This window comes from Panthera onca, chromosome C2, assembly GCF_046562875.1.
Source record: "Panthera onca isolate mPanOnc1 chromosome C2, mPanOnc1 haplotype 2, whole genome shotgun sequence".
In the NCBI taxonomy this organism is placed as follows: domain Eukaryota; kingdom Metazoa; phylum Chordata; class Mammalia; order Carnivora; family Felidae; genus Panthera; species Panthera onca.
Window position 1 is genome coordinate 119857746 of NC_138347.1, and position 144179 is coordinate 120001924.

Consider the following 144179-nt stretch of genomic DNA (forward strand, 5'->3'; position numbering starts at 1 on the left):
AAGTCCTTAGGAGACTGCAAGTATAATGAAGTAATTTAGGTAGCTAAAAAAAATGGATGAAAACATTACAGGAAACTAAAATCAGTAACAAGATCTTTAACTACAAAAAGGAAAAAAGAAAATTAAAGAGACTATTTAATGGCATTGGAGGGCCATTGACTTTGTTTCAGGATTAAAATGGAATGCTGAAAGATCATTGCTTTCACCAGCTCTACCTTCATCTAACAGCCTATAAGAAATTTCTTTCAGTATTTAATTACCTAAACATATGAGATATACATAGGAAAACTAAAATAGCAAAAAAACCATGCTTGACTGAACTCAAACTGCTGAGTTTTAAATGGTCTGTCACCTTACAAGGTAGACTATCTTACAAGGCCATATTCTTAGAACTTAGGGTACAAGACATAGCATACAGTTAAACAGTATCTGTAGGATACAGAAGGTGAAAGTAAAAAAAAAAAAAAAAAAAAAAAAAAAAAGGCTAGTAGACCCCTAGAGATAGTATACTAGTAAATTCATGATGGGAATAGCAATCTAAGTCAATATCAATATAGAAGCCTTAAGATTTTATCCTTTTGAGATTTTCTTTCTCATTTTCAAACCCTTTTCCTCATCTCTCTTAACCCTGACTTCCTCTTCTTTTTTACATCTGTATCTCACTCAGGATCTACCTCTCCTTGCCCTCACAAATCTTCCCCTCTCCTAATTTATAATAATTGAGGAAATGCATATGTTTTTTACATTTACATAATCTAATCTTTCCTTCAACTATATATATGCTTCTGGTTCTCAAGAGTTGCAATATGGTATAGTAGGAAGAATGTTGGAAGTCAATCAGAAAATCATTGTTGAGTTCCTGTTCTGCCACTATTTTTGAGACCACGGGCAAATAATTTTTCAAAAGAAAAAGCAAAATATTCTTATCCAAGATTTAGACAATAGTTAACCTAGTATAGACTGAGTTATAGTCTGTACTATAACTCAGTCTAAAATAAGGACTTCTATGGTTTTTCCACATATTAGAGAAAGTGCAAAATTAAAGTAGGTAAGGTTACCCAAGACCTTATGGTTCAGTGGTCTAAATTTGTTTCCAGTTTTAAAGTTGTTTTGTTCAAGTCAGGATTCAAAGGTGGCATTTGCATTTACTCTATGTGTTAATTAAGATTCTTTAACGTAAAGGGTCCCTCTCTTTTTCTTTGCAATTTGTTAAACAAAACCAAGTCAGTTACCCTGTAGAATTGCCCGTTATAGATTTTGTTGACTGCTTGCCCATGGTAGCTTTTAACATGTTTCCTTGTGTCATGTACTTCCTATTAATAGAACTAGGGGCTTGATCAGTTTTTTTTTTTTTTTCTTTTGAGTCATAGTATGAGGGATATTAAACTAGACCAATGAGTTCAAGTTTTTGTCATCTTGATGTACCCACACAAAGTTCCTCCTCAGCTTTTCAATTAATGGCTTCAGGAGTGATTGATGGCCATTGCCTAACTCTGATTAGGAATTGTGAAATGGTGATATTCTAACACTCCTGCATTTATTAACTGGAATAATTCTACATATTTTATAAATTCTTCCACTCAATTATTTGATTACCCTAGGATAAGGCAGGATGAATGCTTCTTTGTCTCCAAGTAATCAGTTTCCAGAATTAACTCCTTAATACCCCTCCAAAGGTGACTGAATTGGTTTATCTTTGTTTGCTATTAACATTTGGAATGCATAATTTACATATTTAAATTGTTCTGGTCCACTGTAGTTATAATCCATAATCTCTTATCCATACAGAGATTATCAAATTACTTTTGAGAAACGATGGTGGTATTTGAGAGCTTTCCTGCTTTGGTGAGAACTGATAGGTATTACTGTTAATTTTTAGATGTGAAATGGTACCATGATTTTGTTGGAAGAGAAATGTGTTATGTCAAATCAAATAACATCTCTCAGATTTGCTCAAAATAACCTGGGGGCAAGTAGGCTGGGATATAGATAAAATAAGTTTGGCCATAGGTTGCTAACTTTTGAAGTTAGTATAAAACTATAGTCAACTATTGTTCATTATATTATTCTGTTGTATACAGTTGAAAAAATCCATAATGAAGTTTTAAAACTCCCATTTCAAGAGTAAAAGTTACCTATTATTAAAAAAGTTTACAAAAGAAAACCAGGAGAAAGCACACAAACTTAAGTTCAGCTCATATCCAACCAGATAGTTTCTGAAAATGATATCATGCAAGAGGAAAAAACTGATTTATTACACAACCTCACTTTCCATTAAAAAAATTTTGGATATTTGAAGTTAAGAGATAGTATGAAAAGTGTGATTCTTAAAGTATTCTTTATTAAGATCATTAAAAGTTGTAGAAACAACTTTATTATTATAAAGGCACAGGGAGACAGTTCTGATAAAATATTCAAATTAAACAGTAACTTACAGTACAAAAGACAATTTTAATGCACATACAAACCCCAAATGTCTGATTCAAAAATATTTTACTGTGTCTATTAATGGGCAATGATTAAAAATATAAATTGCTGCTGTATAATAAATATCTGATAGTGAACATCTTGATAGCAAAGTGAACAAAATATTTATTGCTTTTCACATACATATTTTTCCCTGTAATTTAAAATTCCTAATTCTTTTACTATCTTCTCAATCTTTCCACATAATCTCATGGGGGAAATGGTAGTTGTAACAACTACCTCCAGTAGCAATCACTGCTGGCAGTGTTTTCTCACTTCCTGTTCTGCAATCACAATCACTTTTCCAAAGTAACATGAATGTTTGCTAAGCCACATGAAGACAACCCTCTGTGACTGGCATTCTAAAGTTTGTAATGAACACTTATCAAATATAAAAGGTGCTTTTTTGAAAATGTGTACTTTATTTAAGTTCTGAGTAAGTGGAGAATGTTTGACAAATCATTTTACCTACTCCCCTCAAAAGTTTCCTGAAGTTGTAAAAAGTCAGCTTAGTAAAATTTCTAGCACTTAAATGTTTCTTTGAGGGCCAGTTGATACCTGTAATATATGGATGTATAAAAATTGACATAATGCAATCTATTTTATAATGGAGAGACCTTACCCTTCTCCCAGTTTTTATACTGGGATTAACATTATTGATTTCATCATGCTTTTTTGTAGCAACCCAGTTATAGATGGTACAAGCAGAATTTCTATCACAACAGTAAAATAACATGAATGCACCATCTTATCTCAATGCTATTTCAACTTAAATATCTACATTAAAGTATTTGATAATCATTGTAAAGTTACTTAACCATATGTCATGTTCAGACAGTGTGTAGCAGCTAGTAATGTGCCTGGCACAGAGTTGATGGTCAATAAATAGTTGCCGAATGAATGAAAAAGAAAAGAAAAACTTGGCTTTGGTTGTGCACATTTTAATCACTTTCTGATTTAGAATAAGGTCAGTCTAGAACTAAATACTACTGCACACTACACCAAACTTTGCTGTAAGCTAAAGCAATAATTCTAAACAAATAAACAAAAAAAGGATCACCTAGGTCAGTGATAGTCAATTTACATATTGTAACTTTTTAGAATAGCCCACAAATTTCACACATTAATTTTTTATCCACATACTTAAATTTGATTAACAATGGGGTAATGGAGACCAAGTTGGGCAGACTGGCTAAACTATGCTTTTCAATAAAAATTACTAGTCCATCAGTAAATAATGTTATAACGCCCAATTAAACTAAGATGATGACTACCATGTTAATGTCTGCGAAACTACCAATGAATATAAGGTAGGATATCTTTAAGTCACATATGCTTGGAAGCAGTAGCTTAACTTTTGAACATAAAAGAATAACCAGGGAGATCTGAATGTAACAGTGACAGAGTTCTATTATTGAAAGTGTGATAAGAAGTAGTAGTAGGTGACCAATTTTAAAATCTAACCATGATACTAGATCTAACATTTCTTTGGCATATGCATTACTATCTTGGACTAGTTAGCATTTAAAAAATACTGTGTTGTTTTTTTCCCTCAATCAAAATTAATGTTAAGGTGAAGATTGCTAGCATACTCTTCTTAAAGCCTTTTAAAGGACAAGATGACATTTTGCAACATATGCCAAACTTCATGTTTAGTGTACACTTATAGGCATAGAGGGATGTAACTGTTAAATAATCTTAAATGATTTCATGCAATGGTGAAACCACAGAATGTGGAGAGAAAAGTATTTACACAATAAAATATTCAGCTCTGAAAAAACAGTAAACTTGGGAATCTTGCCCTAACAGTAAATGTGTACCGCATAGCACTGAACAAAAACTAGTTCAAATTTAAATAAACAACTAGAGTAACCTGAATGTGTAAAATTTAATAAAAAACATAAAAATGGGGGTGGGGAACACCTACACATCAGAAGGAAAAAGTGGCCTATAAAACAGGCCAATCTAACTTGACATTCAAAGTAAATGCAAGAGATTCACAAAATCATGATAGTAATGCAAACTAAGTCAAATACCAAGTACCCTTTGATACACAAGCCAAAGTAACTATCAGACTCATTTCCAATAGCTTCACGATATTCATTAATCCACTCAGGCATTCAGGGGAGCGAAGCAGTCAATGATAGCTCAAGTCTCCAAAGTGTAAGAACAAACTTATTTGCAGAAGCGTCATGTAATTTTTGAAGTAATGTCTTATTTTGATGTTAACATAAGATCTATCAGTGCAACTTTATCATCTTCTGAATGTATTACTTCCAAATTTCGTTTTGCCATATAGTTTTTGGTGGTTTAGTTTCAGCCAGTGCTATTTAAATGGAAAAAGGAAAGTTCAGCATAGACTACCTCACATTGTTACTTAATTGTGCTAGATATTCACGCAGCTCTTTTGCAGCTTGGAATCTGCCATAGCGTTTCTTTGGGTTGGCACACTCATCCAGCAAGGCCTCTAGTCGGCCATCTTTGGCAATTTCACTTGGTGGATCATGAAGGAGTCCTCCAGAAGTGCCACGCCAGGTGGCATGTCTGGATAAGAGGTTCTGACAAACAGCATAATAATTGTGGTCCACAGTTGCACGAGCACAAAGAATTTCTTTCGAAAATGATAAGCAAGCCTCCTTATCACAGTCATCAAATTTGCTTTCATACCATACATCCCAATTTTCAGGTTTATCTGTGAAAGGGGGAAAAGCAGAAAGAGAAAAATACATTTTAAAAATGTTTTCATTGCTTCCCAAAATACACTTCACTAATTACCACAGTAGTATTTCTTGCTCCAGTTGTATTATAATTTTAAACATTTAAATATATTAACTTATATAGAAACATTTATCAGGAGTTAGCCAACGTCAGGCCGAAAGATCAGATAAGGCCCCTACTACTTAAAGAGTTTAGTCTGGATAGAAACTTTCCACCATACAGAGGAAGTACCATACAGAGAAGTAGGACACAATGCTACAACAGTACACAGGAAGCAGTACTCCTGCCTGGGGCTACAGAAGGCTGCAGGGAGAATATCTGATTTAGGTCTTAAAACAAAAGGCTAAGTCTGAAAAGAAATGAGGGAAAACAGTAGTGTAGGCTCAGTATAGTATGTGCAAAGGCAAGGACTTAAGGGATTGTTCCAGCTGATTTAGGAGATAAGTAGTTCACTGAGGCTAGAGTGTGAGACAGCTCCTGGAGAGAAAGTATAGAAGAGCCTAGAGAAATAGGTTGAAACTTGGGTGGTCATGAACATGATTTCTTTTACAGGAAGGTAACTCTGCGGGCTCATGAGTGGCTCAGTGGGTTCAGCATCGGACTCTTGATTTCTGCTTAGGTCATGATCTCACAATTCGTGAGTTTGGGCCTGGCATCAGGCTCTGCGCTGACAGTATGGAGACTGTTTCAGATTCTCTCTCTCTCTCTCTCTCAAAATAAATACACTTAAAAGAAAAAGAAAAGGTGACTCTAGAATGAAGACGGGAGGGATTAAGATGATGAGAGCAACTAATAGTCCAGATAAAAAAGCCACATTGTAGAAACATAAGAGACAAAAATTAACAGGTAAGTTTAAGTTGAAGGTTCTAAATGGATGACAAGGTCAACAGTATTTACATAACAGGGTTAACATTTCATATGGAGAGAATAAATATAAAGTACCTACAAGGTATTCAGGTAGGCATATCATATGTGCAATTAGAAATTGACTTGAAACTTAGTACTTTAACTTTTAATGTTTATTTATTTTTGAGAGAGAGAGAGAGAGAGAGAGAGAGCGCACGCGAGCCGGGGAGGGGCAGAAGAGAGGGAGACACAGAATCTGAAGCAGGTTCCAGGCTCTGAGCTGTCAGCACAGAGGCCGACTCAGGGCCCGACCTCACAAACCATGACTCAACCGACTGAGCCACCTAGGTGCCCTGAAACTTAGTACTTTGAAGTCAGAGGTACAGTACACATATTTAGAATGCATCAACATAAGAATGCTTGATGGAGCCAAGAGAAGAACTGAATTATATTGGAAAGTGTGTTGAAAGCAAAGAAAGAAACAAAGGGCAGAACCTTTGGGACTTAAGGGGTTGGTAGAGGAGAAATTAGTGAAAAAAATTCATTCAGCAAATCATTATTTGAGTGCCTACTCTATGGCAGGCAAGGGTATATACTGGCAAACAAAATAATAGATGGTTCCTGCCTTCACTGGCTTACAATCAAGTATGTGAAATGGTCATTAAATAAACATTATCATAAACAGTGGAAAATGCTATGAAGGAAACAAACATTTTTAACAGTAGAAAGGTTTAAGAAAGAAACAACCCTCCCTACCATTAGATACGGTGGTCAAGTATAACATTTAAGCTAAGCTTCAAAGGACAAGTAGCTACCTATTTATAGGAAAGAGGTGAGGTGAGGCATTTTAGGCAGAGGTCACTGCATTACGGGAAAGCCCAGAAGTAAAAGGTTCATTCAAGAAACCAAAAGGCCACTGTAGCTGAAGCATCAAAGGCAGTAGACAGAGGGATATTAAAAGTGATGCAGATTGGGCCCTGGTAAGAAGTTTGATTTTATTTTTTTCTTTAGGTCTCTTTAACGTTTCTTTTGTACACAGAGAACATAACTCAATCTTTCACTTGAAACGTTTACAAATACGTTACAAAATTTAAATAAAACATTGGTTCACTTTAAGCGCTTACATTATTTTGTAAATTGAAGTATAATTAATATACATTGTTTTATTAGTTTCAGGTACAAAACATATTGACTCTTCTATATATTATTCAAAGCTCACTATGATATGTGGTCACCAACTGTCACCATATTATTACAATATTATTGACTATATTCCTTATGCTATACTTTTCATCCTTATGACTTATAACTGGAAGTTTGTATTTCTTAATCCTCTTTATCAATTCTTCCCATATCCCCTCTGACAACCATCAGTTTGTTCCCTGTATTTAAGAGTCTGGTTTTTTTGTTTTTTACATTCCACATGTGAAATCATGGTATTTGTCTCTTTCTTCCTGAATTATTTCATTTAGCATAATGCCTTCTAAGTCCATCTTGCAAATGATAAGATCTCGTCCTTTTTTATGGTTAATATTCCCTTATACACACACACACACACACACACACAACACTTCCTCTTTATCCATTCACCTTAAGTTGCTTCCATATCTCGGCTATTGTAAATAATGCTACCATAAACATAGGGGTGCATACATCTTTTCAAATTGATGTTTTTGTTTTCTTTGGAAAATACCCAGTAGTGAAATTACTGGACCATATGGTGCTTCTATTTTTAACTTTCTAAGGAACCTCCATATTGTCTTCCACAATGGTTGCACTAATTTACATTTCCACCAATAGTCCGTGATGGTTTCCTTTTCTCCACATCCTCACCAACACTTGTTACTTCTTCTCTTTTTGTTACTAGGTATTCTGACTGGTGTGAGGTGATATCTCATTGTAGTTCTGATTTGCAATTCCCTTATGATCAGTGATGTTGAGCATCTTTTCAGATGTCTGTTGGCCATCTGTATGTCTTCTCTGGAAAAATGTCTATTCAGGTCTTCTGCTTATTTTTTAATAGGATTGTTTTTTTGGTGTTGATATTTAAGTAGGAGTTTGAATTTTACCTAAAGAACAATGGGAAGTCATTAAAAATATTGAGGGAGGGAGTGATAAGATCAGCTTTATGTTTTAAGAAAGAAACTATGTGAGTAGAAGGAAACCAAAGGACGGAAGAATTGCAGGAAGTTGTTACTTATCAGTCACTTCACGAATTTGGCAATTAGGTGGTTGCTAATGGTAATACAGGATTTTAAGTCAGGTTCTAATGGGTGGAGGCATGAATGGAGGCTGAGGGAGTAGAAACAGGAAGAGTAAACAATGTATTTAAAAACAGTTGAAAAACGAAGGGCCTTGGAAAAGTCTTAGACATATTTGTTTATGGGGAGGGAAGAGAAATTGGATTTTAAGGAAGGAGTGGGAAGCTGAAGATAAATAACGCAACGAGTTCTCAGAGAAGGATCTACTCTGAAATAGAGAAATTAACGTGTATGGTTTTTACTAGTTTAGATAATAAATGAAAGGACACTGCGGGAGTTGCCACAGCAAAACCTCAGTGTCCTTGTGAAAGAAAAAATAAAGATGATTTCCCAGAAAGAGGTCAGAAAAGAAGGTAAATAAATAAATATGACATTTTGTAAAGTAGATATTTAAACAGCTTTCCTGGGTGGCTCAGTCAGTTAAGCATCCAATTTCAGTTCAGGTCATGATCTGAGGGTTCGTGAGTTCAACCCCTGCGTTGGGCTCTGTGCTGACAGCTCAGAGCCTGGAGCCTGCTTCGGATTCTGTGTCTCTCTCTCTCTGACCCTCCCCTGCTCGTGCTCTCTCTCTCTCTCAACAATAAACGTTAAAAAAAAAAATTAAACAGCCCTTCAATGAGACATTTCAAAAGTGGCCAGAGCTAAAGTAGCACTGGACCAATGGTCACTGTATGAACACACTTGTGTAGTTGTATTTATCCAAGCTTAGGAATTAGTTGGTATAAAACTGTGACATGTATTCCAAGAATGTCTGGATAAAAAAATTACAAGAAATTATTTTTACAAACACTGCAATGAAAATTTTAAAAGCTGAGGTAAGTTGCACAACTTTGTGAACATACTAAAATCCACAGAACCGTACACTTTATTTTTCAATTTAATGTTTATTTTTGAGAGAGAGATGGAGTGTGAGCCAGGGAGGGGCAGAGGGAAGAAGACACAGAATCTGAAGCAGGCTCCAGGCTCTGAGCTGTCAGCACAGAGCCTGGCGCTGGGCTTGAACTCAAACCAGAGATCGTGACCTGAGCCAAAGTCAGACGCTTAACGGACTGAGCCACCCAGGCACCCCTGAACTATACATTTAAAAAAGAAAAGCATGATGGAATCCGATGCGACACTCCCAAATGCAGGAAGAAGTTAAGTGGGGAATAAAGCACTCTAGCAGGCGGTTTACTCCCTGTGGGAGGATCTACATAGCAAGTCAAGAAATAATCAGAAAACAGTTTGGTGAGTATACAATCAGAACAAGGTACTGGGAAAAACCAAGTATTTAACAGGATCAAGAGATGATCGTGCAAAACCTAAGTGTCAAACTAATAAATTTTTGTTAATTTTCTGCATTTCCCAGATGCCATACATTTTTGGTCTGAGTTCATCAAAAAATCCTCATAAGACAGGAGAAGAGGGGATTAAAAATATAAGACATTCACCATAGAGCAACAATCTTTCAATTTCTTTTACTAAGTAGATTAATTACAGAGTTACAGGCTTTGTCTCTGACACTTTAAAATTCCTGTGGCATTTAATCTTCAAAACACTTCAGACAGTCTGCCCACCTATCCTATGAAAAGCTCACAAATAAATGGAGAGGAAAGTTTTGGGTAAGATGTAATAATGTCAAACCGAAGTTAGGGATCTGCAGTGCTAGAAATCATCTAACGGTTAAACAAATAAACAAAAAAATCACCGTTGGAACCCCACAGAACAATGGAACACAGAACATCACTGTAAGAGATCCCACAGGAAAATAAGACCTCCATGTTTACTCTGGTAGTCTGTCACTATATAAAAACTTAATTCTGCATTACACTCCTAAACCACAAACTGTAGCAGACTACATGAAACACACACACACACACACACACACACACACACACACACACACACACACAGAGTATACCTGGACATTTGAACTCAAAGGATATTTTACTAAATATGGAGAAACTCTGACTAAAAGTACAATAAACCAGTATGTGTTTACTGACACTGGTCAAATAAAACAAAGAGGCAAGGCTGCCATCTAAGAAGGAAACTAAAGGTTTGTTTCATATAAATGTAAACTTTATTTTATCATAGAAAAAATCTGTACAAAAAGCAAATCTAAAATTTATATACTTACTTTGTCTAATTAACCTTTTGTCGGCAACCAAAACATTTTCAGCATCCACAATGATTACCTTCCCATCTCTAGGACCAACTGCAAAATTGTCAAAGCTGACGTCCAGGAGGTAGAGTGCAAATTCAAAGTCATTGTTTGTAAGCTGCTCAGCTATTTCCATCAATTGCCAAGCGAGGTCAACTCGTTTCTCCCATGGTGCATTAAAGTAACTCCACAGTTCTTCTCCAACGTAATTTACAGCCACCATTCTTCCACAAGCTCCAAGATATTTTGCAAATGGCCAACCTTCATCAGATGGAAAACTCTACAAAAGAATTATCTTCATATTACAAAAGATCCTGATGAAGATATCCTAGGTGTACCCCACCTCCCCCGATCCTCTTAGCAGAGACTGTTACTAGGCATGCACTTGATATTTCTTATTATATTCAGGAGTTGAAGAGAAATAAAGTTGATTTCTTTTCTAATTCATAACATTACTATGGACCTAAAATCTTTTTAAATAGGTAACTTTACATTATAAAGCTAAAACAGAGTAAGACTTGCTTATCAAAATTTCAGAACCAAACTGATGAACAAAACCTAAGCCACCTTCCTTATTACCAAATCTAGAAGTATTTACATTTTCCTTTATCTTTCTAACTTGTTTAAGTACAATCAACCATCCTTTCTTTTGAATGAACAGCACTACAGGCCTATTAGCCAGCAAGTATTTACCAGGCAGCACACACTGTGCTGTACTGGCAAGAAGAGTGAATGAACTAAACAGAATCTCTAAAATAAAAATTTGAGAGGAGAAGACAGATAGCAAGCAAGTAATTTTGAGTATAATAAATGTCAGTTATTAAGAAGTAGTGTAGGTCCTAAGGGAGCATTTAATAGAGGCTATACCTAGTCCACAAGCGGGCAGGGGTAGAATTTAGTAAGGGATTCACATAAGTGTCTCTTTACCTATACCCCAAGAGTGGTAAAAAGCAGTCTGATATCCTATTGATGCAACCTGCACTCCAGGTACCTTTGGTCCCAAGTCAGTTGTTTCCCTTCCTACTCCCACTGTATTTTCTGTTCACATTTAGCTCAACTTCAAAATTATTTATTATCTTAATCTTCGCAAGGTTTTCTAGGTTTTGTAATCACTGGGAAAATTAACTGGCTAAAACAAAAGTCTTCCATATTGATGAACAAGTCACTTTCAACTCAAATGTCAGGCTTTATCTAAAATACTTTCCAGTGCTAAAATGCCCAACTACAAAAATGAGCATTGTAGTGCAAAAGGATGGGAAGTAATGTTTTAAACAACTCCTTGGAAGATAACATGACTAGAGGAAGTTATGTTATGTGCCATTCCTTCAGCCTAGCATCTTTCCTTGAATTGGGGGAAAAATTGTAAGATGGTATTTACACAAACACTGCAGGGGAAACAAAGGAAAACACTGCAGAATATAAATACAGCTTACTTCTATTGCTAAAAATTGAACAATCTATGTACATTTAAAGAGCTGGAGATGAGGCCTTTCTTCTTGGACCCCTTATAAAAATAATATTAACTTAACTCTGAACTTTCATAAAAGTGAAAAAATTCAATAATATCCTTAACATTAAAATGTTTGTCAACTTAAAAGCAAAAGGTTCTTAGAACTAAACTTCATCCATAATTACCTATTTTCATTTGTGATTTCTTTCAACTGTAACTATTAATGAACAGTAACTGTACTTGTTCTTTGTGTATGTAACTTTCTTTTAAGTTTTAGTATCTGCAGTTTTGTGATAAAACACTAATTATGTAAATTAAAGATATGATAGTATGAATCTTTACATATAGTAAATGAATTGATTCAATTTTAATTCAGATCCAACATCTACTCTGATTCTTTAGCAATTAGAGGGAAGCACCCTTCTCCTCTTGTATCTGAGAATTTTTTATTTCTTATGGATACTGGGAAAAGTGACAGACTACTCATGTCCAAAGTGAACTGCTAAATCCGGTTTGCTAACCATGTGTTATTTTCAACTTTTTCTTCTCAATTTCAAAATACCTCCATGACCTTGAAAATTTACACAAATGATTACAAAAGATTTAACTGTTTCCCAGAAGTATCCATGTACAAAGTACCTGACATTAACAAAAAAAAGGAAAGCACTAAAAATTGGTAAATGGGAGATTATATACTTTTGTCCTGCAAAAAGTAAAACAAAAAAATTCCCTCATACACTATTGGTATATTATTCACATGCCATACTGTAAAACAGATACAAACATATCTTTGTGAAAATAAAATGGTCTTTGACAACAGGAGAAAAGGGAACCCTGCCAACATCTGCACATGTACAAATGCCTCCTTGTTTTTGGAGACTTTCCAACTGGCAAACGACAGTTAAATATACACTTCATTACCCAAGGCCCTCATAGAAGAGGATAAAATATATGAACAAATGTCACAGTGAGCAATTTTATATTCATACAATGATTTTTGACAATGTTAACTAAAATCCTGTTATGCCTCATTTTAAGAAGTGCACTACAATTCTTTCACATAGCTTGCTATCTAATCTTTTGGAAGAACTTTAATAAATGAATTCACGCTACTAGTTCAGATGACATTTTTTCATTGTATAATCAAAATAGTCAGATTTCATTAATGAGAAAAGAATTCTATTGAACACACTATGTACAAAGAAAATGCTCAAAGGAAGCCGAAATATAATTTTTATTTAAAACAATTCTGGCTTAGCATCAAATTTCCATGGTCAGAGTTTGAGAGACAAAATTTTAAGATGTTACAGAGTGGACTTGGACTTGTTAAATGTATCAAGCAATGAGAAACACAAGTTCTTACTCTCTGATTCCCAAACTCCCACAGGGCAAAAACAAACAAACAAACAAACACACACACACACACACACACACACACACACACACACAGCAGCTAGAATAAGAAATTTATTGCTGAGGTCCACAGGTTTTATTTTAAAACAAACCTTAAAATCAGATTTTCAAATTGCCTAGAACAACAGACACATAGTTTAAAGTAACCTGACATAAAATGTGTGTATTTTAATAAGTTATTTACAATTGAAAAAATATGTACAAATACTTTTCATTTGAAGGAAGGAGTCTTTAAACTTGGAATGATTTAAATTCTAACTGGACAGGAGGCACTCCAATTAATTGTTTATGGTTTTTTATCAGGTCTTAACCTACATCAAAGTGTAACATGTAAAGTCTTTAAAACTAAATATTAGTTCAAAAATGTACAAAGTTACAAAATAGTTATAAAACTATGTATTTCCATTACTGTATTTTTTTTAAATTAAGTTGGTGAGAACCCAAGAAAACTTCTAGGAGTATTATTAGCAATGTAGAAATTAAAAATGGATATTCAAGTATTAAGATACACATGACTGATAAGATTTAAATAAATATTAAATGCCTTCACTGTTAATTTATAAAATACAAAGTATTTTGAGTATAAAACCTAAGATAAATCTCTCTCTCTCTCTCTCTCTCTCTCTCTCTGGTAACAGAAAACTGCAAGTTACCTCTTGGATACCTGATAAAACCCAAATACTACTAATAACAATATTACATGCATCGACAGTAGCCTAAAGCCAAAGTTACAAAAATAAGTAAACAAAACCACTGGTGACATTATATGTACATATTTGATATTAAAGATCAGAAAATGTAGATATCTTATGCTCTTTATGGTATATAACATTTTATAAAATTTGTATACTTAAAAGACAATATAATATACAAGTAGAATAATGGAACTGAAATCATAAGAGTAGCTTTAAGGTCCACCTTCACTCTGCATCTCACTAACAGTGACTGTGGCAAAGCCAAAACTTCTTAGAGCTTTAGCCTATTCCTCTGTAAAACTGGAATAATATTTGTACCACCACATATATTCATCAAGGCAATCCAAGGACCAAAAGAAAAATAGTATAAAATATACTTTGCAGATTTAATATTACTTTATAAAGAAATGCTTACCAAAACATTTCATTTTTCCTATTTATTTTATACTTCCTAAATAAATCTGCTAAATAAGAAGTCCAGATATTCATCAAGAGTTACCCTTATTTTCATATCACTTACTGAAAGGCATCTAGGAATAATGAACATCTTCCAAATATAGTCAAGAACTACCAACCTAGAAAAGCATTGTTACTGTCCTCTAGTAGTTTCTAATTTACAATGAAATATACTAATTAGTCACCAAACTTTAAGTAATGAAAAATGTGTAGGGCATCTAAAAAAACACCAAAAATACAAAAAAAATTAAAACTTGGTAACATATATACACATAAACTCAACACTGTAATTCACTTTTCATTTACAATAGTTAAGTACCACAGAATAAATTCTAAGTGCTGAAGTAATCCATCATCTATTTATTGATCAAAATCAACCATCATGATAGTTTATATGATTTATAAAGAAGATGTGAAATCTAAGAATTCTAGAGTTGGAATGTATGTGAGTTGTAAATCTAGTTTAATCGTATTAGCACAGTTTAAATGATTTGCCCAAAGTCACAGAGATAAAAGGCTGATACAACCCCTCAATCCAATATCCTCCTGTTTCAGAAGTTTCTAAATTTTGGAAAGGTAACAGTGCATATATTACATACACCTATTATGCAGAGTCTGGGACATATTATGCTGAGAAAATAACGTAAGATTATACATTCTAAGTGGGATAAATTACATAAATTATCTCATGAGCTTTCATATATATGTTTTTAATTTGACAAAACCTTTGTCAAGTTTTTAAACTGGAATTGCAGGTAAGGGACTATAGGTTAACTCACATTCCACTGACTACTCAAGCAGCTGGAGTAAAAGAGAGTTAGGAGATTCAGTGTGGAATGAAGAGAATATAAATTTTGTATTAAAAAATTCTAGATCTAGCCTAACACCATCATGAAATGCTAAGTAAACAGTTGTAAATAAAACATAGTCCCTATTCGCAGGAAGCTTTTTCAGCCAGAGTTGGGAGGATGGTTGTTAAATACACATAAATTATAAACTACACAATTTGTTACAAATTACAAAGTAAGAGTAGCTGAGAAAGAGTAGAGACCTATTTCAGACTGTGTGGTAAAGAAAGGGCAGCCTCTCTAAGGAAGTGCTACTTATGCTGAAATCTAAGAATGAAAATAGTATTAGATAGACTGGGGAGGGGGCAGTCAGAAAGTTCGAGGCACACAGTACAGACAGAAACCATCTTCTCAGAACTGAAAAAAAGGCCAAATCACCTTCAGAAAAATAAATGAGGAGGAAATGGCTTCAGGTAATAGTCTGGAGAGGAAGGAAGGGATCAAATTATGTTGGGACTTACACAATAAAACACAAACTCCTCAACATGGTCTATATGCTTTGGAAAACAACAACAACAACAACAACAACAACAAACAAAAAAAGGCTTAACATTCAGAAACATTGTACATACTGGAATTAAATATCCTGTGACATGTTATTCTTAACAACAACAAAAAGTTTTTACAATTAAACAAAAAAACACAAGTTTTTACAATTAGCACAATACCCTTTAACAACCACTGTCCTACCAGATTACTAAGGTCATTTTATACTGTCAGAACAGTTATTTTAAAAACACATACAACATACAAATAAAACAAATTAAAATAAAGTTAACTCTAGCACTTGTGATCTATTATCTTTTTCTTTCTCCTTACATGACCAAAAGTAGGGTTTGCGTACTAAATTTAAAAGACTATACTTCCTTTAATACAGGAAATAAATTATTTTAATGACATTTACTAACTCACAACATTCCATTAAAAGGAATGTAACTTTGAAGTTTACCTAAAGAGGAGACGTATTACAAGATTCACTTTGTAAAGAAGAGAATCCCTAGTACAAAGAAACTGACTTGAAAAAAAATCTATTATCAAAACATACAATCTAAAATCTATAGGTTTTCTACAGGACTGGCATTTCGGCACACACACAAATTTAAACTTGGGAATGCTTATAGAAAATGAATGTTACCAAAAGAATAGATTCAAATTGTTTCGAATTATTTTTAAAAGCCCAAATCTGAACAAAATCCCACTGTAGTAATGCATGTTATAACAGCTGTTCACAGAGATTAGTCAACTGTACTGGTGACAGACTAATGTGTTCACAGTTTTGTGAACTGTCTGGAGGGGGAACATAGTAAAATTACTGGGATAATTTAATGGTTACCTAATTTTTGCTAAAACTTCTCTGAGACTTTAGTTTCTTAATTTTATACTGCCAAATAGTGGCCAAACTTCATTGTAAATAGTATAGAATCCTAATAATCTCAAGATTTTCAAGTTAAGAATATGTTCTATTTACTTCATTAAGTAACTTTTCCTTAAGTTTTTATTTACTAATTTTGAGAGAGAGAGAAAGAGAGCATGTGGCGGGGAGAGGGGCAGAGTGAGAGGGAGAGAGAGGACCCTAAGCAGGCTCCACGATCTCAGCACAGAGTCTAATGCAGGGATCAAACCCATGAACCATGAGATCATTAACTACCTGAGTCGAAATCAACAGTCGGATGCTTTACTGACTGAACCACCCAAGCAGCCCTAAATAATTTTCTGAATGCCATCTTCTACCCACCTCGAATTCCAACAATATTAAGCAATGCCTTTAAAATACCAAAGTTATGTTATTTCACTGAATATCATGTCAACAGCTATTTCCAAAATTGGGAACTAATGTCAAAATGCATCAACAAAAAATTTATATAAGTTTAATAGAAATTAATAGTCTAAGATGAATAAATGCACTCTCCTTACCAAAACAAAACAAAAAAAAAAACCAAACCCACTTGGCCACATATTTTAAATATGCGTAAATTTACTAGTTTCGACTGATGTTTTCTTAACTACTGTCACAATCAGAAAGTGTGATTCACATTTCTAAGTTTAAATACGTATCTATAAACACCATACTCAAACACTGACTTCTAATAAGACAAAATTTCCAAGAAAGAAAAAGAATATAATAAGCTTCTTTTGGACCCACTAACCTAAGAATGCTACCTTGCTTTCTTCAGTCAAGACTTGATTTCTTTAAACAGTCTGCCAAGTAGAACAGTAAGTAGTAACTTACTTCCCTGGTTCCTTAAAAATGTAAGCAGAATTAACATCACCCTTCCAAAAAAGCCTCAAATATCCTCTGGTTGCAAAGTATCTGTTAGACCTAATGCCTGGTTTTAGATTTGTGTTTCTGTTGTTGCCTTAAACTCAATAAAGAAAACAAAACTCTTGGTTCCCCTACCCCAAAGCCTGGGGTTCCTCATCATCATAAAGAATTACTCTCTAGTTAGTTGCTCAGACCAAAATCCCAGGAGATAGACTTTATTTTTCTGTTCCATCACACCTTACATATCAGCAAGTCATTTGAGCTACTTCTCCAAAATATATCGGTTCTGTCATTTTTATAACCTTCATCGCAACCATCTTAATCCAAACCACCATGCTCTCCCCCAAACTTGTGCAAAAGCTTTTCAGATTTCTCTTACCCCATACAACCCATTCTCCACAAACCAAGCCCTACTCAAAACACTTCTATTGTTTCACATTGCTCTGAAATAAAATCCTAAACTCATTTAGCAAGGTTACAAGGCTGTATAGGATAAGATCCTTGTCTCCCTCTATGATCTTCTATTCTACCATGCTTTCCTACTCCCATGCTCTTTACTCCTCTGGATTTGCAATATCTCTTGTTCAAAAACACTGCCCTCAGATCTTTGCACCACTGGCTTTTTCTCCCATTATTCACACCTCAGCTAACCTGTCATTTTTCCTGACCACCCAATTTAGAATATTCTATCCCCAATCCAATTCTCCATCACAAGAGTCTGCTTTATTTTTGTAGTATGTAAAATCTGAAATTACCTTGTTTTTTGTTTGCTGTCTACACCTAGTGCCCCAGAACACAAAGGCTGCACAAACTGTGACCTGGCCTGCTATCTTCACTGTACCCTAAGTGTATATAGATCAGTTCCTGGAACTACTGAGCAATGCCACAGAATTCCTGCCAGATCTTTTCACCTCATAGTTAAAACTCCAAGTGTGCATGAGAAAGGCAAAATATGGAGACCCTGAGGCAACATACCTACCTCAGATAATAGATCTTTTTTTTTTTAAATCTGTTTTAATGTTTATTTTTGAGAGAGAGCACAAGCTGGGGAGGAGCAGGGAGAGAGGGAGACACAATACAAAGCAGGCTGCAGGCTCTGAGCTGTCAGCACAGAAGCCCTACACAGGGCTCTAACTCACGAACCCCAAGATCATGACCTGAGCCAAAGTCAGACGCTTAACTGACTGAGCCACCCAGGCGCCCCCATGATGATAGATGGATCTTTTAAGATTCTCAGAGTCTAAGAAATTAGACCAGACCTAACCTTTATTTCTAAAATTATCATTTAGTTTCTGTACTATTTAGAATTATTAACCTGTAATAACTTACAGAGAACAAGTGAACTTTTGCTTTATATTACTGTGTCTTTATCTAAACCCTATTTCTTACAACAGTCTTTCTGTTTCATCGGGGACAAATCCCTAACCCTCCTTTTAATTACTACTCAAAAAAAACCTATAGCCTAAAGCTGCTACAGAGGTATTTAAGATGTGTATATATGCAAATAAGGTAACATTTTGAAGGTTTGTCAAAGGAAGAGTAAAATGTGTATTTCTAAGATATCAACATAACGTACTAAAGAACTTTTCAAGTACTACACCTATCTAAAAATGAAATGAGTTGATTTGCAAAGTAGTAACATATTGTAAAAAACTTTACAATTAAAGACATTTTGTGTATTTTACTGAATAGTCGCATCGCCTTTAATCTTTAAAACAATCTTGCTAGATAACTGTTATAATTCCTATTTTTTTGATTAAAAAACCGACGCTCTAAAACTTTAAGTGACCATTCAATAGCTTTGAGGTAGTAGAGAATGCTATCACAATACTGCCCCTACCACTCCTCTCATCCCCCCTGACCCCATCCACAGGCTAAATCCCATTTATCCTTTAGAACTCAATTCCTCTGTGAAATTTTTCCTGGTATTCACTCCTATAAAGATACGTTAAGATGTCCCTCCCTAAACGAGTCATTTGACAGAGTGCAGGCACCTTTTTTGTTTGTTTTTTCTTTTTTTGGTAGGGCTTATAATGCTATAGTGATTATAACATTCATTTATATATGTACCTCCTACATAGTAAGTTACCTGCTGCCTAGACAGATCCTTTGAATCCAGATATCTTATAACTGACTATTTACCAAATGAACAAATAAAATCCAGTTCTACAAGTCCAAAGAGCTTCCAGGCATTTCATAGATAACTCCCTATCAAGAATCAATTTTAGTAAGAACATACAAATTGGATAAGAGATTTGATTACATAATTTCAAACCTTTCAGGGTCTATGACTGGGATGTGTAACCATCCACATCTTACAGTAGTAATTTACAATCATTTACTAACGTTCATTATAAGTGCAGGGAAAATGCAGGGCTTATATTCTAAGGTAGTAGTAGTTTTATACATAATGAATGGAAAGTTAAGAAAGAAAAAATGTCAGCATTCTGTGAAGTTAGCAGTAATGACTGCAACACAGGAAGTAGGCCAGAGACCATAAACCAGAAAAACAAAATAAAAACCAGTCTGATGATCTGCTGAGAAACTGACTACCCATGCCTAGAAAGCAGACCCAAAAAGTAAGCTTATCTATTCCCTAACGTGTGAGGAGTATGTGCTGATCCATGTGGTGGAAATATGAAGGGAAATAGTTGGAAGATCAGACAAAAGAACAGAAAGGACCTCAGAATTAATAATGGTGAGAAGATATGAATAAATTCAGAAAATAGGCCAGTGGAGCAAAATAATTTTGCTCCACTGATCTGGAAGTGGTGCTTTCCTAAGAGTGACTGCCTGTTTCTATGGGCTTTCCAAAATAAAAGTCTCTTTTTGGATGAGAGGTAGACAGAATTATTTTATTATTTCAGTTTTTTTCATCAAGTGTTGATGCAACCTCTGAGAAAAAAAAAGCAGAAAAACAATAAAACCTCTAGATTTAAGGTTATGAATTAGATAAAAAAGTGCTCTATTTAGAACTACCTAGTCAGAAACATCTCTGAACACTAAATCTGGGAATGCAGTTACCACAATTGTATCTGGTGGGAGAGAAGTAGGTGGCTCCCTAAGCTATTACTTGGCAAAGAAACTCCCGAGACAGTCTGGAACATCCTTTCAAAACTTTGCTACTGCCCCACAAGACACTAGGCTACATTTAGCTCCGTATTTTTTCCCTTTAAAGGCAATCTTTGTTTTTGTTCATTTTGTTTGAAACTAATTGTGGCTGTGTAAAAATTGGGGAGGAAGACAAGCTTGAAACAGGGTTGTCCAACCTGGTCTTCTCATACCCTCTTACCAGGAAGGGACCGAGCACCAAAACCCCCAATCCTCTTTTAGAAGTTTAAAATTACCAGTTAAAGTCAAGCTTAGAAAAGAAGTAGAAAAAGAGTAATTTTTCAAATCAAGAGTGTGAGTCTCACAGTTATTGAGGCTAAAAGGGAAAAGGACCTACTCCAATAGCCTCATTTTGTAGGTAAGCGAGTCCCATAAAGTTTATCAATTTGTCCAAAGTAAGACAGTTGGTTAAATGACCATAATCTTTTGTTTACTTCAAAAACTGTATATTAGGTAGTACATATTAAAAATATTTTTCCTTTAAGAAGGATTTGTTAAGGACAAAATAACATTCACTCCAAGTTTTCTGTAAAAATTCATCCTGTAATATAGGAATGGACTAAATTAATATAAATAACTAACAGCTTATAGTCTAATAACTACCTTTAAAGTGATCCATATTCCAACCAAACTTCAAACCAACTGGTCAAATACACTAGATACAGTTACTTTTACCTTATTTAATGTCTAATATTTATTGAGTGCTTACTAGGCATGTGGCACTATATAATGTGTTTCGCATGTATTATGTCATGTACAAGAATTGAAATAAAAGTTAAAAACCCACACTGTAAGTGACAGTTACATACTGTAAAAATTAAGGAACTCCTATTAAACCCATGATGCAGGAAATTTAGGAAAAAGTTCTACAAATGTAGTGAAACAAATTTCCATTTCCTTCATACTATACAAACATGAGCTTTCTTTATTTCTGTAAGTAAGACTATCATCACTATCTCTAGGTCAAGTCAGATATACAGTTTGGGCTTCAGGAAATCCAGACAGCATTTTTCTTTAACAAACACACAGCTTCTATAAACTCAAGAATAGGGAACTACAAATATTGTTAGAAAATTTACCAAGAAAATAACAGAAAACATCTTGCCATCTTGCCAAACACTTTAACATCTTGATTTTCCAATATTCCAAGAATGCTATTAACAATATAGAATAAACTGGGGCGCCTGGGTGGCCGACTTCGGCTCAGGTCATGATCTCACAGCTCGAAGGCTCGTGGGTTCCAGCCCCACGTCGGGCTCTGTGCTGACAGCTCAGACCCTAGAGCCTGGAGCCTGCTTCCAATTCTGTGTCTCCCTCTCTCTCTGCCCCTCCCCTGCTCATGCTCTGTCTCTTTCTCTCTCAAAAATAAATAAACATTAAAAAAAATTAATAAAAAAATATAGAATAAATAATTCCCTCTCTCCATTTTTTTTCCACTCTCCATTTTTCCTCTCTCCATTCTTTTCTGTGAAAAGAAAAAGTATCAGAGTAGAAGATAAAGGTCCTAGCATTTTGTTACTTGACGTTCATAAAATTTTTTTAGAAGATGATAATCCTATGGCTGAACAACTTTCCTTTGAACTAGATAAGCTGCTGTAAAGGCTAGTAAAGCTATCCAACAATAAGAAGGGAGTTGTACTTTCATACTATTTCATACTGGGAAGGCTGTGTTACAAATCTATATAGCCTTACATACATAAGGTATGAGTGTAATAAGTCTTACAGACTTTTAATACCTTTCATGTCTTCTTTCAAGGCATAATAGAAAATTCAATTTGTTGTTTCTTAACATCAGAAGAGGCAATTTTTAATGGGCTAAATTTACATACATGTTTTGGTTCAAATATTTATTTTGGAAGCATGTTTACCACACTGGAACTTTTGTTAAGAGCAGTTTGATGAAGTCAGTTCAAAATACTTGTTTTTCTCCAAAGTAGTTTTTGGACAATATAAGAAAAATCTAATTTGTGACCAACTGTCCAAAAATTCAATAAGTAGCTCCCTCTCCTGGAAAAAAAAAAAAAAATGTAAGCTCCTCTTTATGCTGTAAAATACATGCTTGGATCTTTAAAAATATTTTTTAAAATACATGAACCAAAAAGTACATCTATACAGCCAAATTTTCTATCATTATTAATACCACATACTATCATAAATGGCTGTTAAGTTTTATAGAAACTATATAAATACTAAAATTGTACTTGTTTGTCTAGTTAACAGAAAGTAATTAAACATCATTGACTTGACTTAGTATGTAACAATCTTTGTACCTAATCACAGAATTTTAAGATTCCTTTCACTGTAGTGGTTTTATACCATTATCAAACCTCAATTACATTGTTCATACTTCTTAACTCACTATTTTTTTCCAAAAGAGGAAAGGGTTCTATAAAGAAAGTAGCAGCTCTAGGAAAATTTCTTATTTAAATATAAATCTTATTCAACTTGCTTGTCATTGTGTTAAAAAAAAAAAAAAACCAATATGAATGACTGGTATTAAAGACCTCAAATTTATATTTCTCATATCACTCAATAGTTAGAGAGCTAGGTTGCCTGAACTTAAAATGCAAATACAAAAGTCAAAATTAACAATGTTGATAAGTACATGTCCTCACATACTAAAAACAAACTCTTATCCCATAACCTATCTCTCACCCACCCACCAGATCAGAGCAATTGTGTCACTAAGTTTAAATTACAAGAACACAACTGATTTTTTTAAAGTTGTTTATCGCTAAAGATGAAAACAGAGAAAGAGTTAAGTTTGAGGGAAGAGTTAATCAGAAAACAAGATACAAGCACACTTGGCTATCTCAACTATAAAGTAAACTGAAAATGTCAAGACAACTTCAAAATTCAAAAAATATAAAAGCTTCTCATATAAAGCAGACTTAGCATAGAGCAAAATGAATGCCAAGATATTTTTATAAAGCAGTGGATAATGTTATTAAAACATTAGTCCTAGAATTTGTTGATTCTAATACATCAATACTCATAATTACCTGATAAAAATCTTTCAACAGGCACCCTCTATTACAAGTGAGAAAATGTGTACTAAGATAGCTCCTTACTAAATCTTGACAGACTATCTGCAAATACACTGCTGAAGCTTTCTACAAGGACCAACATTCCTAATATAAACATCTCCTTCCTAATATAAACATCTATTTCTCAAAGAAAAAAGATAAATGAAAAAAAAGTTTCAAATCAAATGTATATAAATGAGGACTTAAGCTTCACAGGCTGACTGCTTTTATTGAAATTATTTGGTAAAATAATTTCTTGCAGGGAAGTTTACCCTCTAAATTTTATATACCATTCATCGTTAAAGAGAGCAGTGTTTAATATACAATCTGTACTTTCTATGTGACTCGTTACATACATCCTATGACAGCTTAAAATTTACGAACACTCACACTAAAGTCTTGAGGCAAAGTATTTACTTCGTGTTAAAATTACTTGGCTGAACTAATTAAACGAAGCTGGTTTCTCTTAGCTAAGTTGGGTGATGGAGAACTTGAGAAAAGAAATATAAATGAATACCATATATTCCTATTCACGCTCTTCAGATTAAAAAAAACAAAAGAAAACCAAGAATCCTGTACAACCACACCCCCCACTAGTGACATTCTCAGCAGAACAGAAAGAGAATGAAGCATAACAAAGTTACTTGTGATTAATTTTAAGTTATCCTCCCCACCCTGTATTTGATAAACAGCAAAACAGGCATGGAAAAGGAGCAAGGTAACTTTCCTGCAATTACAGGAGGGATCACAATCCCACATTAGTCACCACTATCCAAGGACACCGCACTGAAGCTGGGTGGGAATGTGTAGAAACTCAGGAACTACTCCAATGGTCAACAGTTTTTCGGGTTTTGTTTTCTCTTTTTGCGGTCACCAGTAAGAAGATGCCAACCTACTCGCCCCTAAAATGTACGTTTGTTTTCAAAATAAAGTCGCGTGAGAGCCAATAACTCAACTAGACCAGAGGTGAGAATCTCCTTCCCCTGTTTCTCACCCTGGCCTAACATGTCATCTTCTTCCTGCAGTCAAATTACTACATGAATACGGCAGGTCACAGAATCAGGATGAAAATGTCGGTCTTGGCCTCAAACCCTCCCAGTCCAAGTCCAAAGATGCCTTACTTTCTCCCCTTCCTAATCCCACTCAAAGCACGATTTATGGATTAACCTCATCCCTGACCGCAGTCTCCATTCCCCAGCTTTTCCTCAAATTAGCTGCCACATAAATGAGTTAAAGAATAAAACAAAGACTTTGGGGGCGAAGTTAGACCAGCCACAAAGAGTACTGAAGGGGAGAGCAAACGCGGTACAGAAACACTTGAGAAGAACTAAGAAAGATCCAAGGGCTCATGAACAGACTGCGCCGTGGAAGCGCAAACCGCGGCTGATAAAAGCAGAAAGGCTGGGAGAAGAGCCCAAAGAAACTCACAAGAGAGACATTTTGGGAACGTACAAGACGCGCTCCCTCTGGTGTTTAAAGGATCCGCAGTCAAATCCAAGATGCGCTCGAGTCTAGATGCCAAGAGCAGACTCTCCACCAGCCAGGTCGCCCTCCGCAATCCGACACAGTGCCCAAGGGTCCCCCAGGGCCGCCCCCTTCCCACGCCCGCAGGCTGGCCCAGCCGGGCCGGGTCCAAACTGGGCAACGAGCGCGGGTGTAGCCACTTCTCCGACTCCAGTTCGCCCGCGCGGCCCTTCCCGGCAGGACGCCCCCCTCCCGGGCTCCGCGCCTACCTGTAGCACCAGCGGCTCGGGGTTGAACGCCAGGGTCAGCAGCAGTTGCATACGCTCCGAGTCCTTGAGGTTGCGCAGCAGGAAGCTGCCCGAGTCCTTGGTCTCCGCGTAGCGGCGCACCAGGCGATCGAGCAGGCGCTGCGAGGGGCAGTGCACCAGGTCGGACCAGCCCTCCACCGCCTCCGGCGTGAGCAGCCGCACGTCGCCGTTGAGGCGCGCGAACTCGGTGCGGGGCATGGCCTGGAGCAGGTCGCAGCGGGGTCGGCCGGTGGCCCGTTTGCAGATGCTCTGGTCGAGCTGCGCCAGCTCGCGCTGCGAGCCGAGGCGCTTGAGCACCACTCGGCGGCGGCCGCCCTCGCGGGGCTCGCCGTACTGCGCGAAGTAGACGTTCTTCACGTTGAGGAAGTCCAGCAGGCGCAAGCGGCCCCACGCCTCGAACACCACCTGTCCGTTGAGGAAGCGGCGGCACCAGCTCGTGCCGAAGCACGCCGGGCACTTATTGAGCTGCAGGAAGCGCCGGTCGGCCAGCTCGTTGCGCTGCCAGGAGGCGAGCAGCGACGGCGAGTGCAGCACCATCAGCACCAACAGGCTGCCCAGCGCCGCCAGCTTCAGCGAGCGGGACAGGCGGCCCAGCTTCGGGGGCACCAGGCGCCACATCCCGCCCGCCGCCCGTCCACACGCACCCGGAGGGCGAGGGCACCCCGTGGGCGCCCCCGCCGCGCCGAAACCCGAAGAGCGACCGGCTGGGGCCCCCGGGCGAGAGAAGGAGCGAGGTCGCGGGCTGGGGCAGGAGGCGGAGTAGGTGTGTAAGAGAGAAAGACGGGGAGCGGGAAGGAGCCGACCAAAGCAGGCTGCGACTTCTTCCAGTCACTAGACTCCACAACTCTCGAGCTCCCTCCTCCGAGCTCCCCGCCCTCCGACTCCGGCGGCGCCTCCTTCACGCCAACCAAGTTATAGAGGAGCGGGAGGGGGAGGGAGCGCGGGGACCCGACGGCCGCGCGTCCGCGCGCGCGCACGCGCACTGTTCGCTCGGGGGCGCGAGAGCTGCGGCGGCGGCCGCCTGTGGGGCGAGCGGGGTCTCTGAGGAGAGGGAAGGAGGGACTCACGGAAGGGGAAGAGAAGCTGGAATGTCTCACAGCGAAAAGTAGCAACAGTGTAGGAAGGTGGGAAGGATGAGGTGCCCGCGCGTCCCTGACGCCTCACGCCCCGATTCGTACGCGCCGGCTCTCCAGAGAGGGAGAGGGGGCCAGGGGGCGGGGCTGGTGGGGCGGAGCGAGCGCGTCGCGCGCCGCCCGGAAAGCGTAAGCGCGAGCCCGCGGGGGTGGCTTTGGGGGCCGGCTCCTTGGGGGCGGAGCTCGAGCTTTTGGAGGAGGGATAGCTGGTGAGATCTGGTGGTAAAATGACTTTTAGTTAACGGTTAACCTCTTGTGATTGTTGAGTTTTACTGGGGCCTCTCTTTTGCCATCATGGAAACGGTCCTGTAAGAGGGGCCAAAAGAAAAAACGAATTGCAGAATTGCTACCCCCTCACTCACCGGACTGCTCACGCCGGGCGGAGGCAGAGGGGGCGGGGCAACGTGCTCCTCGCCTCTGACAAGGGTGGGTAGCGCGCCTGGGGGCGGGGCGAGACAAGGTACGCCTGGCGGGAGATCGCGTCTCTTAAGGCCAGCGCGCTCTAGGTCGGGGGCGGGCCTGCGGTGAAAACGTGGGAAAGGCGTGAGTTGTTGGCTGAGGGTTTGGGGACCGCGTCTTTGGCGTCTGTTATTATCTGCGGAGGCATCTTAAATTTCCTAAGCGGGTACGGAAAAAATGAAGTTAAAGTGTGATGGAGAGGGAACCGACGCGGCCTGGTGTCGCCGGGAGTTCTGCCCTAACTACTGCGAAGAAGCGGGGATGAGCAGTTGGCATGTTTGCCTTGCTGCCCGCCTGTTTTCACAGCCCGGCCCTAAAGCCGTTTTTTCCGGCTCAGAGAAGTGAATTTCCCGGCGCCGTCTGTGAGGAGCAGGCTGGTGCTTCAGGCCCACCCATCCCCCCGGCTCCGCCCCGCCGCGTCCCCGGGCCCGGGCCTGCCCCGCAGTCTACGACGCGTTGCTGTGGCGGTAGCCATGGGGACTCGGGGCTGTCTGGCGCTCCACACAGGCGCTTTGGCTCAGATTCACGCCACGACTGCAAAACTAACTCGGAAATGCTGAACTATAGCGCCTTGTTTTGGTAAAAGTTTTAGGGGACCCGGGCTCTTTAGCAGTAGCTGAAAATACATAACCCTTTTTAGCTGAAGCGCTCGAATAGTTAACATGGGGAGTAGTTCTGAGAAAAAGGTGGCTCCTGATACGGTATTAAAAATCTGAGGCTTTACTGAATTCACTTCAGGGATTGAACAATGATTTTCAGAAGACACTGGTAACTGGCATGTATAGATAAACTCTACAAGGGCTTAATAAGAAACCTTTGTTCTGGATTATCAAATTTACTTCACTGTATCGTCCTCAACAGTTACTTGATTGCAAAAAAAGAAGCCATCCTCTTGCAAAGTACTGTTGAGTTTAATGTATTGTCCTTCCTGATATAAGAATTCAATATTCAACATAGAAGGGATTTTTAAATGATACTACATTGAATACAGACAACTTGGAAGATTTAGTCTTCAGAGCCTTGTATAAAATGATTAAGAAATTTGGCTTCTACAGCTAAGGACTTTCCGCCACCTTATTAATTAATTAATAAAATTAAATTTTATTTAATTTGCCTTCAAGCATCCCAGAACTCCATACAATGTGAAGTTATGAGCAAAATCTCAAATGAGGATTTCCTAAGAAAAGCATTTGGTGTGATTAGTCTGGAGATGTCAACTCTGCTGCTGCTACTGCCACTGCTGAATTGTAAACTAGGCAAGTCATTCACTAAACTAAAAATTTCCTATCCCTGATATCTTTCTTACCTGTCCTGGAGATGTGTTTGATTAATACCAGATAATTTATGTGAAAATTCTTTAAAACAAAAACACTCCATACATTTTTATGTTTATAGCTAGAATGAATCCATTAGCATCCTTGACAGTAAACTGATTAAGCTGAGAGAATTGGACCATACTTAGAGACTAGTTAGGTGACTAGTAACAGGATTTGAGAATTGCTTCTATGTGTGGACAAGATCTTGGGAGTTCTTAAACTATTCTCAGCCTCCAAATCCTTGGATTTCTCTAGGCGTCATTTGAAGAGTGGAAATAAAAAAGATTACCAGTCTACACAAATTGAATTTTGAAAATACTTGCTTTGTCTCTAAATATTTTACATTTGTGTAAAAGCCTTGATACCTTCAGTTAAGTTTTCTAGACATTTATCAAGATAGTGTTCAAAAATTTAATACATTTCTCAAGGTAAAAAACAAAAAGGCTTAGAGCTATAAGAGAGAAACTCAAGAGTGTTCTGAGTACTATATTAGGGTTTGAAGAAAGATCAGTAAGTGAGTGATACAGTACATTACCCACCTATCCTATAAATTACAGGATGCTTTTGACTAATGGAATATAAGCTAACATCCAAAGCTCTTCCCCATAAGTTTAAATAATGGCCAATAATGTAATTTCCAGTGCATTGTAAAATGGCATTTTACAGTAGCAGTCACTCCTTTAAATATATGCAATGGAATTGAATATAGTATTTTGATACTCATCATCCATTTTTAAAAAGTGAACTAACACTTTGCTTGAATAAGTATTACATTATATTTCTGTTCTGTCCTTTACATTCACAGCAATAGTTCTCAGGGACTATTGCCTCCCTCCCATGGTATATTTGGCAATATCTGGAGACATTTTTGGTATCATAACTAGGGAGTGGGGGCTACTGGGTATCTAGTGGGAGGAGGCCAGAGATATTGTGAAACATTCTACATTACACAAAGCAACTCTGAACAACAAAGAATTAACCAGCCCAAAATGTCAGTAGTGGTATGCTACTAAGAAACCCAGACCTACAGAATTCTATTCTTATATAGAATGGTTTTAGGCATAAAAGTCTTACTGGTTATCATTCTTTGCTGCAGCAAAAAAAAAATGTGTGTATATTAATATTTATTCCATATCTTGTGGTCCTAATGTTCTAAAATTAAGTCAATCCAGGAAAATTTTTTTAATCATTGTGACTGTTAATAATATACAGATGACCAACATATAAATATCATAATTTTGAATAATTATAGAAAGTAATACTTTATCGAAATGGGATTGGGATTGGGAAATCGATTGGGATTTTTATCATTTAGTTTAAGTTTTCATGGGCAAATATTATTTATTTATTGCTAGAATCTTACCTAGCCATTAATTTTCTCAATATTGACTTTTAGGTGCCCTGGCAGTTATGTCCTGGAACAACGCACTGTAGTGAGATTCAGGATAGGTAAGAAGTTTATTTCTTTTGTAAAGGCCAAAAGGGCCATTCTCTGTGTACTGAAGTACCTCAAACATTATTTTTTTAAGAAGTTGTTTACTAGTAGTTACTGGATAGGTGGATGGGTGATAGCAAGGACACTGGTGGGAACACTCTGGATATATTCTGAATACAGACCTAACATAATTTACTCAAGGTTTGGATGTGAAAGAAGGGGAAGCAACAGCTCTCACTGTGTGGTTTTTATCCTAACCCACTAGATTTATTATTTGCTGAGATGGGGATACTGAGAAGAAAAGAATGAGGCAGATACAAATACAATTCCCTCTGTCCATTTTCTTTAGTGCCACATTTGTGTTTCTAAGTTTAAGTTAGCTGTTGAATCTTACAGTTATCTTATAGTTATCTATAAAAATGTAAATAATATATTACTCTCAGTGTAGTTAAAAGACTTACACAGTCATTTTCCCACAAATGACAGGATCTTTTCCTTGGTTTCTAACTCCATTGCCTACAGTTCAAACACTTGACAGCGTTAGTTGTAACTCTTTACCAAGTAATGTTAATAATCTAATTGGTATATATTTGATTACTTTAAGGACAGGTTGTGTACAGTGTTTTAATGGTATTTTAAACACATTTTATTGTATTTGAAATCAAAAACTAGATGTTGGTAATTTTTAGGACAGGTTCACTATCATCAAACAGTTGACTCCATTGGATGTATAAAACTCATAAACACCAGAGGACTTTGCTTGTTATAATTGAATTATGTAGTTTTCTGACTTGTGCAAAACAATGCAATTTAGCTCAAATGCAACTGGAACCTTTAATTCATGATTTATATTAATTCAAATTAATATTCATTGTTATTGGCTAGGCTGATCCAGAGAGGCATGTTTTTCTTGTAGTAAATTTTGAATACTTCTGTTTTTTTCCCACATTGTTTCAGCAAAGGAAATAATATGTGAAAATACAGAAAAATTAACACCATTTCAATGAGAGGTTACTTTCATACCCAGTTATTAAGATCTTTTGAAAAGTTAACCCAAAATGTGTACACCTTTGTAAGTTAACATTATTATTACCTATTTTATGGATTGGCATACATATGGAAAGTTCCCTTTATTCAGTTCCACCCCAAGTTCAAGAATCTGAGGGTATGGGTTCTCCAAGTCCAGTGGATGAGACAGAGATATATACCAGCTTTATTATATGTCTGTGATAAATAGTGAGGTCTAAGCAATATTGAAGGAGCATAAACAAGTTAGAAATTCCTGAAGTTACCAACATTATATTTGCATTGAACTCCTTTTGGGAGAGTAAGTTGTGTGCACTGAAATAATTTTGCTTCTTTCTCCTTTAACAGCCTGTTTTCTTAAGCCTTACATCCTATGTCTCTTACCTCTCTGCATCTACTGGCTTACCTCTCTGCATCTACTGGCTTGTAGATGGTGAATGAATCTACTGGCCACCGCTGGTGAATGAAGGCAGCTACAGCCCACTGCTGTGGCTAAGCAAGCCTGCCAGAAAGCTTGAAGAGGAGCCTCAGCTGCCCTTTACAGAGCAAAAGCATCCTCTGAGTAGCTAAAGCTTGGACTTCTAAGCAAGGTATCTTTACTGGATCCCTTAATGGAAATCACATGTATAGGTAAAAGACCTGCCATGCCATAGTCTTTAGCCTAATGGCTGTGCCAGTTGTAAAGATGATCCACAGCTGAAGAAGGCTATTTATGTTTTGTACTTGGGTATCAAACATAATATGTATTTAGTATTCAAAATTATATAGTTGAGATATGTTTTTTTGTTTTTCCTTACAAAAGGGCTTATAAACCCTGTAGGTAATTAATTAAGAATTCCCATTTGGAACACTAAAGATTGTGGCCATCAATTCTAACATATGGGATGTGTGTGTGTGTGTGTGTGTGTGTGTGTGTGTGTGTGTGTGTTTGTGTTGGGGGATTCCCCATATCAACAAGCAATTCTCCCAACACCAAGTGGGTGTCCTACAATTTAACTCAATTTTGACACTGTCTACCTGGTAGACCAGGTAGTTACCTGTGCTTCTGAATGACCAGCTATAAATCAGAGATTCCCATGACCCCTTCTTTGTGTCACAGGTTAAGAGTTCAGTCCTACAAGACTGTCTGTGCTTCCGCTTCAGATGCCAGTAGCAAGTCCAGGTTATCACCTATCTTCTCTCACATACCCTCTCCTTGGTTTTGATTAATTTGCTAGAGTGGCTCACAAAACTCAGAGTAACATTTTATTCATTAGATTACTGATGAATTACAAAAAGATGTAACTCGAGGCACCTGGGTAGCTCAGTTGGTTAAGCGTTCAACTTTGGCTCAGGTCATAATCTCACGGTTCATGGGGTCAAGCCTTGCGTAGGGCTCTGTGCTGATAGCTCAGAGCCTGAAGCCTGCTTTGTATTGTGTCTCCCTCTCTCCCTGCTCCTCCCCCACTTGTGCTTTGTCTCTCTCTAAAATAAATAAACATTAGAAAAAAAATTTTTTTTAAAAGATGTAACTCAGGAACAGTCAGATGGAAGAGATGCATACAGCAAGGTATGGGAAAAGGACTAGGAGCTTCCATGCCCCTCCCAAGTGTGCCACTTTCCCTGACCATGTGTTCACCAACTTGGAAGTTCTCAAAACATCTATTTGGGGTTTTATAGAGGCTTTATTACATAGGTATGATTGATTAAATCACCATCCGCTAGTGACTGATCAGCCTCTAGCTCCTCCCTTCCCTCTTCTCTGTTCTTATCAAGGGGTGAGACTAAAAGTTCTAACCCTCTATTCCTGGTTAGTTCACCTGGCAACCAGCCCCCATCCTTCAGTGCTTTTCAAAAGTAACCCATTAATGTAAACCCAGTTGTGGTGGAAAGAGGCATGTTATGAATAACAAGACACTCATTTTACCTTTATGGCTCTGAAGTTCTTTCAGGAACTGAAGGCAGAAAAAATATAACAATCGATGTTTCCATTGCTCTTATGCTCAGGAAATTCCAAGGTTGTCATAAATCATATTATCACAGGAACTAACTGTAGAGATGTCATATCATCCAATGTAATCTAATTCCAGAGTGTGGCCCATTGAACTATTAGTCCACAACAGATTTACCTTCTTTGAAATGTAACTGATTCACTGATCTGTCTGATTTGACAGACCATCTTCTACTTTCTGTCCTTGTGCTACCTTGTACTTACTAAAGAAAGTGGATTGATATGCAGGACTTTTTCCTCTTTTTTTCCCCCTTAGGAAATAGAGTTCTAGTTATTTTTTTTTGAGAAGCCAGGAATTAATCACAAAATAGTACATATTTATTTATTATAATTAAGCTTCCTTGAAGATTAGCCTGATACTTAGAACTTAAATAATTATATATAAATATATGGTGTGCTAATCTAATCACAAGGTAACAAGACCATTATTAGAACTTGTTGACAAATTAAAAATAGCAACTTAGTAGATTAAACTGGAATGTCATAATTAATTTGTCTTTATAGATAATATATCATTCTAAAATAAAATAGAATCTAATTGCAGTTATAAGTTTGCCGACTTAGTAGTAAATACAGTAATCGAAGTCCTAGGATTTGTCTAAAAGCAAGCTTTAAACTCTAAATAAGAGCAGATTTTAGTTTTTGTTATTAAGTTTTGATTTGTAAGTCTTTAAGATACTAGTACTCAATTTTTGAACTGTATGTAATGAAAGACATTGAAGCAAAGTAATGTAATCTGCATTAAAAAAGAAAAAGTTCAGTGTTTGTCTCAAATACCAAAGAGATAACCAATAGTAAATAGTAAAAAACTTTCCTATAAAAATCATTAAATTATAATATGAATGTTTATTCATTTATTGGAATATATGTTTCTACCAAGATGACTACCAATGACTTACATTTCTTACATTGTTTTTTCTCTTAAAACTGGAAATAATTGCAAAGGAAATTTCAGGGATAGTATTTTAAAAGCTCTATTTTAAAAATTACTCTCTTGGGGCACCTGGGTGGCTCAGTCGGTTAAGCGTCCCACTTTGACTCAGTCATGATTTCACAGTTCGTGAGTTTGAGCCCCTCATCGGGCTCTGTGCTGCCAGCTCAGAGCCTGGAGCCTGCTTTGGATTCTGTGTCTCCCTGTCTCTGCCTCTCCCCTGCTCATGCTCTCTATCTCTCTCAAAGAATGAATAAACATTAAAAAATTTAAAAATAAAATAAAAATTATTCTCAAATTCCTCTTAAGTTTGTAAAAGCCATAAAGAGAAATATTTTTCTCTAATAAAACATTAGCCTATCTTTTTTATATTTTGATTTCTATTTGTTGCTTATATGTAGAACTAAAGTATTTTTATTATCTTCATAACAACAACAAGTCTACATTTCTTTCTTTTTTTGGGGGGGGGGAGAGAGAGAGAGGGAGAGAAAGAGAGAGAGAGGGAGAGAGCACACATGTGAGAGGGGCACAGAGAGAGAGAGAGAGAGAGGGGGAGAGAGAATCCTAAGCAGGCTCCACATTCAGTGCCTAGTGTGACACTGGGATCATGACCTGAGCTGAAACCAAGAGTCTGACACGCTCAACTGATTAAGTCACCCAGAAGCCCCTATATTTCTCATTAATTCTTATAGTTTGTAGATTCTTTGGGTTTTTTATACATACCAAATATATAAGTTATAGCAGCATCATTTAAAATATGTTTTTTAGGAATAAATCTAAAGATAGGAATAATGCTAAAGAAAGAAAGATGGACACCAACTCTACACTGGAAATTACAAATCATTGAAAGACAAAGTTCTAAATAAATGGAGAGAGTGATATACCATGTTGAAAGATTAGTAGATTTAATATTATAAAGATGTTAATTTATAATTCAGCATAACCCCCATCAAAATCCCAAGTTGTGTGTTTGTTTTTTTTTTTTAATTAAATTGACAAGCTGAAAACTCAGACATATCTACAAAGAATGAGGAATGACCGAGTTATTCTTAAAGAACAAAACACTGGAGTACTTAGTAAATACAAACAGTAAAAACACACAGGTGGTCAGCTGACTTACAACAAAAGTGATTAAACAGTGTAGTTCCCAAGGTGGTCTTTATAATAAATGATACAAGATCAAGTGAATATTATGAAAAACCATGTACATCTTGATCTGTCTTCACATGCCAAATACCAGAATCAATTGTAATTCCTTTAGGAATTACAAACTAAATGTGAATGATAAAATACTAAAGCTTTTCAAAGGTAACAGGAGAACTTCTGTCTGACTTATAATAGGTTGTGATTCAGGAAATCCCTAAGATCACCCCCAGGGAATAACAGAGCTCAGCAAAGCTGGTATACTCATGGTTGCAGTTTATACCATGGTAAATGCAGATTAAAATCAGCAGCAGGAAAAGGTACATAGGGCAGGGTACAGGAGAGACCTGGTATAGAGAGTTTCTAGTTGTTCTCTCCCAGTGGCATTGTGTGAACAGTGCTTGCTTCTCCCAACAGTGATACGTGGTGATGCAGACAGAGTGTTGTCAACCAGGGAAGCTCAACCAAACCTTGGTGCCCGGTGTTTTTTTGGGGGTAAGTTACATAGACATGGCTCTCTTCCCGTATTGCTGATCTTAGTCTTCTGCTCCTCCAGAGGTCAGTGTGATACCACATGGGACAAGGCCCTCACCATAAATCACATTGTTAGTATAGACTACTTGGCATGGTTTAAAGCCCCCAGGTAAACAAAGACACTCCTTTGAGGCAGGACATTCCAAGGGCTTACAGTTACCTCCCAGTAACTAAGTTACTGGGATGAGGGCCATACCTTTCTTTGGACAAGATTAATCTTGTTACACATCAGTAAAGAGTTCTTAATAAATACCAAAAGCTCTAAACATAAAGGTAAAATGATAAATCGGTCTGTATTAAGAACTTGTATTCATTAAGAGAATGATTAAGTAACCCAGAGTAGGAGAAAGTATTTTCAATACATATATTTGACAAAGACTGGTATCCAGATTATGTGAAGAACTCCTAGAAATCAATCAGAAAAAAACCCAATGATGGTTGGTGGGGGAGGGAGACAACAAGCAGAAGACTTAAGAAGGCATTTAAAAACAATAAATCTCACCTTTAATACTAGACTTGACAAAAATGTGGAGAAATCCTACCTCTTATACAATACTGGTTGGAATGTCAATTGGTACTTTGGAGAACTGTTTGGCTGTGTCTACTAAAGGTGAACGTATGCATACCCTGTGACCTAGCAGTTTTGTTTCTAAGATTATACCCAAGAGAAAACTCATGGATTCATTCACCAACAGACATATTTATTGCCATACTGTAATAGCAGAAAACTGAAGAATATTCCAATGTCCATTAACAAAGAATAAATTGTGGTATATTCACACCATGGAATATGATATAGCAATATATATGATAAAACAATTTACAACTGTGTTAAACAACATGGATAAATTTCACAAAATGAGGAAAAACCAGACAAGATGGTACATTCTGTATTAGTCCATTTATATAAAGTACAAAATCAATAATTAGGCATCACATTAGCAGTTATTCTTAGGCAATAAATACAAAAGCCATGTAGTGACTGGAAGGTGCAAAAGAAAGGTTCCAACAAATTCAAGGAAAAACAGCAACAATAATACACATGGCAATCCAAATCCAAAGAGAAAAAAACACTTCTTTCAAGGAAGCCAAAAATGCTGCAGAAACCAAACACCTAGATACATTCAGTTTACAAAACAAAATGCTTAGCTTCTCTAAGATACTTACATTGAAGATACCTGAAGTTTTCCCAGGAGTAAGAGTAAATTGATTTGCATTCACTTTACAGGCCATTCTTGAAGAGAAAGTCTGCTTTAAAGGTAAATTTGATCTCTTAAAAGGTAGACCTACAGCTTTTAAATGACTTTTTTATGGTCTGTATTCATCAAGGGTTTAAAAGCAGTGTGTCACCTTTTTGCACAAATACGCTATAATAAAATATTTTTCTTTGTCCCTGGTTCCTGACACAAAGCTCCTAAAACCTTTGGAATTTCCTCAGTGATAAGGCAGGCCTCTAGTAGCTTCAGGATGGGGGCTGGTCACCAGAAAGACCAATCCATGATTAAAAGCTTGGAACTTTCAGTCTCACCCCAAACTTCCAGGGAGGGGAGAGGGGCTGGAGATTGAGTTAATCACCAATGAGAAACAATTTAATCACTTCATGCCTATGTAATAATATCTTTATAAAAACCCCTAATTGATGGGATTCAGAGAATTTCCCAGTTGAACTCATTAAGGTGCAAGGTAGGTAGTGCACTTCTTCCATTTGACTGTTCCTGAGTTATGTCTTTAATATTAAACTGGTAATCACAAGTAAAATGCTTTCCTGAGTTCTGTGATTTGTTCTAGTGAGTTATCAAACCTAGGGAGGCAGTCACAGGAACTCAAGAATGTTTAGTTTGCTGAGCAGAACTGTAAGTATCCTTGGCACCCTATTTGCATAGCTTCTGAAGTGGGTGCAATCTTGAGGGACTAAATTCTTAAACTGGTAGAGCTTGATGTTAAGAATTGAGCTGAATGGTTACACATCAGTTGGTATGAGAATTATTTAATGTGTATTGTCAACAAATAATCTCTTCTTACAATGACAGTTGTTATGATTGATTTGTAATCCCCCCCCCCCAACACACACACATTCATATGTTGAAATCCTAACCCCCAGCACCTCAGAATGTAACCATATTTGGAGGCAAGTTCTTTAGAGAACTTGATTAAGTTAGATGAGGCCATTAGGATGGGTCCTGATCCAATCTGACTGATGTCTTCATAAAAAGAGGAAATTTGGATACATAAACAGATACCAGAGGTGTCATAGGGAAAAGACCATGTGAATAGGCAGCAAATGTACAGCCATCTACAAGCCAAGGAAAGAGACTTCAGAGGAAATCAACACTGCTGGCACATTAATCTTAGATTTTCAGCCTCTAGAACTTTAAGAAAATAAACTACTGCTGTTTAAGCCACCCAGTCTGTGGTATTTTGTTATGGCAGCCCTAGCAAACTAACAGAATTTATTATTTGATTTTACATGCTTATTTCAGACCAGATTCATTTCCACTGATGTTATATGCTTGTTTGAGACCACAGTTTTTAGCCTGGAAATTTTAGAGAACAGTAAGTAGTATCCACATCTCATGCTATCCCAACCCAAGGATTTGAATCATGATTTTCATACTTGAAAACTAGCACATGAATCACACATCAGTAACATGAAAGATCAAGTGGAAGAATATCTGAAAGCACAGAACAAAATTATAAACAGACAGGAAGTATGAAAGAAAAGATCAGAGAACTGAAGGACACATACAGAAGACCCAATAGTGAATAATACAGGAGTTCCAAAAGGTGGAAGAATAACGATGGAGTAGCATCAATAATTAAGTATTTTATAGTAAAAAAATGTCTTGAACTTGAGAAAGCTCTTTGTCCACAGAATAAAAGAGCTCACACTGGCAGGATTGATGAAGAAAAACACTACTTTGGAAAAGAAGACCATAGGCTCAACACTTAAAAAAGACTTAGTTATTTACTAAAAATGACATTGCAGAAAAGGAAGAGTTCCTATCAGCTATTGCAGAGCAATCATAACCGATTTCTTTTTCTTTTTTTTTAAAGATTTTTTTAATGTTTATTTATTTTAGAGAAAGAGTGTGAGCAGAGGAGGAGCAGAGAGGGAGACAGAATCCGAAGCAGGCTGCAGGCTCTGAGCTGTCAGCAGAGTCCAACAAGGGGCACGAACTCATAAGCCGTGAGATCATGACCTGAGCCGAAGTCCGACATTTAACCGTCTGAGCCACCCAGGCACCCCAAAAACTGATTTCTTAATACAACAAAATTATCATAGTATATTTGTACACAATGGTGCAATCAAACCCCAATTCCAAGATTTGCATTATAGTCAATAGAAAAGATAGGACCTCAGTAACAGTTAATGAAAAAGGAAATACCAGTAGTCACAAATTAGCAAACAAAATGGTTACCCAAAGGAGATGCTAATATCATACAATTAGAAATGGTCATGGAATCTATCATTAATATCTCAAGGAGCTGTCATTTTGTTGAGATTTCATTTTTTTCCACACACTGACCTAATGGTATCTTGCTATAGACATGTTAGAAATAATCTAGTTAAATTTCTGAGTCCCAAGGATAAAGAAAAAATAGTCTAATTAGCTAATGGAGGAAGAATAATTATGAAAGAAAAGAATCAGATGAACCAACACTTTATTTACAATATTAGAAGCTAGTGAATTTAGTATAATTTATATCTAGGGAAAGGACTATATGATCCATTGATTCTAATACAATCAAGGTATCATTTAATTGTCAATTTCAAAGAAAGTTGTTTATAAACATGTGAAGATTGATAGAATATATTACTCAGCAGCACAACTGAGGAAGTAGTAAAGGAAAGGACTATAATCAACAAAGAAAATACAGATCTACAGACATGGGAAAATAGAGTAAATGAAAGAATGAGGAGCTCTGACACAATTGTTACCTTAAAGAGATATCTAAACAGATGGAGAGTGAATGAGTGTGTGTAATATAAATACTAACTGATGCTTCTTGAAATGAAAGTGGCATACTGCAAAGGCACCCTGATAATAGACTCTAAAGGCAATTAAAATATATCAACAAATCGTAGGCGTTTGGGGCCAGGGAGAGGGGAAATAAAAGTGTTCCAAAGGGCTCATCCAGTGAAGGAACAGAGCACCTAGCAAACGAATAGTTGGTATCTCATTTCCATTTAACCCTTACTTTCATATGGATTTAATTTTGAATGTATGAAAATATAATCACCAGTTGCATGAAAAAGTGCAATAGAATTTCATAATTAAAACAAGGAAAAGAGACTAGCAATGATCAAACAGGAAAACTAAGAGAAATAGTTAAAGGAAAATAAGGAAATATTTTTAAAAATGCAAACAAAGTAGGATGAAAGGAAGAAAACATGAATGATTAACTTTCCCAGTGTATAAAACAGCTTCTCAGATTGGGTTGAAAAAAAACAAAACAAAACTGAAACCTATCAATATATTCTTTTAAAAAAAGTGTTTAAACAGAGCAGTGAAGAAATGTTGAAAATAAAACAATGGCATAAAAGAAAAGCAATTGCATATACAAAATCAGATAAAATGTATTAAGATTAAAAGTTCTAAATAAAGACTATACAATGACAAAAGGCACGGTTTACAAAGAGCATATAACAGAAGCCAGTTTTTAAGGTATTATCTCTCAGCTTCAAATTTATTGTTTTATCTCTCAGCTTCAAATTTACTGTTCTATATTTTGCTTTGTAATGCTGGAATTAGAACTCTGAAAATTGCATTTCTGATTGGTCAGTTTACTCCCTGTTAAGTTCTGGCAATAGGGGGCAATAAAGGGTTGTCACAAGACAAAGAAGAAAGAAACTGTTCTTTTTGTTACCATTTGTATCTTATTTCTATTAGCATCACCCTAATAAAGTTTTACTCTGGCAGCTTCAGAATACAAGTAGGTAGGGAGAAGCCATTGTATCTTGTCAGTGTCTATTCAGGGAAAAGCAGAGAGAGGTAATGGAGTATCTGAATGACCTGAGAACTGAAGAACCCCATATAAAGTAAAAGTTATTCACTGGAAATCATAGCAATTCAATTGGAGAATAGTAGCTAAAACTGGAAGAGGTTTAACATTTTCCAATAACCAATAAGTTGGCTAGTTCCTATAAGTTTTCATAACTGACCCACTAGGGCTTCCTCCATGTACAAGGCTTCATACTGAACAGAAACTGCTGGGATGAAACAAAATTGTTTAGATTAGGAACAACTGAAATGAAGGAAAAAGGTGGTCCAGATAAAAGGGAAAAGGAAGCAGCTAGAATCTGCCCCAAGCAAGCCATTGTAGTTTTACTAATATATGAAAATAATATAAAAAGAATCTAAGCAGAGAAGCTATCTGAACTAAATCTTCTAAGAAGTTATGAAAACTAAATCAACATAGAAATGAACATTAGAAAACTATTGAAATAAAATACCAGACAAATAACTATAAGAAAACATGACAATAATAGAATAAACCTATAGGCAAAGAAAACATGCTAGAAAGATATATTCAACATATATGCAAATGGAAACATACCACTTCAAAATGAGATAAAAAATTAGGAAAAGATACAAGATATGAAAAAACAATCAGAACTAGGAAAACTCAGAAATTAGTTGATACAGCTCAAAAAATAATTGAAAACTATACCAGATCTGATTAATAAACTAGAGAAAATATACACCCCAAACTCAAGTAATCTCTTGTTAGGAATAGTAGATTAAAAGAAGATAATTAAAACAAAAATCAAACAAAATGAGATAAAAGGGATATGAGAGAAAATGACAAATACTGAAGATACAAAAAGAAAATTCAACATATGAAATAACTTCCTTAAAAAAAAGAATACTGAAAACTTGCTGAAAGTATTATTATAAAGTATATGTTAATAGAGCACTCTATTACCTGATAATATCAACCCAAAAAAATCAAGACCAAGACATATTCTAATAAAATGACTGGACTTTAAAGAAACAAAAAAATCCTCTGGGAATCTAGGGAAAAGAGCACATGTTTAATAAGGGCATCAAAGTGATATTATCACGGGATTTTTTTTAACATCAATGCTTTATGCCAAAAAACAGAATAACACATTTAAAATATTTAAATGCGACAAGGCATAAATGGGACAAAGCAAATGACTAATTATATATTCTAAATCTATTTGTGTGACCTTGAGAAGCAGATTATCACTATGGAAGAGAAGAGTTAAAAAACTGAAAAGGCTGTATAAAAACCCTGAATTTGTAAAATCCTAGAAAAAACAAATTACCAACCAGAAGCAAATAGTGGCCCTGGTTTCCAGATTATCATTTTGACATTTCCCCCTGCCCCCCACTGCCTTTTTTAAGGAAACCATGGCTGCTTCAAGAAATGACTGACTCCCGGTTTATGCAAAAAAAAATGTACTAGAACATCTTGAAATGCTGCATATCAGAGAAATAATCAAAAGGATTCAGAAGTCAAATTGAGGCCCTCATTGGCCATAGATTATATAAAGATCACAATGGATTTAAACTAATCAAATACGTTAAAATTTGTGATTTCATAACAATATTAAACAGTAGTTTTTGAAGACTTCATTGGTCACTGTGACAGGCCTCTAAAGATGCTCAGTTGTTAGAAATTTTACTATATGTGGAAAAAGGATCTTCATAGATGTGATTAAGTTACAGATATTGAGATAGGGACTCTCTCTCTCTCTCTCACCCTCTGACTTTTAAATATAATAACAAGTACTATTATAAGGGAGGCAGTGGGAGATTTGACTACAGACAAAAAAGAATGTCATGTGGTAGAAATAGAGGAAGAAGATGGAGGAAGGGAGGAAAGGAATGCAAGGGCATACAGCACTGGTCTCTGGAAAGTATTCTCTAGAACGTTTGTAGTGATTGTGGTCCTGCTGAAACCTTGATTTTAGCTGCAAAAGATTTATTTCAGGCTTATGGCCTTTAGAACTATCAAAGAATAAATAGATGTTGTTTTAAGGCACCAAGTTTGTGGTTGTTACAGCAACTGAAAAAAACTAATACAGTCAGAAATCATTATCTTAAAAAAAAAAAACAACAATAAGAGAAGGAAGCATTCATTTCTCCTTTCCTAAATGAACTATACCACTTGGTAAGTATCAAATGAGGAATTGTCTTCTTATTAACTTATTCTAGCTAATCAATAAAAATATTAGCATATCATAGGTACTTTATAAATACCAATGAATTGGGATTTAGACATTGAGCACAAATGGCTGCTGCATCAAAATTGAGAGAAAACAAATTATGCGTACCTTCAGATGAAAGATTATAGTCTTACCAAGGGGATAAAAATGTAATTTTATCAAACTTCTAGATCCTGAAGACAGTTTGCAGGAAATAGAATAAAATAGAACATGTTGAATCACATCACAAGTATGTAATAAAAAAAATCCAGATTATGAGAAACCAGACTGAACAAACATCTCATTTCTTCAACAAATAAATAGTAAGGAAAAGAAGGGATACCAGGAACACCTGTATGTAAAAGGAGTCTTAAAAGACAATTCAAGTTAAGAAAAATGAGTAAGACTAAACTATAATGTCTAGGGATGTCCACTTGGATCATTAAAAGCCGTAAAAACAACAAGGAAATGAGTGTCATAAAAGTTGCAATAGTGTATATGGGTGGGAGGGGGCTATCTGTGCAAAAGGGCACACAGAGAGGCTTCTGGGATGGTTAACCAATTTCTATTTCTTGACCAGGATGGTGGTTATAAGGGTATTCTCTTAGACCATTAGGGTAGCTATAACAAAATACCACAGACTGGGTTGCTTATAAACAACACAAATTTATTTCTCACAGTTCTGAAGCCTGGAAGTCTAAGATCATAGCACTGGCATGCTTGGGTAGGGCCCTCTTCTTAGTCACAGACTTCTTGTATTATCAGTAGGCAGAAAGGGCCAGGGAGTTCTCTGGAACCTCTTATAAGAGAACTAACCCAAAGTCTCCACCTACTAATACCATCACCTTTGGGGATTAGGATTTCAATTTAAGAATTTTGAAGGAGGGGGACACAAACATTTAAAACAAAACAGGTATTTACCCTTATAGTAATTCACTAAGCTACATTTTCTTTTGTGTGTTTTGCTGTGATTTTATCTTATAATAAAAAGACAATAAATAAAACAAGTAAAAAATACTACACTAGTGCTTCCACCATAAACAACTAAAAAATTGGACAAAATGTGGGGAAGAACTGTGTTCAGATTTTGAAAAACAGGCAGTAGAAGAGTGTGATCCTAGAGAGAAGGGAAACAAATGAAATAAGTTATTCAATCATTCCACTTTCTTTTTTTTTTAATTTTTTTTTTAATGTTTATTTCTCAGACAGAGAGAGACAGAGCATGAGTGGGGGAGGGGCAGAGAGAGAGGGAGACACAGAATCAGAAGCAGGCTCCAGGCTCTGAGCTGTCAGTACAGAGCCCCACGCAGGGCTCAAACTCACAAACTGTGGGATCATGACCTGAGCCGAAGTCGGTTGCCCAACCAACTGAACCACCTAGGCGCCTCTCAATCATTCCACTTTCTAACTGGAGGCAGTTTACAGACTGCAGAGCAGGAAAGGAGAGCATGAACACACCTGGGAAATAATTTGAATTTAGAGCAGCCAGAATGGAGAAACATTGTTGAGCAATCAAGGCATTCCGTAGAGATCCCAAAATGGTCCCGTTTTAGTAATAGGGCTAAATTTGGCCATATTAAGAATATTCTGTCATCAGCTGAACAAAGCTTTTTAAAAAACCTTGAATGGATGAAATAACAATGCCACAGCAAAACTCAGCATTTTTTTTCATTTTTTATTTTTATTTTTTTAATGTTTATTCTTTTTTTTTAATGTGCAATTTATTGTCAAATTGATTTCCATACAACACCCAGTGCTCATCCCAGTAGGTGCCCTTCTCAATGCCCATCACTACTTTCCCCTCTCTCCCATGCCCCACCAACCCTCAGTTTATTCTCAGTTTTTAAGGGTCTCTTATGGTTTGGTTCCCTCCCTCTCTAACTTTTTTTTTCCTTCCCCTCCCCCATGGTCTTCTGTTAAGTTTCTCAGGATCCACATAAGAGTGAAAACATATGGTGTCTGTCTTTGTATGACTTATTTCACTTAGCATAACACTCTCCACTTCCATCCATGTTGCTACAAAAGGCCATATTTCATTCTTTATCATTGCCAAATAATATTCCATTGTGTATATAAACCACAATTTCTTTATCCATTCATCAGTTGATGGACATTAGGCTCTTTACATAATTTGGCTATTGTTGAAAGTGCTGCTATAAACATTGGGGTACAAGTGCCCCTATGCATCAACACTCCTGTATCCCTTGGGTAAATTCCTAGCAGTGCTATTGCTGGGTCATAGGGTAGGTCTATTTTTAATTTTTTGAGGAATCTCCACACTGTTTTCCAGAATGGCTGCACCAGTTTGCATTCCCACCAACAGTGCAAGAGGGTTCCCGTTTCTCCACATCCTCTCCAGCATCTATAGTCTCCTGATTTGTTCATTTTGGCCATTCTGACTGGCGTGAGGTGATATCTGAGTGTGGTTTTGATTTGTATTTCCCTGATGAAGAGCAACGTTGAGAATCTTTTCATGTGCCTGTTGGCCATCTGAATGTCTTCTTTAGAGAAGTGTCTATTCATGTTTTCTGCCCATTTCTTCACTGGATTATTTGTTTTTCGGGTGTGGAGTTTGGTGAGTTCTTTATAGATTTTGGATACTAGCCCTTTGTCTGATTGTCATTTGCAAATATCTTTTCCCATTCCGTTGGTTGCCTTTTAGTTTTGTTGATTGTTTCCTTTGCAGTGCAGAAGCTTTTTATCTTCATGAGGTCCCAATAGTTCAAAAAACTCAGCATTCTTTAAAGAAAGACTAAAATCCAGACTCTGCAACATAAAACTCATATTCAGTATTCAATAAAAAATTACTATACATGCAGGAAAAAGCAACTAATAACTAGGAATGCAATTAATTAATAGAAATAAATATAATAGATGATGAAATTAGCAGACACATTCTTTAAAATACTAATTATAAATATTTTGAAAGAGAGGAAACATGAAAGTGAGACAAATGAAAGATATGAAAAAAGAACTAAAATGAAACATTTAAATGTAAAAAATGTATTCAAAATTAAGAAAAACAAAACCCAAAAACAACAGTGAGCTTAATAGCTGACTGTACACTAAAATAAAAGATTAATGAACTGGGACACCTTAGTGGCTCAGTTTGTTAAGTGTCCGACTCTTGATCTCAGCTCAGGTCATGATCTCACAGTTCATGAGTTTGAGCCCTGCATTGGGCTCTGCACTGACAGTGTGGAGTCTGCTTAGGATTCTCTCTCTCTCTCTGCTCCTCCCCTGCTCTCTCTCTCTCTCTCAAAATAAATAAATAAACTTAAAAAGATAAATGAACTGAAGATGTAGCAAACAACCACAAACTGTTTACAGAACAAAGAACAAAAGGGCCAAAAGTAAATGAACACATTGACTCTGTGAGTGTGGACAATATTGAGTGATCTAACATAAGTACAGATAGTGTCCCAGAAGGAAGGGGGAATGGAAAATTTTTTGATGATACAGCAGTCAAATATTTTTCAAATTTGAAGAAAATCATATATTCCCAACAGCCTGAAGTCTAGATAGTTCCCAACAGAGTAAACACCAGGAAAATCATACCAACAGACTTAAATTGTTGAAAATTAGTGACAAAAAATTTTTTAAATGAACCCAAGACAAAAAAAAAAGCATTTTACTTGTAGTGCAATTAATAAGATAATAATTAATATTGACTTTTCATTAGAAACAATATAAGCTGGAGGGTGATGGAAAAAACATCTTGAAAGTACTGACAGAAAGAAAAAAAATCTATAATCAGATTCTATATCTAGTTAAAATATCCTTCAAAAATGAAGGCAAAGTAAAGACATTTTCAGACAAAGCTAAGAAAATGTATCAATCCAGCACTATCAGAAATGATTAAGGAAGTTATTTTAGACTGAATAAAAATAATGCCAGATAGAAATTTGGTTCTACACAACTGTTCTAATAATCCAATTAAAGACAGATTTTCAGGCTAGATGAAAAAGCAAGGCAAACTTGATGGTGTGCGTATAATCACTTTGAATATAAAGACAATGGTAGGTCTTTAGTTGTAAAAAAGCTAAAGTGGTTATATTAATATCAGACAAAATAAATTTAAAGTGAAATGATATTACCAAAGTAAAGAATGTCATCTTATAATAATTAAAGGATCAATTCATTGAGAGGGCATAAAAATCCTAAACCTGTATTCACCTAATAACTGAGTTTCAAAATGCGTGAAACCAAAACTAAGAGAACTGAAAGGAAAATTAAATTAATCTGTAATTGTGGTTGAAGATTTCAACACAATTCAGTAACTGATAAAGGAAATTTACAGAAAATCACTAAGTTTATAGAAGACATGAACAACAATATCATCATGTTTGACCTAAATTGAAATATAGAAAACTACATTTAACAAAAAATACATACTCATTTTGAGTGCGTGGGAAATATTCATCAAATAGATTTTATGTTGAGCCACAAAAAAAATCTAATAAACGTAAAATAACCCAAAACATACAGCATTATTCTCTGACCATAATGAAATAAAATTTAAAAAAAATAAAATTTATCTGTAAATAAATACCTAAATATTTGAAAATTAAACTATACAGTTTTAAATAACCCAGATTCAATGAATAAATAACATAGTGAATTAGAAAACAAATATTGAAATGAAATGAAATGAAATTATTTTTGAATTAAAGTGAGAGTAACACATTAAAATTTGTAGGGGCAGCTAAAGTGATGCCTACAGAGAAATTTATAGCTTTTAAGTGCAAATATTTTTTAAATGATATTAATATCTATTATTATTGATATTTTTAAAAAATAATTAAAAAATCAATGATCTAAGCTTCTATTTTTTTTATTTTTTTTTTATTTAAAAAAATTTTTTTAACGTTTATTTATTTTTGAGACAGAGAGAGACAGAGCATGAACAGGGGAGGAGCAGAGAGAGAGGGAGACACAGAACCTGAAACAGGCTCCAGGCTCTGAGCTGTCAGCACAGAGCCCGACGTGGGGCTCAAACTCACGGAACGTGAGATCATGACCTGAGCCGAAGTCGGACACTTAACCGACCAAGCCACCAAGGCGCCCCTAAGCTTCTATTTAGAAAGGTAAAAAAAATTAAGCCCAACATAAGTAGAAGGAATGAAATAAGGAATAGAATAATGAATCAAAATAATAAGTTAAAAAAAATCAGTTGAACAAAGATCAATAAAATCGATAAACCCCTTGCTAGGCTGATCAGAAAAAAATGAAGACAAAAATTGCCAAAGATAGGAATGTAAAAGGAGAAAACTCTATAGAGCTTATATACATTAAAAGAATAAAAGGACATATTTCATGGGAAAATGGATTACTTAAAATTGATAAAATTGAAAATGTCTAAGAGAGTTGAACAAAATTGACACAGGGAAAAAATAAATATATGAAAAATTCTCCTATTAAAAAAAATGAAATTTATTATTTAAAAAATCCCCACCTCTAAAACAAAAAAACATCACTTCCACGTGGAAGGACTAGTAAATTTAAGAAAATATTAAAAGAAAAATGACATTAATGTTATATAGATTTGAGGAAACAATGGGAATGAAATACTTCCGACTCATTTTAGGAGGCCAACATTGTCCTAATACCCTAAAACCAGACAGAGACATTGCAAGGAAACAAAACTACAGATCAATATCCCTCATGAACATTGATGAAAAAATTTTTATCAAAATATTATAAATCTAATCCAGCAAAACATAAAAATAATATATCATTACCAGGTAGTATTTATTCTAGAAATGTAAAATTGATTTAACTTTCAAAAAAAATACAGACATTTAACTTGAAATGGATCAGAGATCTGAACATAAAGGCAAAAACTTTGTGACACTTCTAGAAGAAAACCAAGGCAAAATTATTACAGAACTGGGATAGAGAAAGATTTTTGAGATAACATGCCAAAAGCCCCATCATAAAAGCAAAAAATGATAAATTTACTTATTAAAATTAAAAACTCTTTAATTTTTAAAATGTTTTTTTGTCAATTTTATAGTTTAATAAGTTATTTAATAAAATAAGGAAATAAAGTGACTGGGGCACTGATTATAAAGTTATTGAGAGAGGGGCACCTGGGTGGCTCAGTCAGTTGAGCATCTGATTCTTGATTTCGGCTCTGGTCATGATCCCATGGTTCTGAGATCAAACCTCGAGTCAGGCCATGTGCTGAGCATGAAACCTGTTTGTGATTCTCTCTCTCCTCTGCCCCTCTCCCTTACTCGTGCTTGCTCTCTAAAATTTAAAAAAAAAAAAAAAAAGTTAAGATTATTGAGTGAACATGTGGGATTTGAGATATAATTGTTTGAATACATAAATTTCAGGCATCGATGCGGAGATCATCCTGATTCTGTTGACATCCTGAAGTGATGCTCAATGCCAGGAAATCTCTTCAGTCTTTAAATTTATCTGTCAAGGTAAGGCCACACTTCATCCCAAGGTAGGATGCGAAAAACAGCTATATGTCATAGGACTAACGTAAAATCTCATATTCTTTTGTAAAAATCATTTAATGATTCTGACTTTCCTACTCCTTTTCTCCTTTTCAGTTTCTTCTTAATTATCAGCTGTTGTTGGTTTACAGTGCTCATCCAGCTTATCCTTACTGAATTGTTTTTCATTGCTTGATGCTTTAGAGGTGCTGAAAGATCCCATAGTGATAACTGCCTTTCTTCTTTTCTTCCATGCTTCCCACTCAGGATTGTTTTATTATCCATTCCCTACGTGTAAATCTGTATTATATTGTTTTTGTTCTGACACAGGTACAGTCTTAGTTCCTTTTGGAGTGGATTTAATAAATGTTATTGTTATCACTTTAGGTTTTAAAACAGTATCTTTGTTTTATTTTTTCCAAGTATTGAGATATAATTGACATACAATATTGTATAAATTTAAGGTGTACAGCATGGTTTGACTTACATATTTGTGAAGAGATTACCACGATGAGTTTAATGTTTATCACCTCATATAGATACAAAAAAAATGAAAAAGAAAATGTTTTATTCTGTGTGATGAGAACTCCTAGAATTTATTCTCTTAACAACTTGCAAACATACCATACAGCAGTGTTAACTATAGTCATCATGTATATTGCATCTGTAGTACTATTTATCTTATAATTGAAAGTTTGTAACTTTTGATCACCTTCATCAGATTCCACCCTCCTCCACCGACTGCCTCTGGTAACCACACATCTGATCTTTTTTTTTTTTAATGAGTTTGGAGGGTTTTTTTGTTTGTTTGTTTGTTTGTTTTGGTTTTGGTTTTTTAATTTTTTTTTAACATGTATTTATTTTTGAGACGGAGAGAGACAGCATGAACGGGGGGAGGGGCAGAGAGAGAGGGAGACACAGAATCGGAAGCAGGCTCCAGGCTCTGGGCCATCAGCCCAGAGCCCGACGCGGGGCTTGAACTCACGGACCATGAAATCATGACCTGAGCTGAAGTCGGACGCTTAACCAACTGAGCCACCCAGGCGCCCCTAATTTTTTTTTAATGTTTATTTTTGAGAGAGAGAGAGAGGGTGTGTGTGTGTGTGTGAGCGAGCAGGGGAAGGGCAGAGAGAGGATGAGACACAGAATCTGAAGCAGGCTCGAACTCATGAACCACAAGATCATGACATGAGCCGAAGTCAGACACTTAACTGACTGAATCACTCAGGCACCCTATTTTTTTTTTTTGTTTGTTTCCTTTAGATTCCACATATAAGTGAGATCATACAGTATTTGTCTTTATTTCACTTAACATAATGTCCTCAAGGTCAATTTGTGTTTTCCCAAATGGCAAGATTTTGTTCTTTTTTATTTTGAATAATATTCCATTGTATATATGTGTGTGTGTGTGTGTGTTTATATGTATGTATGTGTGTATGTATATACCACAACTTTTTAAAAAAAACTTTATTCTTTATTTTTTTTAAATTTACATCCAAATTAGCATATAGTGCAACAATGATTTCAGGAGTAGATTCCTTAGTGCCCCTTACCCGTTTAGCCCATCCCCTCTCCCACAACCCCTCCAGTAACCCTCAGTTTGTTCTCCATATTTATGAGTCTCTTCTGTTTTGTCCCCCTCCCTGTTTTTATATTATTTTTGTTTCCCTTCCCTTATGTTCATCTGTTTTGTCTCTTAAAGTCCTCATATGAGTGAAGTCATATGATTTTTGTCTTTCTCTAACTTCACTTAGCATAATACCCTCCAGTTCCATCCATGTAGTTGCAATATATCACAACTTTTGTATCTATTCATCCATGTATGGAGACTTAGGTTGTTTCCATGTCTTAGCTATTGTAAATAATGCTATCATTAATTAGCATAGGGGTGCAGATTATCTTTTTCACATAGTGTTTTCATTTCCTTCAGATATATGGTAGTTCTAATTTTAAGTTTTGGAGGAACCTCCTTACTGTTTTCCATAGTAGCTGTACCAATTTACCATCCTACCAACCATGCACAAGTGTTTCCTTTTCTCCACATCCTTATGAGCATTTGTTATCTCTTATCTCTTTTATTATGGCCATTCTAACAGATGTGAGGTGATATTGTGGTTTTAATTTGCATTTCCCTGATGATTAGTGATATTGAACACCTTTTCATGTACTTGTTGGTCATTTGTATATCTTCTTTGGAAAAAGTCTATTCAGATCCTTTGCCCATTTTTTTAATTGTATTATTTGGGGGCTCTGCTATTGAGTTGTATGAATTGTTTTTTTTATATTTTTGGATATTAGCTCCTTATCAGATATATAGTTTACAAGTATTTTTTTCCTATCTTGAAGTTTGCAAGTATTTTCCCCCATTTTCACTTTAGTCAATTTTTTTGTTGTTTTTGTTTTTGTTTTCTGTGTAGAGCTTGTTAGTATGATGTAGACTCACTTCTTTATTCTTGACTTTGTTACTTGTGCTTTAGGTAGGTGTCATATGCAAAAAATTGCAGAGACCATTTCAAACTTTGTTTCTGTGTTTTCTTCTAGGAGTTATTTGACTTCCAACCTTAATACTTAAGTCTTTAATCCATTTTGAGTTCATTTTCCTGAGAGGTATAAAACAGGTGTTTAGTTTAATTATTTTATATGGGAATATCTACAATTTTTCTAGCACCATTTATTGAATAGACTGTCTTTTGTCCATTGACTATTCTTGGCCCTCTTGTCAAATTTTGGTGACTATATAAGCATGGGTTTGTTTCTGGTTCTTGACTCTGCTCCATTGGTCAATATGTTTTAATGCTAGTATCATATTATTTTGATTACCATACTTTTATAATATAGCTTGAAATCAGGAAGGGTGTGATGCCTCCTACTTTGTTATTTTCTCAAGATAACTTCTCTTTTAAATATCCCATTAAGAAAATGAAAAAGCAACCCATAGATTGGGAAAAAAATTATGTACATATATCTATTAAATTATATATGTATATAATTATATAATGTACATAATATATAATACATTTATATTGTAATTATATTTTATAAAAATCATATGTAAATAATATGTAAGTGGTAAATAAATACTGAAAAAATGTTCATTATCAATAGTCATCAGAAAAATGCAAACTGAAAGTCAAAAGAACAAATGACTGTATACCCTTAATATGGCCAAGATGAAAAGGATTAGACATACCAAGTATGGGTAAGGATGTGAAACAACAGAAACTCAAACAATGCTGGTGGGATTGAAAAATTATATAACACTTTAGAAAATGAATTAGCAGTTTCACAACATCTTATTTTAGAAGGAATTTACACAAGTCGATGTCAAGAAATAACCCAACAATTTACCTTTTTCCAAAAATGAAGAGAAAATTATATAGAAATTCATCCCAGAAACAATCAGTGCTAGAAGGCTATGAAACAGTATTTACATTTCCTCAGGAAAAGTAAGAACATCCTAAGAATTTGATACTAAACCAATTATTGCACAAGTTTAAGCTAACAGACATTTCAAACCTATAAAGATTAGAGGATATATTATATTGCTTTTAGAAAGGAAACCACTTAAATTATTATAAAGAAAATAAAGAAGCTTAAAAGTAAACCAAAGAAAAACCAAAAACTTGTAGTAAACATTTAAAAAGTAAAAGAAGAAAACATAAAATAATTTGACAGAATTAAGTCAAATATATCTCTCAGATCAATAAATTTATATGGAATAAACTTACCTAGTAAAGAAAACTCTTAGATTGAACCACAGTGCAAAACCCAAGTATAAATTGTAGATTAACGAGATCCAATCTAATCCAGAAAGGTTAAAAATTAATAGTTGGGTATAGACATAGCTGCAAGTGCCCACAAAATGAAAATAGGGGATATTTGTGCATGTTTTCCCCCCAGTTGTATTAAGAAATAATTGACATATATCACTGTATAAGTTTAAGGTGTACAGCATGATGGTTTGATTTACATATGTTATAAAATTATTGCCACAGCAGTTAACATCCACCATCTCATATATATACAAGAAAAAGAAAAAGAAAAAAAACAATGTCTCCTTGTGATGAGAACTCCTAGGTTCTACTCTCTTAACAACTTTCCTACATACCATACAGCAGTGTTAACTATAGTCATTATGCTGTATATTACATCCATATTATTACTTTATATGGTAAAGATAAATATAAGATATAAGGTAAATATAAGATAACTAGAAGTTTGTACCTTTTTGACCACCTTCTTCCAATTCCCCTCTCCTCACCCCTGTCTCTGGTATCCACCATTATGATCTCTTCTATGAATTTGGTGTTCTTTGTTTTTAGATTCCACAAATAAGTGAGATAATACGGTATTTATCTTTGTCTGACTTACCTCTCTTAATATAGTGCATTTAGGTCCATTTATGTTGTTGCAGATGGCACGATTTCCTCTTTCTTATGGCTGAATAATATTCCATTGTATATATACACCACAACTTCTTTATCCATTCATCTTTCAATGGACACTTAGGTTTGTTTCTATGTCTTGGCTGTTGTCACTAATGCTGCTTTGAATAAGGGGAAATAGATGTTTTTTCAACTTATGTGTATGTTTATATGTATCAGTTTTTTCCTAATTCCTAGATGCTTATCAATTCCATTTCCTCTTCCACATGGGGTCACTATCTTTCCCAGCCCAGACTGCAATATGGATATGGTCTTGTGACAGGATTCTAGCCAAAGTAACTTGATGGACAAGATACACCCACTTCCAGGCCTGATAATAAAATGTTTCATGCAGTCTTATCACTTTTTCTTAAGTCGAAAGACTTAACATAAAATCTGAGGGGGCTATAGAAGATGGCCTGAACTAAGTTGCTCTTTTCAAAATATCAATATATAATTGATAGATTATACTTATTCCTCTAGAGAGTATGGCCCTGCACACCAGAAGGTGACATCTTCAGTGGTGATTTCCTCATTCCAGGGCCTATGTCTACTTAAATACCAACTACCAGACATCCTGAAACTTCAGGTGAGAGGTAATGTTGAAATATTCCTGGGTAAGGCAATAATAAAATCCATTTTCATTAATCTACTTTATTTCATGTAGAGGTTATGAATCATCAAAGCCTTGTACAACTATTAATATTTTCAGGTCAGTCCAACCATTTAATGCGAATGATCTCATTCCTATCACATCCCTTTGTCTAGATAATTTCTTTTTCTGTACTGTGTACTAACTCTTGACATAAGATTATGATTTGGGGTTCTTCTGGCAGCTGATCTTTTAACTATAAACTAGTTGCCAACTTTTAGTTACCACTTTCATCAGTAAATATATCTTGTTACTATCTCCTGGAACCACTTTTGAAATCTCCCCTTTAACCCATCTGCAATTCCATGATTTTCTTGCACACAAAGTGGAACTTTCTGGTTTTTCTCTTCAAGATCTAAAGAATTTCTGGCTATGACATAGATATTTTTTGCAGATTATCTGGTGATTATAACTAGTGATAAAGTGTTGAATTGTATCAATGTATTAAAATGTATTTGAGCAGTAAAATAACACATTTTAGATTTCAAAGTCCTGTTGAACTTCTAAAATCTCAGCCTTACCCAATCACTGTTGACAAAATGATGGATGTTATACTCCTTTAAATGTTTCCTTATGAGATAATTTAAATTCCCCCTGCTTCCCCTCCCCTATCTGTCTGTAGTGTTGTACTTCCTTGGCTGAAATCAAATATTACTTTAGAAGTTTGGGCAACATAATGGCCTCCCTTGTCTTTTAGACCCTTGATTCTGGTGAAGTTTAAAAGTACATCAATGAATGTTAATTCATCCTCTGTTACACTTAAAAAACTGGCTCATATTCTCCAAGTCTACTTGCCAATGTTATTCCCATGTCTAAAATACCCTATTGTTCTCCGAAAGTGAAAATAAAAAGGTGCTTTATTATGAAGAGCGTAAACATTTTTTTCACTTAAAGATTGTGCTACATCTTGACAATTATCCTTCTTGTTTCTCCTTAACTGCTTCTGAAAAACAGGAGACACAGTCCATTAGCTAATAGTTCCTAGAAAATAGTAAATCCCTAAACAAATACTGGGCCTTGTTAAATGCAAAGGATTTATTAAAATAGTATTTGTATTACTTTTCTCAAGCTTAGGTGGCTTAAAAAAAGGACGCCAAAATCTATTGTCTCAAGTTCTGGAGGCTAAAAGTCTAAAATCAGGTGTCTACAGGCCTATGCTCCTCTGAGGCCTGTAGGGCAATACTCCCTATTACATCATTCTAGCTTTTGGTAGTTTGCCAACAAATTTTGGCATTCTTTGGCTTGCAGATGCATTACTCTGTCTTCACGTGGTATTCTCCCTGTGTCTCCTAGAAGCATTCTTCCTTTTGAAACTCAAACATCTGGACCAACAGAGTGTAAGGTTGTGGGTACAGAAAGCAAAAAAAAAATATTGTTGGTGGACACTAAGAGTAACAATGAGTGATGTCACTCCCATATCATCCAGTAGGCTGTTTATGTTTACATTAGCATCCAGTATATAGTATTGGTTCTCCCATAACCAAGATTCACAGGTCCAGGAATCAAGGGTAGAACTAGGGAAATGGGAGTGAATCCTATTACTATTTAATACAACTCTTTTCTGTACTCCAAAGGCTGACTGATAATGGTGTTTTACTGATTGGTTAAAATTCACTCTCTAAAAGAAGAAAAAAAACCTTTCAGCAGTAAATAATTACTAATATAAGTGCATAATTATATATTGCTTACCCTGTAATTTTTTTAATTTTTAAATTTTATTTAAATCCAAGTTAGTTAACATACAGTGTAATAAAGATTTCAGGAGTAGAATTCAGTGATTCATCACTTACATATAACACCCAGTGCTCATCCCAACAAGTGCCCTCCTTAATCACTCATTTAGTCCATCCACCCCCCACCCAACATCGCTCCAGCAACCCTCAGTTTGTTCTCTGTATTTAAGAGTCTCTTATGGTTTGCCTCCCTCTCTGTATTTTTTAAAAAATTTTTTTAAATGTTTATCTTTGAGAGAGAGAGCGCGAGTGTGCAAGGGGCAGAGAGAGAGGGAGACACAGAATCTGAAGCAGGCCCCAGGCTCCGAGCTGTCAGCACAGAGCCCTACCAGGGCCAAACTCAAAAACTGGGAGATCATGCCCTAAGCCAAAGTCGGATGCTTAATTGCCACAGAGGCGCCCCTGCCTCCATCTCTGTTTTTGTCTTATTTTTACTTTCCTTCCCTGTGTTCATCTGTTTTGTTTCTAAAATTCCACATATGAGGGAAATCATACGATATTTGTTTCTCTGACTGACTTATTTCACTTAGCAGAATGTACTCTAGTTCCATCCATGTTGTTGCAAATGGCAAGATTTCATTCTTTTTGATTGCCAAGTAATAATTCCATTGTGTGTGTGTGTGTGTGTGTGTGTGTGTGTGTGTGTGTGTGTATACCATGTCTTTATCCATTTGTCAGTTGTTGGACATTTGGGCTCCTTCCATAATTTGGCTATTGTTGACACTACTGTATACTGTAAATTTTAGAGGAGAGTTGAGTTGCTGTTTATTTGCGCTTTATCTGAATGCTTTATAGTTCTCTTTTTCTTCCATCTGTCAGTGGTTACTCCTTATTCTTACCATGTCACATATCTCATTTATCTTCATCAAAGAGAGAGAGAAAAGGATAAACCCAATCACCTTAATAGCTCAAGAAAAAATAAACAAATATCACCAGAGAAACAAGTCAAAAAAATAATAAAGAGACAAGAATTTTGACTCTATGTTCTTGAGGTTGAAATACTTTTTCACTAGTTTATTGTAGTGAGGTTAACATCATTGCCATTTGCTTTGAATTCTTGAGTACAGGATATATAATTACCAATAGAAGAGTATGTGGACACTATGCCATGACTTATTTACCTCTCATTGGTGTGTAATTTTATTTATGAAATACTTTTACATATATTATGTTATTTATACAAAAGACCTTTGAAGTAGATTTAAAGCTTTTTTAACAATAAGAAAACTAAGGTTCAAGGCAGTTAACCAGTTTGTGTTCAACCATATAACTGGTTTAGTGGCAATATGAAGCTCCAAATCTTTTTTTTTCCTAGTACAACTCAGGTTTGAAAAAAACTTTTCAAATGGAATACTCTAGCAAATATTGAAATAGAGATTATTTAATGTATTAAAATTCTCCTTTTAACCTTTCGAAACTAATGCTGCTTGTATTAACCTCATTCTAAAAAATACAGTAGATTAAAAATCTACTTTTCATTCATCATTTGCCTCCATTCTTTTTACATTGATTTTCTTATTTTTGAGAGAGAGAGAGAGAGAAAGGGGCAGAGAGAGTGGGACAGAGATTCCCAAGCAGGCTTTGTTGTACAGAACCTGATCAGGATTCAAACTCATGAACCATGAGGTCATGACCTGAGCTGAAATCAAGAGTCGGTCACTGAACTGAATGAGTCACCCAGGTGCCCCTCATTCATCATTTACCTTTAAAAAATACTTCTGGATTGTTTTAATACTAAATTATATGATAGAACAATTCTAAAAAATCTTTTAATTTTATCTGAATCCAAATTAGTTAACATATAGTGTAATAATGGGTTCAGGAATGGACTTTAACAATTCATCACTTACATATAACCCACAGTGCTCATCCCAGCATTAAGGAATGCTCATCTCCCATTCAACCCATCCCCCCACCAAACACCCCTCCAGCAACCCTGTTTGTTCTCTGTATTTAAGAGTCTCTTATGGTTCGCCTCCCTCTGTTTTTATCTTATTCTTCCTTCCCTTCCCTTCCCTTATGTCCATCTGTTTTGTTTCTAAAATTCCACATATGAGTGAAATCACATGATATTTGTCTTTCCTCTGACTTATTTCACTTAGCATAATATACTCTAGTTCCATCCACATTGTTGGAAATGGCAAGATTTCATTCTTTTTGATTGCTGAGAAGTATTCCATTGTATGTATATACCACATCTTCTTTTTCCATTCATCAGTCGATGGACATTTGGGCTCTTTCCATAATTTTCCTATTGTTGATAGTGCTACTATAAACATTGGGGTTCATGTGCTCCTTTGAATCCATTTTTGTATCCTTTGGATAAATACCTAGGTATGATTGCTGCGTCATAGGGTAGTTCTATTTTTAATTTTTTTTAAAAATTTTTTTAACGTTTTTTAATTTATTTTTGAGACAGAGGGAGACAGAGCATGAACAGGGGAGGGGCAGAGAGAAAGGGAGACACAGAATCGGAAGCAGGCTCCAGGCTCTGAGCCATCAGCCCAGAGCCCGATGTGGGGCTCGAACTCACGGACCGCGAGATCGTGACCTGAGCTGAAGTCGGACGCTCAACCGACTGAGCCACCCAGGCGCCCCATATTTTTAATTTTTTGAGGAACCTCCATACTACTTTCCAGGGTGGCTATACCATTTTGCATTCCCACCAACAGTGCAAAAGTGTTCCCCTTTCTCTGCATCCTTGCCGACATATGATAAAACAATTTTAAGAATAAAAGTTACAGCTGAAAATTATCATTTCTTTTTTTAAATGTTTATTTAATTTGAGAGAAAGTTTGTGCACACAAGTGAGTGGGAGAGGGCAGAGAGAGACAGACAGAATCCCAAGCAGGCTCCACACTCAGCATGGAGCTGAACACAGGGCTCGATTTCATGATTGTGAGATTGTGACCTGAGCCAAAATCAAGAGTTGGACACTTAACCGACTGATCCCCCAGGAGCCCTGAAAATTATTTCTTGATCATGAGAAGTTCTTTTTAGCCATAGCCTAAAAAGACCTCATGCATCATCAAAATAATTTTCATACTTATTTCATGTATCAATCCTAAGGACATTTAAAAAGTTGTAGGGGCAATATTTCCTTTTATATATGTTTTCTGTAGTAAAGGATTATAATTCATCAGTGCCAGTGTTTAGGTCATAGGTAGAACTCCCAAAGGAAGTAATTCATTTTGAAAGGAAATGACTGCCCCACTTTGTTTAAACCAGTCCAATGTATTAAACTTAATAGAGGAAAAAAGTACACCTTTATATATAGATGATAATCTAAATTTATATCTGCAGCCCTGAGATCCAGATATACATACCTACCATAATGACCCTATCCACTGGGATAATGATTATGCACCTCAAACTTAACCTGGTCTTTCCAGAACTCTTGTGTCAGTCCTTTATCTCCGTCTTAGTAGAAGCTGAATTCCAAGATATTCTTATTTCCTCTTTCCTTCACACCCTATATCCAACCTATCTGAAACAACTGTTGGATTTACTTTCAAATTATATCCCAACCACTTCTTAAAAGCTCTACTGCTACTGCCCTAGTCCAAGTCACCATCATCTCTCACCCTGACTACTACAGTAATCTGCTTCTTTTATGGCACCATCACCCTACCAGCAAGTCTCCATAAGGAAGCCAGGGTGATATTTTTAACAATGTAAATTAAACCATATCTCTTACTCTGCAGCCCAGAATACGGTCCCATGTCCTTATATTGGTTTAAGGAGCTACCTATACTTCTGTATGGCCTCATCTTGTATCACTCTCCTCCTACCACTGCTGTAGTCACACCGTCTTTTCAGCTCTTCCTGTGAACACACCAAACTTGTTCAGACCTCCTTGGTATTTCTTTTACCTTTCACTGGAGATATTTGCATAATTTCTGTCCTCACATCATTCAGGTGTCTGGTCAGATGTTCCTTGAGAAAATTTTCCTGATTGCTCTAAAATGCACCCCTCCCCACTACTTAATTCCTTTGACTCCTTGATTCATTTTCTTCATAGGAAGTGTTTAATTTTTGCTTTCACACTAATTGTCCCTCTTGCATGAATAGGAGTTTTACCTTTTTCATGGCTCCATCTCTAGTGCCTGGTTCAGTGCCCAGTGCTTGGACAGAAATTTAGGTATTTTTGAATGAATGGATGAATGCATTCATTTAAATATTCATAGTTCTAAAATTGAGGCAAAATAGTTTAATTTAATAATGTATAATGCTAGCTTAATAGTTACATTGCTTTAGAAAAATCTCAGTTAAAATTATTTGCAATTTGCTTCTCTGAAGAGTTGATCTGCTGAGTGACTCAACCATTAATAGGCATGCCTTATGGCAGATGCAGGGATTGCAAAAAAAAAAAAATGGCTAAGAATATATAATTTGTCTCCATCTACAGCAGTGGTTCTCAACCTTGGTCATATATTCGGATCTTCTGGGGAGGTTGTAAAAGTCTGATAACCAGGCCAGATCCCAGAACAAGTAATTCAGAATCTTTGAGGGTTGTATCTAGGACTCCATTAATAAAAAAAAAAAAATCTCCCCAGCTGATCATAATGGACAACCAAGTTTGAGGACCGCTGATCCATGAGGCAGGGGGTTTTGCAAAACTATTCCTGATACTGACAACAGTAAAGGAGGTATTCCAATACTTGTTAAATTAATTAATGAGTGAGTTAGTGAATGAATGGGTGAATGTAAAGGATGTTGATAGCCAACTGAACTCCTGATCACTGCTTGAAAACCATTCAGAGGGTTTGGCCTACCAATAAAGTTGCTAGATTTAGCAAATAAACATATAGGATCCCTAGTTACACTTGAAATTTAGATGAAGAAGGATCTTTTTTTAAAGCAATGTATGTCCTAAATATTTCAGGGAATATATACATACTAAAAAATTTATTCATTACTTGCCTGAAATTTAAATTTAAGTGGGCATCCTATATTTTAGGTGGCAACTCTACTTGTTACTAATGAAGGAACAGTTAAGGTTGTTCTCTTGTAAAATTCAGCATGTTATTAAAATATTTAAAATAATTCACTGTTGAAGTGGTAATTTAATCCTCTATCTTCAGCTGTACAAAGGTACCATAAAACAGTCTATTATCCTTAGGAATGAATTTAATTTTGTCTTTTTAAGCTATTAATAGAGCAGTCATAAAAATGAGGTGAGTTCTTATGCATTATAGATTTTCCAAATGAGCTTAGAATTTAGATTCTTCAGTATCTGTTTTTGAACTATCAAATCTTATACCTAGAGTAAAAAAATAAAATTCTAAGTGTTTTCAGGACCTGTGAAGTACACTTTTCAGCATAACCACTGAATCAGGGACTATATTTTGCATTCTCTTTCTACTCCTATGAAGTGTGAGAAAGACAGGTACTCTTCAGGCCATAGACCTTTATTTCTTCCTAGCTATATAATACTGACCAGCTAAAACTAAGATTAAATGGTGATAGTGAATAAAACTTGACCTTAATGATGGAAAAACAGCATAATTGAAACAAATCAGTTGAACAATTGGTCATTCAAGCAGAAGTCTCAAAGATACTACCATTTTCTTAAAGGATCCATAGAAGTTCTCACCTTTTGCAAATGTAGATTAATACCCTTCCACCAGTGGGTGGCATACTCATGTGTTCAGAAATTCTCCATTGGGTGGGTGACCCAAAGAAGTATTAATTATGGTATTAGAATGAATTCTATTCATTATAAGTATGGAAAGAATAGAATGGTGAAAAGGCAAAACAGGAAAAGCTATTCGCATTTCTAACATTTTCATTCTCCATTGGGGTTACACAGTATGGACTAATTCTATGCTTCCTGCAGAATTTGCTGGAAGTGACTTGCTGAGAATTAGATGGTCAAAAAAAAATTGATTTTCTGTGAACAATGTCTTTTATTGTTTTAAGACCTCTTCTTCAAAACTTGCCCAAATGTTGTAACAAAAATCATACTTCTGCAGCAATTTTTCTGGTTATATACCATTTCTTTCTAGACATTTAAGCAACCATCCCTAAATCTAATGATGGACAAAAAAAAAAAACAAAAAAAAAACCAAAAAAAAAAACCACAAAAGCTCAGAAGAGAAAAAGGTCTATTCAGGTATAAATTCTAATTCATCTATCCCATAATTCTGAGACTATTATAATAAGGGTACCATCAGGCAAGCTATATATTTTCTGCATATTGCTCTGGCTGACAATCTGCAGTGAGGGTACAAGAGCATTATAACTCAAATAGATTTTTCTGACATGGGGTATATCTGGCACCCTGCTCTTTCATAAACATTACTGCCTGTTTTTAAGAGCTTGAGATGACATAATTGTAGGTTTTGTAAATTTTCAGCAAGGCACACTATTTAAGATATCTGATGTAAGCATTACATAACTTTGAAATACAAAATTTCAAATTTTGTTTTTAGAAAGACTGTCTTGGGGCAGTGAATCCAGGTGGGAAGTACTTAGCTTTATTTTGACTTTCAGTAATCCTCATATTTATTTTGCAATTCAGTACAAAGGTGAATACTCTCAATTTGAGAAATTATACATAGAGCTATTTGATTCCCTCTGTTTGTCAAGTTTCATACATATATATGCATACATGTGTTTTTTTAGTGTACTAATTTTATGGTTTAAAAAAATTTTTTTTTAACATTTATTTATTTTTTGAGAGACAGAGAGAGACAGAGCATGAGCAGGGGAAGTGCAGAGGGAGACACAGAATCGGAAGCAGGCTCCATGCTCTGAGCTGTCAGCACAGAGCCCAACGTGGGGCTTGAACTCACGAACCGTGAGATCATGACCTGGGCTGAACTCATCACCTAACTGACTGAGCCACCCAGACACCCCTATGGGTTTTTTTTAAACAGGATACCTATGGTGGTGGTAATAATAATAATAATAACAACAACAACAACAACAATAATAATAGCTATTTGCTGAGGTAGTATAGTTAAGATTAAAGGCACAGGCCTTGGGAGTTTTTCTTCCTGTGTTCTGACCCCAGCTCTGCCTAATAGCTATGTAGCTATGGCAAAACTAACCTCTCTAAACATTAATTTCCTCATTTGAAAATGAGATAATGAAAACAGCTACCTGTTAGCACTGTGTACTAATTGAGAAAATATATGTGAAGTCTCGGGCATGTAGTTGGCACTAGATGATTGGTAGCTGCTCTTCTAAGGGTAGAATTTGTAAACTGGAAGTAAACACTTTAGTGAACTCATCTCTGAATTAGAGCTAATAACAGTTGACTACCTTTAAGGCTTTTGGGAAGTTTAAGTGATGTAAGGTGTATATAATACACTGAGCTTAGTGGCTGGCACACAGTAAGCATGTCAATCAATGGGAGCCATTGTTTTATTATTATTTTTTTTTCAAGTACCATATATACTGCATTTCCAATAAAAATATCATCCTCATTATATTGAGAAGAAACTTGGGCCAAAATAGGCTAGAAGGTAATTGGGCCAACAGTCGAACCCTAGTCTGGCTCCAATGCCCCACATCCTTTCATGACAATCTACTTAGCTCTAACCACAGGTCATTCCAACATGAAGAGAGCGGACACTGAGAGACCAAGAAACATGTTTTATTTCAATTCAATTGCTCAGAGATGGGACATGCTTCCTACTATTTTGCTGATTCTCTACCATAGAGTAACTGAAAAATACATTGTTCACTCTAAGTTTTGAGGCATTTTAAAAAAATCATAATGATGCTATTTTTTATCATTCAGACAATGAGGATAGAGATTGCATAACCAAATAAAGAATGAAAGAAAGCAGTATCATGTTCTTTAAATTCTCCAAAATGTCTGATAAAATTATAGACTTTGTTGTACTTTTTGGTGCATTTTAAATGAGCAATAAAGCTGATATTTAAAATTAGAAGTATTTTGAACAAAGATGTTACATGAAATTATTATTTTTACTTCTAATGTTTAGTTTTTACCTCAAGTGTTTACAAAATGCACGTGGCTAAATATAAATAAGTCAATCAGTTGGTGTTCCAGATGTCTTGGGAAATATCCAGATGTTTGTGATCTTAAAAAGGGATATTTTCAAAACAACCATTTTATTTCCCTACTTTTCAGCTGCATGTGCTAGCTTAGCTATTATACTGACTTAGCTATAATTTGCTCTTAGTGTAAAATAACCTGAGTCTTTTCACAGGGAAAATCTGATTCCAAAAATATAAACTTTAAGTCGCTTTGAAAATATTTTAGAAAATTAGAATGGAAAGGAAAAGAAGGACTGTTTAAATCAGGAGTTGACAAAGCTTTTCTGTCAAAAACCAGGCTGTAAATATTTTAGGCTTTGTCACTCACATGGTCACTCTTGAAAGTACACAACTCTGCCTTTACTAGACTTGATAGGCATGGCTGGATTTCAGTAAAATTTTATTTACAAAACAAGCAGTAGTGGGCTGCATTTGATTGGCCTTGGTGTAACCATGCTGAAGATACCAGATATATTCTATTTTGCATAATAAGTAAAAATTTGCCAACATAAGTTAGGGAGAAGAAATTTTTAAATAGTAGCATCTATCACTATCCAGTTGCCCTTGGAGATGTAATGGTTATACTTCATTTGCTCCCACCTTCTTACTCCCCCTTCTCTAACCTCCTTTGTCTCACAGGAGGTTGACCTTAACAGACTGAATCACCCTCAGACTTTTGAGTGACATATGCTAAAAGAGAAAAATTCTTATAACTCTGGAGTGACTCACTCAGACATAGATATTTCACTGCCTTCCCAACCTGAACTGCTGGGTCCTAAGGGAAATCCACACTGGGCACAAATCTTTCCTCTCTCAAACTAAAGTGTATTGCTTCTCTGTTCTCTCAGGGTAAGCTTCCTGCTGATTCTCACTTACAAAATACCTGATCAATCTGCTGAGTGTAAACTAACCCTCAGGGAGGGACTTCTCTTTATTAGAGGATTTCAAGATATGCCTTAAAAAGTAAATAAGGAATTTATGAAGATGGGGCTGACAGCTACCCTGGGGAACACGGTGGGGCTAAAAAGCCATTCTGGTAACTCCTACCTTAGAGAAAATTCATTATCCATAAGGTCAACCTTGATACTAGTAACAAACCAAGATTTGGGGACCCAGGTATTTTTGAATCACCTCACCAAATACCCATTAGGTCTTTTAAAACAAGTGGTGTAATGTTTATTCATCTTTGATACCACTTTAATATTCTGTATATATTTTTTAATTAGTCTAAATTGTCAGGTGTTATGCTACCATGATATAATTGAGAGATGATGAAATAGAACTCAAGTGGTAATTTTTTTTATGTTATCTTAATGACAATTAGAGATGTTACTGGTTTGACTAGGTATGTGTATGCAAAGAATCTGCTGTTGAAAAAAAAATCACTTTAAAACTCCGTTAATGAACCATTTGTTCATATGTATTTCCTGAAATGCACTTCTTGGAGCACTAATCTTATGAGTCTCTGTAAAGGAGTATTCAAAGGCTAACTATAGCCTGCTCTTAAAGGATGGCAATGCACAGGAGCAGATTAAAGGCTCTGGGAGCTATTACAGTAACTAACCTGTTTAAGTTTCTTCACAAAATATTTCCCCAGCCTACTTAACCATGAAACCTTTTTTGAATGTGATTTATTAACACTTCATAGACTTTATTTTGAGAAATGCTGGTAAAAGGTATTAAAATATCTGGTTTTAGTCACTAGGAAAACTGCCGCTATTTCATTCAATTATTTTTGGCATCTATTAGTTGATTTGAACATTTGTTATTTAAAATTATCATCTTTGAAAATATTTAAAAAGAAAATATAATAAGATATTTCCTTAAATGTCTGGTAAACACAGCTTTTGCCTGCCTCCAAGTATTAGGATTTGTAATTGTATGTGGAGGGATTAATGTCCTAAACAGGCTTTGTGTTTTGAGCAGTGGGCAAAGTAGGGTGGTCATGGGAGTGTCTAAAAGGAATGAAAAATATAAGGAAATATTTTGAGTTGGGGTGCCATGTTAGCTCAATCGGTTAAGCATTCTGACTCTTGATTGTTGGCTCTGGTCATTATCTCACTGTTTGGGAGTTCAAAACCCACATCAGGTTCTGCGCTGAGTATGGAGCCTGCCTGGGATTCCCTCTCTCTCCTTCTCTCTGCCCCTTCCCCACTTGTACTATCTCTCTCTCTCTCTTTCTGTCTCTCTCTCTCAAAATAAATAAACTTGAAGAAAAAGAAAAAGAAAAAGAAAAAATATTTTGAGTTGATCCTAACCCTGAATTTTGTGTTTAGAGCTTTGGCTATACCATATATTATTTTTTCTTTCTAATTTTATATTTATTCTCAAATTTTAAATATAGTGAAAATTATATTGAAACCAGTGCTATAATCATAGCCACAAATTATAATTTCAGGGGTATAGGATTTTGTGGTGGTTGGACTACAGACAAAGACATACTTACACTGCCACAAAACTACAGCAAAATTAGCTGGAGTAGCAGAATTTCATTAATTTCCCATTTAAAAAATTTATCTTAAAAGGCCATTAATTTCCAGAGATATTATCGAACTTCATGAATAATTTATTATGTAGAATGTGATGAGAATTTCAATACAAGTTTTTGACCACCCATGAAGAAAATACTGCCTGCACATGTGGTACTTATCATTTATGTTCATGTTGTTATAAATGAAATAATTCTTTGAAGCCAAAGGCATTAAATCTAGAATTTTACCTAAGCAAAATGCATATTTTAAAAGTATTTTAAATAAAGATATATTTTACATATAGTAATATACACAAATGTTAAAAGTAAAGTTGGATGAATTTTTATATACATATAAAACCTCTATAACCATCAACACAGCAAGAAGTAGACATTCCCACCTTGCCAGAAAGTTCTCTTCTACTCCTTCCCCATTGATACCCATCTATCCCATAGCACTGTTTTGACTTCTACCACCATAAATTAATTTTGCCTGTAAAATACATATTTTTAACAATGTGTTTTTATTGTTGTTAACAAATGTATAAAAAGGAAAAATTACTGCTTGGGTACTAGTTTGGGGCAAATTAATATAAAAAAGAGAATAGTGGTTATATATTTAATAACAATAATGATTAGGTTGTACTTACAGGCACCCAGGCATACTTTATCAAAGTGATTTCTAAAATATTTGCCAAGACTTTAGGAGTTGTCAGTAGCTACCAATTTTATGCATGCTTTGCCTACAGTTCAGTTAAACTCATGACTGTTTCTGTATGAATAAATTTTTTATGTTCTTTGAGTCCATTATTAGAGGACTAAGAGTACAGGTGAGACAAATGTACTTCTGTCAAGAATTTTATAATCTAATATCTGTAGATCTTACATGCCTTTCATCATTCACCCTTATTTGTTTTATTAGGCTTTCTCTCCTAACTGGTATGTTTAAAGCCAGTCTAGGATTGGAATCTGGTTCTCCACAACTCTTACCCTATGGTTACATCAGCCTAGTAAAAAGAAAAATAAAAGATCTTTCCTTTGGCGATGGACCACAGAGATGTAGCCACAAAGCCAGATGCTCTTGCTCAAATGGAACTTTGTAGGCCCTGAACACATGGTTTCTGGGAAAAACCTAAAGGGCGTGATTTTCCACAATGTGTCTGCATAGACAAGATGGACTTCAGAGGCTGGAATGATAATAATTATACTTTGTATGGTCTTGAGTTTTCCTGCTTCCCAAGCTGGTTTTGAGAAGGAGCACAATGTGAATGAAATAAGCTCCTCAAGACAGAATTCTTTGGGTGCTGCTTTTCTGGCCTGCTGCCCAACTCTGAACACTAGAATTCTGTCTATAATTATCAGCTGGGGTTCAGGCTAAAGATCGAGTAGACCCTCTATAGTTTTAATCTCTTCATGCAATATTCTATGCTGGTTGCTGCTATTTCTGGTCAATATCCCAACCCCACCTTACTCCTCTATTTCCCTGATTGAGTGTAACAAAAGCCTTATAAAAGAAATGATAATGATTTCTGTATCTTCCCTTTAATTTTTTAAATTATTACTCCATCTAAAAAAATTCTGTTTTTTTCAAAGATATTTGATTCAATCTAGTTCCCTCAATATCCCAAACTTAAAATTCAAGTTAAAAATGTACACCTAGAATTTTGCCTAGATATGATTTTTTTCTCTTAAGTATTCTTTTTAAACTTAATTTAAATGAATTCACTTAAAAAAATTTCTTTTGGCTTCTGTTATATGCTTGACACATATCCTAAGTCCTGGGGAAGCAACAACAAATAAGATCACAGTTTGTAAGGCAGACGTTCTCAGAGGAGCTGACGTCAGAGAGAAGGGGTAGATCTGGGAACATTTTTTCCTTTCTTTAAAAAATTTTTTTAATGTTCATTTTTTTGAGAGAGAGAGAGAGAGACAGAGAGACAGAGAGACAGAGAGAGAGAGAGAGACAGAGTGCTAGTGGGGGAGGGGCAGAGAGTGAGGGAGACACAGAATCCGATGCAGGCTCCAGGCTCTGAGCTGTCAGCACAGAGCTCCATGTGGGGCTCCAGCTCACAAACCGTGAGATCATGACCTTAGCCAAAGTCAGACCTTAACCAACTTAGCCACTCAGGTGCCCCTTCTTTTCTTAAAAAAAAAAAAAATCCCACTGGACTAGGAATGTTGAGAAACACATGTAAATATTGTGGTGTGGCTGTTTCCCCAGCATCTATTTGTCTCTTTTTAGAAACCTTCCTGAACTTTCATTTTGGTAGCCACAACTACTTTATGCACCTCTGGCTCTAGGGTAGGGGAGGAAGCTTAGGTCTAAGATAGAAAACATATTATCATGTTCTGATCTCAATGATTGGTTAATGGCTGCACCACCATAATAAGTAAGCCAGGTTAATACATAGAGGACAGAGACCTGGAAAGGAATGAGTCTTTGATCAAACCAATCATGAAGCCCACTGAAGACCTAGACTTTCCAATTACATTAGTCAATAAATCTCTTTTGTTTTTAAATTTGTTTTATTTTACAGTAAATGTTAAGCTGATTAACAAAGAAACAACATAAACTGATTGCTAAAATAAGATGATAGTTTATTTCTGGCGTAATAGTTTGACTTCACTAAGCCTGAAGGAGCAGCTTTGTTAAATGAGGTCATCCAGGGAGTTAGAGTCATCCATATTATTACTCTGCTGCCACTAGGATGATCTCCTTTTGGGGATGGTTGAAGCTGGGTCACTGCCTGGTCTATAGCCCACCCTATAGGAAAAGAAGAAAGAGGGGTTAGGGAATTGTATCCCCAATATTTTAAGGCCAAAGCCTAGAAATGGGAAACATTACTTCTATTCACATATCATTGGTTCTAAGTTTCATTACCTGGCCATACCAAACTACAAAGCTGACAGGGAAATGGAGTCTCTACCTGCATGCCTTTCTAAAACTTGATTACTGAGTAAGAAGGGGAAAATAGATTTAGGAGATAGCTTTAGCAACCTGTCACACAGCTTAAGTTTTTTCTGTTCCTTATAACATCAAAAGTTCTGAGACATAAGAGGAGACATTCATGTTAACATTTGTATATAATGAGATAAGTACTATAGAAACCAAAAAAATGAAGCATTTTCCCCCCTATATCTTTCCTTAAGGGTAAAAATTGCAATTGAAAGGAACTGTTTCTTCCAACATTATTAGTAAGGCAGATTTAAATCATTAGAAGTTTCCTGGGGAAGTTCAGTAATTTTCCTTTGACCTGTTGTCTCACAATTGTCTCTATCCTGATCTATTAACTGCTTTCCATTCAATCCCCTGCTTTACTTCAAAGTATAGTCTCCAGAATGGCCTTTTATTGAATATGTTGAATCATTGTCTTTCTGAGCACATGCAAAACTAAAAATGTTTTCCAATTAATCATTACTTTTACCTGTTTAAATGAGCCTACAGAAATAGTCAATGGCATTTATATAAAAGTACTTCAACCAACCAAAACTTGGTCAATATTTATTATACTCATTGTGCCATCTATGTGTAAATGGCTCATTTTAGTCATATAATTTCCCTGTAAAATTGCATAATGGAATGTGTTAGTTAAAAACCTAAAGAAATGATGTTACAATTTTATTTGAAAAAATATTTTACTTCTTATTAAAAAATAGCAGCATACCAGAGCATATAGGCTTTTTAATATACTTTTTTTCTTAAAATTTTTTAATGTTTATTTATTTTTGAGAGAGACAGAGACAGAGCGTGAGTGGGGGAGGGGCAGAGAGAGAGGGAGACACAGAATCTGAAGCAGGCTCCAGGCTCTGAGCTGTCAGCACAGAGCCTGACACGGGGCTCGAATTCACAGACTGTGAGATCATGACCTGAGCAGAAGTCGGACACCCAACTGACTGAACCACCCAAGCACCCCAAATAGACTGTTTTTTAAAGCAGTATTAGATTCACAGCAAAATTGAGAGGAAAGTACAGAGAGTTCTTCTATACTTCATTGCTCCCACACATGCTCAGCCACCTTCATTATCAACATTCCCATCAGAGTGGTACACTTGTTACAATTGATGAACCTGCATTGACACATCATAATCACCCAGACTCCATATTTATATTAGGGTTCACTCTTGGTGTTGTACATCCTATGGGTTTTGACAAATGTGTAATGACACGTATTCACCAATATTATACAGTACTATATGATCCACAGTATCATACAGAATAGTTTCACTGCCCTAAAATCATCCTATTCCTGGCAACCATTGATCTTTTCACTCTCTACATAGCTTTGCCTTTTCCAGAATGTCATATAGCTGGAATCATACAGTGTATAACTTTTCAGGTAAGCTTGTTTCACTTAGTAATATCTATTTAAGTTTCCTTGAGATCAAGATATCTCAAATATAGCCATCCCCTTTTTTATAGTAGTCCAGCTGATAATTTTCACTTAAAGCCTTTTTTTTTCCATTTAAAATATTCTGATTCCACATTAGATCTAAAGTGAGGCTTCTAAAAGCTTTGGGAATCATTACTGAAGTTTCCCAAGAAGCTATTTTCTCCCCTTTTGACCACCAATATTTTATTTTCATCCTTAATCTCAAAAGTTTGCTCTCCTATGAAGGGAATTTTCATTATAGTATTACTTCTTTTCAGACCCTATGGTTTATAGATAGACACACACACACAAGCTCATTTATTTATAAATATGTATATGCTTTTAAATTTTAAGATTTTAATATCTTTAAAAATGACAGACCCTAGAAACCAGGTCTGTCAATGGCTGTTGCCTTTTTCGTTCATCTTCCAAAGAGCTCTCTTAAAGAATTGTTTGTATAATAATAAGATGAATTATAATAATAAACAATACCTTCATTATTCATTAAAGAAAAATTTACTAAAGAATGATAACTATTAATCAATGTTTTATCAATTACATTATAGACCCTATGTAATGACTATCTTGTATATTGTATTGGCATGCCATTAAATTTAATTCATATTGATTAGTGCAAAGATAAAGAAATAGAACTATAAAATGAAATATTTATAGTCTCTGTCAGAATTTTCAAGCTTGAGTATTTATTTCATGTCATATATTGTATAAGTTACCAATCTAAGATCATGACATAATTTGGTGTCTGGGAAATTGCATAAGTTTAACAAAAAAATATACATATTCTTAAGTTGTTTTCCTACACTGACATGTAATTCTTGAATTCACATTACATTTTGAAAGAGGTGTATTCATCTGTGAAATAGTTCAATGAATACACTTGCACTTTACAAATTCACTATTTAAATATCAACGACAGATGCATTAAACATTGGACAACAGATTCAGTGGTCTTCAAAGTGAGACATGCACACACCTTAGTTGCTATGCAAATTGAACCAGGGGATATGTGGCAAGAAAACATTAGAACACATATTTCTTGTTAACTTTTGAAAATCTCATCTATTTAAAATAGGTTTTTTTTTATGAATTCCCATAATCTATAAGATATCAGTAATGGGAACACATTTATGTGATTTATAAATAAATTTTTTTTAATGAGTATAGTGCCTTTTTTTCTAAGAGCATGGATCAAATTAAAAAGGTTGTAGACACTGACTCTAGATATAAAGCTCATTGTTCTCTGTTGTATGGCTCATACCTAATATAGTCCTTGACACAAAGTAGATATGCTCAATAAATATTTGTGAATGAATAATTAATCAGAATGGGTAGGGAAGGGCTCCATGCATTATTTAAATCTTGGAATGCCATGGAAATAGGCCCAATATATAAATAGGCCAAGTAACATTTTCCAGACCTGTTTTTATTTTTATTTTTTAGGACACTTAGACTTTTAGTGGTTGCTGTGATACTAGATGGTCCCAGAAAGCACAAAGCCCTCTGAAATGCATTCCAGAATTGTTGTTGTTTTTGTTGTTGTTGCTTTAGCTTTACTGAAGAACACAAAGTTAAAAACAAACAAGTAAACCACATAAGTAGTTGATATACTAGAATTCCATTTGGACTTAACGATGAAGAGGCAATTAGGTAAGAATTTGCTATTGAATCTAAACATGTTGAAAGGGAGCGAAATGAGGTGCTGACAAGGATACTTACAAAGACACATCTTCTAATGTTCAAAATCTAAACCTTTAAGAACAAGTGTCGTTAAAAAATCCTTGCAAGACTTTATACCTTTAAGTTTCTACAGGTTTCTTAGAGTCTTTAGAATTAAGTAAAAAAGGAGAAATAAATATTTAAAGAACAATTCTTTTTATTTATTTATTTTTTTTTTTTAAATTTTTTTTTTTCAACGTTTTTTATTTATTTTTGGGACAGAGAGAGACAGAGCATGAACGGGGGAGGGGCAGAGAGAGAGGGAGACACAGAATCGGAAACAGGCTCCAGGCTCCGAGCCATCAGCCCAGAGCCTGACGCGGGGCTCGAACTCACGGACCGCGAGATCGTGACCTGGCTGAAGTCGGACGCTTAACCGACTGCGCCACCCAGGCGCCCCAAGAACAATTCTTTTTAAAAAGGGACGAGTGACAGTATGGTTTCTTATACAGAAATTATAGCCCTGTTATTTTGGAGAGAATGGTAGTATTTTCTCAGAAACCTGCAGTGTGGGCTTCAGCAAGAAATGAAAGAAATAAGATTTCTTATTGACAGCTAAACTTGAAGGTCAAAACAGAGAAGATAATTGCATAGGTATGCAAAGTCACTGGAAAGACAGTCTGAGCTGTCCCCAGATTGAATGAATCATTATGTCCAAAGAAAGACTGTTGTTAATAAGGTGAGGGCTACTCAGTCAAGCAGCACAGTTTTCCTAGCTGCTAAGACTTCAGAGTATTTGACCTCAGATGAGTTCCAGTGTAGTTATGGATCCAGAGGGTATTCCCAATGGACTTTTGAGAGTGTTTGTTTTGTTTTGTTTTGTTTTCAAATAAGACTTTCCTCATTCTGAGTTTCAGTGTAGTGTTTTTGCTTGCTCTGATTTCATCCCACCAAAGGGCCTTCTGAGCAAGGGGCCTCCTCCTGATTTGGTTGCTCGGTTGTGTTCACCTACAAGAAGAAAAATATACTGATTATATGAATTTGGGTCCTTTGTAATTCCCGAGGTAGTGGTTTCTTACAGTGAACTAATTAGGTGGTTTCTGATGATGTTTGGAGTTCAAGCTGAGGAGGTGACCATGGTAAAGATGTAGGCACTCCAATCTATGAGACAGAGTTTTTGTTATGCATGAACTGATGTCTTCTTTCAGTTTGGATTCATTTTAGAAACCATGAAAATTGCTCAGGTCTTATGTTTCCTGAATGAGGACAAAAGCAAAGTATTTGGCATTTAAAAATGTTAAAAGTTTGGTCTGAATCCAGAATTTAGCAGTCCCGGGTCCTGGGCTCCACTCAGCCTCTGTTTAAAGAATTTAGCTTGGCTACCTCTTCTTTGTGCTCTCTCGTTTACCCCAAAAGGGATTTGTACACAAAGCACAAAGTATTTTCGTGTCTATATGAAAGAGCAAAGAAACTTGGACTTTGCTGTGTTTTTTATAGGGGTGGCACAGTCATTTCACATTGTGCATTGTACAGCAAGGCTCCCGTAGATCTAGCAGCAGCTCTCCTCAATGTTTTCATCCTTGGAGTAGCTGTTTAAAAATCAACCTGTCTCCCCACCCCTTTTTCTTTGCAGGTGGTGCTCTTTCTTACACACACACACCCCAAATTTCACAGTCCTCAGCCCAAACCCTACCCCTATCAAAGTCCTGCCTACCATCAGGCCTGTTCTCCCCTGAGAAGAGCAGTCTTATCTCTGAATGCCCTCCTCCTGTTGAATTGTCCCTGAGATTCTTAAGAAAAAAAAATCCATTACATCAGTCTAGCAATGAGAACAAAAACTTCCTTGGAAAGACTGAAATAATGTGTCATTTTAGTTTTAAAAATAAACAAGTATCAGTTGGATGATTTCTTATTTAACATAGTCACAAATTCTTTAAAAAATGTGAAAATTAAAGCAAAAGAAAATAATTATTTAAACCTTTGAATTTGGTAGTAAATGATCCAATTACAGGTAAAACCAGAAAGGCCTTGAAAAGAATTCCAAGGGATGTTTTAAAATGTCAGGCAATGAAAGAATACATAAAGAATTATATTTATTTTTTAGACTACAAAGTCAATTGCTGGAAAAGCATTCCTCTTCATCACAGACCATTATCCAGGTTATTGCATTATTATTTTTTTAATCATTAATTTGGTGGTCTTTCATTTTTCTATTATTACAACAGTACTATGAGGTCATTATACACATTTTCTCCCCCAGCTTTAATGAGATATAATTGACATACAACATCATGTATGTTAAAGTGTACACTATGTTGATTTTATGCACTTATGTATTGCAAAATGATCATCCCAGAACATTAGCTAACACTGCCATCACTTCACATAATTACAGTTTCTTTTCTGTGGTGATAGCATTTAAGATTTACTGTCTTAGCAACTTTGAAAGGTTATTGTGTTTTGTTTTTATTTTATTCTAAGGAAAACCACTTGACTAGTCTTCACCCACTGTCAAGTGATCTGACACTAGGCAAGTCATTATGTTTCTTTGAACTTTAGTTTCTTCATCTGTAACATAGGATTAATATTTGCCCTGTTACAAATATTAAATGATATAGTTAGTGTGTGGATAATAAGGAAAATTTTAACAATTGGCCCCACAGTCCTTCTAGGGAAGAAGTTAAGGGACAGTTGCCTATGTGCTAGGTTATAAGGTGAGAGTTTGCAGTTTTTTTCCCCCTCAAAATTATCCCTCCAAAAAAGAGAGCAACCTCAAATTCAAGTCTCATACATCATTCTTTCAATAGTTGGGCAACAAATAACTATTTAGGGAGTATATGTCTGAAACAGCTTCAATCAGTGTTAATTTCAGTTATTTATAAAGGTCACCTGAGATTCTTGGTTATTAAAAAAAAAAAAAAAAAGAAGGCAAAGAAATTTAACCCCGCTACTATAATCATTATTCCCTAGGGTGACCTCTGAATTGTAAGTGTTGAATGTCATTGTAAATAAGGCTTAAGTGTCACTTTAAAAAGCAATAAATTAAATGGTTACATTATGGAGAACATAAATAACAAGTTGATTCTTACGACTTGGGATAAAATTTCAGTTTAAGCAGTCTGGCAGGATTAAAAATGCTGTACTTCCAACTAGTTAGAAAGAAACGAACTTGATGTGTTTGGAGGAACTGTGTCAGATGACTTAACAATGGCTCTATTGATGGCAAAGACACTCATGTCAGTTGTGAAGAATTTTCATGAACTGTGAGAATGAGGATAAAAACCTAGTATTTTATAAAGCGGTATAGGTTCATGTGTGTTTTTAAATATGATTGTGTGATTCAATTGATAAACTCAATACCGTAAAAAGACATTTGACTATTTCTCCTATATCAATCATTTAATGTTGGCCAGAAACTTTTTAAAGGGGATCTTCTCTTTTGGAAAATGCATTCTTGGATCTCTTATATTCAGGCACAGATGGTATCCTGATGGATATTTTGTTGGAGAATTTGTGGCTCTAGACGAAAAGAGGAGTTGGTTTGCTCCTAAGTGTAGGGGGCAAGAAGTGAGGGAGGCAGGGAGGCTATAGTCACCCATAAGTATAGGGAGATGGGCAGGTGTACATTCCCAGTGTTGAAGAAACTGAACCACAGGAAAAGAATAGAGATGAATCTGTTCATCTGAGATTACCTATGTGCTGCAATATAAACCCCTTCCAAGTCTCTCATGACGCCCCAGATCTTCAGAAATTCTGCACACTTTCACAAGCTTTCTGAGAGTAGAATTTTTGTGGAACTCAAGAAAGGGGATATCTTGCATCTGAGTTAACACTGGAATTGGGCAGAAATAGCCTGGAAGCCAAAGTGACCTTAAGAGTATGGAATATTCTCTGTTCCTGTGGGAAATTTGTACCTGTGGGAAATTTGAGGAAAGCTCAGAGCTTTCACCAAGCAGAGGTCAGGTCAGTCTCCCCCAGACCAAGCAGGAAGGGGGCACCAATGACATGCGTGAATTGGGAGCACTAACGCACTTAACAAAGTTAAGATATTATTATTACTTTCTGTCCAATAACTTGTATCAAAAAGTTAACTACTTCTGATACAAACCCAATGGAGTATTTTAAGTGTCCAATTCTATGACTTTAAGAAAATGTATTGTTTGAGGCCTTTGTGTATTTTTAGAACTCAGGTTTATTTTCTCTTACCTCATTTGAGCCCTATTTTCAGAGAAAGAGTATTTGAAAATTTGAAAATAAGTACTTTGTGAAATAAGAAGAGTGTCTCATTTTTCTGAAATCAAACCTGTCACTAAGTGGGTTTAGATCTTCTTCCTTAGTTTTTACATGAAATTTAAGTGCTTTTGCTAGAGCTTCACACTTTCTCAATTTTTCTGTGTACCAATTTTATAATTTACTTTTATTTTACAAAAAGATCAGAAGTTTGACTTCATTATTTACGTTACCAGCGAGCTTTTCTCAGGAACATAAATACTAGGAGTAGAGAACATCTAGGTCATAGAACCCAAGTTGTGGAAGGCTCCGATAAAACCTTTAGGAGTATTACTTTTCAAAATTAATGGGAAAAGCTTTATCTTCAAGAATCAGAAGTTATTCTTAAAAAATCAACAAGATGGAATTAAAACAGGTTCTAATTTTTTTCTAAGATCTTTATGTATCTCTAGTTTCCATAATAAAAACAGCTTTTATCAGTTTTGGTCAATGAAAGTGGCATTTGATAAGCTTTGGTAAGAAAAGTAGTTATATGAAGTTGCTTCTGTTATTAAGTATTGATAAGTTAGTCTTATTTGAGCCATTTTATTTCTTAAATAATTTTAAGCATGTATCTGTTTTGAAAGCATGCATCTAGCTTATGCAGGACTGAATAATTAGGGGGAAAATTAGCTGGACATGCTTTGTAGTTTACTGTCATATACAGTAAGGATTTATTTCTGAAAATATTTAAGATTTGAAGAATGGGGAGAGGCAAAATGCCACTTTTTTAGTCTCAAAGGGCTTTTACTGTGATCTTTATGTTTCTTGTTATCTTGAATCTATTTCTGTAAAACTTGTAGTAGCTATTTTCCAAAAGAATTTGAGGCACAACTGCTGATATATAATTACAGCCATATTATTATGTCTCTTGGTATAATCCACTATAATCAAAGTTGTTTACTCCCTGATTATATATCCAATTGTTCTACCAACCATGAAACAGTTGCTATGAATGTTCTTGAGAACCATTTTTTTCCTCCTTCTCAGTCCTTCATGAAATCTGCTTCTGTGTTTATTGTAAAATCTTGAAGAACTTGTCTCTTAGACACTAGTTATCTCCTACACAAAATTTCATGTAAGAAATTTATTTTGAAATTTAGTTTCAAGGCCCCAGCTTTCGATTCTGAAAGAGAAGAATGAAAATTGAGGGAGAAGCTATCAGAGAGACGTAACTCAAAAAATAATTCTAAGAAAAAAAATTATCCTTGGCTGACCTTGTTAATATATTTTTGTTCTTCATGCTGGAAAGCATTTTTGTTCATCCATGAGGACTCCATGTTGTCTTGGGGGTTGGAGTAGCATGTGTAATCCCAGGTTTACATGCTTCACAGTCACTGTGCCTGTGACCAATGTTGATAGATAATCCAGATTTTCTTTCCTAACGTGACCTCACAACCCTTGTCAATACACAGGATTGGCAGCCACTGCCAAAAAATCAATTGGCTTGCAAGATGAAACCCATTTGTCGTCTTCAGGTTAGAAAGTGTAAGTAACAACTCCCCCGTTAAATACTTTTATTGTTTGTGTGAAGACATTGAAACCTTCTTATCAAATTTGCAGATGACATCATGGTGTGAAGATTGATTGTTATAGAGCAGCTTAGTTTTGTGCAGAGAACAGCGGTCTCGGTATGAGTTCCGATTTTGACCCCCTCCCTTACATTTGACACTGCACGAATCACCTTCCTTCTTCTATCCTGTTTTCCCTTTTGTAAAATGAGTATCATAATGTACCATTTAGGTCTGCAGTTAGAAACTTTTAAAATAATGATTGTGACAACCTTTGTAGATTGTCTAATCATATACACATGGAAATCAAAGTTCCCTTTATATTTTCCCTGGAAAACTGAGGCATATGTTTTACTCTTTTGTTTTAGTCTTCTCAGGCTTCCATAGCAAAATACAACAGACCACATGGTTTAAACAGCAGAAAATTATTTTCTTAAAAGTTCTGGAAGCTGGAAAGTCCAACATCAGTGTCTGGCAAGGTTTTGTTTCTAGTAATGGCTTTCTCTCTGGCTCATAGACAGCTCTCTTCTCACTGTACCTTCACAGGGGAGAGAGTGAAAGCTCTGGTATGTTTCTTACAAGTACACTAATCCTATTGGATTAGTACCCTACCCTAATGACCTAATTTAACCTTAATTATTTCTATAAAAGCCCTATTCCCAAATATAATCACATTAGGGGATAGGGCTTTAATATATCAATTTTGTGGGGACACAAACATTCAGTTGATTACATCTGTATATCTTGAACTCTTGACCCAAGAAGGGCTGACAGTCACATCAGCAAATCTGAACCTAGACACAGGGAAGCCATATCTATTTTTACTATGCCAGGGAAATCCAGGAGGGCCAACTTGATAAGTGTAGTTCTTATAATACTATTCTGAGCCAAGTAATACCAAGAAACTGGAGTTCTGTTAAGGGCTCAAAAGAAAGAAGTCAGATCCACCTTTGGATTTTGGCTGAGAATACCTGGGGATCAGGCACTACTTGCTCACCTTTTCACAAGGTCCTTCTAAGGAATCACACAGTGAAAGGCTACAGGCCTAGAGAGACCCATGCCAAGGATAATGAAGCCCTAGGATATAGCAGACATCATGAGATTCTATGCAAGGGGTAGGTATGCTGTTATCTGCTCATTATCTAGACAGAACTGAAGTTAAACAGACCACTCACCCCTAACAGGCAAGAGAAGCAGATTAGTCCATTAGATCCAAAGAGCTGGAAATTTTCCCTTCCTTCCTCTTCCCTACGCCTCCCTTTCCTTGTTTCCTTCTTCCTCATCTCCCCCTACTTCTTATTTTTCTTCTAGAATACTTTAGGTGAATATTTGGCTAAAAGTAGGGAAGTCTCCCTTATATCTGTCAGGCCCCAAATAAATTAATAAACTCTTTTATACATCACTGAATAAAAGGTTCAAAATGCCAAGAGTTAAACATTAGTCAAGTTTTTAAATAAAGTTACTTCATTGTCTACTCAAGAAAAGGTGAAGTAAAGATGGATCTGCAGAGTCCTATTCTGGCTGACTCTGACCATAGTAGGACCAAACAGGAGCATTAGAGCTTTCATCTTGCCAGTGGGGGGACAGTGAGAGGTAAAGTGGAGTACAGTTTCAGGTTCAGTATTTAGCAAGCCTTGGGGCCCTGTATATTAAAAACTCAGGAGTTCCATGCTGATAAGTACCTGCCCCAAGAGATTGATGAAGGCCAGTACTGTTTCTGCCTCAGTTTTCTGTTCAGCATTCCAGTTCTCTAGGGAACTATAAAGCCTAGTACAGCCCTTAAGTCTGGGAAGAAACAGCTCTTGCCCAAGCCTTGGGTTTTGGGCAGCTTGCATATCACAGATATCAAATTACAAAGACTTGAGAATATTTTTGGGGGAAGTTTGGTAACTGATAGAAAAAAATGAGATTTGTAAGAGAGGGATTTATGAGCTGAACTGGGTATCCATCAAGGCCAGAAGATGCAGGGCTGAGAACCCTCACCTGTAATAGTGGTAGGAGAGTGGGGAAGAGTAGGTGGAGAAAATCACAGACTCTGCCCCGGGAAACCAGAAAGAGGGAGTAGTTGTTTTATTTGAAGCTGGCTCCTATTCATTTAAAGTGACATCTAAGCAAACTGGATTCCATAGATAATTGTGCTCCCTTTCTCTCCTTTGGGAGGAAATTCTGAGAAGGAAAAATTCATCATGAGGAGGAGAATTGGCCCCCTTCAGCATTTTGGGGAGCTTGTCTGGGTCACCAGGCATGGGCCCAGTTTCTGCTCTGCCCTCCCTTACCCCAGCAGATCCATGTTGGACCAGAAGAGGGGCCTAATAACTTAGTCATCAAGGCTTCAGTGCAATATATGGAAAATTGGTGGGAGAGAGGGTGACTTGGGGACCCTTACTAAACTTTTTCCAATTCCCCGTGCTGGGTTACATGACAGGGCCTGGATCCTGCATCTGAGATCCTGGTCATCGTCTGAGGTCTGATTTAATAAACTGATTACCTGAAGGAAAAATGCTATCGCTAGCTCTTCTGGGCTTGAGTTATTACTGCCCTTCCTCCCTAGAACTCCCAACATCACCACATTTACCACCACAACCCCCACATTGGGCCATCTTGGGTAATTTGGTTACCTTGAGCTAAACCCTAGTTTGCCTTGGCACATTGAATATTAAGTAAAATTAATTCTCCCTTAACCCCATTTTCTCCCAGACCTGATTCTCTGGTGAAAAATGATGATTTCAGGAAAATTGCAAATCAGATGGTAATTCTGGGTTGGCTGCTATAGGACTGTCATTACAAGGTAACATACACTGCGTGGCTTAAACAATAGAAATTAATTTTCTTATAATTCTGGAGGCTAGAAGTCCAAGATTGAGGAGTTGGCTAGGTCAGTTTCTCCTCAGGCCTCTCTGCTTGGCTTGTAGATGATTGCTTTCTCAGTGTCCTCACATGGTCTTTCCACAATGTCTCTCTCTTCTTATAAGGACCACAATCATATTGAATTAGGGTCCATACTAATGACTTCATTTTAACCTAATTATTTCTTAAATACCATATCTCCAAATACAATTACATTCTCAGGTACTGAAGGGTAGGACTTCAACATATGAATTTTGTAAGGGACACAATTCAGCCCATACATGTCACTTATACACTGTGTGACCTTGGGAAAGTTATTTAACCCTTCTGAGCCTCAATTTCTACATTGTAAAGTGGGGAGAGGAATATCCACCCTATGAGGTTTTTATGAGAATTATATATATACTATATGTAAACAATCAAAATGATCTTTGGCACAGAGTAGACCCAGAGACCCTGGGATGCCAACTTGACTATTATGGGGTAGATGAATGTGTGATCAATAGCTTGTCTTATACAAATTGCTTATACTACAGTCTCTGTGTGCGTATGTGAATGTGGGTAGAAAACACATAATTTCCAGATAACTACTCATGCTTTTTAGTGTCTGATAAGAGTATGTATAATTTAGTTTGAGGAAATAGCCCTGTACAATTTCAAATTTCAGAACTGAAAGTTATAATCAAATTCAAGTGTTAAAGAATGGAGACCTGTTTTTATTTCACTGTAGTTTTTTTTTTTTTTTAATCTCTCAACACTTTAACTTTGGAATGAAGCAGTTCAAATTATATTCTCTAATAGTCTTTGGTGTGCATTTTACAAGTGGGAGAAACAGAGCAAAACAGAAGAAAGGAATGTACCATTGGTATAATGGAGTTCATTTTTCTTCTTTCTTTATCAATATATTGTTTTTGAAGTGGTTTCCCACAGGAATAGAATTTCCTTCATGAAAGTTGAAATGAAACTGAAGAGCTCTTCACACAGAGAACACCGTGTGATTCCAAATGTGCTTCCTATCCCTTTCCATGTTGAGACTGGATTTTCTGTGACATCATTCTGAGGAATGTGTGCACCATGGCTGGGGTTATCGTATAGGGCAAGGTCCATCTCAGGGAACAACACCAACAAAGAGAAAATAAGCTAAAGAGAATTTGCTTTTCCTTAGTGTCCCTTGCCATGTACATCTGGTAATTTCCAGAGGCTCTGGTCAAGGGCTCATCTGGGGACAGGGCTGAGCTGAGCCCATTGTAATTTAGGTCATCAGAGAGCTTCAGGAGGAGTGCTCAGGCCTATAGTTACTCCTGTAGTTTGATTCAGGGGGCAAGGTGCTTTGGCCTGAAAAAGGGCATTCTACTCCATGGGCATGAGCACATCAAGGAGGAAAGGAAGGGAGGCCTTGCATTGATAGTTTGATGTCTTTTTCTGAACACTCTGGGGGCATTTTCAGGACTTTGCACTCATTTTTGGTAGTCTTTTCCCATCCTGTCTAATGAGATAGTTATTTTGCCCTGGCAGCTAGTTTAAGTGCAGATAACTTTCCCTTATGCCTTCCATCTACTTCTCCCATCTCCCTGAAAGCCCCAGACCCAGGCCTCATCTCTGGGCAGTGGTTATGTCTTCTCACTGGTTTCTCCAGCCTTTCTCAAACCCATGTTCCACACTGGAACCAAAGTGTCCTACTGATAAAGCTCCAAATCGTTTTTAGATCCCATAGCAATGCCAGATAAAATACATGATACCCAGTAAATTTAATTTAGGTAAACAATATTTTTTAGTATAACTATGCCCGATTCATACTTATTTTAAAAAGTTATTTGTTGTTTATCTGAAATTAAAGGTTAATTGGGCATCGTGATTTTTATCTGCTGAATATGGCAAATCAGGGCCTTACATACTCTAGCCCAACCTTGCTTTTACCTTTTTGCATATCACAAGTTCTCTCTGTTGCTTAACTGCTTGCAATTATCCCAAACAGGCTGTTCAGTCTGAATTCCCCAGAACAGACCCTATGACAAGGCCTGGTGTGCAAAGCAGTTTATTTGGGAAGCTCAGAACATACTGGTGGGGAGTGGGGCAGTGACACAGGAAAAGGAACCCAGTGCCCACAGTTGGACTGGCGCCAAATCCCTGGGGAAATTCTGGGAAACACTGTGAAACATATTTAGAATTATCCCATCCAAGGGGAGAATAAATGGGGGAATTTATGTATCAGCTACACCACTCTGTCATTGGTTGAGGACAACCCTTGGGGATGTTATATTCCTTCCAGGTTTTTTACCAGCATTTCCCAAAAAAAGGGAAGAATGCCCTTCTGCTTCCTGGGGGAAATCTCAGGTTTAGATGCAGATACAGGCAAGGTGAATGTGCTCTGGAGAACAGGACATTTTCAAGCCCAATGTACATGGGCAGGGTAGCCACCTGCTACACAGATAATACTTTTTCCCTTCTAGGTCTTTTTCTTAGCTACTGTCTCAGACTCCTCCCATCTCTCTACTGCCCTTTGTTCTACTCATTCTGTAGTATTCAATTTAGATGTCACTTCTGAATGAATGCCTTCCTCCTCCACCCCCACCCACTCATACATCCAAAATTCAAGTGCTCCCCACATCCTTGTGATAACTTCTATTACAACTCTGACTAATTTTCTATTACAATGTTAAATAAAGCTTTTCAGGCAATTTAGTTATGAGCATGTGTCGAGGTTTATTAGAACTTTGCTGCAAGGTAAAGACCTGAAAGAGTGTATATTAGCCAACTGAAAGATGCTTTCTTGTAAGAAATTTTGTAGTTAGAAGAATGATTACATAATTATTGTTGAATCAGATATAAAAAAGAAGAAAGAATGTTTGGTTAAAGATCACCAGATTCTAGGGGTAACTGAGTGGTTCAGTTGGTTAAGTGTCCAACTCTTAGGTCTTGGCTCAGGTCATGATCTCATGGTTCATGGGATTAAGCCCCATGTCAGGTTCCATGCCAAGTGTGGAGCTTACTTGGGATTCTTTCTCTGCCTCTCTCTCTGCCCCTCCCCCACATCCAACCCCTACCCCCTGCTCTTGCATGCAATCTCTCAAAATAATTAAATAGGCTTAGAAAATTTTTTAAAAAAAGATCATCAGATTCTTGATTGGCAGTCATCAGGGTAACCAGTCACTTGATTCCCCAAAGCAAATTTTCATCTATTAAAATCTGTAGGGAAATTGTTTAAAAATTAATTAGGAGTAATGCTTTCTCCCAAAAGAACATAATAAATTATATCACTCAAAACATGTTTGTTTTTTTTTCTCAGACTGGGATTGGGATAGCTTTTTCTTTTCTAAAAATGTGATTACATGTTTCCTTCTCTTTTGCCTCCCCCTAACTCCTTGAGGTTGATAACTATAACTAGTTATTATTATACATGCCCTGTAACTAGTACAGTTGCAGAGCCCTCAGTACACTTTAATGGGGACTAAGTAAAAGTCAATCAATTTCTTATATACCAGCATTTAATAAGTAAATTTAAAATTAAACACATATTACCATTTACATTAATACCCCCCACATTTAAATATGTAGGTGTAAATTTAACAAAATATGCACAAGATCTATGTAAAGAGAACTACAAATCTCTGATGAAAGATATTAAATACATGCATGCATACATACGTACATACACATTCCATGTTCATGGATAGAAAGTCTCAATATTGTCAAGATATTAGTTCTTCCCACTTTATCTATAGAGAATCAATGCAATCCCAATCAAAATCTTGGCAACCTATCTTGTGGATATCAACAAATTGATTCTAAAGTTTACATGGAGACGCAAAGGACCCAGAATAGTTAACTCAATATTGAGGGACAAGAGCAAATTCAGAGAACTATACTACCCAGCTTCAAAACTTACTATAAAGCTACAGTATTCAAAAAACTGTGGTATTGCTGAAAGAACAGAAAAGTAGTTCATTGGAACAGAATAGAGAATTCAGAAATAGACCAGCATAAGTATAGTCAACTTATCTTTAACACAAGAGCAAAGACAATAAAATGAAGCAAAGATAGTCTTTTGAGGAAATGGTGCTGGAAAAAATGGATACCACATGCAAAAATATAAATCTAGACATAGACCATTCCTTACAAAAGTTAATTCAAAATGAGTCAGAGTTCCAAATACAAAACAAAAGGCTATAAAACTCATAGGAAATAACAGGAGAAATCTGGGTGATCTTGGATATGGTGACTACTTTTAGATACAACAACAAAGGTATTGTTCATGAAAGAGGCAATTGATAAGCTGGACTTCATTAAAACTAGACTTCACCAAGATGGTAACATAGATCATTCCTGACTTTTCTCCCCATCACAAGAAGGACAGCTAGCAACTATTCAAGATGAGAACTTCACTGAAAGAATTCTAGAACATGAGGGTGAGTCCAAATCACCCCCTACATCACAGAGACAAGACAGATTGCATTAGAAGGGTAAGAGAAGTGACTACCTAATGACTTTTTTTCACTTCCCTCAGGCCAGTGCAACACTATATGGAGGGGTTTTCCTTGAGCCATTAGGTCCTCCAGTAAGACAAAAAGAGAAACCAGGGGGAGAAAACCAGTCTTCCCCACTGACCATTGGGGTTGCTTTGTGGGAACCTCTACTCTCATCTCACTCCATGGGGATTTCAGGGGAACCTTGGGGGCTTGACCACTGGGAATCTGACTTATGATGGAGAAGCAGGGAGGATCTTATAACAACAAGCACATGGATCTTGGCAGATCAAGTTTATACCTGCAATGATAAAGTAGTAATCCCAACCAATGGTTTTGCTCATCTGAAGAACCATATTGGTAATGCAGTCTGACTAGGGAACTCATTGGGGTACAGATCTGCCTGATTTGAATTTTTAAATGAAGGGTATTGCTAGCCCTAGAGCCTTGTTTGCCCATGCTCAGGCAAGGAGCTGAATAATGGTCCTGCCCACTATGGTGAGTATCTCCTGGTCACATCTACTGGCCAGAGGAACACCTATAAGCTGTGTAGAACAGTAGTGCTCAAACTGAGAGGTGGGTAGGTAGAGTTTATCACCTCCAGAGCAAAGCCAGTACCAGGCACAGGAAGATTTCTGTGCTATACATAGGCAGAAGGATTAATTCATAGCCAAAGCTGAGGGTAGCTCCCAACCCCTCCCAGCTAGATAGTCTGGGAAATTGAGAGTTGCCTGGAGTGACCCTTCCCCTTTCCTTGTTCCAGACAAGGGAGCTGGAACATAGGCCTACCTGCTGTGGCTCCCTGTCCCACCTGACCAGAAGAGCTGGCAAGGATGCCTGGGAGCTGTGTGCTGCAGTAGTGCTTAAGCTGAGACATAGGTAGGCAGAACCAATAGTTTTCAGAGCAAAGCCAGTGGCCCTTTCCAGCCAGGGAATTTGGGGCATAGGTTGGCTTGAGTTAAGACAACAAAGAGCTTTGCCAGTTTTACAGCTGCTTCTCCCACTATGCCCATATAGAGAAACTAAATTGTAGCCCCAGTTATCGCTGCATATAGCCTCAAGCCTGCCTAACCAAGGAACCCAACCAGAGCACACGGTAAGCTGTAGAGTCTATCCAATAGCCCTGCTTACAGTGACACTTGAACAGAGAGCCATCTGTGACTTTCCCTGTCTGCAAAGAAGAATTGGTGGCCTCAGCTGACAAGCAAATTTAGTGCACACTTTTGCCTGATTTGGGTCCCCAAACAATGAGCTGTACAAGCCCTAAGTCCCATCCTGCTGACCAGTCAGGGAAGGAAAGATAATTCATAGCCTCATCTATTAATGAATATAGTACCCAGACCTAACCATCTAGTAAGTGTGAACAGAGAATCTAGGCAGTCATGGAACCCATCCTACAACCTCACTTGGGTAGTGAACCAAAAAAGCAGCCCTATTCAACTGTTCTCACCCAGTGGCACTACCGTCTCCATCCCTGGCCTCAGAACTTGCACAGTTGCCTCACCCCAAAATAAATCATAATTGCAGGCCCCACCTACCCAAGAACATTACCAGTATACATGTCCAGAAACTCAAACTGTTGACTGTTTGAATTTGACTGTTTGGAGACCTGTCTCTGCCAAAACAAACCTGTAAAGTCTGGAAGAGGAACCGGATTACTTAAATACACAGATAGCAACATAAGGAATCAAGGATCACAAAAAGTAGGTAAATATGACACCAACAAAATAAACTAATAAAGCTCTAATAGATGATTTTAAAGAAATGGAGATATATGGACTATAAGACAAAGAATTCCGAATAATTTTCTTAAAGAAGTCTAGTGAATTCCAAGAACACACAGACAACTAAACAAAATTAGGAAAACAAAGCATGAACAAAATGAAAAGTTTGACTAAGCAATAGAATTGAAAGAAAGAAGGAAAGCAAGAAAAAAGAAAAAGAAAGAAAGAAAAAAAAATTCTAGAGCTGAAAAATATAATACTGGTGCATGGGAAGATGGCTGAGCAGGTATCCAAGTCTATGCTCTTTGTGTCTGGGTAACATGTCAGTCACCCATTGCAGAATAAGTTTTCAGAAAACTTGTAACTGATCAAAAGCTTTCAGATAATTGGAGGATAGAAAATGCAGTGACATCTATATATGAAATAGCAAACCCTCCCAATTATGGAGGGCACAATTAAATAAAAAAGCATATTATTCCCATCAGTCTGTGGGGTTAACATTGCCTGGCAGGTTACCAAAGAAGACTTTGCTACATCTGATTATATACTACATATGGATGAAAGCAATCTGAGATACTTGAATAGGAAAAGAAATGCAAATCTAAAATTGAACTACTTGAGAGTTATCCACAAAAACAATTTATTATTGAAACAATTTATTATTTATTATGGGAATGAGTCTGACTTTGAGACTATCTACTAGCAGTGTGTGAAGTGCTACAGAGCCTTCTTGGAGAAAGCCTGCTAATGTCATTACCATTTCTCCCTACAGCCTCATGGTGAGCGCCATAGTCTTCACAGTTAGGCCACAGTTGTTTCTTCAGTTGACTCACTGTTTCTTATCTTAAAAAAATAATTATAGATAGAAATCAGCTTTTGTGTTTGGCAGACAAATAAATAAAAATGTTTGATCCAGAACAACAACAACAAAAAATTTTTAAAGCATCAATAGAAAGGAGAATTATCTACAAGGGAATCCCGATAAAGCTATTAGTAAATTTTTCAACGGAAATATTTGAGGCCAGGAGAGAATGGGATGACATATTCAAAATGTTAAAAGGAAAAAAAAAAAAACCTGTCAACCAAGAATACTATACCCAGTGAAGCTATTCTACAGAAATGAAGGAGGGATAAAGACTTTCCCAGAAAACCAAAAGCTGATGGAGTTCATTACCACTAGACCTGCCATACAAGAAATGCTAAAAGGAGTTCTTTGAATGGAAATAAAAAGAGGCTAGCTAACATCATAAAAACATAAAAAATTAGTGTAAAGGTCACTGGTTATGGAATATATAGTCAAGGGTAGATTCTGTAATTTGTAATTGTGGTATGTAATTTACTTACAACAATGGTTTAAAGTTAAGAAAATAGGGGCGCCTGGGTGGCGCCGTCGGTTAAGCGTCCGACTTCAGCCAGGTCACGATCTCGCGGTCCGTGAGTTCGAGCCCCGCGTCAGGCTCTGGGCTGATGGCTCGGAGCCTGTTTCCGATTCTGTGTCTCCCTCTCTCTCTGCCCCTCCCCCGTTCATGCTCTGTCTCTCTCTGTCCCAAAAATAAATAAAAAAGGTTGAAAAAAAAAAATTAAAAAAAAAAGAAAATAAATATAATAAAAATGTCCATAACTGGAATAATCTCTTATTAATTATACACTACAAAAATATGTAAGTTGTAACAACAATAGCCTAAAATGTGAGAGGGAGAAGTAAAAGTATAAAGTATACGATGAAGTATTATAATTTTAAGATATTTTATGTAAGCCTCATGGTCATCACAAGGGAAAAACCTATAACAATGATAGATTTTTAAAAAGAAGGAAGAAAAAGATGGAGAAAGAGAAGGAGAAGAAATCAAAGCATATGGATACCAAAGGACATCAAAACATGAACAAAGATAGCAGGATAAGGAACATTGAACAATGGATATACAAAATAACCAGAAAACAATTAACAAAATGGCAGTAGTAGTCTTTACCTATCAATAATTATTTTAAATATAAATAGATTAAATTCTCTAATCAAAAGACATAGAATGGGTGAATGGACAAAAAACAATATCCAATGAAATACTACTTACAAGAGATTCACTTTATTTTCATTATTATTTTTTAATATATATTTTTTTACTTTTAAGTGATTCTCGGTTTACAGAGAAGTTGCAGAGATGGTGCAGAGGGCTCCTGTACTCCTTGCTCAGTTCCTGCTTATGCCAGCATCTCAGGTTTCCACAGTACTTTTGCCCAAACTATGGAAGCAGCATTGGTCCATTGCCTGATGCAAGGCTTTATCCCCCAGGCATCCTTCTCAGGTCTGGTCCAACCAGGCCTACCTTACATGTCGCAGTTCTGAACCTGCTCAGGGCTGTCAGAGTTTGTCAGTGAGCCTCATTCAAGGTCTATTTGATGTAAGATAAGGTTCTGGGCTTTCAGGTAGAAGACCACAGGGATGACTGTTCTCATCAAATCATAGTGGGAGCATGCAATATCTTGTCTAGAATTCTGGCCTGTGGCACATTTGCAGCCATAGTGGATCCATTATTTCTCCAAAAGGTGTGAGCTTTCTTGAGAGAGTGGTGGTCTTGTGTCTCCTGTATTTTTCTCTTTGGAAGGAAATGAGGGCCCTGCAGGTGAGGTGGTTGGTATTGTTTGCAGTTGGAGGGAAGGTTGGTATGTGCAGACTTTCAGTGGTGCCAGCTGTCATTGCATCCTGTTCCTATTCTTGGGCTCCTGGGTGTTGCTTCACTTTAGCCTTAAAGACAGACATAGACTGAGAGTGAAGGAATGAGAAAAGTTGTTCAAGCAAATGGTAACCAAAAAAAAAAAAAAAAAAAAGGCAGGGGTAGTTATATCAGATAAAATAGATTTTAAACTAAAAATAGTAAAAAGAGACAAGATCATTACATGATAATAAAGTGGTCAGTTCATCAAGAGGATATAACAATTGTAAATATATATGTGCCCAAAACCTGAGCACCTAAGTTTATAAGGCAAAACTAACCAAAAAGAGAAATGATAATAGTAGAGTACTTTAATTCTTCACACTATACAATGGATAGACCATCCAGACAGAATCAATGAAGAAAGAGCAGATTCGAACAAATTATTGACCAAGTGGACTTAACAGACATACATAATATTCTACCTAACAGCAGCGGAATATGCCTTCTTCTCAAGTGTACATGGAAAAATTTCTAAGATAACCATATATTAGACCAGAAGACAAGTCTTAGAAAATTCAAGAAGATTGAAATCATACCAAATATCCTCTCTGACCGTAATAGCATAAAACTATAAATTGGTAACAGGAGGAAAACTGGACAATTCATAAATACATGGGAATTAAACACTCCCCTTAAAAACCAATGGATCAAAGAAATTAAAGAGGGATAAACAAGTTTCTAGAAACAAATGAAAATGGAAACACAATATACCAGAACTCATGGGATGCACCAAAGGTATTTTAAAGAGAGAAGGTCATAACAATAAACATCTATATTAAGCAATAAAAATTTCAAATAAGCAACCTAGCTCTATGCCTTAAGGAACTAAAAAAAGAAGAAAAGGCTGAGCCTGAAGTTAGTAGGAGAAAGGAAATAGTAAAGATTAGCACAGAAATAAGTGAAGTCAAGAACAGAAAATCAATAGAAAAGATTAACCAAACTAAGAGTTGTTTTTTTGAAAAGATGAACAAAACTGACAAATCCTTACCTAGACTAATGAAAAAACAGGATCCAAATCAACAAAATTGGAAATGAAAAAGGAGACATTACAGCCGATACCCCGGAAATACAAAGAATCATAAAAATGCACTATGAACAACTGTATACCAACATATTAGACACCTAGGAGAATTGAAAAATTCTTAGAAATATATAACTTACCAAGACTGAACTGGGAAAAAGTAGAAAATCTGAATAGATCAGTTAGTAGTAAGGTTATCAAATTGCTAATCAAAAATTTCCCAACAAAGAAAAGGCCAGGAATTCAAAACTTCACTGGTGAATTTTACCAAACAATTAAAGAAGAATTAACACCAGTCTTTGTCAAAATCTTCAGAAAAAAAGAAATCAAAGAGGAGTGAACATACCCAAATTTATTTTAAGAGGTCAGCGTTATCCAAAGCCAGAAAAGGTATCCCTGATGAATATAGATGAAAAAACTCCCAATAAAATACTAGCAAACCAAATTCAGAAGCACTTCAAAAAAGGTTCATTCACCATAATCAAATAGGATTATTTCCTGGGATGTAAGGATGGTTCAACATACACAAATCAATTCATGTGATACATCACATTAATTGAAGAAAAAAAAACCCTAAGTATGATCATCTCAATGGATTCAGAAAAAGCATTTTTAGAAAATTTAACATACGTTCATGATAAAAACTCTTAACAAATTACACATAGAAGGAACATATCTCAGCATAGTAAAGTCCATATATGACAAGCCCACAACTAACATCATATTCAATGGTTAAAGTTTAAAAGCTTTTCCTCTGAGATCAGGAACAAGACAAGGATGCTCACTGTCACCATTTCTAGTCAAAATAGTACTGGCATTCCTAGCTAGAGCAATCAGGCAAGAAAAATAAATAAAACAATCATAATGGGAAAGGAAGAAGTAAAATTATCTTTATTTGCAGATGACATATTGCGTATAGAAAATCCTAAAGCCTCAACCGTTAGATTTAATCAATGAATTCATTAAAGTTGCAAGATAAAAAATAACATACAAAAATCTGAAAAAGAATTAAATTGATCCTCTTTACACTAGCCATCAAAAACAGTTAAAAAATCAGGAAAAAAATAATCAAGGAGGTGACAATTCTCTACTCTGAAAACTATAAGACACTTGTGAAAGAAATCAAAGAACACAAATAAATGGAAAGGTATCTCATGTTCATGGATTGGAAGAATTGATATTAATTAATTAATATTGTTAAAATGTTAATACTGACCAAAGCCATTTGTAGATTCAATGCAATCTCTATTAGGATTCCAATGGAATTTTTTACAGAAGTAGAGGAAATTCACACTAAAATTTTTATGGAACTTATAGATCCCAAATAGCCAAAGAAATCCTGAGAAAGAACAATGCAGGAGGCATAACACTTTTTATTTCAAGCTATACTATAAAGCTATAATATAACAACAACAACAACAACAAAACAATTATACTGGCATGTAAACAGACACATAGACCAGTGGAATAGAATAAAAAACCCAGAAATAAACCCGAGCATATATAGTCAACTAATATTTGACATGGGAACCAAGAATACTTGGTGGCGAAAAGACAGTCTCTTCAATAAATAGTGCAGGGATAATTGGATATTCAAAAGAATGAAACTGGACCCCAATCTGACGCTACTCACAAAAGTTCTCTTGAAATGGATTAAGAACTTAAATATAATACCTGAAACTATGAAAGTCCTAGAAGAAAACATAGGAATAAAACTTCTTGACCTGGATCTTGGTAATGATATTTTGTTTTTGAATTTAATTTAATTTAAAATTCCAGTATAGTTAAAATACAGTGTTATATTATTTTCAGGTGCATAAATAGCAATTCACCAGTCCCATACATCACCCAGTGCTCATCACAGCAAGTACGCTTCTTAATCCCCATCACCTATTTCACCCATCCCCTTCACCTCCCCTCTGGTAACTATGAGTTTGTTCTTTATAGTTAAGAGTCTGTTTATTGGTTTCTCTCTCTCTTTTTTTCCTTTGCTCATTTGTTTTGTTTCTCAAATTCCACATATAAGTGAAATCATATGGTGTTGTCTTTCTCTGACTTATTTCACTTAGCATTATACTCTCACTCCATTGATGTCATTGCAAATGGTGTATTTCATTCTTTTTTATGGCTAAATAATATCCCATTGTGCATATGTGTATATGTGGGTATATAATGTGGGTGGGCATATATATATATATATATATGCATATGTATATATATGCATATGTATATATATACCACATCTTTTTTATTCATTCATCTACTGATGGACACTTAGATTCCTTCCATAATTTGGCTATTACAAGTCATGCTGCTATAAATATAGGAGTGCATGTATCCCTTTGAATCAGTGTTTTTGGATACTTGGGTAAATACCAGTAGGGAGATTACTAGATCATAAGGTAGTTCTATTTTTAACTTTTTGAGGAACCTCTATACTGTTTTCCAGAGTGGCTGCACCAGTTTGCATTCCCACCAACACTGCATGAGAGTTCCTTTTTCTCCACATCCTTACCAATACATGTCGTTTCTTACATTGTTGATTTTAGCCATTCTGACAGGTGTGAGGTGATATCTCAGTGTAGTTTTGATTTACATTTCCCTGATGGATATGACGCCTAAATCACAATCAACTAAATAAAAAAAATAATAAATGAGTGGGACTACATCAAACTAAAAAAGCTTCAGTACAGCAAAATAAACCATCAACAAAGTGAAAAGACAACGTATGGAATAAGAAAAAAATATTTGCAAAACCCTGTATCTAATAGGGGGTTATTATTCAAAGTATATAAAGAACTCCTACAACTCAATGGCAAAAACAAAAACAAAAACAAAAAATCCCCTCAAATAGCTTACTTTAAAAATAGGTACAAGACCTGAATAGACATTTTTTCAAAGAAGATATATGAAAGGCCAAGAGGTACATCAAACATGCTCAACATTACTAGTCATTATGGAAATTCAGATTGCAACCACAATGAGATATCACTTCATACATGTTAGAATGGCCATTATCAAAAAGGCAAGCAATAATAAATGTTGATGTGGATGTGGAGAAAAGGGAAATTTTGTGTACTCATGGTGGGATTGTAAATTGGTGTAGCCACTATAGAAAACAATATAGAGAAGCCTCAAGAAATTAAAAATAAAACTACCATATGATTCAGCAATCCCACCTCTGGGAAGTGAAAAGGAAATGAAAGCACTAAATTGAAAAGGTGTCTGCACCCTCAGGTTTCTAGCAGTATTATGTACAATGGCCAAGATATGGAAACAACCTAAGTGTCTATTGATGTATCCATCAAAATGGATACAAAAATAATGATACACACACACACACACACACACACACACACACATACACACACACACATACACACACACACATCAGAGTATTATTCAGCCATAAAAAATGAGGAAATCCTACCTTTTGCAGCAACATGGATGGATCCTGAAGTCCACTTAGCATTATGCTAAGTGAAATAAATCAAACAAAAACTGTATGATCTCACTTATATGTGGAATCTAAAAAAAAAGAACCGTATAGAAAGAGAGATTAGATTACCAGAAGTGGAGGATGGGGGAAGGGGAAATTGGAGGAAGGTGGTCAAAAGTTATAAACTTTCAGTTATAAGCTAAAGAAAACGTAGGCATGTAATATACAACATGATGACCGTAGTTAGTACTGCTGTTTGATATATAGGAAAGTTAAGAGGGTAGCTAAGAGTTCTCATCAGATGACAAGCAACAATTTTTTCTTTTTTTTTTTTACTTTTTTTCTTTTTTTGTGTTTATATGAGATGATGAATGATAGCTGTACCTATTGTAGTAATCCTTTCATGATATATGTAAGGCCAACCATTTTCCTGTATGCCTTAAACTTACACAGTGATTATATCAATTATTTCTCAATCAAACTGGAAAAAAAAAGTAAAGTACAGAGGAGAAGAAAAAAACCTAAAACTTCTGACCTGTGAAAGACAATGTCTAGAAAATAAGACAAATCAGGACTGGGTTAAAATATTTGCAAAAGACACATCTTTTTTTTCTTTTTTCTAAAAACACATCTGATACAGGATTATTATCCAAAATATACAAAGAATTCCCAAATATTCAGCAATAAACAAACAAACCAATTAAAAATGGGCAGAAGATTTGAACAGATACCTCACCAAAGAAAATATACAGATGGCAAATAAGTATATGAAAATATCTCATTAGGGAATTGCACATTAAAACAACAATAATGTATCACTACGTATCTATTATAATGGCCAAAATCCAAAACCCTGACAACACAAAATACTAGTGAGGATATGAAGCAACAGCGCTCTCATTCATTGCTGGTAGGAATGCAAAATGAAACAGCCACTTTGGAAGACAGGTTGGCAGTTTATTTTAAAACTAAATACACTCTTACCATATGATCTAGCAATTATACTCCTTGGTATTTTTTCAAAGGAGTTGAAAACTTATGTCCATACAAAAATCTGCATATGGATGCTTATAATAGTTTTATTCATAATTGCCAAAACTTAGAAGACACCAAGATGTTCTTCAGTAGGCGAATCGATAAATATACTGGTATATCCAGACAATGGAATATTATTCAGTGCTAAAAAAGAAATGATCAAGCCATGAAAAGACATGGAAGAACCTTAAATGCATATCACTAAATGAAAGAAGTCACTCTAAAAAAGCTACATACAGTATGATTCCAACTATGTAACTCTCTGAAAATGACAAAACTATGGGAACAGTAAAATGATCTGTAATTTTTAGGAGTTGGGGATGAGGGGTGGGGAATTTATTGGTAGAACACAGAGGATTTTTAGGATAGTGTAACCATTCTGTAAGATACTACATTGGTGGATACATGTCATTATACATTTGTCAAAATCCATAGAATGTACAACAGCAGGAGTGAACCTTAATGGAAACTGTAGACTTTGATTGATACATATGTCAGTGTAGGTTTATGGGTTGTAACAAATGTACCACTCTGGTGGGGGATATTTATAATTATGGAGATTATATGTGTAGGGGGACAGGAAGTACATGGGAGCTCTCTGAACTTTCCATTCAATTTTGCTGTGAACTTAAAACTGCTCTAAAAAATGAGGTTTATTAATTTAAAAAAATCAGTTTTTAAAAAGGTTTTATTTCCCTCCCTGTGCCTTCCTCATCCTCCTCGGACCTAGTCACTTCCTGAGGTGAGGATGATAAAGCTGGTTGAAAGGCCTAACCAAAAAAGATCTTAAACAGGTAGTGTGATTACCTTGCATATACCTCCTAATATAACATTAGAAGCTCTTCCCATCCCTCACCTTGTCTAGCTTAGAAATAATCTAGCACAAAAGGCTGAACCAGAGGAAGAAGAGAGTGGACTCTAAAAGACCGTGAAGACAAAATTATATGATTCCATTTATATGTAGTGTCCAGAACAGGCAAATCTATAGAGACCAGAAAATAAATTAATGGTAGCCAGAGACTGGGAGGAAGGGCCACAGGTAATAACAACTGAGGAGTAAGGGTTTTTCTTTGGAGTGTCTTAAGTTGATTGTGGTTATGGTCATACTGGTCTGTGAATATGCTAGAAACTATAGAAGTATGTTCTTTGAACTTTCTGGTTTGTAAATGTATCTCAGTAAAGTTGTTTTTAAAAAAAATAGGGTGAGGCAAACCAAGAGTAAAATGATGAAGGGGTGGAAGGAGGAGAGGAGGCAGAGAAGATTGAAAGGGGAGGAGTTTCCTGGCCATCCTCCAACCTCCAACCTCAGAGGAAAATTCACATAGGGGTACCTTCGTAGTTTAAAAATTAAGCTTCAAGTTTCTAAGGAACTATAGACAAATGAAAGTCAAGAAGCCAATCCTGAATCTCAGTCTCCCTGTGAATTATGTAGGAATTGGAATAATCATTTTGAATAAAAGGAGGAGACAATTTTGCACATGCTTCTAGACTTTCTCCATTATGCTTTTCTAACAGACAGTGAGGTTGTTTGGGACCAGCTTCCATTCACTTTAAAGGGAAACACAATAGGGAGTTACCTATTTTTGAATCCCTCTTGATGTTTAAAATTTTAACATTGTATATCAGACATAGATTTTGGAGAGAGCTATGTACCCAGACTATATTTTTTGGTCCTCATAAAATTACTTTTATTTAATTGTGCTTTGTCATTATGCCACCTGCCTCTATTGAAGAATGTATTGAAAAAACAGCACTTGAAACTCACCATTATCCTTATTGCAGGGGTGGGTCTTTAAAGCATGTTTATAGACCTGACTAGATCAAAAGCACTTGAAGTCTTGTCAAATGCTTAGATGCAAAGATAATCATAAATCTGAGACTGAGTCCCAGGGATATGATTCTATATGTTAACATATAATTGCATATGTTAACAAAGGTCCTCTTCTGTTGCATATCCCAGCTGAAAATCACTATAGTACATCACATATTCCTCCTTTATAAGGAACCATGAAAAACATCTCTCTTACTTCAGTTCTAGGAACAACTGTTCTGAGCAAATCACCCCATTTCTATCTACCCTCCAACTACCAGCAACATAGGACTTAAAAGACAGTGAATTTTAGAAATGACCATATTTTTCTCTTTAATTCACCTATCAGAATAGTCAAAAACAAATTTTCCAAATTTTCTGTTTCTATGTGATGTGCTTGTATTAGACTAAACTTGTTTTTCTTTTACTCCAATTTTACCTCATCAGTTTATTTTATTCTGCTTGTCATGTATCTTTGTAGGTCACCTCAAATACTTTTTGTAACAAGGGGGATAAATTTCTCAATATTGCAGGATCTTAGCCTAAAGCACCAGAGACTTATTTCATCTAGTCCTCTACCTTTCCTCCCTTGAATGTGTTATGGCATCATTGTTACCAGGGAACAATTGTACATCATTCTTGTCTGAAGAGCTGAAATGCATACAGGTTATTCCTCAGTTTATTAGCCATAGTATTAATTATGGAGATACTATAATACCCCTAAATTTTTAGAAGAAACTGAGGCCAGAAATAATAACTGGCCCAAAGTTACTCAGGGAGTGAGAAGGCTAGGATAAAAAGGCAAAACTCTTAATTGCTTTCTTACTGCACTTACCAATTTGCTTATTTCTAGGAATTAATCAAGGAGGACCCTTACTTCTCATTACAAGTGATTTATATTCTAAATACTTCTAAACCTGGAGGATGTGCTCAGGATGACCCAAGACTTAAAAACTAATAATACCCTACTCTGGGGTTAGCACAGGAAAGGGAGTTGAGAGCTGAGACTAGAGAGATCAGAAGTCCAGAAGTCCACAAGCCTTTGCTTCACTGCCCACAGTGTTAGTCTGTCCTCCTCCAGGCTATTCTTTTAATTCCAGTCTCTCTTCTCCTTTCGGTGGGAACATCTCTCAGAAATAAAATCCTCATATTTTTGTCGAGCAGCTCAGTATAATATGAACATTTTCAAAAAGAAGACAGTTCTTTGAAGACATTTTATTGATGGGATTTTTTCCCCCTTAAGAAACCAGAAAGGTTTGGACTGAGAGTCTGGATATTAGATGGAATCATTCATACTTTGGGGTTTCCAGGGACTAAAGTGTGTGCAAAATTACAACACTCTGAAGGGTGATTTATTTATATTGTATGTCAATTAGCAATATATAGGTGTCCTAAAATTGGTTGTGGTTACATATTGCAACAATTTCTAATCTATTGCTCTTAAAGTGACCAATGAAATTACAAAATATAGTGACAGACGTGATTCCTTTTGAGTCAGTCCACTCCCATTCTGGCTCACACGTTCACTGTTTCTCTACACACACATACACACACACACACACACACACACACACACACACACAGAACACCTCAATCACTGAAAGCTGGAGCAATTTGGAAATCAAATTCTACATTTCCAGGTTTGAAGGTCTCTTGAATAATTAAACCCATTCTGGAACCACTTAAGTTTTCATAAATCTCATTTGCTTTTTTCAAGCTATATTCTACCTGGTTCATCAAGGCGGAGTGGTGAGGAAAAGAAATTGGAGTTAATGTCTAGATAGTTCAATAAATAAACTAGGTGGCATTAAAGGTAATATACATATATAGCAATTATCCAGCCAATTTGATGCAGTTGTGATTCCAGAATTTATGCAACTGAATATAGGGCCAACCTTGGGGTTCCTGGTATGCTCCTTTGACTGATCATGTTTTGGCCTGTGGTGTTAGTTTAAATTCTTGAACCTTAAGGGAAATATTGGAACTGTGACCAAGTTAGATAAGTTATCTTACTTCCCACAACCTGTTTTTCCATGTATTAGTTTCTCACCTTTCAAGTTTGTAATGAAAAGTAGAAATAATGGATGTGAATCACTTAGAATAGTGCCTGGCACATAATAGGAAGTTACTGTTATTCTTTTAAAATTTTTTTAATGTTGATTTATTTTTGAGAGAGACAGAGACAAAGACAGAGTGGGAGTCAGGAAGGGGCAGAGAGACAGGGAAACACAGACTCCAAAGCAGGCTCCAGGCTCTGAGCTGTCAGCACAGAGCTGGATGTGGGGCTCGAATCCAGGAATGCGAGATCATGACCTTAGCTGAAGTCAGATGCGTAACCAACTGAGCCACCCAGACGCCCTTTTATTTATTCTTATTACTGATAATAGCACAGAGGATCTTATTCTACCATAATAAGAAAAATCAGGTAGTTTTATAATACAATTAGAACAATTATACAGATCTTCCTCAATTTATGGAGTTATAGGGTTGTGTCCCAATAACACCATCATAGGTTGAAAATATTTTAAGTACAAATTGCTTTTAATACTCCTTACCTACTAGACACTATAGCTTAGCCTAACCTACCTTAAATGTGCTTAGAACACTTAGCCTACAGTTGGGCAAAATTATCACAAAGCCTATTTTATAATAAAGTGTTGACTTTCTCATGTTATTTGTTGAATATTGTACCAAAAGTAGAAAACAGAATGGTCGTGTAGGCAGAGAATGGTTTTAAGTGTTATCGTTTGTTTATCTTCATGATCACGTGGCTGACTAGAAGCTGCAGCTTGATGCTGCTGCCCAGAATCATGGAAGAGTATGGTACTGCATAGCACTAGCCCAGGAAAAGATCAAAATTCAGAATTTGAAGTACAGTTTCTTCTGAATGCCTATCACTTTCACACCATTGTAAAGTTGAAAAATTGTAAGTTGAACCATCATAAGTTGGGGACTGTCTGTGTAACTGGAAACTACTTTAAGTATCATTGTATAAGGATAACCTTCATTTTCCTTAAAATTCCCTAGGAATTCTCAAACGATTTCAGGGTCTTTACACTTCAAAATTATCTGTAAACTTATGCACTGAAAATACAGCATATTGACACTTTTTTTCAACATGATGAAGTCTTACATCTACTCAGATAAATTAATGTCATGTTGATTAACATCTTTGGTAGAAGTAAATGTAGGAGCCATTGAATAAGCCAATTCATAATATCTTCTCTAGCAAAACTCTGTATTCTGATGTTCCTTACTTTAACACTCTTTGAGATGTACCAAGTTTTTCTTCTTCCTTTCTGGTTGTGCATGGTTGCTTTTAACTGTCTTCTGACATTTTGTAATACTAGAACTGTGTCACTAGACAGATACTTTTAAAAAAATGGACTTTAAAAATTTTTTTTGTGTTTATTTATTTTTGAGAGAGAGAGAGAGACAGACCGTGAGTGTGGGAGGGGCAGAGAGAGAGGGAGACACGGAATCTGAAGCAGGCTCCAGGTTCTGAGCTGTCAGCCTGGAGCCCAATGCAGGGCTCCAACTCATGGACTGTGAGATCCTGACCTGAGCTGAAGTTAGATGCTTAATCAACTGAGCCACCCAGGTGCCCCTAGTCTTTATTTTTTAAAAGCAGTTTTAGGTCTTCTGACATCAGTCCTAAGCAAGATTTGATCATCTAGCTGCTCCCTTCCTCCATGTGAGTTGGCACAAAGGAGACCAGTACCAGCGGTTGCAAACTGCTTAGATTTACATCCTAGGGAGGTGACACAATTGCAACAAAGTAAAAGTTTTGTCTATCTTTTGATGAGTGAGTTCTAGTAACTATAAAGTTGAAGATAATTACACATTTCTTTATATTTTCTTGAGGATAAGACAGCTGTAACAAGAACACAAAGGACACAAAAATATCAATGAATGTTTTCATCTTTTTCTCTTAGTTCATCTAGTATTCAATGATGAAATATTGATAAGGAACATTACAATATTTTATAATTACCTTATTTGGGTACATTTCCAGAAATTGATGTTTTGAAAATCAAAAGCACTTAACAAGATCCAGCAATATTAATATTAAGGTATTGTATTAGCTCAAGCTTCCATAAGCTTGATAATATGCATAATATAATAATATGGATAATTCCATAAGCTTGCGTGACTTAAACAATAGAAATTTATTTTCCCACAGTTTTGGAGACTGGGAAGTCCAAGGTCAAGGTGCAGATAGATTCAGTTCCTGGTAAGGACTCTCTTCCTGAATTGTAGATGCCTATCTTGCTGCGTTCTCATTTGGTTGAGAGAGACAAGGTATCTCTACCTCTCTTCCTTTTTTCCTGGGGCTACCAATCCGATCAGATTTGGGCCCAACCCTTATAACCTCATTTAAACTTAGTTACCTCCCAAAAGCCCTGTATCGAAGTACAGTCATACTGAAGGTTAGAATTCAATATATGAATTTTGGAGGGACACAATTCAGTCTACATCAGGTATGTTTTTAATATAAAAATAAATAAAATAGGAAGGGAGTCAAACAAAGACAGGGAAGGGAGAATTTTCTAGGGTATAAAGAGGTAAAATAATGGTGTTTCAGTTTTTTAGTTATTGAAGTATGGGCTACCCTTAAGTTAATGGACTCAAGTTTTACTGGTACAAACAACCATTAACTAAGAAGCATTTTCTGGCAGACTGTCCCACAAAAAGGTGTGAACTAGCATCCTTCTCACAAGTTTCCACAGAATTTTCAGCTAACTGGCATTGTTATAGCAACTGGAGTGCCAGAGGAAGCAGTCATGGTCTTTATCATCGTCATGTGTCACTATGGCAACAGGCGCCTCTGGAAAGTAAAAGAAAAAATCTTAAACTGTCAACTAGAATCAAAGAGGTTTGTGAAGGGAAAAAAGGTGGAGGCTGAAATGAACATGAGGCTGGAGCAAAGGCCAGAGCAAAGAGAAGTGATTGTATAGAGCTGAACAAACAAGAGAGAAAGGAAACAATAAGCAAAACAGAGGGCAGAGACGTGGCTTGCATAGGAAAGAGGAAGGCAGGAAGAAACATGTAAACATAAAATAGTGAAAAAATGTTTCCAGTGAGAAGGATTTGTAATATTTATTGATTTGAATAGCTCTGAGATCCAGAGATAAATGAGCATAGGATGTTAAGGTCTATGCTGTTGGAACAATCCAGCATGCTATTATTAATATTAAAGAAATATTGAGAATGAGGCAACAGGATAGTAAAAAGGAGTAAACCAATCTGTGGAGTGCTTTTGGCATAGCATCCTGCTGACTAGGAATTCTTGTAATATTTGGTGTTCAGAGGCACCACATTTAAATGTGGATCTTCCTTTATTGGGCAGTATGATTGCTTTAGACAAAGGCATGTTGCCATTTGGTCCATTATAAATATATATTTCCTTCATTAAAGGATCTTAATGGATTTTTCTTTCCAAGAGAGAATTAAGATGATTATTCTAATACTATTAAAAAGTAGGTGGCAATGTCATTTGGAATAAAACACTTTCACTTAATATTTTCTGTTTTATTAGTGGTCAGATAGATCAAAAGTTTTTATGGCCCAATGTTAATTTTTGTGAAGAGAAATGTGTACTTTATTAAAAGGTGTTACTAAAATGTTGATACTTTTTTTAAGAAATTATTTTCAGAAATGAGAGATTGCAGGGGCACCTAGGTGGCTCAGTCGGTTAAGCATCCGACTGAAGCTCAGGTCGTGATCTCGCAGTTCATGAGTTCTAACCCCGCATTGGGCTCTGTGCTGACAGCTCTGGAGCCTGCTTTGGATTCTGTGTCTCCCTCTCTCTCTGCCCCTCCCCTGTTCACACTCTGTCTCTCTGTCTCTCTCTCTAAAATATAAATAAATGTTAAAAATTTTTTTAAAAAAAGAAATGAGAGATTGCAGAGGGAATTGAAAGAGAGGCAAAGAAAGAAGTGATAGTTGTAGTCTTAACTAAAGCAAAATAAAAAGAATGAAGCTTGAGATTAAACCACAAAAATAAAACCAACAGTCTGGGTGGTTTGCAGAAATTTGGTCCCAAGGATTTTAACAGGATTTAATTTCTTTCCCTAGTTTAAAATTTTTTAATGGCAAGCATTTCTCTCAAGCACTGTATTTTAGGTGTCATTTACTAACTTGGAAAGGGGTGGTTTGTGGCCATTTCTGTTCTGTTCAGGATAAATCAACTGGTTGACAGTAAGGATGAACAAACCTCTTTAAGAAGGCCCAAATTTTCAGTGGCCAGAGGCCCTTTGCTGACCTGCTCCCACCAGAAGTAAAAGCTCCAGAGATATCACAGCACAAATATCCATCTTCTCTTTGGATCCATCCCCAAGACTTGGATACCAATAATGATACCTCCTTCCGAAAGTTCATGGTTTGAAAACCATGCACAGCTTTGTAGTGTATAATCCTCACAAACAAGTTTCATTTTTCTTTTGAATATTGCAGTTATGTTTTAATTTTTTCTGCCAACACACACAAAAATGTCATTATTTATAAAATATGTATAAAACTGAATGCAATATGTAAATAAAATTGTCAATTCCTGGTGTTCTAGTTACTTGAAACATGAAACAAAGAAGTGAGGAAACATGCAAACAGACGTCAAATTGAGGATTATACCTTCACAAAAGTAAACTTGTTTTGAAGTATAATATATAAACAAAAAAGTGACTAAAGATTATAAATGTGTTGCTTGACGTATTATGTTGTAGTGAACACACTAGTTTAATCATCACCCAAACCATGATATGAAACATTATATTATAGCTTTCCCATGGTTTTCTAATAGTGTAAGAAAAGAGCCTGACATATTTTGCAGCCACATCCATTTACATTGTAAGATGGATAAGCAAAACAAAAATGTTCCATTGCAACTTCTAAGAATTTTTTGTACCATGTGCAAAGAGAGACCCCTGCTGGAACATTTTTTTTTAAGAGAACCTCTAAACTAACCCACAGAAACTACAGAGAAAAAGAAATAGCTATGACTCTTACTGGCTTTAAGATGAAATTTCTGAATGCATTTTATTCCAAGAAATAGAAAATCTTTAACCTCTACTAAGGTAAAGGAGGCTTTGGGGTTTTCCTTGATATATACTTATCTGATTTTCTTTAGATTTCCAAGATTGGGTAAAAATAGGGTCTAACTTTTTCTGCATGTCTCGAGATCCCTATTTCTTTGCTCTCTGCTGGGCTGATCCCCCCATACAACCAGGGTGCTCCTGGAGACCTGCACGCAGTGGGGTGCATGGCCACTCCTGATGCTCTCTTTGGCATTATCACCTACTATTTAAGATGTGCTGTCTGTGGAGGTAGCAATTGATTCTAGAGCATAAACCGTAGTTTCATAGTCAGATGGATGCATATCACACCTTACTAACTAATTTAATTTATTCCAAGTTAGGTACTGTGTACTTGCTCTTTATTGGGTGTCTGCTGGTGGTATATCTGGAGTCTTTGATTGCACATCATGAGACAGAATGTCCAGTGAGTGCCCTGATGAGGAGTACCAGCTGAGATGGGAAGCCAAGAGAATCCAGACTTGACGTGATAAATGCATTAGCATGTTGCTCATCCTGAAGTAGGAAAGTGAAGGCTGGAGCAATTCCCTGCTCCAACTGCCTGCACTTGGGAAGATTTGATCGAGTTCCTTAGGCAGAGAATGGGGCATATCCAGAGGGATTCAGGTGCACAAAATATGGGCATGATGATAATTTTAGAACCTGCACTGCTTTAATTTTATTTAAATTTCCCTTCCCCCTGAAGTCCACACTTACCTCCTTCTTTGTTTTCTGCCTCAGCAAAATACTATAAAACACCTTCTTCCTCACCCCAAAATGCAGTATGCCCACAGACTCATCTCTTTCTCACCTTTACCTGGACAACTCTTAAAAAATTACAAAGTTCAACTGAATTCCAATTCATGACACATTCCATATCCATTCATTTCAGCTGCTGGAATGCTCTGGGGTTGCCAGGTGATGGTCATCATGATCTTTCACCTGGACCACCATGACACTAACAATTGGTGTCTTCGACTAATCAATTCCCCAAATGGCTGCACTAAAATCATAGCTCTCTAATCATTAAAACATTTATAATGTATACAAATATTGAATCACAATGATGTACACCTGAAACTAGTAGGATATTACATGTAAATTATACCTCATTTAAAAAAGAGAAAAAAATAGAAAACCTATTCTACCTCAGTCTTAGGTGTTTTTGAGGTCAAAATTTCCTAGTATGGCATAAAGGGCCCTCCATCATCTACATGCTTTTTGGATTTTTAGTTCTGTCTCTTGGTAGGGATTTCCTCATATCCCTACACTCTGACATTCTTACTTGCTTCAGGTTTTCTAAAAACATCTTTGCACATGCTACCCTAATAGGAACGTCTTTTTCATCTTTTATTTACCATGCCCACGGTTTGTGACTATCTCCTTTTTGAAACTTTTGTAATCCTTCCCCTCCCACTTCAGTTGAAAAGAGCCATTTCCTCTTTCATGCTACTGTTTGAACCTGAACATTTTTTTATGGTCACTCCTTTGCCAATTTCTTGAACCTATTTATTTACCTGCCAATTTCTCCAAGCTGGAATATAACCACACCTGATTGATATTCTTACTGCTTAGTCCAGGGTCTGGCTTCTAAAAAAGAGCTCCTTAAATATTTCATTGTGTAGTAAGATGCTTCAGTGCTGAACCCTAATGATTCTGAAGGAGTGATTGCAGGAAATGTAGGTAATTTGTTATTTTAGCTAAGGGGCATATGGAATTTATTTTAAGAAAATCTATTAATGGGTAGGGGCCCCTGGGTGGCTCAGTCGGTTAAGCGTCCAACTTCAGCTCAGGTCACTATCTGAGTGGTATGAGCCCTGCGTCGGGCTCTGTGCTGACTGCTTGGAGCCTGGATCCTGCTTCAGAGTCTCTGTCTCCCCCTTTCTCTGCCCCTCTCCTGCTCACACTCTGTCTCTCTCTCTCTCTCAAAATTAACATTCAAAAATTTTAAAAAAAATAGATTTTCTTTCTTTTTTTAATTTTTATTTTATTTTTGAAAGAGAGAGAGAGCGAGCGAACGAGCAGGGCAGGGGCAGAGAGAGAGGGAGACACAGAATCTGAAGCAGGCTCCAGGGTCCTAACTGTTAGAACAGAACCCAACACAGGGCTCAAACCATGAACCGTGAGATCATGACCCAAGCAGAAGTTGGACACTGAATCGACTGAGCCATCCAGCTATCCCAAGAAAGAAAATCTATTAATGGGCCTTTTGTTATGCAAAGGTAAAGAAAAATTCAGTTCCAGAATGTCCCAGGCAGGACATAGAGAAAGTAAAATGAGCTGCATTAGCACACACAGTAGATTGTCTTCACTTTGGTCAGAGTGGGGTTTTTTTTGTTTGGTGGGTTGGTTGGTTGGTTTTTGGTTTTTAATTTTTTTTACTATTTATTTTTGAGAGAGAGAGAGAGAGAGAGAGAGAATGAGTGGGGGAGGGGCAGAGAGTTTGAGAGAGAGACAGAGAATCAAAAGCAGGCTCCAGGCTCTGAGCTGTCAGCCCAGAGCCCGACACGGTGCTCAAACTCACGAACCGCAAGATCATGACCTGACCTAAGTCAGATGCTTAACTGACTGAACCACCCAGGCGCCCCTGTGTTGTTGTTGTTGTTTATGGAGATTATCATAACACTGAATGGACATCAGGCTGAAGATAGGTTGGTGGAAAGAAATAATGTTTCTCAACCCTTGTGACATTGTCAAAGGCACTTCTATGTCTGGGCAGTAGGCTGGCTATAAAACATGGGATCTATCTGGGGGCTAAAGAGATAGTTAGGTAGCAGATAAGCCCAAGGTAAGGTAAAAACATTGACAGAGCTTTACTTTCCCTTGTTTCTATTTTAATTTCCTCTGTAAACTCCTAGCCTCCAATTATATTAAACACTCTAGTCTAGATTCAGTTGAACTTTGGCTATTGAATGGTAGTGAATGGTGGTATCCACTCAGGACAAAGCAACTTAGTTAGGAGCAGTAGGGGCACTTTCCAATGTGCCCAGAGAAGTTCTGAGTTCAGAGGAAACTGGCTGGATAGAGCTGCTGCTAATTCTTCTGGCACCCTTGTAAAAATTAAAAAGTACCCATTCTTCGGTACCCCTTACTTATTTCTGCCAGGAAATTGGTCTAATATACTTAAGTTACGATTTTGTTAAATTAACATTTGTTAGGTCGAGCACAAGGTGCCAGATGGTGATCTGCAGTTCAACAACAGACCACAAGAGAAAATGAAATAGAGACATTTATTATTCACAACCCTGGAGGAAGTATCTGGTATTTGCAACACTGTCATTACAACAACTGTCTCCATGCTAGTGAAAAATGGAAACAGGCAATCATTTTTGAGCTTTCTATGGATTCTGTAAGCTACTGAATTTCTTTCCAATAAATCAGCTTTCAGCAAAAATAGAGTGGAATTTTCTTGCTTGTATCTGAAACCCCTGATCTTCATTATAGCCAATTATCCTTTGGTTTACAAAATGCAGTACTCTTTACATGCTCTGGATGAAGGGTATGTGTGAGCACATACGTACATGTGGGACTTGGGATAGGCAAATATAATCTTTATGGCTTTAGAACAAATTATCAATGAAATATTTTGAATTTTTTTTTTCAAATTTTAAGACACTATACTACAAGGTATGAAGAAAAGAACTAGCATTTTCTGGGGGTCACTGAATAAACCATGTGCTTTATGTATGTTATTTTGTTTAAGCTCTAGAATAACTTTTGTCATAGGCATCAAATAGAGACACTACAGAAAGTTTCAACATAGTCAGAACTGTTTAGATATCCTTTAATTACCATTTCTTAGAAACTCAAACCTCTGCTTTATGTAACACTCTCTCCCTTCAATATCTTTATGCCTGTTTTTGTTATCTTTGAATTTTTCACTGTGTTTAATACTTGTCACATAGTAGACCCTCAAAAATGTTTAGCAAATGGCATTAGAGTCATATACCATATGCTACCCCAAACTGCTTTTTACAGGGTAAATAAAAAGCTACTTTGTATTCACTTTAAATATTGTAGCAATGGATTTTCATTTTCTTACAGACCATGTACAGCATAGCAAGCTTGATGTCTCATCAAGCTTGTTAAAAGAAGAATTTACCTGTCTGTATACGTCTGTGCATGTATAGGTCTTTTGTTTTGGAAAATGACAGTGACTGTGATTACTATCTGCAAATCATTTAAATGACTGCTGTATAATTAACAATCATTTCTACATCGTACACACAAAGATTCCCATTTGATTTTAACCCATTGTTGCTATTTGTGTGCTGTTAACTTTTCTCATTGTAGATTGCAACACACCACTTAGATTTACGTTCAGGCAGATTATTTTATGAGACAACTGGGAATCCCTTACTTCCTAATGTATCCCAATACTTTCTAATGTTGCTGCACTCCTTCATTTAATAACTATTTATAAAGCACCTGCTGTGTGCCAGGTGCTGTGGGAGCTTTGGTGCTATTTGGACTTCAGTGAATTGTAAGCATTGCTTTGATCTTTCAGATGGTCCCTTTGTTTTTAGATTAGTAACATGAAAATCTAAGTTGTATAACAAAGAACCCAACAAACCAGTGGATTAAGAAATGTAATTCCTCTCATGTAGTGGTCCAGGATGTGTAGCTTCTCTCTTGCTTCTGCTGTAGGTTGGTACCCTTATGTCAAGGGTAAAAGGTGGGTCACAAGCACTTCTCTGTTTCAGTTCACAGAAAGGAAAAGTAGGATGGAAGCTGCATGTACATTTTTTTAAAGCCCAAGCCTAGAGTGACACACAATACTTCTGTTCACACTCCATTGCCCCACCTAGAAGTAAAGGGACCTGGGGCCTGCAGTCCCTAGCTAAGTGCCTACCTGTGCAGGTCCTTCTACATTTGCACACAAGAAGGGAAGATGGAAATTGTCTTTCACAGCCTCAGGACACTCAGGACTCCTTAGCACTTTGTCTTTTGAGCAGTTTAAGTCATTGCCTTTTTTTCAATCATCACCTTAAAGCCATTCTGAAGCCTCACTTTTTTTCCCCTATTTTTTTAAATTGAAGTATAATTGACATACAATATCCTATTAGCTTCGGGTATACATTGTAGCGATTCAATATTTTTTTAAAGTTTTTTATTTGGAGAGAGAGAAAGAGTGCAAGTGGAGAAGGGGCAGAGAGAGAGAGGGCGAGCGAGAAAATCCCAACCCAGCTCTGTGCCATCAGCATAGAGCCTGATGCGGGACTTGAACTCACGAACCCCGAGATTGTGACCCAAGCTGGAATCAAGAGTTGGACACTTAACTGGCTGAACCACCCAGGGACCCAAATATTTTTATGTAATATAAAATGACCCCCACAATAAGTTTGGTTACCATCTGTCACAAAGTTACTATAGTATTATTGACTATATTCCCTATGCTGTACATTACATCTCCATGACTAATTTAGACTTCTTAATCCCCTTTACCTATTTGGCCTGTCCCCCAACTCCTCCCCACTCCTCCCCACTCATAAACACCAGTTCCCTGTAACTATGAATATGTTTCTGTTTTTTTGTTGGTTCATTTGTTTTATTTTTTAGATTTCACATATAAGTGAAATCATACAGTATTTGTCTTTTTTATGTCTGACTTATTTCACTTAGCATAATATCCTCTAGGTTCATCCATGTTGCCACAAATGGCAAGATTTCATTATTTGCTATGGCTGAGTAATATTCCATTGTGTATATATACAAAACATTTTCTTTATCCATTCGTCCATTGATGGACACATAGGTTGTTTCCATATCTTGGCTATTGTAAATAATGTTGCAAATGAACATAAGGGTACATATAACTCTTTGAACTGGTGTTTTTGTTTTTGTTTTGCTTTTTGGATAAATACTCAGAAGTGGAATTTCTGATAGTTTTATTTTTAATTTTTTGAGGAACTCCATACTATTTTTCATAGTGGGTCTTCCAATGAACATTCCCACCAACAGTGCAGAAAAGTTTCCTTTCTCTACATCCTTACAACACCTGTTATTTCTTGTCTTTTTTTTTTTTTTATTATAGCCAGTCTGAGATATGTGAGGTGCTATCTCATTGTGGTTTTGATTGGCATTTCCCTGATGATTAGTGATGTTGAGCATATTTCTATATATATGTTGGCTATCTGTGTGTCTTTTTTGGAGAAATATCTGTTCAGATCCTTTGCTGTGTGAGATGCTTATGTTTTGCATTTTGTGTTTATTTTCTGATTATGTAGCCAGGGCTCTTCCTTCCCTTGCATTGAATTAAGATAAGGGAGCTATACTGGAGCCTGGAAAACAGGAGTTGACTGATGCTCTTGCTTTCAAAAACATGAGTTAATTGAATGGAATGTATTAGGTCAGTCTTTCTCAAAATTAGCCTTGCATCAGAGTCACATGGAGGGTTTGTTAAAACAAACCCTGCTGGGTCCCTAACTCAGAGATTCAGTTCAGTAGGTAGGGCCTGATAATCTGCATTTATCAGGACTGAACTACTCGATGCTTCTCACCCTTCCAAGTGTTTTCCTCTGTGGAAGGCCCCCAGGGCCTTCCTGTAACCCTCATGAGCAAGCCTAATAATCCTGAAGTTCAATTTCCCAATAGCTCTGGACAATCAAGACATAGACTGAGATTGAATTTGATTTGAGTAAGGAAACATGACATTCTTGCACATCTGGATCTGTAGGGTAAAATTGTTATATGCTTCACTGACTAGGTTGCTAGTCAGGAATTTGCTTAAGGCACTAACCCTTCTCTTTATACCTGTAAATCTTTCTAAGGCCACAGGGAGAGTACCTCAAAAGATTACTTACATGCCCTGTGATTTAGATCTGAAAGAGGACTGGGGCAAGAGGAATACTTCCTGAGCCTGTAACCAGGATCCTGACCCTCTGCTCATCCAGCCAGCACAGGTATTCTGAGATTATAAGGGAGGTGACCTGGTACCCTGGTTCAGCAGCCCCTCATTTGCTCTAGACCTGAGGGCTACACTCTCTGCCATACATCTATAAATACTTTTACATTTAAGCAACAGGTAGAAACCTTTTGCAAAAATTATAATCATTTCCCAATTCTCTGAAATAAAAGGCCGTTTTATATATGCCAAGATATTTAAAACAGGGTTCTAAGTCAGAAATGTGTACTATCCCAATATTGTAAGCAAAGACACTTTTCCATTTGCCATGTACTTACCCAAATAAAGTGTTTTCTGGGATAAAGTTTCTTCTGGGAAACATGTATCAGGGAAATCTCCAAAATATCTGGAATGTATCATCTAATGCTTTTTTCTGTCCTTTCAAAATTACCATTCACTTTGGCTTTGGCCTATTCTTTATTGACTGAAGTTCTAAGGATAGCCAAGGATAATGTCTGTTTTCTGAATTATTTTTTGGCCATTTCACAAAAACATGGAAAGAGATGGTCACTATATTTAAAGGAGCTGACAATGGAAAGAGAGGGTGATGTAAATAAGGTTTCAATATTCATCAGGTACTGACAGTGACACATGCTACTAGAAAAAAAAGTGGAAAATGTCTCTATTATAAAAGCCTGGTGTTCATACTGCATCATTCATTAATTCATATTTGCTGTGTACAGAGCCTACAACTATTTGATATAGAACTTTCCAAGTTTAGTATGAGACTAAACTTTACATGATTTGTATAGAGGCTGCAAATCCTTACTTTCCACATGTAGATGAACTCTTTCAGGTGGCATATTATATGGTTCTATTGGGTTTGGCGTAAATGGAACACAACATGCAACAACCCTTCAAAAAGGCAACACTGAATCATTATTTATCTACTCTTATAGTTTAGACCCAATACATTTTTGTAGCTATAAAAATAATCAAACTGCATACTCTGCTATGGAGACTGGTATGGGGACTGGTATTACTTCACAGTTCTAAATTCAGAATAAATTAGTAAAAATAGCAGCTTCTCCAGTAAGAGCATCATGGGATCCAAAATTTTCAGCAACAAGAAAACTGCAGTGTATAATGGGGCACTTATAAGTCAGCTGAGGGTTCTGTCTTTTTTGGTTAAAATGTAGGGAGTTCTTATATGTGTCATTTGGTTAAGATATAAGGAGTTCTTAGATATTATGCTAGGAGATGTATATATATTTCTCATTTAATCCCTCCAGTAATTCTGTGAGGCTAGTACTTGTTTTAGCTCAGGCTGCCATAAGAAAATACAATAGATTGGGTGGCTCAAATAACAAAAGTTTATTTCTCACAGTTCTGGAGCCTGTAAATCCAAGGTCAAGGTACCATAAGGGTTCGTACCTGATGAGAGCTCTCTTCTTGGGTATTAGACTACCACCTTCTCACTGTGTCCTTACATGAATTTTCGTTGGTGTTTTTGGATGGAGAGAGAGAGTGAATTCTTTTGGATGGAAATAGCAAGTTCTCTTGTGTCTCTTCTTATAAGGGCACTGATCCCAACACCCTTATGACTTCATCTAAACCTAATTATCTCCCAAAGACCTCATCTCCAAATAACATCACATTGAACATTAGGACATCAACATATGAATTTTGAAGGATGCAGTTCAATTCATAACAGTACTACTATTATATCCATTTTATAGAGAAATTGAAGCTCTGAGAAGTTAAGCTAATCAGTGGGGGAGCCAGGAATTATACCCTTTCTAATCCCTTAGAGGCCATACTACTCTTATGGAGCCATCTTTGTGATAATGTCACTGGCTGATGTCAGTATCACTTAATTCCCCAGGCCTTAGCAGCTTGTGTCTACAAATGGAGTCACAGTTCCAACTGGACATCTCTTTTCCTCATCATTTAGGGCCTCATCCCTTATAAAGTGTAGCCCTCCAGTCCTTCTGGGAGAAGGTAGGCAGATATCTCCTATGGGCAGCAATGATTCAGCTTCCATAACATATTTCTCCTCAGGCACCTGCCCTCTCCATCCCCCGTCCCAATGCCTCACCCTAGACTGAGACTCTGGAAACTTCAAGCTTTATGGCTTCCTACAGGAAATATTTATTGAATGTTTTCTGTGTTTGAGATAGACTATAAACAAGTGAAAAATAAAATATACACAGGATTCCAAATTATGCTGCATGTGTCCATGTATGTTGCAGAGGGCAAAAGACATCTTTCTTCCCCTTTTATGAGTGTATTAAGAAAAAACATCCAAAACTTAGAAAAAAGTAAAATATAACCATGTGCTCTTTTAAAATCATACTAACTAGTGGTTCTTAACCAGGGGCAATTTTGACCCCTAGTGGTTGTTTATTTAAATCTGGAAACAATTTTAATTGTTAAGATTGGGAGGTAAGGTGCTACTGGTGTCCAGTGAATAGAGGCAGAGGTGCTGCAGGACATCATACAACCCATAGGACAACCTCCAGCAATGGTGATCTAAATTATCCAGCCCAGAGTGTCAAGAGTAGTGAAGTCAAGAAACCTGTACTAGAGCATTGTCTTCCAAACCTGATTAAGAGTCAGCTGATGCTCTAGCAGACTGCAGGTTTGACTTTCTACTTACTATTGATTATTTTTCCATGATGTAAAGTTGTATGTCAACTTCTAGAAGATTGATAAGCTGCCAATGATTTCTATCTAGTACAAAATTTTATCATACTACTAATGGTAGTCATTGACCAGTTTTTTTTTAAATCTAACTTTGCAGTTCTATTCCAAAATTCTTTTCTTCTCTGAATTTATATATAGTTGATGCTCAGTGTTTGTGGCAGTTACATTCTATAAAGTCACCGTGAACACTGAATTAGTGAATAATGAACCATTAGGTTTCTGCTCGGTAAAGTTGGATGTTACCTTCTAGAAAATTGATAAGCTACACAAGATTTCTGTCTAGTACAAAACTTTTACTGAGGAAAGATATGGTTAGATTCCTTCAAGCTTCTCATCACATTTTCATCAATTAATCAACACATAACCTTGATTTTTATGTGTTTCTTTTAAAGACACCTTATTTACTATATATTGTTGATTCCTTTATGTTGAACTCCCAGCCAACTGCACATAACTCATGTCTGAAGGAAGCTTATCTAATACACATATTTTCTCTGTAAGGCATATCACAACTTTCTTGAGCTTAAAAACAATAGATGGCATCCCAACACTTTGTGTGGGAGTCATTTTGAACAGTAGATTCACCAAGAAAAAGACAAAAATTTTGTAAAATGTGGCAATAAATAGACGTCAAAAAGGATACTCATTTACAGCATGAGAGCTGAAGTAAGAAGGCAGAGCTCCTTCCTCTTTGCTGGCAGCTGGCAACTTAGATGTTGGGAAATTCAATTTTTTTACTTTTCTGCACCACACCTCTGCACAAAGCCTTCGTGAATGAGTGCAAAAGTGCCACGAGTATTGATTTGGGGTTACAATTAAATTTTAGTGAGTAGACAAGTTTACAAATACAAATCTGTGAATAATTGTTTCTTATATTCTTTTTTAAACCAGACTCTGTTAGTTCCTTCATTACTGAATTAAATAAATATTTGATACGTGCTCACTACATTTGTGTGAAAGTTATGTTTTTAACTTTTTGAAAATTAAAATAGTTCAATACTTTTTGAATGTCAAAATTTGTTATGTAGGTAGACAAATGCTTGATGTCTTAAAGGTGTTTTTAGGGCAGTAGTTCTCCCGGGTTTATTTTAGGGACGTGAGTCCCAGCACAGTAGGGACTAGACCCAGAGACGAATGTACATATCAGACAATTTACTATGTTCACAGTCTTCTCTCCCTTCAGATGTTTCTGGGCTAAGCCCCTTGTGCTTGGCACCTATTTCCCTCAGGATGAATTTTCCCTTAGGAGGTTCTTGGGAAAACAAGCTGCTACTGAGCTCACTGCACAATTCCTAGAAATGTCAGACATGTCTGAATCCCAGGCTAAACTCAAACTGGGACTTCTAGAGACTGGTGAGAAGCCGGTCTTCAGAGTCATGGCAAGAGTAAAGTCAAGGGGACTGAGGTCAGAAAAGGTTCAACAAGATCCAACAAACAAAAAAATTGTGAGGGGAAAACTTCCCTCCCCAGAGTGAATCTTCTGGGAACTAAGGAAATTCTCTTTTATCAGAGAACTTTCTGGAACCTAAAGAAATAAGTCCCACAGCCTGTAGCAAACTAAATGTATAGATAGCATCTTTAGCATACAATTAAGAGTTTATCAGAAAATTAACATGTAAGGAATCCTTGCAAGTAGGAGGTGCTACATTACCTTATACTGCTAAGAGGAAGACTGATGTCTTAAGAACCAAAAGTAACTTCATGTTCCCTACATACCTAGGATCCATGTGAATTGCAGTTTTTGATACCATCATATACTTTATGCTTGGGAGTTTTTTGGGGTTTTTTTTTTAAGTTTATTTATTTATTTTGAGGCAGGGGGAGAGAGAGAGAATCCCAGGCAGGCTCTCCACTGGCAGCACAGAGCCAGACATGGGGCTCACACTCATGAACCATGAGATCATGACCTGAGCTGAAAGCAAGAGTGGGACACTCAACTGACTAAGTCACCCAGGTGCCCCGTGGGGAGTTTTAAAATTAAATACAAATAGTATTTGTAGTATTTTCTTTTCCTTTCCTTTCCTCTTTCTTACCTTTCAGCAACCTGGATTGTCCTTAGGTCCTTGTGAAGATTGCAGGGGTGCTATTCTCATCATCTGGAACTGTGGTTCTCAATCTGGAGACATTTTTGTTAAGGGTGGATGGGAAGTGGTCCAAAATATCAATAATGCCAAGGTTTTCAAACTGGTCTACCTAGGGGTGAGCAAACTGTTTCTGCAAAGGAATGGATAGTAAGCATTTAGGTCATACTCCTTTGCAACAACTCTACTCAGGTTGTAATGTGAAACTAGCTGTGGACAATGTGTCAACAAATGAGCATGTATGTGTTTCAATAAAATTTTCTTGATGGACCCTGTTAAATTAATTAAACCAGGAGGCCATTAGGTTGAGGTAGCTCTGTTGCAATGGTGGACTACATTAGCAAACTAAAATCCTAGCCTATAAATGACTCAGATTTATGAAAATGAAACCTAAGGACAACCAATCACAAATAGCCAACTCGGCTTTAAGTTATAGCCAATTAATAATTTCCTTACTTTGCTTCCCCCTTTTCTGTGTGAAAGTCTCTCCCTGAGCTCCTTGTCAGTGGAGCTCTGCCATCACTTTGAATTTGGTGATGCTCCATTGCAGTAGATTTATGCTCAAATAAATTAAAAAACATTTTTAATATGCCTCAGTTTACCTTTTAGCAGCATTGAAATTTAACCTTCATGTAATTTCAATATATTACAAAATATATTCATTTGATGTTTTTCAAAAATTAAAAACATAAAAGAAAAGTCATTACTTAGCCTGCAGCTCATATAATAGAGGTTGTGGGCATGATTTGGTGCATGCTCACAGTGAACAGAAAGCTTTTTGCTTCCATCTGTTTCAGAAGAAGCACGGTATTTTCATTTAGTGAAAGCATTTATTCTTTTTTTTTAAACTTACAACATTTTAAAGTATGATTTGTGTTGGATAATACCAGTGATTCAGCTAAGAAGAGCTGTGGATGAAGAATAGTCCTTTTTATGTAAGCAATCATGTTATGTTCTGGTCATTAAGAACTGAATATTTAATAGGCTCATGGACTGAGGAAAATTATTCTTTTTCTAAAGTGTTTATGATTTGCTTATTTAATCTTTGTCCCTCTTTTCAGGCTTCTTGGCTTTTTTTGGCTTAGTACTAGATTTTCAGAGTAAAGCAGACCCAATTTTCTGTGGGGCTGATATTTCACCAGTGGTGAGTTGTTTCAGATTCTGGGTCATTTACATTTCAAGCCTGCAATTTGATCTGATTATCACTGGCTGAAAAGAAACACTAAGAGCTTTATTATGTGGATTGAACTGGATAACCCATCCTAAGGGCTGCAGTAAAATTGGAAGAAATTGGGAGTCTGGAGGATAGTTGCTTTCCGTTTATTTCTTAGCAGTGGAATATCATGGAAGAGTTTCACAAACACTATTTTCCAAAGAACAACTGAAAGAAGCTTGAAATTTCTGCTCAAGAACTAAGGAAAACTACCCTTTACCAGGGTGAAAGGAAGGAAGAATGGAGGAGAACAAAAACGGTTATTATTCGAAAGGCTGAGACATGCCTAAAAAGAAGGAAAGTAACAGTATTGTGCTCCCAATACTTTCTCCTTTCCTAAGTGATATAAAGGGTACCTGTAAAAACTTCTAGAACTGATAAGGGAGTTTGCTATAGTGCCCAGAATACAGTATAAAATATACAAAAATCAGTAGTTTCTCTAAATTTACCTATTAGAAGACATGGTAAGGGAAACACAGTATCCCATTCTCAATGTCAGCCAAAGACATAAAATAGAATAAGAATTGAGCCTATTAAGAAATGTACAAAACATACATGGTGAAAATTACATTTACTGACAAGTACAAATAAAATAAATGAATAAATGGAGAGAAATTGTATTAGGGTTCTATCAGTGAAGCAAAACCATTATGAGTGATGGAGAGTAAGGGATTTATTAAAGAATTAGACCTTACAACTGTGGGAACAAGTTGAGAAATCAATGTAAGGCAGTTGTTTGTGGGTTTTTTTTATGTTTTTCTTTCTTTCTTTCTTTCTCTCTCTCTCTCTCTCTCTCTTTCCTTCCTTCCTTCCGTCCTTCCTTCCTTCCTTCCTTCCTTCCTTCCTTTTTTTATTTTTGAGATGGGGAGAGAGACAGAGACAGAGTGTGAGGGAGGGAGGGTCAGAGAGAGAGGGAGACAGAATGTGAAGCAGGCTTCAGGCTCTGAGCTGTCAGCAAAGAGCCCGACATGGGGCTTGAACCCACAAACCATGAGATCATGACCTGAGCTGAAGCCAGACGTTTAACTGACTGAGCCACCCAGGTGCCCCTATTATTATTTATTATTATTTTTAAGGCAGTTGTTTTTGCATCTAGTGTGCTGGCCTTGTGTCAACAGAGTTGGCAAATGGGAAAAAAAAGTGGTCTTAAGTGGGGGAGAGCAGGGAAAGACTGGAAATTGTGTTTTTCTTTCATCGCCTCCAACTCCAATGATGCAGGTCTCTTGCAGAACAAGCTGACACCCTTACCCAGTGTGAGCCTGCAGCATAAACTTGACTCAGATTCAGAGAGCTGAAGAAGGAAGTCTGACATTAACTGGAGGAGCTGTAGGCCCAATTAGTCCTTCATTTCCTCCCTTAACTCTTGTCTACATTTCTTCTGTGGCCAACCCTAACCGGAACCACATAGGAGAGGAAAGTGTAAAGAGCATAGTTCCAGATTTGCTATGTTCACCCTGTATAAAGCAACCATGCATACCATGTCTCTCGATAATAATAATAGTATAATAGCAAACACATAGCATGTGCTACATGGTAGACACCTTTCTAAGTATTTTTCGTTTGTTAACTCATTCTACACCTCACTACAACTATCTGAAGTAAATATGATTATTAGCCTCATTTTATAAATGAGGAAACTTGCCCATGACCACAGAGCTCACAAGTGGCAAAGTCATCATTCAAACACAGACGGTCTAGAAAGACTATACTTTTTAAAATGTTAAGGCTTGCCAGGTTAATATATTTTATTATAATCCAAATTAAAATCCTGATGTGCTGAGTATTGAGAATTTGTGAGATTTTTCTCAAAGTGTATCTTGAAAAGTGAATGACTACATACTGTAAAACTCTAATAACTGAAATATAGAAATTGTATTTTATAATATGTAAATATGGAAATACCATATTTTTGTAAGAACCAACAAAGAATCAAGGATAGCCTTAAACAGAGTTTAACATATAAACCTAGTGAAAAAGAGATAGAACTTGACAAATGTACACTTGGAAAACTGGCTTCTGGGTAAGAATCCAGTGATACCCTCATCTCCCTTCATGACACTGTGACTGACATTGAAAGAGGGGAGGCAACATCAGGTAGTTTCATACTTTCTCGCTGCCATCCTTGTGAATCTGCCACATCAGCATCTTTCTTCCCTTGTACCTGGGTACTGCCCTGCGCACATAGGTCCCATCATTTATCCAACCCTTTTAGGTATTAAGTCTCTCAAGTTACATTCAGTCATAAAAGTAGGAGTGGTGAGGAGCAGAAAGTTCTGACAGCTAGTAAGGTACTCTGAGCCTGCTCTCCCTGACTCTCACAGATGTTTAAAACTGACTCTTTATCATGCAGGGGTTTTCTGGGGGGACTACTGGAAGGGTCCCCTGGTAGCCCCTTCTACCGCAGAGCTTTTCATGGGCTAATTCTTGCCTCTGTGCCCACTGAGCCTCTATCTCCCTTTTTTCATGACTTTTTAGTTAAGGTGTAGGATGACCAACTACCCTGATTTACCTGAGATGGAAGAGTTTCCCAGGATGTGAGACTTTTAGTACTAACACTGGGACGGTCCTAGACAAATCAGAGGGTTAGTCACTATAGAAGTTTCCTATTAAATAATACCTCTGCACCACCATGCTTGTTCACATCTGCCTCCAGAGAAATAAGCACTTTGACCCACTATCACTACCTAAATGCAGCCTTCTGCTGCCATGGGTCACTTTGGCTAATATGTCCCTGGAGACTGGCAAGTGGCTTGAGTCACTCTAGTCCCATGAGTCCCCAAATGCCAGGAAACCACATACCATGCTCCAAGGATGGCCTCCTAGAAGCCCCCAACTGGGCTTGAGATGAAGAGGAAAAGTTTCTAATTGTCCTCTCGGGGTAGGTATGAAACCTACACCAAGTATTCTCTCTAAAAAGCCACCCTCGGGGCGCCTGGGTGGCTCAGTCGGTTGAGCGACCGACTTTGGCTCAGGTCATGATCTCACGGTTTGTGAGTTTGAGCCCCGTGTCGGGCTCTGTGCTGACAGCTCAGAGTCTGGACCCTGCTTCTGATTCTGTGTCTCTCTCTCTCTGCCCGTCTGCCACTCATGCTCTGTCTCTCTCTGTCTCAAAAATAAATAAACATAAAAAAAAATTAAGAAAATAAAATTAAAAATAAAATAAAATAAAAAGCCACCCTCCTTTGGCTTTTTCATTGTTAGTCCTTTTAGGCCATTTTCTATGGTTTGGCTAAGGGTCACACTCTGATGTTTGTTACTCATTTGCTAGTGATGTTGAGACATTTGGGAATGTGGGAGCACCTGCCACCCATTTGTTTTTGTCACAACCTTTTTAGGCCTCCGACAAAAATGTGACAGAAAGAATTAGAGTTTAAAATCATGTTTCATAAACCCATTAACCACAAAAAATAAATTTCAGGGCAAGAGAGGATGAGAAGAACTGATTTGATACATAGAAATGTTAAATCAAAAATCATATGTCAAAAAGCATATACAAATTTAAAAGTTAAATGATAACCAGCAATATATTTTCAACAAAATAACAAATAAAAGGCAGATTACCATAATTATGTAAAAAAATCTTTTATAAATAATCATCTAGATTCCATATTTCACCACCTGCACCCTACCTCTCTATCCTAGCCCTCTTACCAATTTCCTGGCCTGGAAGAATAGGAATTTAGGGTAATGGATGCCTCTCATACCTCCTTATGTTCTTTTCACCACCAACAGTCAGAATGATCCTTTAAACATGTAAACAAGATCATGTCATTGCTCTGTCTGAACTTTCTTTATGGCTTTCCGTTACATATAAAATTTAATTCAAAGTCCTTACATACTGTGGCACCGAAGGCGCTAGGCCATCGGGTGCTGGCTGCATTTCTGACCTTATTTACAACCTACCCCTTTGTGAGAGCAGGGATTTTGTTTATGGCTATCACTCAGCACTTAGAACTATATTTAGCCAGGGCAGGCATTCACTGAATTTTTGTTGAATAAATGAGTTAATGGATGGATGACTAGAAGAAAAACACTAGTGAAATATAGAGTTTATTTAAACAAAGGATTCATCACCGACTAGTTGATAAGGGCACTCTCATATACTGCTTAAAGAAATATAAATTTAGACATTTTTGGGAAAAAATTTGGAAATAAGAATGTAAAGTATATGAAGTTGATATCATTTTACGGATTTAGTGGTTTCTCTTCTAGAAATCCAGAATATGACCTACCAATTAATTTAGGTAAAAGGATTTCAATATAGCGTTATTAATCATAATGAAAAATTGGAAACAATTTAAATGTCAAACAATAAAGGAAAAATTTAACACATTTTTATTTACTCACATGATGGAATATTATATAGATATTAAAATGATTTCCAAACAAATTTTACTTCTGGGTAATTCCAGGAAAATGTACACTATATAATGCTCAGTAAAAAAAAAACAAATACAAAATTTTAGATATCATATAACTGTAATTTTAAAAATTTATGCATAAATGAAAAATTGGAGAAAATTCTTACAGTGTTCACTATAGTTCATTCTGGTTTGTGTAATAACTAGTGATTGAAATTTTCTTCTTTATACTTTGTTTAAATTTCAAATTTTATTATGTTTAGAATCAAGTATATAAAATTTATGTTAAAAATTATTCAATTGCCAGAGAAACTACTGATCAATGAATGCTGGCAGTCCTTAGCACTTCCATAGACAAGTGTAGGCCAGTATGAACATGAATCAAATGAGCATGAATCAAATGTGCATGAAATTAAATTAACTTCCTTAAAAACAAGGCCAGAGAACCATATGACAGAATTTAATGTACTCTTATAAAATGTGCATGAAAAGGAACTGCCTTTATTTTTTTTATATCTGTTCCCGTATTCCTCTACCTTCTTACAAGCCTCTTGACCACAGAAAATATTTGAGGGCACCTGGGTGGTTCAGTAAGTTGAACATCTGACTTTGGCTAGGGTCATGATCTTGTAGTTTGTGAGTTCAGGCCCCACATCGGATTGGTTGCTGTCAGTGCAGAGCCTGCTTCAGATCCTCTGTCCCCTCTCTCTGCCCCTCCCCTGCTTGCACTCTCTTAAAAATAAATGTTTAAAAAAAAAATACTTGATTTGTCGAGTGAATTGTTTCCATCTCATCCAGTTTAAAATAGTGTATTGTGAGTAATTAGTCTGTGTTATTCCATCTTTTCCTTATCTGATTGATGTAAATCTGGGGGCACGGTTCATGAGTTGTTGACCCTGGTTACAGTATCTCACTTTATTTTGCCACTTGCCACATCTGCCACAATGTCTTTTGCCTCTTGATGACTAGGGTCTTGGTCTGTCAACCACAGGAGCGAAGCTGGTCTCACTTGGTGTTAGGAGCAGTGTTTACAACTGATGTTGATGACAACAAGCCTTTATTGAGCACATACCATGTGAAAGGGCATTGTTCTATGAACTTGAAGTGCATTAGCATGTGTAATTCCTATCTCAGCTCTGTGTGATGTATACAGATAAGGAAACTGAGGCTCAGAGAGACTGAATGCCTTGCCCAGAGCCCGTAAGGTCAAATTTAGCATGTTCATGAACCTTGCTACTGCCCTCAATTGTCAGCTCTTCTCACAATGTAGCCTTCTCAATTGACTGCAGGTCTTCTTGGGACCCCTTCCTCAAGGTTTCAAGAACACCTGACTGCTTTTCCAAAGGCTAGTGGAATGGTTGGGATCTATGAAGCTGTTCTGAGATGACTGTATCTTAATTCCCCAACTACTGCTCCCTTACCTTGCCCAGGCTGGACTGGAGGCAGGATTGGCAGGCTGGAAGTTTCTCACAGGGAAAGAAGATAATTTGTCCCACTGACTTCAATTTTCTGGAGCCTGCTCTTCTGCAGACTTCCAGGAGACTTGCTTTATTACTAGTTCTCTTCCTCTAGACTCTGGATGAGATTTTTCCTTCTGAACTTTGTCCTTTCCCCTCCTTATCTGATCTTCAAGCTTTAGATCTTGATGTGTGAAAACTCAGTTATGGGATATTTAAGAAAACCATTGAAAAGTTAGGTTATCAGGAGAAAAAAAGAGTCTCACTAGAAAAAAAGTTCAAACAAGTTTTCTTTAGATATTACTTCAGTTTGTTGCTTTCATCAATTGGTCTTTATAGCGAAAAGCTAAAAAGGGGCGGGGGAGGAACCCACGTGCATTGCACAGAAAAGATATTGGGTGGTATTTGAAAACATTACTCTGCTCCTTATACTCATTAACCCTGACAGATCCATGCTAGCCTGGCCATCCCCACCTTCCTGTCTTAGTGGTCCTGCCTCCATCCTTCTGCCAACCCACATGCAAGAGCTATTAGTATCTAAGTTCAGCTGTTCACATCCACATTTGGAAAACTCTTGGGCTTCAAAGGACCCTTACTTAAATGTCACGGTTGTGAAAGTCAAACCTTAAACTTTGAAACTGACATCGTAGCTACAATTAGCTTGTGTGTGTGACAAGTGAGAGTGGGAAAAAGGACTCAGAGAGGAAGCCCACAGAGAGCATCAGCATTTTGCCCAGGCTACCCTCTTCTTTCTATTATCACTGTTCTCATTGCACAAAGGGAATGTTTAGTTTGTCTATTGGAGTCACAAGGCTAATGATAACAAGTCTTAGTTGGTATCTTTCATTTTGTCCACACATCTAGATTCCAGGTGATGTTTACCTCATGCAGGGGAAATAATCAACACTCCCTTTTTATATCAAAACATTCGGACTCACATTATCACTCTGTTCTACTTCCAAAACTCAAGGCTGCTATTTCTACTTTGAGATTAAGATATATACAGTAAGTTTGGTTCACACCCCCCACCACCTATTGGACTGGAAAGATTATAAGACACAACGAATGTAGACTACCAGTTCGAGGTTTATCTGGGTCCCTACTCCCTTGTAAGACTCCCCAAGAGTATGGCAAAGCAAGGAAGGAGGGAATCCAGTTATTCATCTGTGTTACTTATAAGGTATCTGGGAAAGGCTTGAGGTAATGGAAAAATGCTCTTTTGTCCTCTTTGTATTTGCCATGATGTCCACTTCCTATTCTCTCCTACTAACCTCGGTACCATGGAAAATCCAAAGTTTGGCATGTCCAGACCAGTTGCATCACAGCCTGGTGAGGAGACTTCCTTATCAGCCCTTCCATTTCGGTGGACTGTCAACTTACCCTTCTCCTCCCATGTTAACTGCCACAAAGCACCCCCAAACTGCAGCTGAACAGGATCCTCATCCTCAGTTACATTTTTAGCTGATAATAAGAAACCCAGAGAATCCTATTCTGTAACTAAATGTATATTTTCCAGCTTGGAAATGCAATTAGGTGAGTAAAAAGGAACAAACGAGCAAACAAAACCCACAGATTGTGCTTATAGTGGAATAAAAATAAACAGAAGAACCACTTTTCACTCAGGTATTGTTACCACGATAATTTTAATCAAAACAATCTTGCCTGAAAATTTAGTTAACAGTCCACACTCCTGTGAAATTCATTTCTTTCTTGTTTTAAAAGGCTCAACTAAGGGGAGGAACGACCTTTCAGGAAATCTTGTCCTTCCCTAGAGTCAAAGTTCTAGAAGTTGGAAGTTCACCTAAGTTAGTATTTAATGGTCTTCTCCCTTCTTCCTCCCTTGGATATTGTCATGTACTTGATTCCTTAAGTTGCTGAAAATAAAGAAAGTTACCCTGTTTGCTCAGAGATACTTTAAGATGGTCATGATCTCAAGGTTGTGGGATGGAGCCCCGTGTCAGCCTCTGTGCTGAGTGTGGAGTCTGCTTGGGATTCTCTCTCTGCCTGTCTCTGCTCTTCTCCCACTAGTGCATGCATGTATTCTCTCTAACAATAAATAAATAAACATTTTAAAAAATATATGTAAGTCATGAAATTAAAAAAGAAAACCCTTTTTTGAAAAGATATTTCTTCTCTGATGTACATAGTTTTAAGATTCTCCCCGTCTTAGGTCCTATCTCTGTCCTGGCTTTAAACCTCTGCGTTGGCAGAGGCATTTAGGCAATGGTTGCAGATATCTGCCAGGCTTGTTAAAATGGTCCTTCAGGAGCAAAGGATATGAAAAGACAGTTCAAAGAAAATCTTACACAGATGCTCACCACCATTCATAGAGAGAAACACATATTACTCAGGTATACTATTTTTCACCCGATAGATTGACAAAGATCAGAAATTCTGATAATATATTGTGTTAGGGAACATGTTGGAAATGAGTATTCAGAGTTGGTACTGGGATTTTGCAAAATCTAACAAAATTGCCAAGACTTATAATTGTTAACTCATAAGTCGTATTTCCAGTAAATTTATCCTATAAATATACTCATATACATGCAAAGGGAGAGATATAGAAGGTTGTTTATTGCAGAGTTGTTTGTAAAAGCTTTATTGGAAACAACCTTAAATGTTTATTAATAAGTTACTGGTTACATAAATTATAGTACATCCTTATATTGGCATACTAAGTACCCTTTAAAAGGCTGAGAAAAAATATACATATACATAGTCATCTCTATAACTGAAAGAATGAAGTGCTGAAAGGGGATACCATTTGCATGGAATAGTTGAAGGAGAGGTCTATGTATATTTTCTTATAGCAGCAAAAAATAACTCTTGAAAGACTTACAGGAAACTGATAACATGTCTTGCCCCTACAGAAGGAAACTGGAGGGCTGGGAGGTAGGGAGGGAGTGACAGTTTTCATTATATTTCTATCTATATACATACACACACAAATTATTTTTTGTGTACCCTACAAATATATAATCTATTTAAAACTTAAACACACTTGTTTGTAAGTAGAAAACACTTTTAAATAACTTTGAGCTGTTTCTACTCACAACACTTCTGATACCAAATGTGTGGTGTTTTCCCAATACCAACAAATTTTCCAACTCTTCAACCATCAACTGGGGGTGGGTGTTCTACAGTTCAATTCAATTCTGACACTAACTACCCAGAGTTAGCACAGACCCCATAGATTAAGAGCTTACTCCCACAAGACTGCCACCACTTCAGATACCAATTTCAACTCCCAGGCCTCCATAAATTGAGGATTCCCATGACTCCCTCCTCAGTTTTGATAATTTGCTAGAACATCTTACAGAACTCAGGAAAACACTTTACTTAACAATTTCAGGTTCATTATAAAGGGTTCAACTCAGTAACAACCAAATGGAGGAGATGCATAGGTCAAGGTATGGGGAGGGAGGGTGTGTAGAGCTTTCATGTCCTCTCTGGGCCTGCCAGCCTCTCTGCACCTCATTGTGTTTATCAACCTGGAGGCTGATGAAACTCTACTGTTGTTCAGGGGTTAGAATGGAAGTTTCATTATGCAAGCATTACTGATTAAATCATTGGCCATTGGTGATTAACTCTATCACTGGCTCTTCTCCTGTAGGTCAGGGGGTGAGGTTCAAAGTTCCAACCCTCTATTCATGCCATGGTTTTTCTGGCAACCAGCCCCCATCCTGACGCTGCCTAGGGATCCTCAGCCAGCAGTCATCTCATTAGAATATAAGAGACACTGTCACTCCAGAGATTCCAAGGGTTTTAGGAGTTATGTGCCAGAAGTCAGACACAAAGACTAACACACACACACACACACACACACACACACACACACACACACACACTTGATTATATTATAAATACATAGATAATAAATATCATCACAATAGCACTATATCACCTTACAGAGGATGTGGCAGATCATATTTTCCAAAGATATCCACATCAATGTAGTACACACCACAAGCTCTTCTTACAATATGATGCTGACATTCCACATAAATCTGGGTGGGCCTGTGACTATGTGGAGGTGACCATTTTTTAATTTCATGGTTATATGAAAGCTGATATACCTGCCCCAACTCTCTTCCTCTCCAGGGATGCTTGCCTTTGGAATCTAGCTACCTTGTTGTAAGGAAGTCAGGTAGCCCATCTGACTGAAGAAATTCGTGAAGGTGTTCCCACCCCAGCTCCAAGTGAGGTCCCCGTTGACAGCCAGTATCAGCTGCCAGGCTTGGGAGTGAATGAGCCAGCCTTCAGACTCCTGTAGTCCTCAACCTACAAGCCATCCTAGCTGGTGCTGACTGGAGCAGAGGCAAACTGCTGCCTCCCAGCTCTGCCCAAACTGCAGACTTATAAGCAAAATAAATGATAACGTTGTTTGGGGCCACAAAGTTTTGGGATGGTTTGTTGTTAAATAGGAATGAATGAGTGAAATAGAGGGGAAATTATTGGAAGTTTTTGAGAAGACCTCTCGAGTACTGTCATGAAATAAAGACAGGGGATGCAGCTTGGTGTCAGTCAGGCACAGCTATAATCAGATTGATCACTTCCACAATTAACCCTCTCTATATTAGTTTCCCCCTATCTGTTGATCGTTGGTACTTCTCTTTTCCCATGTATCATTTTTTCAGGTCATCTGGCTTCATTTTCATGGTATGTGTTTCTAATTCCCAGTTCACAGCTTGGCCCCCTAAGAAGAATTAAGGCTCTTTTCTTAGTTACAGGATTCAGTATCCTGTGAAAAACCTTAGACTAATCAAGTGTGCCTAAGGGGAGAGTCCTATAACATTTGGCCCCCCAAGCCTCCTCTGAAGAATTAAGGCCTTTTTTTCTGATATGAGAAAAGTGTAAAATGAGTGGTCCTCCCTTTCGATTTTGGGGGAACTCTTAGGAAAATGATAAATTTCTTTCAATGTGAGTTTAAATCTCAGAAAAAATCTCAAGCAAAATACAGATCTAATTTTATGATAGATACCAGTGGCAAATAGGATTAGCTGAACAGGAATGCTTATAACTGTACCATCTTGGATTCTATAAAAGTCATCAAAATTGATTGATCAGGGAGCTAGCAGAATCCTAATGGTAAATCAAAAGGGAGATCGTGAAGGGCAAATTCCTCCAGTATAGCTTTATATTAAACTAATTTTATGGAGCAGCGATACATTATAGTTATTTGGAACCTGGACTCTGGAGTCAGACTGCTCTGCTAAATGTGGCTCCACCACTGGTATCTCTACAACATTCAGGACTCTGTTCCTCAATTTCATCATCTGAACATTGGCTCTAATAACGTTTCCTACCACACAGAGTTATTGTGAGTTTTAATAAATTATATGTAAGCATTAATAATACAGTCTGGCACAAAATAAGTCCTCAGTAAATAATGACTGTTGCTTTTTATATACCAGACAGCAGATCTGATATCCTGCGGAATTTATGCTAAATTAAGCCTTTGTCACTGGAACTTATGACCAAGTTAAATTCATACATCATGAGCAAGTCCTGGCCAAAAGGTAGACACTAATGGAAAACTCTTTTCTACTGTTAACCCTTTGGTCCTTGTCTTCCATCTGTGTTTGAAAGGGGCAGCAGTGTTATGGACATGACGGCCCTCAGCATCAGTTCTAACTTCCATGTGTGTGTAGAATCATGCAGAGACTGGCGTACTAAATCCTACCTTTCCTAAACTCCCACAAAGTTGGTGTTCTGGATGCAAATTAGACTCTAATTGAATGCACTTATGCAGAGCCTTTAAGGTAGATATGAGATGGGTGCCATCTTGCTTTGGGTCTTTCTACTGGCAAACATAATTATGAAGACTTTGGGGTTTTTTTGGAGCAAAAGTCTAGTGTGTTGATAACCAGATAGGTGTGTCAAGGAGCAGCTGTGATGGGAAGGGAGGTGACTGCAGCTTCCTGGACCCTGCATCACAGAATTGGCAATGAGTTTTGAGGTCACCCAACCCAAAAGTCACCTTCTGAAGTCCCACATCTCTAAATATGTCAGAGGTAGCAGTTCTCCTGACAAGCATGTTGTATGATGTTGACTGGGAGTCATTTCTGTACCTTACTCCTCTATTGTCTCCAACACACCTAAGCACACAATTCCCTGCATTGTATTTTTTAAGCTCTTTTTCTTGCCCACAAACTATGACTGATTCAGACAGGGAGACACAGAAGTTGTCTTCCCTGTTGCTGTCCTCTTTCAAATGATTACCTTTTCCAACTTATTCAGTATGGCCTTGCTGAATTTCCCTTTATAGTGGAGAACAAGAAAAGGAGAGCAGGCTGTATGTTGGACTGCTGGTAAAAGGTGATTCCTCAAAAACTAACAAGTTGATCATGTGCACAGGAGGAAAGTCATTCTTCTGCTTCAGCACTGTTATGGAGGTACCTGGGGTCATACATGTATGAGTATATGTTAGTAAGAGTAGCTGAAGTAGGCCTCAGCATGGTCACCCCTTAAAAAATTTCAGTTGACTTTATAATTTATTGTTAGATATTTCCACTTAAGCAGAAAAATTCAGATCTGTTTTAATCTTCTTTGCTGTGCCATCTGGAAAAAATTACTTTTTAATGCTTCCCATTCTTCATCAATACTGGCATTGGGTTCTCAGAGTTGTTCTCAGCCCCCTTATTCCTTCCCTTCTGTCTTTCTCTACAGAACATAAAAAACCATACACTCACTGCCTTCCCTTTTCTTGCCCTGGCAAGGGTCATATGATCTAGTTTTAGAGTAATTCTGCCAGGGGTAGCTTCTAGAAAAGCTTTTGTTTTACTTGTAAAGGAACAGATGTGGTTAGTGTGGTGTCCTTCTACCTTGAAAATAAATTTTTTCGGGAGCCATAGCAGCCATTTTGTGAACATGAAGTGAAGAGCCAACTCAGCAAAGATAGCAGAGGGAAAAGACAAAAGTCTAAATCTTTGATGACACCACTGAGTCTCTTGATCTGCCCTGAACTTCTTAACCCTGGTCTTTTCCTTAAAGCAAGGATAATAAACGCTATTTGTTTAAATGAATATTTTTAGGATATTCTATTTCTTGCAGCCTCATTCCTACATAATATGTTATTTATACCTCCTGGGGTTTTTGTGAGGTTCCAATAAGGTAACTGGTATGAAAGTACTTTGAAAAACTATAAAAAGAGAACCAGTTTTAAAGTCCTATTTTAAAAAGAATCAGGTGTTTTCTGAGTAGCTCAAGGTAGAGGAAATTTCAGTGAAATGATAAATGATTGAAATAAATATGCCACATATTTCTTTCAACAACTCAGATGAAGGCTTGCTTCTCTCTTAAATTATTAATAATCCCATTTAGTACTTTCAAAGTGCTTTGCCATCATTTGATATGTAATCCTCAGAATTTCTCTAGCAGATTGTAAAATCTCATTTTATAAGGAAAGAAGTGAAAACAAGGTTTTTCAAAGACTTTCTCAGAGACATATGCCTGTGGCAGACTCAGAATTAAAAATCAAAGAATCTAACAGTCCAGTGTGTAATTGGCTTTCTCGTGTAAGTTTGATACGCAGGGTGTGACACAGCCCATGAAAGGAAGCCCTAAGCATTTAAAGTTATATCTTATATGTATATTCAAAATAAAGTCCAGCTAACCTATGAGACTGCTTGTACTTGAGAATAAACTGCCCTTATGTACAACATTGGAAAAGGGCAAGGAAAGAATATATTTTACCAGTAATGAACTTAAGTCTACTTGTTGTACTACTATAAATTGTGTAATAGTTTTGTGTCTCCCCCCACCAAATTCATATGTTGAAACCTAATCCCCAATGTAATGGTATTATAAGGTAGAGCCTTTAGGGGGTAAGTAGGTCATTAGTGCTCCACCCAATGGGAGTAGTACCTTTATAAGAGAGATCCCAGTGTGTGTAAGAATGTTTACTTTTCTTCTTTCTTGCCAACACTGATCTGAACATGAATAAACTCTTTAAATTTTGCTAATTGGATGGATGAAAAATGAAAAATATCTCATTTTAATTTGCATTTTCTTGTTATTAAATGAACCCCATTTTACTTGACTATAGTTTGTATATACACAGATCTGTAAATTATTTATTCATATTTTATAGAATTTTTTCCTGCATTTTCTTTTTCACACTGATTTGTAGTTCTCTGTGTATTTAAAACTCTAATCACCTGGGGCACCTGGGTGGCTCAGTCAGTTAAGTGTCTGACTCTTGGTTTTGGCTCAGGTCAGGATCTCATGGTTTGTGAGTTCAAGCCCCGCATCAGGCTCTGAGCTGACAATGTGGAGCCTGCTTGGGATGCTCTCTCACCTCTCTCTCTGTCCCTCCCCTGGTTGCATTCTCTCTCTCTCTCTCTCAAAATAAATAAACATTAAAAAGAGAGAGAGAGATCCCTGAGAGCTTCCTTGTCCCTTCCACCATGTGAAGACAGCTAGAAGACATCTGTCTGTGAAACAGGAAGTGGGCTTCCCACCTTATGAGAAATAAATTTCTGTTGTTTATAAGTCACCCAATCTGTGGTAATTTGTGATAGCTGCTCAAATTGACTGAGACACACACCAAGAGCCTTATCCAATCCTGACATAAAATAAATGAGGCATTATTTTCTTGATGTACGTCGTTATAAGCAGTAAAACAATTCTTTTCAATATTACATGTTGAAAAAAAACAGGGGCAAAATAAAGTCAGATATCTAAATGCCTAAGCATGAAGTGGTTTCATGTTCACCCTTAAAAATGGAAGCAATGAATAGTAATTAAAAGCTCCTTCAGAAGTGTGGTGGTCAGAATCCTCTTCCACTCTCAACCCAAGAAAATGTTCTGGCAATTTTAATCATGTTTTTTCTGATGAAACAGAAAGTTCACTTTTAATTAATGGTGTTATTTTTCAGAACAAATTTATGCATTTCAAGGCCTTTTATCCAAATTCTGACTTAGGAGGATTTGTGTGATATGAGATCAAAAACGGGAAAAAGAAGAAAGAACTCAAATAGAAATACAAAAAGGTCTTAATTAAGTCTATATTTTCACTATCATTATTTTCAAATCCAAAGATGAATGATAAGGTGATGTCCTGTCCCAGCTGTACTACTTCCTAGCTGTAGGACTTTGGACAAGTGCCTTTCCTCTGCATTTAGTTTCCTCTTATTGTAAATGAGCATAGTGATAGTACCTATTTCATTGGGTGATTGAGCTGATTGTATGAATTCCTATGGTAACAGTAATGTTAGCTGTTATTACTATCTGTAAAAACCCAAACTATGCCAAAACTAAGAAATGGGAACGTAAGACAAATACTATAAAAGTTGTCTAAACTTCTAGCCTGGTTGGAGTGGCAATGAAGGTAGATTTGACTTCCAGGGTAGCACTGCTGCATCTCTGCATTTTGGGAGTTTAAATGATTATTATTTAGATCTGTTCTCTCGACTCGTTAACATGCCTCTTGCAGGACCTGTGTCAAATACTAAAGAGCAGATTGTTGAGAGGTGACACAGAGCACACATTGGTTCGGTTCTGCCATCCTTAAAGGCAACAATAGTTACTGGACATTGAGGCAGGGGAGGGGGGACACATTTGAATTTGAGAGATGTAGAGGGTGGTGTTCAACAAGAAATCAGAGGTGTTCCTGAATAGAAATCCACTGTTAACAGAAGAAAATTATCAAAAATTATTGAAGAATAATTGCTTGTCACAGCAAGGAGCAAATGGCTGCCCAGAAATGTGCTTTCCAGAGAGCCAGACCAGTAGAACTCTAACATGCCCTCTGGATTTCTTGTTAAAACTTAGGAATTTATGACTTTGTGTATCTTGAGAAACTTATCAGAAGACCATGGGGGAGGGGAAGGGGAAAAAAAAGTTACAGAAAGGGAGGGACGCAAACCATAAGAGACTCTTAAACACTGAGAACAAACTGAGGGTTGATGGGGGAGTGGGGAAGAGGAGAAAGTGGGTGATGGGCATTGAGGAGGGCACCTGTTGGGATGAGCACTGGGTGTTGTATGGAAACCAATTTGGCAATAAATTATATTTTAAAAAAATAGAAAAAAAACTTAGGAGTTTATAGGAATAGTACACACCTTGGGAGAATGAGAATTCCGTGAGATGTTTAAATCTCTGTTACCTTGTGATTTAAGGCTGTGGCATATGTACATTTTGTTTGTTAACTACCTCTTCTGCAGTAGTTTTATACTAATAAGAACAGGGTAGTAAGAAAACATTCTTGCCTATTTTTTATAACAGATATTCCCAAGGTGTAGTGAAGTTGGAATTGGGGGAGAGAGATAGGAAACTGAGGCCAAAGAAAGTAAGTTCTTGAAACTGGAATAATTTAGTAGGGTGAACTCCAGGGGGAAAATGTGCATAGAATGTAAATGCCACGCCAATCCTGGCTTCTAGATATTGTTATGGCCAGGGACACCCAGCACAGGACTGGACCCTTCACCCTCAGAGCATCAAGTGTTCTCAGTGTCCCCAAAGTACCTTGCATGTTTCCTGTTTGCCTCCCAGTTGGCTCAGCGTCTCCTAAGTTGGGCTGAAAGGGGAAATAAGATGAAAGAAGGGTGAGGGAGAGAAGACAGGGGAATACAGAAGGAGTAGGGGAAATTAGAGAGAAAGGAAAGAGAATGCAAAAGAAGGAAGAAAATGAGATAATATAAAAGGAAGAAAGAAAAGAAAGCATGACGGGACAAGCATGGACTCACAAAGATGTCACTAGACAGCTGGGACTGCAGTGTGGAGCTAGCACCCAATGCATAAAAGGAGGAAAGGGACATCATATCTGGAGGAGCTTCCTTAGAGTAGAGGAGTTAGAGAGATAGGAGAAAAAAAGGGACAAAGGATAAGAAAACACTATTTGTTATCCTAGATGTCTGCATAATAATCATCTTTGTGTCTACTGTGTCAACACTCTTAGTGGCAATGTAGGCAGAACCACGTCGAATATTATTTCAAAACAGCAATATACCTTTTTATGGAGGCAAAACGTATAAGGAGGAAGGGGAATCAGATAAATGATGAAGGAGGAGAGAGGAGGCCAAGCCTGTGGGACACTGCAGACAGGAGCTGATGCCGACCCCTTGGGAATGGAAGTGATGCAATGTCTGGGAGAATGAACAGGATGTTTACTGTCCTTTCGTACACTTAAAAAAGAAAAAGAAAAGGGAAAAGAAAAAAATACAGCACTGGTCACATACAACTGTTCCTTAAATAACAGTGCGTTGGCATTCAATTTATCTGTGAGTGGGATAATTGGTATCACCTTGAGGTTTTGCATGTGTGGTATTGTTTACATGTGATTTTATACAATAATTATTTCAATCTGTATTTTTTAATAAAGTTTATTTTGAGAGAGACAGAGACAGTGCAAGCAGAGGAGGGGCAGAGAGACAGAGGGGGAGAGAGAATCCCAAGCAGCCTCCACACTTTCCATGCAGAGCCCAATGCAGAGCTCAGAACCCACGAACCATGAGAGCATGACCAGAGCTGAAATCAAGACTCAGAAGCTTAACCAACTGAGCCACCCAGACACCTCTCAATCTGTATTTTTAAACCAGACCTGAGCACTTTTTCATTTGTGTATTAGATCCTTTCACTTTTTGACATGAGTCATTTATTTCTCCACTGAAGCATCTGTCTATCAAGGCATGTCTTGGACCAGTAGTTCTCAAACATTAGTGAGCATTGGAATCATTTGGAGGGCTTGTTAAACACAGGTTTCTGGGTTTCACCCCACCAGGGTTTCATACGCAGTGAGCTGAGGTGGAATAATCTGCATTTCTAACAAGTTTCCAGGTGATGCTAATGCTGCTGGTCCAGACCTTGCTTTGAGAGCCACAATATTTGACCAATAAAAGAGTGTTCCTCCTGAGTGAAGTTACTATTACTGAAGAGATATTGAAATACAAGGTTGTATTTCAAGGGTGGAATTTTTAGAGTTTAGAAAAACTTTGTTAGAAGCATTACAATACAAAGTTATCAATTATATTATCATATGAATACTAAAATCAGAGTTCGGTGATGTTTCATAGGGAAAGCTTCTGAATTTGTGACTTTCTCTGATTAGATGACTCATCTGAAGGTCTGGCCTCCCCCATTGTGGTCTCTTCAGTTTTAAAAACTAAAACTTAGAAGAGTTAGGGTAGAAAATTTCTCTCCTTCACATGAGTCCATCTTGGCCCAGAAGGAAAGACACATTCACCAACTCTTCTGTCCTTCTGGAATAGTCCTGGCTAAGAGGCTTGTGCCCCTCCTCCCACCCTCCTCAAGCAGAGCAATACTTAAGCTATATTTAACCCTGGAGGATTATGCTTGTAACAGAGGAAGAGACCACTTTTCTCTCTTTCTGTGACCCCCTGAGCTCTCAGATGCAAACAGGCTCACCTTCACTTCTGTGGCAATGCAGTAGCCCACCGGGGTCATGTCCTTCTACAGGCAGCAGTACCTATTTGAGACCGAGCCCAATGTAGGCTTGTCCCTGAAGCTGGCTCGGTAAGTGGCTACACAGTCTTGTCTGCAGCCTGGACACAGCCCCATTGTGAATGTGCAGATTCTAATTCTAAGATCCAAGCTCCATTCTCCAATATGCTTCAGCAGAAGCACTGCTAAGGCATTAATACAGTTGGCTATATTCACTTCATCAGTCAGCACCCTGGAGGTGAGCAAGAGAAAATTTTAACCTAAAATACCTCAAAAATACGGGCTGGGAAACAAGTAGATACGCAAGATGGGCATTTGGTCACTATAAGGAAATCTAAGGAGACTGACAATCTTAGGGTGGGACTTGGTGGCTAGCTTAGGCTGGGACAGCTCATAGTGGCTTATAGCATGTCCACAGCTGGTACATCAGACACAAGGATGCTCAGAAGCAGAGTTCCAGTTATAGAGTTCCACCTCAAAGCAGGTGATCTTCACTATTCAAGGCCTTTTTAGACATTTGTGGAAAGAATGATTATCATTTTCATGGCATCTTTTTTTTCCCCCCACATAGTGCTTCTCAGCTAGGTCTGTAAGTTAAGTTTCCCATGGGGCACTGGGTACTACTGTGTTCATTTCATCCTCTAGTTTTTCAGCATCAGGCCTCAGTAGCAACTCTAGAGCACTTGTTCCAAATTCTGACTGCTTTACTTTGTTTTAAACTACATCAAGAGACAAATAATTTCTAGGGCTCATGAGGCTACTGCAGAGGGTTCTGGAAATACCCCGACCTGTGCCTCCAGTCATATATTGGCTCTGAATTGGATATGTTTAGAATTCTGCTCATGGGTGTACATTTCAGAAACTGCAACTAGTTTTAACCACATAAGGGTAGTGGAAGAAAGAAAGAGGAATGTTGGCCTTCTCCTATAGTGGCTATATCACATTTTTAAGTGGAAGTAGAGGGCAAAACAAAACCATCCTTATTATGAACCAAAGGCTAAAGAGGAACAATTTTAAGATTTTTACCCAGAACACTCTGACATTAGGAATTTGGTTTGTTTAGTGATATATCAAGGACAGAAAACTCTTTGGAAAGAGGTTTGATCTTGCAATCAGAGCATCAATGAGGAAAACTGAAAGTAAAATGAAGTCATATGTTTTGAAATAGAGGTGAAATAAGATTGAATTCTTGAAAAAAGATGGGACTAGCAAAAAGGGAAATATTTTAGTGTTACCCAATCAAGGACTTTGGAGAGCTCAAGAGAACAAACAAAAACAGTAAGATGGAGAAAGCTAACTGAGTTAACTCCCCCAGTGAAGGCCCAGGTAGAGAACACATGGAAGAACATTAAATACATGTTACTAAGGGAAAGAAAATAATATGAAAAGGCTACATTACTATTATTTGATCCCAACTATATGACATTCTGGTAAAAGCAAAACTATGGAGATGAGAAGATCAGTCATTGCCAGGGGCAGGTGGAGACAGTGGGGAGATGAATTGGCCAAGCACAGAAGTTTTTTTAGAGCAGTGAAAATATTCTGTATGATATTATAATGATGGGCATATGTCATTATACATTTTTCCAAACCCATAGAATGTACAACACCACAAGAGAACTTTATGAACTTTGGGCAATTATGATCTATCAATGTAAGTTTGTTCTTGGTAAAAAAAAAAAATGTGCCATTCTTATGAATGATTCTGGTAATGAGGAGGCTCTACATGTGTGGGCAAAGGATATGAGGGAAATCTCTGTATCTGTCTCTTAATTTTTTTGTAAACCTGAAAATACTCCCCTTATGTATCTGCATATACATATAAATTTTGTGGAAATGTTGCATGGTGTTTTCAGAAAAGAATGGAAAATATTTGATAAAAGGGCTGGAAGATTAGCAGAGAATACATTAAACATTGTTTGATAAGTTTTAAGGTGACACCATCGCTTTAGTTTGCAAAACTCATATGGCCATGGTTTGGGGGAAGATGTCCAGGAAATTCATAGTTAGGACTCTGAACAAGGGTTTAGGGACGATAAGTCACTGTAAAAGTAGCCCAATAATTCAAAAGAGATAATTTACAAGCCAGGGTTAGCTGCTGGGCAGATGGAAGATAACTTACGGGTAGAATTAGACAATTTAGGATGAAGAAGGTGACTGGATATTTTTAAACAGTGAACACATTTGATTGCTCTGGAACTCATTAATTTTGTATGGGGGACCCTAGAACAACTGTCTTGTCTTAAAGAAAGAAGACGTCAGGCATTCTAATCCAGCTATCAATGCTACCCAGGAGGAAAAAACATTCAAGGCCCTGCTGATCTTGTAGGATTCATGGAAGAACAGAAGGGAATGGAGTATTAGGGGATTATCAAACTGCTGTAAGAAAAGATGTATCTGAAGGAATAGTTGCATCACTGATTATGCGGGAAAAATGTGTTTAAGGATTGGAAAGTCCAAAAGCCAAGGAACGTCAAGGTTTTAGGGAAAATCACATGAAAAAAAAGCATAATGCAGCAATCAAGAGAGACATAAAAATTCATTTGAAAAAAAAGGTTATTATGGAGATTTTCAGCTCACATGAAAGTAGAGGAAATAAAACAATATTCATCATGCAGCCCCAACAAACCATAAAACTGTTGCCATTCATATCATAACAATTCCCTCACATGATTTTATAGTGGAGTATGTTAAAGGTCTAGATGTTTGTCATTTCATTAATAATTAAGAGGTTTTCAACATGCAGGACAAACACAGGGCGGCCAATAAATTTAAATTTATTGGATAACTGGACTAGAGGTGTCATCACTGCACATTTTATGGTTTTAAAAGAAGATAGTATTGAGGCACCTGGGTGGCCCTGTGGGTTAAGCATCCAACTCTTGATTTCAGCTCAGGTCATGATCTCATGGTTTGTCATTTGGAGCCCTGCATCGGCTCTGCACTGTCTGTGCAGATTCTGACACTTGGGAATTCTCTTTCTCCCTCTCTCTCTGCACCTCCCCCACTCTCACCCTCTCACTCTCTCAAAATAAATTTTTTTTTTAAAAAAGAAGATAGTATTTTGAATGTTTCTCTCTAATGGCGAGACAGTGCAGTATATCCAAGTGAATTTCCCCATTAGTGTAGGAAACACAATGTGCCAGTGAATGGGCACTTCCTCCCTTGTGGGTTTAAATTCCTCTGGCCCACATGCCCATATGGACGTTTGTGTTGGTCAGCCTGATAACAAAATATTTTACCTGTAACTTTGTGTTTTCTTCACATGCCTGCATTTCCCAGTGGTAAAAACTCTCAGCAATGTTCCATGAATGATGACAAAAATATAGACCTGGGTTGTACTAATTACAAAAATGGGGACAGATAATTTTGATTGGGATGATGCTCTAAGTGGCATGGGAATTACTTGCTTGTGTTTTCTTAACTTATTAGAGTAAGTCTGGTGCTGTGATTCTCAGGTGTCCTTTTCTTTAGCACACCAGAATGAATATTTATGGCTGGATTAATTCAACTTTGTAGTTGCTGAAGAAGCTATAGTCATCTCAGTGCTTCAGAGATGGTCTGAAGTACTACAGCTGCTGAAGGAAATCTGGCCCCATCAGAATGAGACCAATCCAACAAAATCAGAAAGTATACAGAAAAAAATGAATTTAGTTTACAAGGGGAAAGGGAATTTGATTTAGAATTTTAGCGCTTACTCTTTCAACTTAATAATCAAATAATCAGTGTCAAATCTGGGATGTTTATTGTTTTATTTTTTGAGCATTTTTTGAGTATTTTTATGCTAGCACATGGAGCTTGTTTACTTTTTAAAAAAACTGGTTGCACGATATGGATCAACACAATTTACACACAAAAAAGTTGAATAGGAATAATTCTTCGTCCTTTGGTGTGAGGTGGAGTTAAGGCAAATTTATAAATGTTTATCCTTTCTCGAAGGGAGCAACAGTTAGATCACTTAACACACTGGTCTCAGGAGGATTCAAAAGAAGCATCCTCTTGAATACAGGAGAATTGCTTAGACACATTGCTGGTTTCCTCTCTGGAGTGGGTCAGCCTGACAGCCTAACAGGCTTGACAGTTAAATGCAACAGGTTTAAAGCACAAATACCTGAGGAGACTTAATGGGCAATCCTTCTGCTACTATCCCCACATTTTGCAGTGGTCCATGCAGGAGGAAACTTCTACCAATACATCTAACCTTTTGGAGGTGCCATGAGGGAGCTTCTGCCTCTCTCTTGATCCCTTGGAACAGGAATGTTCAGTGGGTGATCCCACTCTCATATCAGTTGGGCTACACCTTACTGGAGGTGAGTTTCCAGTGCTTGGGAGCAGAGAAGGTTGAACATTTTATCTCCTTCTTTGATCATTGCAGTTGAAGTGAGCCCTGAAGGTTGAGGGGTGGGTACAGCACTAACATTTTTTTTTTTTTTCTTTCTCTTTCCTGCTGTCTCTGCAGGAGACCTCCCTTCTTAAAACAGGCTAAGTGCATGGATGTGGAGTCTGCCCTGCAGATCTGGTCTTACCTCAGGAGGTGTGTCTCTGAATGTGTCCTCCTTACTTTCCCATGTAGCTTTTGGGTGGGGTGGGAGGCCTCTGGTCTAAGCCAGATTGTCAAACATAGTTCACCAAAAGCCTTATACTTCGGGTATAACTGTGTTCTTGCTCAGTTTTTATTTTGTGTATATTCTTCTTTTGTTAAGATAGTGAAAGGGAGGAACTGAGGTTAAAGTGCTGAATCCTAATAGAACAATTCCATTTTTCACATGGATATAAATTAGTTGTAAGAGTAAGTTTTGGTGGAATTCAGCACTGTCTCAATTTTAAATTTCTGGCAATCAATTGATTCTGCTCTTTCTAAATTTAACATTTCTCAAGATTATAGTGCATTAACAGACAAGGTTCAAAGTATGTTCAAAGTAGAGATAGGAAGACATTTTTGTTTTTTAAAAAAAGATTCTTCACTTAACATTTACAAACTGTATATTGTTTATAGTCCCTCAGTTGTGGAGCCCAAATGTGCTGTAGAAAAACTATTTTTGTAGAGAGAATACAAAGAGTGAGTAAATATTCATAATTGTCTTGTCTTTTCAAGAATTTTGTTAAGGAATCTGAGAAACTTGAAGAGCCTTTCTGACAGCTGCTATAATACAATGTTCTCTGTTACAGCTTCAATTGAGATTTATATGTCCTGATAGTATTTTGAGGAATATTCTTTCCCCTACCTAGTGTCTTAGTCTGTCTGGGCTGTTATATCAAAATTACCATAATCTGAGTGGCTTATACAACATCTATTTCTCACAGTTCTGGAGGCTGGGGAGCCCAAAATCAAGATGCTAGCAGATTTGGAGTCTGTTGAGAATCCATTTCCTGGTTCATATATAGACAGTTATATTCTAGCTGTGTCCTCACATGATAGAAGGGCCAAGGGGATTCTCTGGGGTCCTTTTTATAAGGGCACTAGTCCCTAATTATATCCCAAAAGACCAACCTCCAAATATTATCATAGTAAGGATCAGGTTTCAACATATGAATGGGAGGGAGCATATACATTCAACTAGAGCTTAGAAATGAGAATGGATTACTTACTTATATCTTCTAACTGAATAATATAATTGTTATTTGCATATCCATACTTAGTCTAGGTAATGAAGAAACTTTCTTGGATCTAATATCTAATGTAATAAGAACACACAAAAGAAATGCCATTGAAAAGCTTTGTGAATTTGTCGTTTTCTTCCACAGTAATGTAGGACATTTTTATAGAACTAAAATCACACTTTCCTATGAAATCCCTTAAAACTTTCAATGCTGGATTAAAATGAATATTTAACCACCTATTGTTAATTTAAACTTTATTTGGAGTACAATCCTGGGGTTGTATGTAATTTTACATACAACCTGGGGTTGTATGTAGTTGTATGTAACAGCTAGAATATAACTGTCTATATATGAACCAGGAAATGGATTCTCAACAGACTCCAAATCTGCTAGTAGTCTTCAAAGAGTCCCAGGATAGTTTTAAACTTTTAATTTAAAGCATAAACTTTAGATATGACATAACCATCATAAAATAACATTTCAAAGCATATAGAATTTCCTCTCCACAGGTGATATGGGACTTTAACTCTGCTGGCCATAGGGCATGATTTCCCTTCTTATCCAAGAGACCCATGTTGTTTGTCATGGAATTTATTATGTAATTTAGTTGCCTCAAGCATAAATAAAATTAATCTTAGGTGCTGCTTAAGGAATGTTTTCAGCATACCTATAAATGAAAGTTTCAAAGTACACAGACCCTGTAAAGATATGGCTGAAATGGGGAATGGCTCCAATGAGGCTTATAATTTTATTTCTGAATAATGGTATTTCCTGGTCTTTATGCACACTTCCTCACTTGTGATTCCTGGGATTATCTAAATAAACTAGCTGCACCTAAGTCCTTGTCTTAGGCTCTGCTTTTGAGGGAACCCACATTGAGACAACAAAGCCTGCCTCAAAGGCTGGATTTTTAATAGATTTAAGAGACACTAGAGGTATTTCTGTCAAAACCTGCTTGCCATTTACATACTTCATTTCAGAAAAATATTTTTAAGATTATTCAGTGTCACCTTTTTGAAAATTCTGCTTTCCCTTCTCTTTTGTCCCTTTCTCTCACTGGAAAAAAATGTAGAAATTAGGGAGAGATGAAGGGCATGGGGCCTTTCTTTTTAGTTCATATAAACATTTTATAACTTAACAGAAGTGATAGGGCAAAATGTCTTTTAGCTAATGAGGTCAGACTTACTAGTTTTTAAGACGTAGAATAGAAGTTATATCCTAAGAAGAATGTTAATTTATCATGTGGACAGTTAATAGGAAATCAAAGAAATGCATTTTCTCAGGTCTTTGATTGCAGGAAATTTTCATTAAAATAAGCTGCAGCTTCCAGTGGCAATTTTCCATTTTGTCCTCCCTGTCCTTGGCTCCAGAGCTCATACTTCCCTTCATCTCTGAAACTTCCTTCCTAGGTTGGGGGAAGCCACTGTGGCCAGCTTGCATTTACCTTACCTTGTGAAAAGCTGACAGATTAAATACAATAAAAAGCCAATGAGTTTCTCATGCCTGACTCTTCAATATGTGCAAGACAGAAGAGGGGATCAATGGACCAAAGCTTTTATTTCTTTTTTCTTAACCTTTTCAAATTGAGATATAATTGATATGTAACATTTATTGTTTCTCTCTACAAAAGAAAAGTGGTGATGTGTTGCCAGGACAAAGCTGGAGACAAAAGGAGAGAAGAGGCTGAATTAAGAATCCAGGGCTATCCATCTGGGACCCTCCTCACTCTTGAGGCTTTAGCTGTGAAGCCACTGCCCTTAAATGGCATAGGGCCGATGTGGCTAGATTACAAGCACAATGCCAAATTTGCTTTTCTTCCACTCTGTACAGCTTTGGGAATTCTTCAATGAATAAATGCCTAAATAAAAAGTGGAATCTCGTATATGTTTTCTGGGGCAAGGCCAGTAAGTGGCATCCAGTGCAAGTGGAAGGGGATTCACTTTCTTTCTGGTTATCCCTGAATAGGGAAACTTCTTATGTACTCCTGGCCATCAAAGATCAACAATCCAGAGATAAATTGTCACCTGGGAAAAAACAGTGAGGTCTATGTCCCGGTTTTCCCACTTCAGAGCACTGAAGGAACACACCTTGTAGGGTAGAAGAAAGAAGAGATCCTCATTTATGCCAAACATGTTTCTGTACCTGAGTTGTTGAATAGAAATGTTGCAGGATTTTTTACCTCCGTACTGGGGATTTGTTGTCTTGCTGCTTCGAAGAATGAAGAACTGGACACAAAATGAGCAGCAGGCAAACGTTTATTAGAGTATAAGATTAGAAAATAAGAGTAGTATGAAAGCTTTCTTTACAGAGAGGAGGCATTTGAGGGTGAATACCCATGACTATAGGCAAGGGTCTTTGTTTCATAAGGTTCTGTTCAGTACCCTCTTCCCTTCCCCCTCATTCCTTCTCAGGTTCTACCCTTACTGACTGGATAACTCTAGATGCTGGGTTGTCCATTTCTGATTGGCTCCATTCCATTGTGTGAAGAGTCAGACATGGCCTTACTGTCCCTCAGATAACATAAGTTTTATGGTTTACTTAGTTTCCTTAGGTATTTTGATTGTCCAATTCCTGAGGGGAACCTGAGGGGGAGTAGGTGGTATCTGTTACATTCTTAAGAGGGACATTATGCCCGAGGGGGTTTGCTGTGGTCAGAGGCTCCAGCATTGTTCCAAAATGTGTTTTTCCCCCACTGAGGGTTTTTGGCCCTGGATTCCAGAGACCCAAGACTCTACAGAGGCAGACAAAGAAAAACCAGGTATTGGGTAGTAAGTTTTGGGGAAGTTAATATTGTTTAAGTGTTTATTGCAATTTAACTTCCTTGTGAAATTTTTGAACTCTTATTTTTCTGTAGAGTCTATTAATGGGAGGGGCACATATTCTTCAAATTCGGGACATTTTTGTGCTAATGTGACTTTTTTGGAGGGTAGGGAAGCTGAGATGTGTTAAAAGGTAAACTAAGGCACATTAAAATTTGTAAAAGTCTGGGGCGCCTGGGTGGCTTGGTCGGTTAAGCGTCCGACTTCAGCTCAGGTCATGATCTCACGGTCCGTGAGTTCGAGCCCCGCATCGGGCTCTGGGCTGACAGCTCAGAGCCTGGAGCCTGCTTCCGATTCTGTGTCTCCCTCTCTCTCTGACCCTCCCCCGCTCATGCTCTGTCTCTCTCTGTCTCAAAAATAAATAAACGTTAAAAAAAAAATTAAAAAAA

At 36.8% G+C, this 144179-nt stretch overlaps 3 protein-coding genes and 1 pseudogene across 10 annotated transcripts in view; 3 read left to right on the forward strand and 1 right to left on the reverse strand.

Moving 5' to 3' along the window:
* Positions 1 to 2321: 2321 nt before the first annotated feature.
* DIPK2A (divergent protein kinase domain 2A) lies at positions 2322 to 26607 on the reverse strand. The gene is made up of 3 exons (XM_060638880.2): positions 25430 to 26607; positions 10411 to 10714; positions 2322 to 5158 (listed from the first exon to the last, which is right to left on the reverse strand). Exons 1-3 carry the CDS (start codon positions 26084 to 26086, stop codon positions 4827 to 4829), a joined length of 1293 nt encoding a protein of 430 aa, XP_060494863.1. The 5' UTR covers positions 26087 to 26607; the 3' UTR covers positions 2322 to 4826.
* A 433-nt stretch (positions 26608 to 27040) lies between these two features.
* LOC144612777 (uncharacterized) lies at positions 27041 to 107697 on the forward strand. 8 transcript variants are annotated; one of them, XR_014135243.1, is made up of 8 exons: positions 27041 to 27226; positions 28182 to 28316; positions 29773 to 29825; positions 31268 to 31427; positions 35319 to 35396; positions 48954 to 49046; positions 101417 to 101467; positions 107462 to 107697. XR_014135243.1 is itself a non-coding variant. In XM_078432270.2 (4 exons), exons 1-4 carry the CDS (start codon positions 85428 to 85430, stop codon positions 103515 to 103517), a joined length of 330 nt encoding a protein of 109 aa, XP_078288396.1. In that variant the 5' UTR covers positions 84696 to 85427; the 3' UTR covers positions 103518 to 103954. The 8 variants fall into 8 exon arrangements, 2 of the variants coding, with proteins under 2 accessions (XP_078288396.1, XP_078288397.1); XR_014135244.1 differs by lacking the exon at positions 101417 to 101467; XR_014135245.1 differs by lacking the exons at positions 101417 to 101467; positions 107462 to 107697 and adding an exon at positions 49329 to 49796.
* On the forward strand, positions 86376 to 88578 carry LOC132683185 (low molecular weight phosphotyrosine protein phosphatase pseudogene; annotated as a pseudogene).
* Positions 107698 to 135521: 27824 nt separating the features above from the next.
* The window catches only part of SLC9A9 (solute carrier family 9 member A9), a 581314-nt gene continuing 572656 nt past the window's right edge, over positions 135522 to 144179 (forward strand). Inside the window, exon 1 of the mRNA XM_078432268.2 lies at positions 135522 to 135608. The gene's annotated coding sequence lies outside the window, so the exon portion shown is untranslated. The remainder of the gene's footprint in view (positions 135609 to 144179) is intronic.

What these genes read in the sequence shown, in the direction of transcription:
- DIPK2A (XM_060638880.2), bottom strand. Translation starts at nt 26,086, where the DNA reads ATGTGGCGCCTGGTGCCCCCGAAGCTGGGCCGCCTGTCCCGCTCGCTG. An exon ending in CCGAGCCGCTGGTGCTACAG is followed by an intron (nt 10,715 to 25,429) that starts GTAGGCGCGGAG and finishes ATTCTTTTGTAG; the next exon opens with AGTTTTCCATCTGATGAAGG. An exon ending in CAAAAGGTTAATTAGACAAA is followed by an intron (nt 5,159 to 10,410) that starts GTAAGTATATAA and finishes CCCCTTTCACAG; the next exon opens with ATAAACCTGAAAATTGGGAT.
- LOC144612777 (XM_078432270.2), top strand. Translation starts at nt 85,428, where the DNA reads ATGAGGGTGAGTCCAAATCACCCCCTACATCACAGAGACAAGACAGAT. An exon ending in AGACAGATTGCATTAGAAGG is followed by an intron (nt 85,488 to 86,253) that starts GTAAGAGAAGTG and finishes TCCTTGTTCCAG; the next exon opens with ACAAGGGAGCTGGAACATAG. An exon ending in GCAGATAGATTCAGTTCCTG is followed by an intron (nt 101,468 to 103,414) that starts GTAAGGACTCTC and finishes TGTTCTGTTCAG; the next exon opens with GATAAATCAACTGGTTGACA.